This window comes from Dipodomys merriami, unplaced genomic scaffold (genome assembly GCF_024711535.1).
Source record: "Dipodomys merriami isolate MVZ:Mamm:240054 unplaced genomic scaffold, mDipMer1.0.p SCAF_39, whole genome shotgun sequence".
Classification (NCBI taxonomy): Eukaryota; Metazoa; Chordata; class Mammalia; order Rodentia; family Heteromyidae; genus Dipodomys; species Dipodomys merriami.
In genome coordinates, this window is record NW_027205492.1 from 10,789,314 (window position 1) to 10,933,492 (window position 144,179).

Here is a 144,179-nt window from a genome sequence, read left to right on the forward strand (position 1 = left end):
CAGCATGTCCATGAAAAGAATGACAAGATGGGGAACTCTGTCCTACCAGTTAGTGTCAGTAGGTTTGTATGCACCACAGACATTAAATTCTGCTCGTATTTTTTTCCAGAAGAGGCTAGATCAGCATAATAATAGTCATCCAGGGACCATTTTCAGCCCTGGGTAACAAAGTTGTATACAGCTGTCATTCCATCCTTATCCCCTGTTTGCAACAACTGTACTACTCTAGTTAAAGCCACATGCGTACTGTGCCATTAGCACCAAACATGATTCTACCACCCTGTTCTACTCTGTCAACTCTTAGTTACTCTTCATGACAGTAGAAACAGAAACTGAGAGTAAGCTCCAAGGAATCTTTGTACTAATTTGACAATTCTTTTGCGTGCAATGCTAAATCAATGGAGTTTGCATTGTGTGTGCCTTTAAAAATTTCTATTTTTTTCTGGTAATTCATTTTTTACCGTACTTTACAAATATTTTGTTCTGTAATCGATCGGGAATTCAACACAAATCTTCTCCCATCACAAAGTATTCAAAAAGCCATGAATTGGAGTGGTAGAGGCAGGTTTACTCTACACCTCTTATAGGATTTATGACTTCGGGCAAATGAGTAACCTATCTATATTTTTGCTTCCATGATATTTGATAAATATTAGATTACACCATGATTAAATAGCTGTGTACATCATGAACTACTCACAGAGGTGATTGTGAAATTACTAAAATGTTTTAAAAATCCATCCCTTCTCTTTTGAAGAGCATACAAGCAGAATGATCAGTCAAGTTCAATGTCCCGGAAGGCTGAGAAATCAGGTAATACAAAGACTTGCTTTCTTCCTGAACTCACTTCATACAACAAATATTTATTGAGCATCTGTCTGCCGTGTTCCATGTTTAGCTTCAACACCTGGTAATACACTTGAACAAAAGTTGTAGATCCTGCCCAAGTGAAGTTGTTTGTATTCAAACAGGCTACCTTCCATATAGAATTAAAAACAACAACAACAACAAATACTCAAGCTAATATTTGAGATTTAAAAGTACAATGGAAACATAAGAGAAGTTTAGCAGGGCAAATAAGGGGGGGGACTTTCAAAATGTGCTGGTGAGGATTTGTTTTAAGTTTAAAAAATGGTATTTTAGGAAAAGATATGAGGAGATGAAGGTAGGGTGTGACTATACAGAGCAGAAATGTTCCAGGAGGGACTAGTTAGTGTCACGGCCCTGTGGTGGCAGAGAGTTGGTGGCAGGGAGCATGGAGGTCCAAATGGATAAAAGAAAGACTGTAGGAACTGAGGACACATGAAGAGAGAGGAGCAATGCAAGTCTTAGCTAGCCACTGAAAGCACGTGGTCTTTCTGAGTGAGGTAGGAGCCACTGCAAACTTGAACAGCGTCGCGGCATAGATTTATTTATATTTTATAAAGATTTTATGTCACCAGGCACCATTGGCTCATGGCTGTAATTCTGGCTACTCAAGAAACTTGAAGATCACATTTCAAAACAAGCCTGGGCTGGAACATCTGTGAGACTCTTACCTCCAATTAGTCATCAAAATGCTGGACGTAGGGGTATGGCTCAAGTGACAGAGTGGTAGCCTTGAAAGTAAAAAGTTCAGGGACAGTGGTCAGGCCTTGAGTTCCAGTCCTGCTACTGACACAACTAAAATATGTTTATCACAGCGATGTAGGAAAAACGACAGTAACTCCAATCAGGGGAGACCTGAAGATGGCAAGAAGATATACAAGGAAAGCATGATTGACAGTGTCTCCTGAGATATAGACCCTAAGAGTAAGGCTTAGAGAGAGAAAGACAGACCAATGGAAGTTTAGGAATGTGTGGCATGTGCTGGGACAATGTCATCATCTAGCCAGCTGAGGGCAATGGGTAGAGAAGATTGTGCAGAGGTATGGGCAGATGGTGAGTTTGCTTGGGGCTTGTTACTTTCCACTTATTCCATTCCTACATGTCGGCCGGTTTCGAGTATACCACTGTGATCAAGAATCTGCAGGAGCTATATACTTGGGAGGACGTAAAAATCGCTGGCAATTAAAGGGATGAAAATGGAGGAAGTTGCCAATGGAGAGAGTAGACATAGCTCTGAGGCACATGAATCTGAAGAAGTTGTCAGGGAGATGAACAACTAGCAAATGTGTATAGGATGGAGCAACCAGGTTGGGGAGGGAAGTGAAAATCCAGGTTTCAGGGATAAGAAGGAGCAGCTAGAGAAACAGGAAAATCCAGAGCAAGAGTTTTCAGGAACCAAATAAAAAAAGTAGCAGGAAGGGAGGGAGACTCAACAGTGTCAAACACTGTTGATACGTCAAACCAAAACTGACCTTTGGATTTAGAAATATGAAGATGATGAATGAACATGGAAAAGAGATGTAATGAGCTGTGAGATAAACATCATTCAGAAATGAGACTGAAAGAGAATGTCCAGAGATGAATTAGATGCAGAGACTACGAAAAAACCCTTGAGGGTTTTCAGTGCAACAAATCACTAATGGCCAAAATGAGGTTGATAAGGAGTAATTTTCAGGGAAAATGCCAAGTAAGCAATGGCACAGGTTCTGTAGAAGAACGTAACTAACAAGGCAGTTCTCAAATAAGGGACTTAAGTAAGGAGACACAGGTACGAGAGAGATCATTTCTAGAGCAAAAATGGAATCATTGTAGGAGCAACTTGGCTGTATGGGCTTCACTTTTCTATTTCTACAAGTAGTACTTGCTGGGCAAATTGCACAGGCTTTGTTTGCAAATGCAAAGTCTTTCCATAACCATCACTGAACAGTTTGTACAATCACACATTCCTTCAAACAAGCAATTGACAATTAAATAACAAATGGATCGCTTTGGTGATTTCTTGCTTACAAGCTTTTCACATTCCAGCCACAATTAAGAACCAGGAGAGGCAATTTTCTGTAGTCACTTCAGCCTCTTCTCTGAAGTTGATGCATTGGCAAAGTAACAATGCTCTTTTTTTCATTCTTTTTCATTTCACAACTTCCTCCAATCAGAAGCAAATGAACATCCATTTTACACAGACTACATTTATGTTTATCTATCTATGTATATACCATTTATAAATTAGAGAGATATATGATCTATGTACACATACACAAATGTCATGCAACACATTTCAATGTCCTGCTGCTCCATTATACCAAAATGTTATCTAAAGATACTAATCATGATTTGTCTAAAGGCATAATTCAAAAGAAAAAGTTTAGCTGCTCTTATCACAGTACATTGTGGAAGCTTCTGGTCAATGCATGCCTTTCCTCAAGACATTCAGGAGCCTAACACCATGCTCTCTGGTGCCTTTGCCCTCCTTTTCGATTTGGGGAAAGCATAACTTCTTCGCTGCTCTAAAGCCACTCTGTGCTCATAGCTAATTGCTAGGAAGCAATCACATCTCACCTTTTCCACAGAAAAGGGCCTGAGGAAAAGATTCAAATATCTAGTCACCTTGGCTCCTCCCTATATAACAAGGGAATCATGGTACTCTGGTAGCCTGACAGCTCTCTGCTACAGGAGATGAACTTTCCAAGGTGAAAGACAATCAAAGCATTATATGATTTGCTTTGTCTTGATGATTTTTTGTTATTAAACTGTGGAGTTTCCTAGGTACAGGAGAGCAGAGAGAAGAGGTACAAAAATGTGAGACCGTGACATACTCTTTGAGAGACAAAGACTCGAATTTCAGTTAAATTTATAAAAGGGTTTTGGGGAAGGTATTATTTTCCTTTTTTTAAAACAAAAGTTAATATCCTGGAAAACTAAGAATAAACTATGATTTCTATCACAATTTACTCCCCACAACAAATATCAATTATGCATCTGTTGCATGGTATTTTTCACTTTCTTACTTAAAAAGTTATACAAATAACCGCAGGGAGTAATAAAGAACAGTTGACATAAATATCATTCAAAAGAATAATAGTGGGAAAAAATAATGTTCTAGAATAGCTCCTGGAATCAAGTGTGGACTAAAGAGTAGGAAAATGATTACTCTCAGGCATATATTTAATTATACAACATATTAAGCAACTTTACTATGTTTTGACAGGTTAAACAGATTACACACTCATCCTATAGAGCTGTACCCTTAAATTATTTTGTAATTTAGTTTATAGAAATTTATAATTAATGTTCATTTATATGTATGCCTCTGTAATACATTAAAATATTATATATAATACATATACTATATAATGTATATTACATGTAATTATATATTACGTAACATATATTAGAATATATTAGAATATTAGTTTGTGATTTTTATTTGTTATTGTTAGTGAGGTTTGGTGTAGTTAAATACAAAATAATAATAGCTTATAATGGGTGTTGTGGTGCATGGCTATAATCCTAGCTAGGCAGGATGCAGAGCTATGAAGATCAAGGATCAAAACTTTGAGATGCTGCTTGCAAAACAACCAAAGCAAGAGAGAGCTGGAGATATACCTCCAGTAACACCTGGCTCACAAGCAAGAAGGGGTGAGTTCACATCTAGCAACACACACACACATACACACATCATAATTCCTGCTCAGAGAAATGCACACAAAATTCATAGCATTCGAACTTGATAATGAACCTTCATGGAATATTGAAGAATCCTTCCATTTCGTGTTGTTCTTTTGTTGATTCACATTTTGTTGGTTTATGAAATAAGCACAGGGAAAGTTGAAAGTATATAGCGAATTATATAAGTAAATAGGTCTTAATTTCTTAGACCTTCTAGAAGGAAATGTGTGAAACTTTGTACCCAGTTAGGTGAGATTTTATTAGCTTTTCCTCTTCCAAGAAGATTGCTGTGCTTTAAATCTACATTTCAAAACAATCTCAGCTATTATAAATAATGCTGAAATGAATCTGAGAGGACAAATAATGCTTTGAGATATTGATTTTATTTCATTTGGACAAATATTCAGCCGTAGGATCACCAGCTCTGAAAGTGACTTTGCTTTTAATTTTTTGAGTGACTCTCACACTATTTTCCACGGTGACTGCACCAATTCACATAATTTTTAATTATTAACTATACCTCAATAAAGCTGGGAGAAAAACCAATCTCCATGTCAACATCAGTGCAATATTGAAAAGTCATTCCACTCTCCAGAAAGATCATGATAGAACACAGGGAAGGAAGAAAGGACAAGTCTCTCCTTTATGGCTGCAATGAGCAGAGTGCCAAAATTATACCTTGAAAAAAGACATGAGGTGAACCAGATAACTTTAGAATAACCTGGAAATATCACCGGTTGTATTTGTCACTTGTTAAGCAAATCCTCTGTTTTCATGATTGCTTCTCATCTGTTCCACTTAATCTGCTCCTTCAGCTTTCCTCATTTCTCTGAATAATTTGCTGGGTCTAGAGACCAGCCTTGCTCCTCTGTCTGTTCTGCCTCTGAGCTAGGTTTGAGCGGTCAGAGCCACTAGCACAACACAGTGGAGAAGCAGGTCCAGAAAGGCATGCTGCAACACTCCTGGACCAGGCCCGGTGGCATCTCAGGCTAAGAATCTTCCTTTAAAGGTTACAGTAACTCCCAAGATTGCCCTGACCCCACAACTCAGTCATTCCATGGACAGTCCCTCCCAACTGGAGTTGGTAGTGGCTTTTCTATCATTAGTGAAGACCTGTCATCTTCCTGTGGTTTCTCTAAACCCTCTAGGCCCACACTTACCTGTGTTCTCTTTATTGAGCATGCTGTTTATCCCCAACCAAGGACACTGGTTGATGTGATGATTTGCCTTGTAAGACAAGATTCAATTAGTAAAGAATTGCATACAGACTTGTATAACAATAAAAGGTGTACCTGAATGAATAAAAGAGAGTCCAATAAACTGAGACTCATATGAAAACAATGATCATGCCGGCATTTCAAAGATTGGCGAATCACACCTTAGACAATCTAAAAAGATTACCTGAAAGACATTTAGATAGGACCTAGACAGGGCAATACTCAGAAAGAAGGAGTGCACTTCAGCAGAAGGAAGATTTCAAACAAGGGAATATGGAAAGAAATGTCATGGCTTCTTTGGAGAACAGTGATTATGTTTTTTTGGGCAGTATATGTTGAGAAACAACAAACAAAAGAGTAAGCCAATGGTGAGCTGAATTCAAATGTTGCCCTAGGTAGAATGACAATTTACAATTAGTGTTGGCTTTCTGGTTGTATCTTACTGTGCATAAAACTGTCACTGATAAATAAATATATGATAAATAAACAGAAAACTGAATGAAGGAGATTAATTTGATAATAATGATGAAAAAGCCATTTCTGTTGAATTGCTAGAGTCAGAACTAGACTGTCAGAGCTGGAGTGAAGACAATGAGATGATAGAGAGAGTTACTTAAGGAGGAAGGACCCCACGGGTCTGGAAAGCCAGTGGTACCCAGGTATGACTTGGGGAATATATGAAGATAACAGAGATGGTACATGAGAAGGATAGAGCAAAGTGTGAAGGGAACAAAGTCCAATCTTGACAAATATACATAATATCTTCCAGCCTGACATCAGAATGACCAGTCAAATGTAGAGGAATCCCTAAGGAGGGGAAGAGTTAGAATGGTGCCTGAAGACATTCTGAAAGAAGAGAATCACTGAAATAAAACCTAAGTAATATCATGAGACACAGGAACGGATGGAACAATAAGACTGTGTCCCAAACATCATTAAAGATATTGCCAGGCGCTAATGGTTCAAGGCCTCTAATCCTAGCTACTCAGGAGGCTGAGATCTGAGGATCATGGTTTGAAGCCAGACCAGGCAGGAAAGTCTGGTAGACTCTTATCTCCAATTAACCACCAGAAAACCAGAAGGAGAGCTGTGGCTCAAAGTGGTAGAGCACCAACCTTGATCTAAAGAGTTCAGGGATAATGCCTGGGCCCTAAGCTCAAGCCCAATGACACTCCCCCCCCCCAAAAAAAAGATGTTGTGGAGCAAGGGTTTAGCAGAGTTTTTTCTGGACCACGGATTTAGTAGAGATTTTTGTTAAAAGTAAATGCTTATTTAAAAAGTTGACTCAGGGTACTCAGTCTCCTGTGGCCTACAGGGTGGGGTTGAGCTGGCAGAAGCCAGTGAATTTTGAGAATGTGGCCATGAAATTAACCTTGAAAGATTGGGTTTGTTGGCTCTTCCTCAAAAGAAGCTGTAAAGCAATGTCAGGTTGGAAACCTTTATAAGCCTGGCCTTGATAGGCAAATCAGAAGGAAGATAACTATGAAAGTCACTTGGGAAAATGCAATACCCACATGATTCCACAACAGAGCACACTGTGGACAAGAACCATCTTCTGGAAGTAACACCAGGTAAAAGAATGTGAGTGTGAATTCATCGTGGGTCACTCTAATGTGTATCCTTCAGAGCTCATGTAACATGCAAGCACTTGGAGTATCAGGAATAAATGGACAGATGTTGCTCTATAAGGATTGTGGGAAATCCTTCCCTTACTCCCAATACTTGTACTCTCAGAAACATCATGAAAGAGAAGCTGGAGAGAGTAACCCATGTGACAATACATGTAGGTAAAACACCAGAAATGGAAGCAATGTGGAAATACCATCATATTGACACACGTGATAGAAGACACAATGAAGAGAAACTATTTTCTTGTAGACAACATGGAGAGTCTTTTGAACACTGCAATTTCTTTCATAGAGATGAAAAATTCACACTGGCCTTCAGCATTTTAGTGAATATGCACACTGTGAGAAATAATCTCCTGACACTAGTACCCTTCCAAGACATGAAAACCTCACATTGCAGAAACTGCATGAACTAAGCAGTGTGGTGGAAGCTCCCCCTATTCAGTCACTATCAGAGATGTGACAGAACTTACACTGAAGAAAACCTATAGAATTTAAACTACAGGAAAGCATTCATTTGTTCCAGTGACCTAGAAAGATAGGAAAGAAACTTCATTGGACAGGAGCCCTTTGGGTGAAAGCAGTGTGGGAAGTCTTCACTTGTTCCAGGCATCTTCAAAGACAGGAATAACTTCACCCCAGAGAGAAGGCCAATGGATATAAGATATCTAGGAATACCCTCATTTTTTCCCAAGACTTTAAGATACATGGAAGAACTCATACTGGAGAGAAACCCAGTGGATGTTAATACATGGGGGGAAGAAATTCACTTCTTGCAGAAACTCAAAAATTCTTGAAAGAATAACTCACTGGATAGAAAACCTATGGATGTAAGCAATGTGGTAAATCACTGAGTTCTTCCAGTAACTTGAAAACATGTGCGAGAGGAACACTCGGACACTTTCAAGTTGTAAGCAATCTGAGAAATCCTTCACTCAATGTAGTCACCTTCAGGAACTTGCAAGGGCTTATTCTTGGAGACACCCAATGTATGTAAGCAGTGTAGGAAAAGCCTAGATTTCTTCTTGCAACCTTAAAGCACATGAAAAAAACTCATCTGAAAGAAATGGTTTAAGGGTAAGCAGTGTGACCAAGGCTTTAAATGATTCAGTTATCTTTGGAAGCATGAAAGAGCTCACATTGGAAAGAAAACTTGTGAATGTAGGTGATATGAGAAAATTTTCATGTTCTCCTGCAGCCTAAGGACACATGACAGAACTCATATTTGAGAGAACCCCATGGGTGTAAGCCATACGAGAAAGGCTCCATGCATCTTACTCACCTTCTTAGACATGAAAAAACACCCAGTGGACAGAAGCTCCAGCGATGTAAATATTGAGAGAAGGCCTTTTGCTCATCCAGATACATTAAAGAACTCATACTGAGGAAACACCATCTGGATGCCAGTGGTATAAGCAGTCACTTCTTCCACAAACCTGACAACCCATGAAAGAACTCACCCAAGAGAGAATCCTTGTAAGTGTGTACAACTGGGGAAAGCCTTCACTCACTTCAATCACCTTGGGGCACCCCCGAGGACTCACACTATCAGAAACCCTACAGGTATAGGCAGTGTGGTAATATCTTCATTCCTTCCCCTGACCTTAAAGTACTTGAAAGAACTCACTTTATAGAGAAATTCTATGGATTTAAGCAATGTGAGAGAACATTCATGTTTTCCAGTAGCAAGAATTCACACAGGAGAGAAATCCTATAGGTGTAAGTAATGGGAGAATGCCTCCACTCAACTCAGACAGCTTCAGGGATGCAAAAGCCCTCCCATGGACAGAACTCATGTGGGCATACACATTGTGAGAGCACCCGCCTTGACTCTCACACCCATGAAATGGTGCACGGTAGAGAGGACCCATGTAAATATAAGCAATAAGGGAGCTTATTGCTTACATTATTGTTTGTCGAAGTTCCCTTGAGGTGCATGAAAGAGTTGTCACTGTAGAGAAAGCTAATATGTGGAATCAATTTGGGAAAGTCTTCACTAGATACCATTACTTAAAAACAAAAACAAAAAACACCACACACTGGAGGGAAACTTTGATTAAAGGAATAAGGAAAGCTTGTAATTATTTGCCTTTTCCAACCAACTTAAGAGAACTCACACTGGGAATACAGCCTTCAATATAAAATGTGGGAATGCTTCAGTATTAAAAGATCTTTCTAGTACTCCAATCAATATAGAGTATATTGAATGTTTATTAGTGATGAGCATGTTTTGTGGCATGTAGTTTGATCATTTCATTCCACTGAGGAAAGAGGGTGAGTTACAGAAAAACTCTGACAAGAAGAAATGCTCAGAAGTGTTCTATTGCCTTACAACCACAATTGCACAGTGGAGCAAGCTGGTTACACTGTGTGTGGTGTCCACACATTTGCAGTGCAAGCTTTGTCCACCAATTTGAGTTCCCCTCAGTTATATTGCATGCTCAGGGGCAATCTTGGCTTTATAGAAAATTGCTCTCTCAAAGAATAACTACAAAACAATAACTATAACAAAATCCAACTTGTTACTCTGTTCCTAGCTTTATGACACTTTTACCAAAGTGTCATAGTCCTGTGAACATTACTGGTATAGCTGAATTCTCTAGGAATACTCTTAGCAATTTCCTGCAAATGTGTTTAGAATTCTCTGAAAGTTTCAGAAAGAAAAGTAATTGCACTAGAAGTTTTATTTTAGCATTCTTAAATCTAGGAAAGGATAGGCATTGTGGCTCTTGCCTTTATTCCTAGATACTCTTGAGAGAGAGAGAGAGAGAGAGAGAGAGAGAGAGAGAGAGAGAGAGAGAGAGAGAGAGAGAGAGAGAGAGAGAGAGAGAGAGAGAGAGAGAGAGAGAAATAAGGAGGATCATATTTGACCCTAACCCAGCAAAAATGTCAGTGAGAACCAATTACTACAAACCACTGGAATCCAAGTTTCATAACAGGTATGCATTCATGAGAGGATTTTAGTCATATGATTTTAGTTCTGATCAAAAAGCATGATCCATATATAAACCTTACTAAATGCAAAGAGGGGTATGGCTGTTGCTGAATGGTAGCTTACTTGGCTAGCAATCTGAAAACTTTCAGTATTAACCCCAATCATTACCAAAAAATAAAATAAATAAGCAGAAAAAATACCCTACGGACTCTGTATTTCTCATTTTGCCATAAAAATAAACTTTGAGCTTGGTGGTACCTTCCTATAACCAAGTTTAACAAGTGATGATGCAGTGACCATGTAGCTCAGCAGGTAGTCAACTGAGCCCCTAAGCTAGAGATGAGAAAGAGCCTGTTCCAAATAAAATAACACACTATGTGAATTAAAGTGAAATAATTCTGTAAGTTGTCTGAGAATCATATGTGTTTGACAATACCTTTTAAGTCACATCAGTAAATGAAGCGTTTCTACTTTGACAACACTGTGCTGGATTCATGAGTTAATTCAAATATGTTTGTAATTTAGTTGGAATACAATGTATTTATTATTTTTAAGTAAATTTAGCTGTGATTAAAGCCATGCTTTTTGTTGAATTTAAAAGACGGACATGGAATGTGTACATTCTGTACATAGAAGTTAAGAGCTTATTGACCAGAATCTTTGTTGTTGTATCTTCAAGTATTCTAATTTGGAGTCATATAGAAATATATATTTGAGATACATTGAGAAAGATAGTGAAACAAAAAAATAGATGTTTGTTTTTGGTTATATCCAAATGATCTGACTATCTGAGCTTACATTTACCTTTTGTGTCCCTTCTAAAAGCATTCTAGAAAATTCAGTGACTCCTCTACAATATAAATAAGATCTATAAATAAATCTAGAGCACAGTTAGACTCTGAGCTAGACTATAAAACTGAAGCCCATCTTCTCTTGTTATTGGCCCGATGACATTGAACAATTTGTTCTTTTGTGGCTTAGTTTTTTTCTTTGTTTTTCTTTTTTCAGAACAGAGGTTTGAGCTCAGTGCCTCATGCTTGATAGGCAAGCGCTCTACCATTCAGCCACACTCCCCACCATATTTAGTTATTTTCAAAGTTGTCTTGCATTTCTTGCCTTTGCCTTCCTGGACCACAATCCACCTATTTCAGCCTCTTGATATGACAAACACATCCTGCTGCACCAAGCTTTCTTGGCTGAAAAGGGTATCTTCCTATCCCCCCCCCCAAGGTGGCCTCCAGATCTCTACTTCCTGAGTAGCTGGGATTGAAGTGTGAGGCCCTGTACCTAGCTGTTGTTTAATTTTTTTAATCTGCAAAATGAGGTCTTGATGTGATCTAGTTCCCTCTGTGATGTAAAGTACTGCCTTCTAAGTGGATACCATGTCTAGTGTAACTATTAAAGGCAAATATTGTACTTCCCATGCTTCTCTCCGGGTTAATGATGCATCCCTTGCCCCTCACATTGTTGACCTTGGTTGCTCTCCTTCCACCCGGGTCACACACTGAGAACTGTGGGAGTCCTTGTAACTGATGCGTTAGGGTAAACTGAGGGGATAACGCCATCAGTGTAGATCAGTCATGAGCTCATGTCTCAGGGACAGAGGACCTTGACCTAGGCTTCCTGCCCATCCTGGCGATGAAGATTTACAAGGGCTGACAGTTTCCATCAGGTCTTCTCCCACTGCGGAAATCTTCTTCCTCACTCTATGTAACTCTCTGTGTTCTCATATAAGAGACATGAAGTGTGATGATGCAGGCACAGCAACAAGCTTGATTAGCTTGGGTCTGTTTGCAAAATCCATACATGAACCACAAGTCTAGTTCCTAAGACCTGACTAAATAAACTTAAAGTGACACTTAGAATAAAACATTAAGATACAATATATTAGGGTATACTATACCCAGGGGTGCAATGGTTTCTCTGGTCTTCTGGCTATCCTTTTTTATTTAAAGATAGATGTGTAATTTTGTATGAATCTGTATCTGTAATGCTTCAGAAGCCAATATTAGCCATGAGCCTCACCATTCCCCATTGCTGGAAACCAATCTGTTATACACATTTGTTTGTTTCACTGTTCGTTTTCTTATACCTGTGATGACCAGGGGTATTACAAATTTGTAACTTAGTAGATATCAGAATAACCAGCATTCTATCTTTATGTGATTTCACAAGTCCACATTATTTAAAGATAACAAATATTTAGAGACCTCCTGAACATCATTAGGCTGGTGATAATTTATTCTCTTCTATCTCGAGTATAAGAAATGCTGCCATTTTTATTCACCAGAGTAGAACCCAACTCAGGGTCTCCATGAAGGGTCTCCATTGTGGAATTCTGGGATTTCAACAAGTCCATTGGTTCACTTCCTCCTGTTCTTGTCAAAGATGTATTTTCAAAAACATTCAGAAGTTCTACATCTTGGAGGAGCAGAATATTAACTAGCTTTATTTTTCCTAATCACTGGCTCATTTAACATGAAAAAGTAAATGACATCCTAGCTTATTTCATTTATTTTTTATATTGCATTTTCTCTAAAACCGTAGAAGAAAAAAGGCCTTAGGTATCATAATATGCAAGCATGAATGATTGGTAGGATGCAAAAACCCAGTTAATCACTTAGCAACACTATTTGGGGGTCTACATCGAGTTTTTTATGATGGTAATAAAGGCTAAGGGATATTTCTGCAGTAATTTTTCACATAAAATGTTAATGAGATGAACAATTGATGATGACTCTTTCTCCTCTGTATTTTAGAAGATAGTCTCGACCATGATTCTATTTGCCTTAAGACAGTTGCCATAAGTAGTGGGATCCTAAAGACTTCCTAACCAATGCTTTCACATTTATGATAGATTTTTGTTTAATAGGTGGCTAGGAAAACATCATAAAACAAGTCATTCAGGAATACAGTGATTTGTAAGCAGAGAGTGTGCTGCAGTTCACAAAGCATTTTTTGAGTATGTTGTCTCTGTTTGAGTTCCCAGGCAGACAGATTCTAAGCTGGAGATTAGCATGCAAGAAATGTATGAGAGTGTACACTTAGAGAACAAGAGGAAGCAAACCAAACCTGGAAGAGGGATGTGACAGGTTGCCAGGCAGATACCAGGACTCTACCAGCCATGCCACAGGAAGCTTCTGTGCTACTGTGGCACCTAAAGATGTCCTGAACTGGAGAGAAGTGGCTAGCTTTTATATTTCCCTGTCAATAGTCATTACATGGGACCTGCTCCAGGAAAGGAGATGGCTTTGGAATATGAAAGCATCAGCAGAGGCAATTTCAACAGCCCTTAAATACTTGGCTATCCTTCATAATGTTTGTTTCTCCAAGTAACTGGCCATAGATAGCCTTGAACAGCAGCTAGAGTGATTACTATTATTTGGTGGTGTTAGGGTTTTATGTTTCTAGGCTTCACCGTTAGTCTGTGAAATCCAACTCTATGTGTAGTGGCTATTCTCTTCACTTGTATTTTTAAGTTATCCATTCTGTTTAATTCTAACTTTCCTAGGGTCACCACTGTCCATACAAATCACCTTCAACCAATGCTCAATGCTAAATTACTCAAAAGAGCTTCCATTTTCTCCAGTATCTTTGCACAAAGACTACACTGCCAATGCAATTGTGTATATGAATGGACATGTTAACACAAAATCCTTAATATAACTAATTGATACTAATTAAATAGAATTGAAATATATAGAAAAAAGAGCCATGTACTGATGGTTCACATCCATAATCTTAGCTACTTAGGAGGTTGAGATCTGAGGATCATGGTATGAATCTAGCCCAGTCAGGAAAGTCCATGAGACTCTGATCTCCAATTAAGCACCAAAAAAATGGAAGTGGAGCTGTGGCTCAAGTGGTAGAACAGTAGCCTTGAATACCAAAAGCTCCAGCTTGAACTCCCTGAGTTCAAGCCCCAGGACCAGCATAAAGAGAGAAAGAGAAAAACAGAGAGACAGAGACAGAGTTTTCCAGTTCTACCCTAGATTTTTCTTTCTACTGTGGTCATTCATATCTTTTACGCACCATCTACACACTCAAGGGCAAATAGGAGTGTGTTGGTTCCGGACCTGTGGGGATTCTCCAGAACCTGTGTAGCCTCAGCCTGAAATATTCCACCCCAACCACGCAGCCTCAGCTGGTACATCAATCTGCCTCACCCCCCTCCAACCAAATAGTTACACAAGTGTTCTAGTTAAGTGAGCTCATGAGCCTTATGTAGAGAAGTCTTCATTTCACACAACTGCCCTTTTCTAGCAAAATCTGCATGACCACCAAGCTGTGTTAGAATGGACACGGGGCTAGTCCATTGGTCTGTGACTCTTGCTCTTTTTATTCTGAGTCTAGCAGATTTTCCAGGAGTAATTTTTCACTGGCATTTGCATGCTATTGGTCACTTCCACTGCACTTAAATGATTTATGATCATGTATGGTTGTTTAATATCCATCCTTTAGGCAGTGACTCCCTAATCTTGCTTGACCATGACACTGTTGATGGAACTTCCTTTGGAATCCGTGATCTGCTCTGTGTTCTCATAGCTGGAGGTGGTCCCGAAACAGGGAGGGCTGATTGTTTTATGAATCAGTTTTAGCACTGCACCTTCTTTCCCCATTTCAGAATACTGTGAAGCATTTCACAGGAAGGAACCTTAGTGTCCTTTTCAAATACATTTTTCCCTATGAAAGACAGTTCTTGACTAGAATATCCCAGCTTCCTGACTTCCAGTGAGATGCTATGCTACTTCCTTTAGCGTACATGTATTGTGGGCCTGGAACTGTATTTCTTCCTGAGAACTCCTGTAAGCTGTCAGTGTGAAATGGGACAAAGAGCCCTAAGCCAGGGGAATGGGAATTGGTCACCAATTCCTGGCCAACAGAAGCGTTTGGAAGATTAATTTATAAGAATGCATACATAGCACTGAAAATGAGGAAATAGAAACTTCTCAGTGATTACTGAGAAAGAAGCAGAAATCATTCTGAAATGCAATCAAGAAAGCTGACTCCCTGGCACCATGAGAATCAAGAAATTGAGGTTGATTTGAGACTTCACAAAGGCTCCAGCTGTGACTCTGACAGAGCCAGGAGAGCAGAAGCGTGCTGCCCACCTGCCTATCACAGCAGAGATCCGGGTACCAACGGGGGCTGCACAGGCCACAGCTGGGAGGCGGGATGGATGTGGAATGGGTTTAAACAGCAGTGGGCTTTCAGTAGCCTCATTTCTCCACTTGGTGGGACACTCAGTAAACAAGTTTGAGGGATCCAAAATAACTTCATACAGGTCTCTCATTTTCTCTTAGCAAATTAAGCCCACACATGAAAAGCATCTTCTTTTTTTATGTTATATCAGAGCCTTGACATCTTTGGACACCTCCCAGAAGTTTGTTTTCTTTGTGAGGAAGGTCAGCATGTATACAAGATTCACTTTTTTTTAATGGTTGTAATGAGCCATGTAAATTGTTGTGCTCTGAAACTAAGCCAAGATTGTTCCTGTCAATAATAATAATTACCGCCAAGTTAGAGCATTGTCTGGTTGTGTCTTAATCACCCATTGGAAAGGCAGCTCCAAAGCCACCTCTCTCACCAGCTGTGGGTTTTGTTGGCTTTTTAGGGTTCAGAACAGTGAATAAAAGGTCCGCAGACCCTAGCATGCCTCCAACTTTGGAATTAAAACAGCTTTTCTCGGAATATCGCAGACTTGGTAAATAGCTAGCCTTGAAGATGATGAACGTTGTAATGATCACACAAATGCCTTTTTGCTATGCTTATCTTCTTTATCTTGTCTCTAAGATATCAACTCTTCTATGTATCATAATATCCTAAGATTATGAGCCTTATCAACCCAGTTGTGCTTACAAATGAGCAGTACCTCCCGTGAATATTCTTACAAAGAGTGAAAATGGGTTTACCTTGAAAACTGGTTTTAAGACACAATTGATGCTGCTGCTGCTGCTGCATGTGTGTGTGTGTGTGTGTGTGTGTGTGTGTGTGTGTGTGTGTGTAAAAGAGAGGGGGCAGCAGAGAGCAGACATGTAGAGACAGAGAGGCAGACTGGAAATGGCTGGGTTCATTCAGCAAACAGGGTGTGACATACAGTTAAAATGGTGAAAATTGGCCTTAGGATACCCTGCATGGCTAGTTTTCCCTTTGGCATGGGAACAATTTCTTATTCTTTTGGGTAAATACCACACAACACAGGAAACTCACGTTTTGCATTAAAAAGAAACCAACTCACAACTTATCTTTACACATTAGAATGAAGTCGTATTTCAACATTAGAACATTGGAAACATCCTATTTACATCCCGAGAAGGATGACTTATTGGGACCAGAATAGAGAAAATGCTCCTATCTTCTGCCTTCCTCAGACTGCAAGGAATAAGAGAGACAGCACTGTTTGAATCAGCTCTTTATCACACATTATTATTTTTCAATTGGTTGTGAAGTATGTATAGATGAATGATGTTTCCTTTACATCCAGGGATGTTGAGAATTTCATGTGTCTATTGGCCTTTTTGATTTCTTTTTCCTAGAAACCTCTCTGTAAGTCATAGCTCATTTATTAATTGGTTTGTTGTGTCTTGGAGAGTTTATTTTTTGAAGGTTTAATTTTTTGAACTCGAAGTATATTTTGGATGTCAAGTTCTTGTCTAATGTATGGCTAGTAAAATCTCCCTTTCTGTAGGCTTTCTATCTAGCTTGTTAACTATGTAGTTTACTCTGCAGAAATTATTAAGCTTGATGGGATCACATTTATCAAGTCTTGGATTTGTTGTGTTTCTGGATTTTTACCTGGAAAGTTGTAACCTGTGCCTGGGAGCCCTGGTGTTTCCCCTACACTTTCCTGTAATATGTTCATGGTTTCCAGTCTTACATCGAGGTCTTTGATGCATTTTGAATTAATGCTGGTGCAAGATGATATATAAGGATCTAATTTTTCTGCATGTGGATAAGCCAATTTTGCCAGCATCATTTCTTGAAGGGTCTATCTTTCTTCTAGCCTATAGTTTTGGCTCTCATCTCAAATATTAGATGGCTATAGATCTGGGCCTATCTTCTGTCTGCATCTTCTGTTCTGTTCCATCGGTCCTTGGGCCTGTTTTTGTGCCAGTATCAAGTTGTTTTCATTACCATGGCTTTGTAATAGAGTTTGAAGTTAGGTATCATTATTTCTCCAACACTGTTGTTTCTGCTAAGGACTGCTTTTACTATTTGGGCTCTTTCATTATTTCATATGAATTTTTATAGAGTGATTTCTCTATCTCATTCTTGTGTAAGTAAGTGTCTTGTAAGTAATGTGTGTACTAAGAACATACACGTACACCTCAGAGCAGTGGTGATATAAACGTAGACTTCATTCTCCTGAGGTCATTTGTTTTTCTCCAAAGGCTAGGCTAGAAGACAAAATGACAGATGCTTTCCAAATCTCCTCCTATTAAACATACAGCTTTCAGTACTCCATCAAAATAATTTCAGTCCTTAGGAAGAAGGGGGTATTTTTAAGAGTCCATTGGTCAGTTAAGTCCGGTCCCTTGAGCTGTCCTGATGATTGAAATGGTTTACATTCTTCATATGAAACAAACATCATGTTTATATCAGAAAGTGTAAAAACAGAACGCAACAAAAGATCCATTTCAATACTTGGAGAAAGTTGGGGACATTTTTAGATGAACTGTGGTAGATTCCCTCAAGTAATCAACCACTGAGCTTTGTGTGGAACACAATTGATCTTGTCAAGGCTAAAAGCTCATCTGCCATTTGCTCTGCAACAAGGAAGAATAATTGGAAAATTCCTTAATTAGTGTTCCATTTAATCTTCCATTGTCAAGCTAAGGACTGTGATGAAAGCAAGCAGCCCTCATGAGTAACTACCAATCTATTTGCATTTCCATAAACTTATTTAACATTTCTGCTCCCACTTTTTACCATCTCAACAAACATTGCCCTTTCTGACATTTGAAATAATAGTGAAGGATTTTAGGGCAGCCAAACAAAGGGGTATTAATGGCTTCCTTCAAATATCATAGCTGCTTGTAGGTAGATCAGGGAGAAGTACTGAGTGGCTCGAATCTACAGAAAAAAAATTATTTGCCTTGAAATTCAGGAAGAAATATCCTCCAGACAACCAGATATGCCTTTCAAACTGAATATGTTGCCCTTTGAAGAACAAGATCATTTTAGTTAAAAGCTTAATGTTGATATTTGAATCATGAGCTGTGCGCCTTAGGGCTAATTACTAATCTTCTCTGTTGCTGCTGTGCAGATGTGGTAGATGCTGAAATGATGACCTTCCAGAGTCACACATTGACTTTGAGGTGAAGTGGTGACTTCCCAAAGTCATTAGGATAGGAGTTCAACATTCTCTTACCTGAAATGGTGCTCAGGGGACGCCAACCTGGAACTGAGCTTTGGATTTCGTTGTTTCACCATGTAAATCTTGATTATCATGAGTGAAAAGTCATGGCATATTCTTCTAGCGTATTCATTTATCTCAGCAAATATTTTTACTAGCTGCCCATTCTATGTTAGGACCATTGTCAATGCTAGAATTCCTGCCAATTTAAATAAATCCTGGCTTTGCTGAGTTGTTTTTGAACGCAAAGGAGTAGGCAGATAGGAACTAAACTTTAAAAAAGCAAGAACCAATTAGCTGTAAATAAACTACTTCAAAAGAAAGGCTGGAGAGCTAGAGTGTGAGGGGGAAGAGCTCTCTGAGACCTGGCATTTTCCAAGAGTGAAGAGCAGAAGTCACTTTTGTGAGTAGCATAGCTGAGCGCCATTCTTCCTAGATGGGGACAAATGCTCAGACTGCTCGCTGGCATGGAACTCTCCAAACTACCCCTGCTACAAAAGGGACAGCATGAAGACCCCAAGACAGAAGTGAGCTTGGACCTCTCCAGGAATAGAAAGAACGTCAATGGGGCTAGAGTACAGAAAACAGGTACAAAACTCACTGATACATGTGTCTCCACTCCTTCCAGCATACAGACACTACACATTTCTCTGTTCTCTTGTCGTAAGACCTAGATGACCTTTCTGCAGATAAGAATGTTGTGACTTTTTTCTCAATGTGGTAGTGAAAGCCATTTGGGTTCTTCTGTGTTTTCCATTCCTATGGGAGTGATTGTGAAAGATTTAGTGTTGAAATGAGTCAAAAACAGATGTCTGGGAGTCCCTTACCCCAGAGTGAAACACCTATGAATGGGAAATTAATCTCTAAGGGATTAAGCCAGTGAGCTGGAGGAGTTGTGTGATAAGAGAGCACAATCTAACTGGCCCTGTCTGAAGCAGAGAATAGCTAATAACAGGAGATAAAGTTATGAATTCAGATAAGGACTAGGAGAAAGTGAACGTTTGTAACAAGATACAATGAGCAGTTACTGGAGAGCAGAGGAGTCAAGCATCTGATTCATAGTATTGTCATATGACTTACCTGCCAAAGTCTTAATTTTTGCCTACTTTTAAGTTTTACATAATCTGCTTCTTGCCCTGCATCAAGGAGGCAGGAGTTCCCTTTCTGCATCACTCTGTGTGCGAGTCATTCTCTCGTAGTGGATTTCTGGGGAAGGGAGAAAAGATAAGAAGGAAGGGAAGGGAAGAGAAGGCCAGGCAAGGAGGAGTGGACAAAGAAATGAATGAACAAAGGTTAAATTACCCAAGGATGTCTCTCTGCACACCTCATCTCTTTATTCATTTTTTTCTCTCCTATAGCCAGTTTCACCTTGTTATCCTTTTTGTTTTCTGGAATTGGCAAGTTAGTTTGTAAAAATGTCTTCCATGTAAAGAATAATTAATTTGCAAATACTAGTTGTATTTTCCTGTTTCTGTTTTTATATTCCCTTTTAAAGCAGGAACTATTGCCGTGTTTCAAATTTAATGAAATCTGAGCCAAAATTAAGAACATTAATAGCATACATTCTAACTTTGCCAAAAAACACACACTTTATATTGCCTCACTCAGTGAATGCAAGACTGCACACTCATTATTAGTTTTTAAATGTCTTTCTTATAATGATTTCTTTGCCTGTTTTCACTGATGATTTGGAACTCATGTATAGTAGACTGAGTTCCACGCACTGTTTATATACCGTCTCACAACAGTATTCTAAAGGGAATTTTATTATCCTGGCATTTTACAAAGAAGTTAAGAGATTCAGGAACTCTCTAGAGCCCTGTTTACTTGTTTTAGGAGTGGTTAGCCGGCTATCAGTAAAGGAGGGGCACATGAAGAAAACCAACTTACTATCCGGAAGGAAAATCTCCAAAAAGCAATGCTTACTTTGTTGTTAACATTGATATTTTTCCTGAATAACTCTCTCAATAAGGAAAGATAGTCATTCTTACACAGTAATGAAAGTTCCTAGAATTAAATGGCCTGTCCAAAGTTCATGGTTCTAGTATAGAACAGAAGACCACAGAGGCCATATTTTGACAATTCTTTTTTCCAATAGTTTTTCTACTTCATCCAGATATTATTCTATTGTGTGGCTTCTGTTACTTACAAATTACCAATTACCTTGTTGTTGTTTTTTCTTTTTCTTTTAAATCATGTTAGGAGATGAGGAGTTACAGAGAAATTCTGTGTATCCTGGTCAATATCACCGGCCATGATTCTGTTGAATGCCACTGCAACATTGATGAGAAGAGAACCACACACAGAGAAACTCCCCATTTTCATCCCCGGCTGGTCTCAGCTGTGGGAACCTTGGCAGGTGCTTCCACTGCACAGACAGGACACAGTTAGGTGACACCTGATGCCCCTTTGTGTCCCTGGACATTTCTGTACTCACTTCAAAGGATAATTTCCCCTGGTCTCTGTCCTGACTTTTATTTCATCTCTGTAGTTCACAGTCGAGGTAAACGCATGAACACAATTTTCTCTTGTATTTCAGGACAGCGTCTGACCTACTGATTTTTCTTAAGCTATGAGAACCCAGGGCATTTCCTTGCAAGCCAGGCTGATTTGTGCTGACATGGGATCAGAAGACCTTAGAAGATGTTTTAGCATTTCTGACCGTAGAGTAGTACTAGAGCTGGAATATTGAAAATTATTTCCTATAGTTCCATTCTGCATCACACCTACTCACTCACACCTACTCAGACAACTCTCTAATGCCAATGAGCAAATTCTCTTTCTTCTCTAGGTCCACGATGGAGTTTCCACAGGTTACCACTTTCTATGGATGCAGGGGAGTTGTGGACGAGAGTGTGTTGTGTGACACAATGCATCCACCTGCCTATGTGTTGGTGCAGAAGTGGCATCTCACAGGGAAATCAACACAGGTCTCCCTGGGTTTTATCCCACAGGTGCAAAATCTCCGGAACTTCACATGTTGATGTTATTTTCCTTGATTAAATCACACCAGGACACCAATGAAAAGAAACACGAGGAGCAAAAAAAAAGTTTCTGAAAATAACTTTCTAAGGCATCAGTTGGTACCTCGCAATTGTCCAGTATAATTCAGAAGGAAATCCATCTGCTTCTGGGATCTACCTTGTTGGGAGATTCTCCATAATTGTTTCAATCTCATGGCTTTGTTATAGTATTTCTTTCCATCCACTACTTTAGAGCTTAACTATTTCTTGTTCTTTGAAGGGCTTGTGGTGAATTTTGGGGCTATTTTTAGAGATTCTCTGATTTATTAATGTACTCGTATTCCTTTGATCACTTAATAGAGGTATCCCAAAGATTTTGATAAGTTGTGTTTCATTTTCATATTTCTGTGAATTTTTTGAATCCTCTCTTAATTCTTTAATAAAACACTCATTTAGCAGTATAGGTTCAATCTAAAGACTGGATATTTTGTGGGGATGTTTCTGTGAATTTCTTGGTCTATGCCATTGTAATCTGAGGAAATACATGAGGTTATTTTTATTTTCTTATGCTTGCTAAGGATCATCTTATGTCCCGAAATATGATTTGTGGTGCAGCTATTGAATGAAATATTCCATATTGTATTTTTATGTTCATTCGTCCTATATAGTGTTATTCATTTCTAAAATTTCTTTGTTAGTTTTTTGTTTGGATGCTCTATTGATGAGAGCATTGAAGTTATCCACTATTATTGTGTTGGAGTTTATTTGTGTTTTCATATTTTGTCATGTTTACTTTATGAAACTGAGTTTGTCAACTTTTGGTGGATAAGATTTTATAGTGGTTATCTTCTCTTTGATGGATTGTTCCTTTTACCAACATAAAGTGATCCTGTCGCTTCTGACTATATTTGTTTTGAAGTCTGCTTGGTCAGATTTAAATATTGATACTCCTGCTTGGTTTCTGGCTCCATTTCCTTGAAAAAAATCTTTCTTTCCTTTCATTTTAAGTCTTTTTTGGAGGTTTGATGTAGGCAACAGAGGGTTGGACCTTGTTTTTAGTCTGTCAATCAAATCAAATTTTTATTTGAAAATTGAAACTATAGATATTACTGTTGAAAGGTATGTACATGTTCTTTTTTTTGTTCTTGTAATGTTTGATTATTTTATAAATTTCATTCTCCCTTAACATTAAGTGAGGTGAGGTTTGTTCTTATTCATGTTTTCTTGGTTTAATTAACTTCACTTTCAGTGTGTCAAATTTCATTGAGAATCGTCTTCAGTGCTGGCTTAGTGATTGTGAATTCTTTAAGTTTTTGTTCATTAAAAGATAAAAAAATAATGATGGAGTAATGTTTTGTCAAATATAGTAATCTAGCTAGGTTGGTAGTTATTTTCTCAAGGCGTAAAATACATCATTCCATGATGTCGTTGCTTTTACAGTATATGTTGAGAAATCTGCTGTTATTCTGAATGGTTTTCCTTTATAGGTGACATGTTTTCTGCTATTCAACTTCCATTGGTCTCTCCATATTCTATACATGTAACATTTTAACTATGATGTGCCCTGGAGCAGTTCTTTTTTGGACTTCCCTGTTGGGTTTTCTAAAAGTCTCCTTTATCTAAATAGATGTCGCTTTCTCAGGATTTGAGAAATGTCTTTCTGTTTTATTGAGTATGTTTCTAACTTTTCAGCTTGTACCTTTTCTTCTTTAACACTCATTATCCATAGGTTTAGTTGATACATTTTTATTTATGGATTTACTATTATGTATTTTACTATTTGTATTTGATTGTTTTATACATCTACCTTGTCAGTTATTTAGCCCTGATATTCAGTTCTCAACTGTTACAGTCTACTGGAGAGAATTTCCACTGCATTTTTAAAAATTTGATTTACTAAGCTTCTCATTTCTATAATTTCAGCTTGATTCTCTTTCAGGTCTTCTTTATTGTGAATGAACTCCTTCTATAACTTGAATTATGTTCTTACTTTGTTTACTTATCTATGTTAATCTTTTTAAATTTTACTCAGCTATGTAGACATGTCCTCTTTTATTACAATCATGGTTTTGAGGGTTTCTTTGCTTTGCTTCCACTTCATTCTTCTTAGTGTCTGTTACTGTTAGATTGTTGACTTTCAGAGGGGTCACCCTGCCTTGGCTTCTCATATTTCTACTTGAGATTTACACACGTTGGTGTGTCCTCAGTGTTCAGGTAGGATTTCCCATTGGAAACATTGTAGTGCAGTTTCTCTCCATGGACCGAGGTTAGCTCAATAGCCAAATTTCTTCCTACAGGCATGGACCCTCAGCGGCACTCAGACAAAGGAGAACTAGCTGGAATGTCTTCCATTTCCTTGTATATGTGTGGGCGAAGGGCAAGGTTTGACAAAGGTCAGTGGTCCACTTCAGTGCTGTTTCCAGTGCTGAATTTTTTTTTCTTAACTGGAAACACTGCTGGCTTCAAACTACGTTTTCGTTTGTTGGTCAGGCATCTCCTACTTAACTGTACAGGTTCCCCCTATCTGCACTCCTGGGGTGGCACACAGATAAGCCATGTGATATCCCTCTAATATTCCTGATAATATGAAAAGCAATAGTGCACTGAATTCTGCAACAGTGGTGGAAAACTGAAGGGCTCAAGTGTGCTGTCTGCAAGTCTCAATTATTTCAGACCCTGCCAAAAATTTGGTATTCTTTGAGAAGGATGAGGCTGAAGAACATGCTGTGATCTCTAAGCTCTTGGTTATGAGTTCTCAGTCCTCCTGAGTAGCAAGCCCTAACCTTGATGTTGAGCACCACCAGCCATGGTTTTGGTGATGATCCTCCAGTGTTCCTCAGGTACTTGGACACACTCTAACCATGCAGGGCAAGGCTGTGGTTCCCCACATTCCCCCCACCACACACTACTTGAGTTCCTGCTTGGATCACCCACACCTTAGTCTTTCCTCCATGGCTGTCTTCCTTGTAGTTGCATTGCCAGATGTCCCAGAACTCCCTGAGCCAAATTGTCCTTTGGTTTTCAGAACTCCTGTGTGTGGCTCAGGCTCTAAGCCTGAGGCTGTTTGCAGGTAGGTCCTGCATGCTGAGCTGTCTCCCAGCAGATGGCAGGTGTCTGATTTATGAAGTGTGTCTCAGGCATCCAATCTGCTCTCCCTGAGGCAGGTTACAGCCACTGACCACTGAGCCTTTTGCTGCTTCCTGAGCTTCCACTCAAAGGATCTTCCTCTCTGCGCCTGCCTCCAGTGGAGGTTTTCTACCTGAGCACCATGGACAGGTGTCTCAGAAATTCCCATGTAGTGATTGTTTTTCACTTTTCAAGCACTTTGCTTGTAACTCATCCTGACTGGCTGTTTGCAAACAGCTCATCTAATCTGATTCCTTGAGCGCCATAGTCTGCAACAGGAGACTCTTTCTCTCAAGATGATGCCTTGTGGCAGTTCTCTATTACGTCAATAACAAAAGGCTGTCTTGTCTGATGATGGTGTCTCGTGCAACAGAAGTCACTGTCTGGCTTGATTTCTTAACTGGAGTTTACGGGCCATGGGAGGTGTGGTGATGTTCCAGATCTGACTCTGCCACAGAGGCTGCCTGTTCCTGGTGCTGGAGACATAGCTTCTCCTTCTAATCAGGGAACCTGAGGCTGGAGCTGAAATCCTTCTCTTAACCATCTGTGGCTTCTTCCTATATCACAGCACTTTTCAGTGGTGATCTTCTTTCATGGTTCTCCATGCTCTTCCCCACATTTTCCCCCCTGAGTACAGCTCTACTTGGTTTCCCAGACTCTTTAGGCCTGGATTCCAATGGAGAAAAATTCTACTCTGCCATTGATTAACCACCTCCTAATTTTATCTGACTTCACTCATTTCTTAATTGAACAGTTTGCTTTCATACTATTGAGTGTGGGTAGCTCTTTATCCATTCTGCATAAATCGTTACTAGATATGAATTTCACAAATATTTTATCCTAAGCTACCTTTGAATTATCTTTTGAACAGAAAAGTTCTTAATTTTGATGAACTCTGACTTACTTCTAAAAATTATTTTATGGACTCTCTTCTTTTGAAGCTTTGGATTCATATCTAATGAATCTATGCCTACCTCAAAATCATAAAGATATACTCCATTATTAAATTCCTTTAAGAGTTTCATACTGATGTCTTTAGTCTATGTTGAATCAATTTTAGTATAAGAGGCAAAACATAAGATTTCTAATAAACTGTGTTGCATATTCCATATCCTATTCTTGAAAAAATTTCCTGCCCTCCCTGAATTGCCATTTTACCTTTTGAAAAGTCAAATGATCATGATATGTTGTTTTCTTTCTAGATTTTCTAATCCGTTCTATTAAATTCTGTGTCTATTCTCTCTCTGCTACTGTAACTACACACATCATGTGCCACTTAATGTATATTATAGATTTCAAATATACATTTTGGGAGTCAAATGTCATTTTTCCCTTACCACTCCATTTTCTTCCTGGTTTTATTTATAGTTGAAAGAGCACATTGTTCTATTTGTTTCTAATGTCTACTTGTTTCCTGTTCCCTTAATTTTTAAATTAGGGAAAATTCCTTTAACTTACAAAATTCACAAATCAAGCATACCAAAACAAAGCTACTTACTGTATGATCCTATATGATATTCTGAAAAAGAATAGCAAGAATAAGATTGGTGTTTTATGCACTAGAAGGAGCAAGGGCAGGATAGGTAAAATAGAACTCACTTTTTTTTAGAGAGGTAACCATTCTGTATGATACTGTAATGCAGAAACATGACACAACAGGTTTGTTTTAAAACTATAGAAGGCAATCACATACAGGATAAACCTTAAACTGTGAAAATTGAAAATAAAGCATTTGGAAGCTCCAGGGATCCTTGGATAGAATACTGACTGTGATGAAAGAATCTAACTGTATTAAAAATATATGAAACAAACTCGCTGAAGGGGTTCAGAGAAAAATAAAGTGCTGACCTAGGCAACTTTGGAAATGAGTGGCGTCTGTAAGACTAAAGGCAAAAGGAATTGTATGTAATCACTGTAACTGACTCACTTGCTCCCCACAGGGACAGGAGTTAAGAATTCTGAAAACGCTCTCCATGTCTGGAATTGAACGATTAGATTACTGGTTGGCAGATGGAAAAACCAGGTTTCTCCTTGTTGCAACAGGAAACTTCAGACTATATAGGAGAAGACAACAAATATACACAAAATTGTGGGTAAGAGTTGGAGTCATTAGTATGGACTACTGTTTGACAAATACAGATAATATGTATACAGGTATAAGCTGAGCACAGCTATTTTTTAGTTGTCTACAGAAAGGGCCTGGAATCAGTGGTGTTGCTCAGCATACCTTATACTTGGATCTTGGTTTCTAATATGCTTCTCCATGAAAGTACCTAGGACTTCTTGAAAGGGTGGTCAATTCTAGAACTAGATAAGTTTGGTGAGTGCTTTAGTACCAGAGAATAAGTAAGTACTCAACTTAAAAAGCAAACCTGCTGGACATTGGTGGCTCATGCCTGTAATCCTAACTACTCAGGAGGCTGAGATCTGAGGACTATGGTGTGAAGCCAGCCTCGCCAGGGAAGTCTGTGAGACTCTTATCTCCAATTAATCACAGAAAAAGCCAAAAGTAGTACTGTGGCTCAGGTGGTAAAGTGCCAGCCTTGAGCACAAAGAAGCTCATGGATAGAACCTAGGCCCTGAGTTCAAGCCCCATGACTACCAAAAATAAAATTAAAATTAAAAAACAAACTCTACATTGACAAGATAAGCCAATGGGACACAGGTGCGATTTAAGAAAGAGCCCAGTGGACAAAGCTGAAAAACATAACCAACAAAGCCAATAAATAAATTCACATTGGTTTATAATCTAAAGCATAGAATTTATGTCTTTGACATACAGTGGTAGAAACCAACAATTGAAAAATAAATTTAAGGTAAACTAGGTACATCTTGTGGGCTGAAGTTGTGTTAATTCATTCCTAAGTAGGTAAAATTAAACTTTACATGCTTTATGGAGTGACTGACTGCCTTCTAAAGAATACACTGAGAACAAGAAGGCAAAGGGAGTGACTTTGTAGTGGAGAAACAGGACTAGCATTGCCTCAATCCGATGGCCAAAGTCAACATTCACAGTGACAATCATGCAGAGAAAAATGCAATCTCAATACAATGTATTAAGAACGTCACTTTACTGCAAGGCCTTTCTTCTAGGAAGGCATCACCCCAGTGAAGTCATAAGAAAAATATCACATGAGCTTGAGTTGAAGGAGAGCTCAAAACCTACCTGATTACTAGGCTTCAAGAGTACCGCACCAACATGGGGCTAAATATAAAGCAACGTCCTGGATGGGATTCTGGATAAATGCCTTTAACCAAAGCTAGGAAGATCCCAATGAGCTATTCGTAATTAGTTAAGATTTTGTTAACATTGATTTTGACAATTACATTGAGTGTAGGGTATAGGGTAATTCTCTATACTGTCCACATATATTCATAAGTCTAATTCTGTTTTAAACTCAAACGTTCATTTTAGTTAGTTATTTATTTTATTGTGAAAATACTGTACAGAGGGGTTACAATTACATGGGCAAGATAATGAGTACATTTCTTATCAAGCATTGTAGCCTCCTCCTTTATTTCCGTTCATTTTAAAAGTGAAAAGATTCCCAACCTTTGTGGATCATAGATTTACAAAGAGGCATCAGATTCAAAACTGAATTTATTACAATCCCTCTAATGATTTAAATGTCTTAAAAATCATTTGCCTGGAACGATTGTGAGGTTAGGGTCCTTCTGAAGGGTAATCGCACTGCATATCCCCTGGGTTCATACAAAACAGGGAAGGATGCTGGGGATAAACAACCTCAGCCAACAGAACAGAGTCCACATTTTCTTATTATTATTCCTCCCATTAATAGGCAAAATATCTTCCCCAGGGAATTGGTTGACAAACAGAATGTAGCAGAAGTGACATTGTGGGTCTCTGTACACAGGATCCAAGAATATTTACAGAATGCTGAATCCCATAGTAAAGGCCACGAAGGGACATTCTTTTCGGAATTAAACCACATTGCAGAAAACAGCCCAAGAACCATGAAGAGACCAAAGTGAGCGTTCGCTTGACAGCCTCAGTTAAGCTCCCCTGATGGTCACCAACTCTACATTCATGAATTAGCCACTGGGCATCTCCATCCCAGCTGAAGATGACTCCTGTGTTGGTCACCATCTAATGGCCACTGCTGGAGAGAACACATACAAGAGCCACCCAGCCAATTCTCATCCATCCAGAGAACCATAAAGATAAAAAGCAGTATATGTTGTTTGACAGCTCTGAACTTTGCAATGTAATATTATTTAGTAATGAATGTCTTGCATATGTCTAAGTCTTGGAGTTTTTAACTAAATTTTCTAAAAGCAGTTTATGTACAGCTTACCACCTAAAATTAGCAAACATTTAATGTCTGCCTCTTATTTACCAGATGTGTCCCAGTGCCCATGACTTCAAGTCTGGGTAACATAACCAGCATAGGAAAACATCCTTCAAGTTACCAAGGTGAAATATTTCAAAAGAACCACTAGTAGTAAGATAATATCTTTCATCTTTTAAAAGATTACCTAATGCTTTTTCTAAATTGTGTATAGATATGACTAGTTTGTCTACATCAGAATCATCAGAAATGATGGATATAAAAAAACTCACTTAAACCCAGGTAAATTGAGAGATCTTTACTATTAAATGTTTTACCAATGGATTAACTTTTATTTAATAGATTACAGACATTGAGAATCTGGATCCAAATGGCATAAAAATTCTTTGTAAGACACATTTTTAAATAACTCTACTGATTTATTAATCATTTTAAATTAAATTTTAAATTAATAGAAACTTTACTTCTTACCAATCTATTTTTTTTATAAATCTATTGATCATATAGAGCCACCACAAGTCTGGTTATTATGAGACCGTTCTGAAATGCAGTGGGAATGGAAGAGGTTTGCTCAGTGAGAATGGTTTTGCAGCTAACTCTGCTTTATCTAAAATTAAAAGCATAGAAATTTATTCCAGTTAACCCAAAGGAAGCAGTGAAGTGATCTGTGCATGTGAACTTGTGTAGGAGTAACAAACTGAGATAGAACAGATGGATCCACCTGTCCTAGACACTGGGACAGGAATTAAAATACAGTTAAAATAGTGCTAATATTAATGATAAGCATTCATTGTAAACACTCCTTTTGGTGCTTACTTTTTCTTTAAATCAATGTTTTTTTTTCCTTAAAAAGATGCTGGAGGCTGGGACACGTTGACACTTTAATTGAAAGTGTTAGATTCTTGCATGGTACCCTGTCTGCCTTAAGCAAAGGACAATCAGCCAAATAGATAGCCTTCATGGTAGCCAGGTTGCTTTGAATGCTCCCCAGACACCTTGAGGAAGCTGCACAGCAACCATAGCTGTTTGCTGCTGAAGCCCAACTAGGCTGTCCCACTGCACTGTTTCAGTTTATTACAGGGCATTTGTCTATTGCAAGCCTTGATGAACTCTCTAGATGACTCTCTAGCCACTTTCATCTAAGCCAGAGTAAGAGTGCTTTCCCTGGGGGTCCAGTAGATGGTTGGTGGCTGGTACAAACACAGTCCTTCATTTGCATTAGGGACTGTGCAGTGATTGGTGTAAATATAGTCCTTCATTTGCATGAAGTGTTGAGTGCAAATTTTTATCACACATCTCTTTCTGGCTATTTAAGCCAGCTGTTAGATATACTTTGAGAGCCAGTTGGGAGATACCCACCTGTGCTGCTCCCTGGTGTAGCAACAGAAGGTCCAACAAAAGGCATCTTTCTCAGATCTTTTGATCTTTAACATTAGTAGAGTGGGTTAAGCTGGCAGCACACAGAAGGCTGCAGCTGTGGTGGTGATAGCCATGGCAGTGGTTAGTGACGGTGTCATTAGCAATGAGACATCTGCTAAGCAGTTCCAGAGGGTGGCTGGAGTTAAACACAATGGAGATGAAGATACTGGAGAGCCAAAGATGAGAAACTACAGGCCAGGGTTCCTGGGAGAGTTCCAGGAAAGCACCAAAGGGTCAAGCATCTGAACCTCAGCTCCAAGAGTTATAACAGCAGCTGCTGTTGAGAGCTGGGAATCCCAAGACTCAAGGTCTGACACTTGTTGCTATAAATCTGAGGATTCCAGCACCCAAGGCCTGAGAAGTGTAACACTACAAGGTACCATAAGTGCTGCTTCTAGCTGTGATTCACTGCTCTCTGTGGCCAGAAACTGAGGGTTATAAAAGCTGCCACACGCAAGGGATGCTAGTGATGAAATCCCAGAGCACTAGGCCTCAACCTCAATGCACATAGCCCTAAGTTTGTAATCAAATGTCTAGAATTCTAGGCCCCTTCCTGTCAAAGATTGAAGCCTGGATCTGCCAGTTCAACTCTTGGATTTTGGGTACTCCATGGCCTGAGATTACCAATACTGGAAAAACTTGTGCCTGATGTTCCCTAATTTCTATTTAGTTAGGCAGTTGTCTGGCCCCCAGACAGTCGATAAATAACAAAACCAGCAAGGAGACAAATTTCTTCACTGGATCCCAGGCTGAAGTTCATAGGCAAGCAAGAGGTGAGTGTACACAGGCAGTCACTGGAATGGAAGCCCAGATCTACTGCTTGTCAGATTGTGACTTTCCAGGTCTCTGGGCTGTCAGAGGATCATTTGTATGACAGTATTTGCCTTGTAGGCTTGCTGGGGATCCCAGTGTGATTAAGCTTTTAAGTGTTTAACTCAATAACCTCAATCTCCCAGGCCGTCTATGGCAAACATTGGCTTCTGATTGAATGAGCTCAAAACACAATAACCTTGGCTCTTTCCATCAGCTTGTGATCAGGCACCTCTAGTCCTCTTTCTTCAGGAAAGATACCAATGATCATAAGGTACAATTTCTGCTCATTGAACAGAAGATTAATTTCCCGACCTCTCTGGGGACGCCAATCCTGGTCAGAGGTGAGCTGGAGTCATTGTGTTTATGAATAAGTTTTTGAACCTGTCTTCCCCTCTGTAAAATAATAGAATGTAGAACCTACCATGTTGATATCATGCATGTTAAAGAAGACAATAAATACAAAGTGTGTAAAATATTGTTTGACCCACAGGAAGCATTCATATCGCCATTCCTTAGGGACACAGTGAGTGCCATGCTGTTCTGGTTTTCTCTCCATTAGTCTTTTCCTTAATAATTCATTCATTCAAAAACTGGCTAAACCAGGGTGAAATATATATATATATATATCTATATATATATATATATAGATATATATATATAGATATATATATATATATATATTCATCCTATAAGGGATGCTGCTTTATTTGTAATGTATTTGTAAAACTAAGTCGAGTGTTGCATACAATACTTGTGAAGATAGCTAAAGATCTTAAGAAATGAAGTGAGATGACAATACGTTGCTTAAATGACAATGAAGATTTTCCTAAAATGGGAACAGAGGAGAGATCTAAAGAAACAGGAAGGAAGAGAAGAAAAGAAAAGAGGATAGGGGGCTGGGAAGGTGGCTCAGTGGTAGAGCGCTTGCCTTGCATGCATGAGGCCCTGGGTTCGATTCTGCAGCACCACATAAGCAAAAAGAAAAAAAAGCTGGAAGTGGTGCTATGGCTCAAGTGGTAGAGCGCTAGCCTTGAGCTGAAGAGCTGAGGGACAGCGCCCAGGCCCAGAGTTCAGACCCCACGACTAGACCCCCCCAAAAAAAAAGAAAGAAAAGAGGATAGTAGGTGGTGGTAAGATTCTAGACCCAGAGTGAGCCTGACAACCATATTCCAAGAAACAAGTTCACTTTTATATCCTACTGCTTTGCCAAAGTTTTGAATCAGCTCGAGAAACTTGGGAGTGAAGTCCGTGCGGTTCTTTAAATACAAGATCATGTCATGTGCAAAGAGGGAGAGTTTTACTTCATCTTTCCCTAGTTGGATCCCCTTCATGTTTGCATCTTGTCTTATTGCTGTAGTTAGGCATTCTAATGCTAAATTGAAGAGAAGTGGAGATACAGGATGACCCATTGTAACAATGAGATGTACAAGACACTGAGTTAAAAATGAACTTCACAACTTTGTGGGAGGTGGGAGGATAGGGGAGAGGGGAGGAGTTGGGGAGATAGGGAGGAAAGGAATGGTAGGGAAAAAACAAATGAGGGGGTAACAATGCTTGATAGGAAATGGACTCATGACATTTCTCATGTAACTGTAAGCCTTCTGTACAGTATCTTTACAATAAAATACATATTTAATAAAAAAAGAAACACATTTACTTGTGAGTAACTTATGAGCAGCCTTTCCTACCATCAGCCCCAAACCCACAATGACATGTCTCTTATTCACGAGTAGGTTGAACATGTGGGAGCTTTTGTACATTGACATTAAGAAAGTGAATATCTTAGATGGCAGATGGCAAAATAATGGCACCCACAAAGAAATAGAAGAGCAAAAGCAAGGTCTCTCTTACCCAATGAGGAACATACAGTAAGTGTTCAAAGTCCATAAACTGTAGGGTAGAAGGCTGTTCACAGGAATCTCTGTGCCCCTCCTGGCACCTGGAACATTTGAAATAAAAGACTGGATGAATAAGGGAATGAGATTAAAGTCAATATCTGGGTTATATATGTTGCAGGCATTATGCATGAAATATTGCTCATTTAAAAGTGATTCAGACATCATTCATCGTTCTCTTGTCTCAGAAACTCAGTGAAAAGTAGATTGAGCCAGACAGGAGGAAACATTTTCATAATGCCCAACCACTTTTTATTTTATGTGTGTTCCTTACATAGTTTCTATTTGAAATGCACCATTCCAGGTAAACAACACCTCTGCCTTTGTGGATCTTTGATGTCAGAAAGACAAAACAACACAGCCTTGTAGCATACAAAATTACTCTTGCAGCACTACGTAGAGTATTCAAATGTGTGGTTGGGAAGCAATTTAGCCAAGAGTTAAAGGGTTAAGATTGTTAGGAAGTTTCTCTCTGAAAAAAAACTTTGGAGTTGAGGAATGAATGAATGAGAAGGAAGAAATAGATATAGGATGACTGGGGGTAAAACACCCCTAAAAAGGAGTGGGGTAAGGGTGAGGTTGATGGAATAGAAAGGTGAGTGAACTGATGGGTGGGAGAATCATGTGCAGGAGACATGAAGGGGTCCATGAAGGTTTCACCTGAGAGTGTTGGGAGCTGCCGTGGCTCTCACACAGGGCAGTGATATGGTCCAGGTGTTTGTTTTACTATTAATTATCCATCTCTCCTCTGTCACCTGGCTCACCGGCAGCACAAACCTAAACTCTGAGCTTCAGAATTGCATCTTAAAGGAATGCAAGTGGTATACAACGAGGGTATGTGCTTTCTCCAAGGTCATTTGAGAGGAAGGGAAAATTGAGGATTTTACAGAATGATGAACAGGCATTGGCTGCCTCTCAACTGGAGCTCTCTTTGTTTAATAATTGATGGGAGGGAAAGAGACCTTTCAATAATTGCTGCTAAAATGCACAATGTAGCAGAATGATTTTTTTTCCAATACTCTTCGCAATGTAAGCTAAAACTCATCTTTTAAAGAAACATGAAGATAATGTTTGTCCTGATTTTTCTCCACCCACACTTTCACAGAGCCTAAATAAGTACCATGGATGCCAGCCTCTAAGGCATTACTTTGGGGGAAAGGGCCAAGAGGGAGATTAGAGCAAATACATGAAGTGGGAGAAGGGGCCATCAACACAGGTTTCAGACAACCTGACTCAACCACAAAAGACCTGTACATGAAGAATCCAGTGTAAGTTTGCTTCATGTAATCAATTTGTATAGCTTGATGAAATAGCTACTGGCTTCAAAGAAGCCTAAGTCAATATGTTTAAAGTTAGCTCCAATATTACTGATTTCCGTTTCTTAGTTTATGCAAACCTTTATTGCTAGAATAACATTCAATGTATATGTAGTAAGTACTTCATTAAATTTTGTGGTGTTTGATGGAATTCTTAATTTCATGCTTTGAATTGTATATAAACTCTTTTTTAAAAATACCCTATATCTAATTTATTCTACAAAAGCTAGTTGACGTTCCCTATAATTTAGGGTTTGATGATTTATTCCAAAATTTCTATTGAAAGAAAACTCAATAGTGACACTCTTTAAATCCTGGTAGACTTAAAATACTAACAATATTATAATTGGAATTCAATTGAATGGACCAAAATAGCTCTAAATCAAATCAGAAAAAGGTCGTGTTTCTTCATATTCTTGTGCCTATTTCCTCTCCCCACTCTAATCTCATTTACTTAACTGGCAAGGAATGAAGGTCCACTGTGTGTCTTCTGAGCAGCAATACACTAGGGGACATGCACACACTGGAGTAATAGGGCAAAAGACAATAAACAAATGGATGTAAGTCAATGAAGAAACAGTTACAAGTTGTATTGATGGCCAGAGGTAGTTATGAAAACTAAGCAATGCTATAATGAGCACTCTACTCCATCATTTCCAAGTTCCCTTTATTGCTTAGCAAAGAGACTATACTTGTCTTACGTGAATGGGCCTGCTGGTTGTGGTAACTACATTTCCCAGAATCCTTTTCAACCAGGAATGGCGAATAACACTGAACTAAGGAACGGGAAAGAAGCAGTTGGAGACATGGCTTCCAAAGAAGACTGAATTCTATTTAGTAATCTTCTTTCCTTTGGAGCATGGTGAGGATTCTGTTATTTTATTTTATTTTATTTTATTTTATTTTATTTTGTTGTGGGGCCTGAACCCTGGGTCTGGGCGCCATCCCTCAGCTCTTCAGCTCAAGGCTAGTGCTTTACCACTTGAGCCACAGCACCACTTCTGGCTTTTTCTGCTTATGTGGTGCTTAGTAATTGAACCCAGGGCCTCATGCATGCAAGGCAAGCACTCTACCACTGAACCATCTTCTCAGCCCCATGGTGAGGATTCTGGAGTGGAGACTGATCCGCTTGTGACTACAAGGCAAACAACAGAAAACTGAATATAAAGTCAGAAGGATCCTGGGCATATAATCTTGGATTTCTTGTTATGTGATGAAAAAGTATCCACTAAATTTATTTTTAAAAATATATGAGACTGCTGGACGCTGGTGGCTCATGGCTGTCATCCTAGCTACTCAGGAGGCTGAGATCTGAGGGTCACAGTTCAAAGCCAACCCAGGCAGGAAAGTCCATGAGACTCTTATCTCTAACAAACCACTAGAACACGAGAAGTGGCACTGTGGTTCAAGTGGTAGAACACTAGCCTTGAGCTGAAAAGCACAGGGACAGTGCCCAGAACCAGATTTCAAGCCCCATGTATAATGATATATATATATAGATAGATAGATATGTACATATATATAAATATATATGTACATATATATCTATATCTCTATATATATAGATGTGAAACAGATTTTGTGACTCATAGAAAAATGCTCCAAAGGAAAGAAAACTGGAAGTGGTGTTATGGCTCAAGCAGTAGAACACTTGCCTTGAGCTGAAGAGCTGAAGGACAGTGACCAGGCCCAGAGTTCAAACCTCATGACCAACCCAAAAGAAGAAAGAAGAAGAAGAAGAAGAAGAAGAAGAAGAAGAAGAAGAAGAAGAAGAAGAAGAAGAAGAAGAAGAAGAAGAAGAAGAAGAAGAAGAAGAAGAAGAAGAAGAAAAAGAAGAAGAGGAAGAAGAGGAGGAAGAGGAGGAAGAGGAGGAAGAGGAGGAAGAGGAGGAAGAGGAGGAAGAGGAGGAAGAAGAGGAAGAAGAGGAAGAAGCGGAAGAAGAGGAAGAGGAAGAGGAAGAGGAAGAAGAAGAAGAAGAAGAAGAAGAAGAAGAAGAAGAAGAAGAAGAAGAAGAAGAAGAAGAAGAAGAAGAAGAAGAAGAAGAAGAAGAAGAAGAAGAAGAAGAAGAAGAAGAAGAAGAAGAAGAAGAAGAAGAAGAAGAAGAAGAAGAAGAAGAAGAAGAAGAAGAAGAAGAAGAAGAAGAAGAAGAAGAAGAAGAAGAAGAAGAAGAAGAAGAAGAAGAAGAAGAAGAAGAAGAAGGTGACTGAGGCCCTGACCAGTAACACCTTTGAAATATTAACTGACAAAATGGACAACAGGAAGTTGACGCATGTTTTATCTGACAGGGATGGGCTGAAGGGAAGTGAGGCAGACTAACAGAGAGAGGAAAACAGTCATAATACTCAATGTACATATGGAACAATGGAGCCAGGTAGCTTAGGATGGGCGTGGCTGGGAGCTACGAAGCAGGGAGGGCAGTAGGAGACAGAATCAAGATGCATTGTGCTTTGAATTGACATGTTGAATTGAAACTCCTTTGTACATCTATTTAAAGACAGTAAAAGAAAGTAAAAGCAGAAAGACAGACTCGTTAAAAGGAATTAATGAGAATAGTGAAATCAACAGACTCGTTCATGTTAAAGTTTCTGGAACTGAGCAGCAGCTGAGCCCAAACGTATTTCAAACACTGCCACATGTACAGGTTATATTTATAGTCAGAGGAGGGAATGTACAGAGACAATCTGCTTGGCTACATTCGGCATTTGCTTAGTAGAGTCTTGTTTTGCCAGCATTCAGCCTCTAATTGGCTGGAACTGGAGCTGCTATGATTGAATAAGATGCTGTTGCTGGGTTGCAAGGTTACAGTCTTAATCTGAGTTATCATTTGTTTACACATCAAGCCAGGGTAAGTTCACTACATAAAGAGACTGATTTGAGCCAAACTCAAAAAGGCTAACTTAGGCCAAGTTTACTTCAGCTCAAGCATGTGAACAAAGTATTTTTATTTGAGGCTTGTCTTATCCAAGAGCATTTTCCCTTTCTAAATTTTGTTTCTAAAATTATGATATGGTGAGATTGACTATGTATTTTGTACTATACACATTTCAGGCAAATGGCAGCAATTCAGTAAATGTGATATTGCATATCAGACTGCTCTTCTAGATAGGTAAACATTTGTCTAATGTTTTCTTTTCTGAGGTCTTTTTGGGGGTGGTGGAGTGGAGATTCACTTCTATCAGGTTTAAGATGGGAGAGGAATCTTCTGCCATTATTCATTTTGTGTTTCAATAAATAAGCTTAATTACCTGTAGAAATTTCTAATTTCTTTGTGGAAATGCATCCCTTACTGATTAATTCCCTCTCCTTCATTTTTAAACCACAAAAATTTGCTTCAAACCTCAAGGATAAGATATATTTCATTGGTTATTGAGCAAGTAGCAAAAGGAAATGCGTTCTTATTATTCAGGATGCGATCATGGTGATGCTTTATAGCTCATTTATATCAATATCAAACTAATTCAATGACAAGTCAAACATCATGCCCTTTAATCATGGAAAACTGCAAGGTACTCCAGTTGAATAAATTAGGGGCAATTAGCTAAAAAATGAGCTACACACATGAAGCTCATTATTTTTAGGTTGTGGGATCTTTTCTACTTAGTAGTATTATCTTCATTGATATGCCAGATGACTGCTTTGTCCAACAAAACTCAAAGTACACCAAAGCACAAAACTATCTGTTCTACGTGTCATGTAACCTGAATTTGAGATGCACATATCATTTACATCTATTTTCCCTTTGTGAAAAAGTACTTCTTGCCTGACAGAAAAATGCACATTTAGAACTCTAACAGTATCCAAAATAACAAAAAAAATTTAAAAAATTATACACCTCCCCTGTGACTCAGCCATACCACTCCTAGGCATCTACCCAGAGCAACAGGAACCAGCATACAAGGACACATGTACCTCCTCATTCACTGCAGCACTGTTCACAATAGCCAGACTATGGAAACAACCCAGATGCTCCACTACTGATGAATGAATCCAAAAATTGTGGTACCTATATACAATGGAATATTATACAGCCATTAGAAAGGACCAAATAATGGCATTTGCAGGGAAATGGATGGAACTAGAACAAATCATTTTGAGTGAGGAGAGCCAAGAACAGAGAGACAAATGGCACATGTCTCCCTGATAAGTGGATGTTAAATACACAGTTCAAGGAGATAGGACAAAGAAAACAGGACTCAAGAAACAAAGGACCTCCACTCAATTTGTCATATCATTTCTAAGTGACTCCATGTTCTTGACCTCAGATGTGGGATATATATATAAAGAATATATATGTATATATATGTATATAATGTATATGTATATATAGTGCACATCTGAGGGAAGCTAGGAGGAGGGCACAGAATCAAAGGGAAACAGGGGAAAATATACAGCAGAGAGGCCCATCAGCTGCACTGGACATTGATGAAAATGAAGTAAGCAACTCAAGGGCAGCGATGGGAGGGAGGGAATGAGAAGGAAAGAGGGAACAGCTCACACTAAGCAAAAGGAAAGAAATGTACATATCACCCGATGTGGAAGAAATAATTGTATTGGGAGGGAAGGGGTTATAGGGGGAAAACAGGAGGAGGCAACAATGCTCAATAGGAAATGTACTCATACCTTTCTCATGTGACTGTAACCCCATCTGTACAGCATTTTCACAATAAAAACTGTACAAAAAAGAAAGAAAATAATTCTGAAAATGGAAAAAAACTCATAGAATTCACAAACATTATAGACCATGATAATGACAATTTGCCTCGTGAAGGTTAAAATGTGATTGTGACTTTAAGTATTACTATCTCACAATACTGTGAAATTTGTGAAATTTATGTAATCACTTAATCTCAGTACAAATTATTTTAAGAACATAAAAAATAAAATAAGATATTAAAAGAAAAAAATGGATTCAATGGCATAAAGTATCCTAGAAAATCAGCTACCTGGGAACAAAGAGTTTGGCCCTTGGTCACTATTTCTCCATTAAAAAATACAGACAAAAATTACATGATGGCTTACTTTTTCCAAAAAAGTATGAGACAAAGAAAAATGTGTTTTGTACATATGTTTGCTTTGAGAAGAAATATGTCCTACTATGTATGAACTGTCTGAAACTTCTCATAAAATACATCACTGTTTTGTTAACACTGCCTAATAACCCTGCCAGTGATGCCTTTGATGTTGGCTTTTAACGTGCCTATATTAAAGATAATTGGAGTAATTACTATTTACTTTTGCCAGTGGCTAGCAATGAATGGAATTGATAGGGTGAATCATTCAACACAGTGGATGCATCTGAAAGCAAATTCATCCCTGAAGCATCACATTCTTCATCATGTACCTTGTTTTACTATTTTGTGCAAGCGTATTATAATCCAATTAATGCACCCCTTAAGATGTTCTCATTTCCTGAGAATATGGCAAGCATGGTAAAAACAGAAACTTGAAAACCTATTGAGGCAGGCATGGTAATGCACACCTTTAATCCCAGATACTTTGAAGGATGAGGTAGAAGAATGCAGAATTTGAGCGTAGCTTGTACAACGTGACTCATAAAAAGAAACAAATAGAAAACACATTACGTGATAAATATGCATTAGCTACAGAATAAGATTTTTTTCCAAATATGTTCATTGAGCATCTAGGTTCTCAGGATCCCATGGTGATGAAATGAAAACCTTGCTTGTGTTATATCCACAATTCCAACTTTATAAATACAATGAAGATATTGTGTTGAGGTTTTGTGAAGGAAACAAGGTGGTGACGGTGCAGAGTGATTCTGTGGGTAACACAAACCACAGGGAGACTGCTCTCTGAGGAAGTGGTTTTGTTCCTTAACTGTTGATTCTGAGAATACATCAAGTCTATAGAGAAGTCACAAAAGGAGCATAATGAATTCCAAATTCCCTTCACTCAGCAATGGCTATCACTCCACTGTATTTACGTGCTATCTATCTCTATTCGGTTCTGGACCAGTTTCAAGCTGCAGTCACATTCTGAACATTGTATGGAACATCCTATTTTAAAAGATTTTTATTAGCATGAATTAATTTTACAAAGGGGGCCTTTGTGATATTTACAAGTCTATAACAACTTTTGATCAAATTCACGGCAGCTACGTTTCTCTTTGTAACCATCCCTCCTCTTCCTCGTTCTTTTGAACATCCTCTGATTGGTTTCATTGGGCTATTTGCATGTATTTATCATGTATCATGTTCCCTCCCAGAACCCTCTTATTTCTCCCCCCCCATTTGCTGGTTTTCCTGTCCTTTTAGCAAACATTACATCATGATTAAGATATTAACTCTGATTCAAAATTATAGTTTAAAGTATAACCACATTTTTGGTTTTTAAAATATTTTTAATTATAAAGATACTGTACAGAGAGGTTACAGTTACATGATTAAGGTAATGAGTACATTTTCTATCAAGCATTGTTACCCCCTCCTTCGTTTTCTGCCCTACTATACCTTCCCTCCCCACCTCCCCAATTCCTCCCTCCCGCCAAGTTGTAAAGTTAGTTTTGAACATAATGTCTTGTACATCTCATTGTTACAATGGATCAATCTGTACCCTTATTTCAGAATTTTGTTATTTTCCTTCCCCTCCCCAAATTAGAAAAAATGCATATACAAGTTGCAGGGCACCAGAATCAAATACAGTGACAATAGGGGGAAGAACATACAAAAGAAACAAAAAAAATCACACAGTGCATTAAACACAACAGCAATGAAGAAAAAACTTCTTGTGTCCCTATCTTGGGGTTCATTTTGCTTAGCATCATTTTATATGGTCATATGTACATAGCTTTTGACCTTTTCTGCTTGTCTGGTAAGATTATCCTAGACTTAAACTAGTTATTGCAAATAGGGGAAACCATGGGACCTATATTTCTTTTTGTCTGGCTTACTTCACTTAATACAATTTTTTCCAAGTCTTTCCATTTCCTAACAAATGGGGTGGTATCATTCTTTCTAATGGAGGCTTAGAATTCCACCATATATATATATGAAAATGTGATATATATATATTATATACATATAATATATATCACATTTTCTTTTAAAATTTGTTGTTGTTTGTGCAGGTCATGGGGCTTGAACTCAGGGCCTGGGAATTGTCCCTAAGCCTCTTTCTGCTCAAGGCTAGTGATCTACTACTTGATCCACAGCACCACTTCCAGCTTTTTCTGAGTGGTTAATTGGAGATAAGAGTCTCACAGACTTTTCTGCCCAGGCTGGGCTTTGAACCATGATCCTTAGATCTCAAACTGCCGAGTAGCTAGGATTACAGGCATGAGCCACCAGTGCCCAGCTAAAATAAAATACTGGAAAAAATCATCTCTATAATATTTTTACATAAAATTAATTTAAAAATGGCAAATCTAGGGGCTGGGAAGGTGGCTCAGCGGTAGAATGCTTGCCTTGTATGCATGACGCCCTGGGTTCGATTCCTCAGCACCACATAAGCAGAAAAAAGCCTGAAGTGGCCAGGTGGCTCAAGTGATAGAGTGCTAGCCTTGAACTGAAGAGCTGAGGGACAGTGCCTAGGCCCAGAGTTCAAGCCCCGTGACAGAACAAAAAAAAAAAAAAAAAAAGGCAAATCTAGACTATTCTCTGGAGATTGCAATAGCAATTATAAAATGAGCTTTAAAGCATGCTAATAATAATTTTAATTTTATGCAAAATTTATATGTAATTAATAATCTTGCCATAGTCTTCATGTCTGCTCTTTTCTAACCTGTCCATGCCCTCTTTCCCTGATGTTTGATACAGCCAGTTAAAGTTTTCTGCCATGTAGCTCCATGTAAGAGATTTAAGTAAATTGTTGCCTACAGAATTTCAAGTATGGGTATTAGGCATTTGGAAGCAATTGCTAGTAAGAGAGTCACATAAATTGCTACCCAAGGTACATTGTGGGCATTACCCAACCAAATGTTTTCCTTTAAACAAGATTCAAAGGGAGGAGGGATGTATTAGGCACAAAACATAATGGACTACAATGCCATTACCTATTAAATAGGACTATTTACATGAAAAATGAACATTTAATGTATACCTGTAGATAATCTGGCCCCTTTTATCTTAGCTATATACACAGAAGACTCTTACGATAATTGATCTGTTAGTCCCTTTTTGCTCATTCCACTTGCTTGAGTACTGTGTGTGGATTAATAAAGAGTATATTTCTCAAAATGAGCACAGACAGAAGGCAAACTGGCTCTCTCCCAAGGACAAAGACAATCCCGCTAGGACTTTCAGAGGGACTGGAGGTCAGCTGGCCCACGTAGGGACCGTGGAACGTTTATAACATCCTTCGTGTCCAGCAGAGAAACAGCCTGTGTGTCTGATTTTTCTAACCTTTGAAAATCATAAACTAAATCCGAAGCCTCACAGACCATCTGGTACTTACAACGCAATGTCTACAGATAAGTTTGAGCAAAGGGCAGACGAAGTGCCCCCACTGGGGCTGTATTACAGTTAAAGTCATTCCATTGCTCTTTCCTGAACATAACAGAAACACTAAGAAAACCTCTTACTTCCATCCTGCCCTTCTCTTCTCTTGAATTCATTGCTATTCTTCGTTGCTGTCTAGATTTTACATTTTGAAAATAAGAAGAAACAAGAAAATATTTCATAAGCTTAGAAAATTCTTGTGCCATTAATTGCTGCATTGTCAAAACCTGAAAACTGCCCAAAGACTACCAAGAAGAGAATGACTAATTTGTATTAGCTACATTAGCCTACATTCCTATGCAAGCAAGGGTTATGATGGGGTGTTTACATTTGGTGCTGGACATTGAAATCAGATCCCTGGGCAGGAGAGACAAGCCCCCCAACACTGAGCTCTATCTCAACCCTAGAAGTCTATAATTTACCAGGGATTTGAGAAAGACAAGAAAACCAACTGAAGCAATCTACTCAGAATAGACTTAGTAAAGTAAAAGTTAAAAAAAAAACTTCCGTTTGTTTCAACATATGCACCACTGAATGTTTGCACATGTGTCTACGTATGTATGTCTGTGTGAGTGTGAGGATGTATGTATGTGTGGGTATGCATGTGTGCATGTGTGTGTAAAATTGTACCTGTGAGTGTGTACAGATACCAGATAGCTGTTCACAGTAGAGTCCTTGGAACAATGGTAGTAAGATTTGACAGGAATTGGGAATGAATATCTTCACATTTTTTTGTGGTTGTTTTTTAAATTTTATTTTATTGTAAAGATGCTGTACAGGGGGTTACAGGTACATGAGGAAGGTAATGAGTACATTTCTTGTCGAGCATTGTTATCCCCTCCTTTGTTATTGTTGTTTTGACTATTTGGAGCCTATATATGGTCTCAATTATTTTTAAAAATCCAATTAAGGTCAATAGTATCTTAGCAAATATCTGCTCTAGCCTGATGATCTTTGAACATAGCCCATATTAAACAGGCTATAAAAATTGAACCTGAGGTCTGTAATTGACCTAATTACTTATTTAGTTTAAATAAAACCAAACAACAGTTCCACCAATGGCCCACCTTCTTATTTAAGCCTTTGGATCTTGGATTAGAGATAAATTTGGATGATTTACATGTGTCACCTGCATGGTGTAGACAATTTAAAATGAGATTACATTTGCTGAAATACTAAGTTTAAGTTATTCCAGAGCAGGCTTTCATAAATGTTCATTTATTGATGGTAATGCGAGCAAGGTCTCCAAGCTTCTTGCAAAGCTGGTATTCGTGGCACTAATTGTGAGTGGGACGTTGGGATATGATCTCCTCATTAGGTGGTTTACAGGAGGGAAAGGAGATGGAAAGGCATTGCCTAGTTAAAACATGACATTTGTTTTTGTGCTTTTTTTTTTATCCTGTGCTAACTTGCACGGTTAAACATCACATTTTCTATTGCCTTCTGTTGTTTTCAAAAACTTTGATTGGACAACCTGTGCTCTCCATCCTAAGTGGGTATTCCAGCTTTGCAGGGTTTCCCAAGAGACAGTGACACCGCCCCAGGTGCTTTCAGAAGCAGCCTCCCACCCCACCCCTGCCACTTGCACAAAAGGCCAGCTGCTGGGAGGGTCAGCAGATGGACCCCCTTGGGGAAGCCATAACTGGGCCATGCACTGCACACCTAAACCCCGCAGTGAGGAGGTGACCTGGGTCGTTTCTCTGTTACCTGTTGCCAAGGGAGAGAGGTTTTCAAGAAGACTATTTTGAGAACTCGCTCTGTATCTTCTGAAAATGGGGAAAACATAGGAATCAGTGTGTGACCCTCTGTAGCAAAAGAAAGCTGCCAGCGAAGGGGGGCCTAGGGCTTCGCCCAGCAGGTGAGGTGCCTGCGTGGCTGTCTTTATAACGTGTTGATCACATTGTGTGTGTGCCCCAGAGCTTTGCCCTGGGCCGCTGTGTAAGAGCCTAACCCCAGACGACCTATCTGTGATAGTCCACAATAAATGATGAGGAAGCCCAGTGCTGAAAGAGAGGAGGCATGACTCTTGTTAAGGCAACGTAATTGTGCATCTCCCAACCAAGAGACACAAGAAGGCTCAGCAGGAGACAAACATCTAGGAATTGACAAAGTTCAAGGCCAGATTATAACTGTTCCCTTCTGTGAAGACTCTCCTCTCCTTTACTGTGCCTTTCCCTCCCATGTATCCAACCCTACAGCAATCACATGTAGTAGGTGTGAAGGAGGAGAGGGCACTGAGGGAGGAGAAAGTAAAACATCCTTTGCAGATCAGTAGAGAGACAAAGGAGGATCACATGGGCTAAGGGGGCTTGTAGATCAGGGAGAAGAATTACAAAGGAGGCCTGTGTATCAGGGAGGGACCTTCTTATTCTCCAAAGGGACATTTCTTCCAACTGACAGACCATAGCACTTCTTGCTTGAGACTCTAGCCAGGGTTAAGAAAGGGAGTGTTATGGAGAAAGAATTTGATGGAGCTGAGTACTTGAGAATAAAATCATTCCCTGTTCACATTCTAACAAGATGCGTTTGTTCAATCCATAAGTTCTACTTCAATGCTTTAAATAGTCGCCTCTAATGCTGGTTCAAAATATTTTATTCCGCTTCACACACGTGGTGAAAAGCAGCGAGGAAAACCTTAATTTCTTTAAAATACTTTGAATACTTTCAGATATAATCCTCTGGTGAGCAATAGTCTAGTGTCACTGAAGGAATCTTATCTCCAAGGGACAAGATGCAGGGAAGGGACTCCATCCACAGACATGTAGGGCGCTATTAAACCCGTAATTCCTGCCACAATGAACAGGAATTATGTGTGAACATCAAAAGGAAAAATGAGTTCTGCTTTGCATGCCATTATTTTCTATTAAGAGATTCAGGACTTTCATCATAAACCCTGGAAAGAGACCATCAAACTACTCCAAAGAGAAGCCTCGGTGTCGACCCGTCAGAACAGCATTAGACACAGCATTCCCATCAGCAAATGTTTTACTTGGCATGTTAGTATAGGTATTTGTGAACATGTGGACTTCCCTCAAACTAGCCACTTGGAGACGTGTCAAAGGTCATTGACTCAGGACCAGGGGTTGATTGATCACTCTGTTTACTAGCAGGATCCTTTGTTTGGCTTTTATTTTAATCTTGTATACCTGTTGTTCTCCTTGTTTTGCTCCGGATTTACTGAGGTATAAGCAACATTCAACCTTAGACATACTGTAAACATGCAATTTGATAGAATGTCGTGTATTAAAGATCTAGGAAACCATTATCACAATAAGATAACAAATATGTATGTACATATGTATGTATATATGTATGTATGTATATCAAATCTACCCTCATACCCTGGGTGTTTTCACTCTCCTGTCTTTTTCTGCCATTCTTCTCCATAATACCCGCTCTGCTTTCTGTCACTATGGATTAGTTTTTATTTCCTAAAAACATAAGTATCTTACTTATACCAGACATAGGCTTTGCTTTCTCTTATCATGCAATGTAATTGTTTTGTAGGTATTAATAGTTCCTTCTTTATCTCATTCCCACTTAGCAGGATATCGTGTGGCTATACCACAACTCAACTACCATGCTATCTAACTGTAGCTGGATATTTGAGTTGTTCCTATTTCTTGGGTACTGCACATTGTCATTATGAACCTAGGAATTCTTCTCTGTTGTGTCAATACTTAGGAGATGAATAGATAGAATGTGCAGTAAGTATTATTTCAGTGTTTTAAAGGAATCATGTTTCTGAGGTGTTGCAATCTTTTAACTTCCAACCATTAGTTCATTAGTGTTAGAATTCCACACAGGTATAGCTCCATTTGTTGTTGCCACTTGTGTAACTTTAGGCAATTTTAATAGGCTGGAGTGGTATCTCATTTGAGTTTTAATTTGCATTTTATGACTAATGATGTTGGACATCTTTTGATGTGTTAATTGGCCATCTGCATATCATCTTTGGTGTAGCCTGCTCAAATCTCTTACCTATTTTTATTGACTTGTTTGCTTGTTGTTGAGTCTTGAGTGTTCTTTATATATCCTGGACATAAGTACTTTAACCAATATGTGCATTCTCAAATATTTTCTTATAGTTTTTCTGCTCCTCATATTATTTTTCCAAGAGCAGAGGTGTTTACTCTTGATGAAATCAGATGTATTCCTGTATTCTTTTATGGATCCTCTCCAAATTTCCTGTCTCCCAACACTGCTGCTCTGCATTGCCAGTGTTTCTCACTGAATGTGTTTTGAAAACCATTAGTGCAGGAATTGTATCTATCTGGGATTCTTGTTGCCATTGTTATTTCAAGAATGGAAAAACCCTATTATTATTTTCCCCTGAAGTAGAACACTGGTGTGTTATTTTAAATTTGTCTTATCATCAATGTTTAAAATCTGGTGACTTCATATAATAATCTGCATAATTAGAGTCCATTAAAATTCAGCGGGCACACAACATTTGCAGTCTTGCCTGGAACAATACACTGGAGCAGTGTGTAGATATGGGACCATTTACCTATGACAACACCCAGTTCGGCTGGTGGAAATGATGCACCCATTACAACTAGTTCTCTAGGTCACAATTGAATGGGTCAGGACTGTTAGTCATTTAATAAATAAACACCCTTTTTATTAAATGTAAAACATGCACATCTGATTGAAATGCTCCCAGAAACATCATGAACGGGCACTATTATTTCTCACATGACCGATGGAGAAACTGAGGCACAAGCTGGTTAAGTAACTTGTGCAAAGTCTCCTGCAGGGAGTAGATATAATAGATGCTAAACCCCTGAAGCCATGTTCCTAACTACTCTACTTAGTACCACTCAAAAGATGAGTCACATTGTCCAAAAAGGACCGAACACAATGGCTTACATGGCAAAAGTTTCTTTATTTGAAAAAAAAAAGGAAGGTAAACATTTAAAAATTTTTTACCTCAGGCATTTCAGCATCTGATGTTCTTTGCTGGATATTCATTAGTAGAGTCAAGTCCTAAAGGACTTCTATGATTAATTCATGTAAATGTATGTTTGTTAGCACCGAACGCTGGCACAGTGCTGCCTGGTGCCTGGGGTGGACTCTGAAAATGCGGAGCTGTGATTCTCACCTCACAGGTGCAGCCTCGGCACCCCCGCAAGACCACAGCCTTCCTGCAAGCTCAGTTCGTGAAGTCTGGAGACTGGTTAAAATACATAGCCACTCTTCCTAGTGAGCATGACCTGAGTGGGATCCAGAGTAGATGAACGAGACTTCATGGCAATTTGGTGTTTTGGCAAGTGCCATCCAGTTGCTTCAATGAGAGGTCACATTGTGTCCCATGGATATGCGGAGACAGAAGTCATTTCTTTTCCATTTGCTTCCTCTAAGATGTTTTAGCTACGGCCTCCATCTATTGTTCAGTCTAGTGTCTATGCAAGGACTGATGGGAGGTGTTACATGAACAGAGTGGCTCGTATCGGTCAAGCCACCTGCATCTGCAGGAAGAACCAGGGTTTCTGTTCCAGGGATTCACCCAGAAGGCTTTGGCTCCCTGTAGCACAGATTTCTCGCGTACACCGGGCAATGGGCTCCTCTCCATCTCACTAAATTGTTTTACGATCCAACTGGATAATGAGTGTGAAAATATTGGCCTAAATGAGAACCATTATCACCTGCAGGGACACTGTCTACGGTGCTGTGTAGCTGTGGGTAATGATACAATAATAAATACGGACAACCTCATTCAATGCTGGTGATATGCAAAGCACTGATCACAGTATTTCATTTAATACAGCAACTTTATAAGTCTGGGTACCAGTATTGCCTCACATGACAGATGGAGAAACTGAGGCATAAAATGGTTACTTTATAACTTGTCCAAACTCAATCCACTAGAGGGAGGGTGGTAGAAATAGAATTGAGCCCATATTCTTAATCACAGCACTATACACCTTCATCCAAACACAGTGCCAAAATATTATTTTGATGGGAAATATCAGGGTACTCATTCAAGTGTTTTCATGTCCACCTTATCAGGGTTTTGTTGGTGTAGCTTGTTTTATGGCTTTTGTGTTGGTTTTTGTTTTTCATAGTACTGGGAATTGAAGTCAAAAGTCCTCATGCTTGCTGGCTCTACCACTTGAGCCCATCCTTTTGCTTTTGACATTTGTTTTTCATATGGTCTTGGAATAACTTCTTCTTCATCTGTTTCCCCAATACCCCCAAGAAGCTGGAGTTACACATATGCCTCTTCACACCCAACCCTCCATCTTAATAGTTATACTTGCTTTTGTTTAGTTTATTTTATCTTGCAGTGATGTCAACGGTAATAAGATTTTCTTCATTTTAAAACAGAAAATAAAAGTAATTTGATTCAATATTAATTATCTGATTAAATTGCTCTATCCATGACCATAGTAGATGTTTTCACCTGTTACTTGTCAAAAATGTAACCTATTAGCATGTCCTAAGCAGATACATTTAAGCAGATAAACATGAGGGTACATTTTTAAATAATTCAGTTAGAAATATTTTGCTATGGTACCAATTCTGGCAAGGTATAGGATAATGATGAAGTCTCATCTATTACCTGAAGTTTTCTCTATGCCTTGGCTAAATAAAATAAGATTACAAATCAAGAATTAAAGCAAAAGCAGTGCTAATTTCAAACAAGGACAAGACTTTTGTCTAAAACGTTTTACATAATTGCCTACCACAGAAGGTTCATTTCAAAGGCTTTAACTGAACTAGGAAAACTCAAATCCTTTTGGCAGCATAACAGGCTAACACTCACTCTGCTTGCCAGATGTGTTCTTGGGTCCCAAACCTAATTGTTATGTTTCCTATCAACTGCTCTATTACTAATGGTGTGAAACAGACGTGAGACATTACTCTCAAATACTCTAACTGGGCATCAGCAGAAAAAAGTGTGTGGGAAAAATAGATCTCCTAGGAGAAAGTATTTCTGTTGTTCCAGATACAAGTGATTCCTCTAATGTGGCTTTTATAGGTAGGTCATGATCGGCATTGCTAAATCCCCAAACATGTCCAGTTTTATTCTTATTCCCACTGTAGGGAAAAATGGAACTCTCCCATTTCCTTCTGATGGTTCAATAAGCCAAGTCTAGGAAAATGAAAGGAAAATAGATTCACAGGAGACAAGGTATACAGATTCCTGGTGTGCGTGACAGTATCAACTGCTAACTCAATTTGAACTGGAAGCTTGTATACCCGCTTCAGGGGTAGAGGAATGGGAGCACATAGGTGAGCCAGGAAAAGCAAATAACTTCCAGAGCGCTAACTAAGACCCCATCAGAGTTGATGAAAATCCGTGACCAAGTCTAATCTGGTGTGGTATTTTCCCTTCAGTCTTTCTTTGTATGATAGGATCTTCTATGGCTGCTGGTGCAACAAGAAGAAGCTTGAAAGCAATTATTTGTCCTTTTCTGATGGATCTGGGTTTTTAGGTCGATAAAGAAACAGAAGCAAAATTTCCCCGGGCATCTGGTGATTTCCAAGTTTAAAATAATCCACATACCAGGGGAATCCCATGCCATTTGGGGGTGGAATTCTTTGGCCTACATCCTTGCCTACATACTTACTAGTTTCCATTCTGTATGTCTGAAGGCATGTCGTTGGGCTTTCATTTCTGCAATGTGGAATCCCAGGATGCCTTCACCAAGCAAATACTTCGTAATGTTTGCAAAGCTGTGGAAAACAAGCCCATGAAGTTTCAGGGTCAATATTTCTAGGGATTCTTGGAAGGAAAAGCAAGCATAATTCCTGAGCTTCTTTACATGCGTTGTTGACAGAGCTCGAGGGAAATCTGGCCGAAACTCTGACTCACATCTGGCAGCTGTTCAGAGGCCATGTTGTTAAATCCAAATCTAAAAGTGAGAAAATAGCGGCGAATGATACAAACAGGAAAAAACACATTAAGTCAAGGAAAACTTGAATTAGGCTCTATAGGCTTTCAAAGCTCACCACGCTCCTTATAGACACAGAATGACAGAGTTTGAGGAGGCAATTCACCATCCCCAATAGGTCTTTACTTCCAGTTCTGGCCTTGGGTATTTAGCTACCATTCCTTCCTCATCTTGCCAATGTCTTCCACCCCTGCAGCTCATTCTGGGCCTCATGATCAGGTTGAGGGTTGAGCTTTATTCCACAACAAAAGAAAGTTGTGCATGGCTCACCAGAGCGTCAGTTGGTCACAGTCTCTATAACATCTCCCAAACTGGCAGACTCAGTTTTGGCTTGGACAAGAAGAACTGACAATAATAGCACAGGGGTAGTTGTAAGGACTGAATGAGCACGTTCATGGAAAGAGCCTAGAACATCATCCACTAGAAGCCTTGACCCCAAGCTGATCACAAAGCTAAATATGGACGCATGTACATCTTTGCTCATCATAAATGTTCATGCCTCCATACCAAAAGCTCCTTGTGCATCCTACAAAATTAAGAAAAGTGGGGGGACTGGGCAGCTTGGGAGGGGTGAGGATATTGAAAGGAGTGATATTGATCAAGACACATCATATTCATAAAGTGCTTTGTTGAATGAAAACTCCTTTGCCCAACTAAAGATAATTTTTTTTAAAAAACTAAAAGCTAAAAAAGTAAAATAAAAAAAAAAGGAAGCACACACAACTTAGCTGATACTGAAATCCAAGTGCTGAGCATAAATCCAAAAATGATTGAGCAGAGCATAAAAGAATGAGTGGCTCTATGGACAGACAGGAAGCCCGGGAAACACAGAAAGGCTGCCTTTCCCACGCTGTGCACTCTCCATAACTTATGAGGTTATGTACATGGAAGTATTGGGTTCATGTCTGGCTCCTGAACTTGCATGTAGACCCATAAAGAGGGCCATTGTACCTTTCCTGCTTACTCTGCTATTTTCTCAGCAGCCAGTGGTATCTGAGGCACAAGCTTTGATTGTAAACCTTTGTAGAAAAAATGTCCCCCTTGAGTTCCATTGTGATCCCAAGGGACAACTTATTTAGCGTTCATTAAATATTTCATTTTTGTTGTTGTTGTTCTCTATGCATCTCCCCACTCTGCACATGTAAGATTCCAAGAGTGGAATCTGTTTGTGTTTTCTACCCTATGCCCTGCCTGACAGAGTTCTCATAGCACAGGAAATACCCAAATACCTGCTATTGACTGCATGTCACAGTGCCCAAATGCACTGGAACTAATTGGGCTGGATTAATTTCATTTCCCAGGAAGAGTTTGGGATTTAATTTTTGTTATATTTTGTTTCACCTTAAAGAAAAAAGTGTGAACAGGCTGGAGGTTTTTAAAAGTAAATCTTTGCTTGGAGAAATTTCCAACGGCTTTTCTGTGCCTGGTATTCAGCAAGGCCGGAGAGACTAGCAAGTGGGAGGTGAATGGCATGAATTATTCAGAGCGGCAAAACAAGCAGCTGCTCATCCTCTCTGTCCCTAATTTTGGAGGGTGGAGAATTGGAGGGCAGCAGTGACAACACCAGGGGGGGAAGAAAAGATAAATTGTTGCCCTAAATCTCATTCACCATGACATCTGCAGCACTACGTTTAATCTGGTGACAGAGTTCCCAGAGCCTGCCTCAGGTAACAAGGACAAACATCAGGAGGAGACTTCTACATCCAGCGTGGACATCCAGAAGGCAAAGAAAGAGAGTGTGAACAAGGAGGGAAGCGGAAGGAAGAGATAGGGGAAAGGAAGGTGGCAGGTAGGAAGGAGAGAGAGGAGGACAGAGAGACACAGAGACAGACAGATACAAACACAGAGCTTAGAAGTCCAAAGCGAAAATTTTAATCAAAATATTCAATGGAAATACATTTGAGAGCTAGTTATGAAGGAAAACTATTTCCAAATTACAATACGTTATGGCATTCCCCCAAGAAGGTCTTACACTTAGCTGAAGAGGTATATTGCCTTGTGGATCATTTTTGATCATTATTACCTCTTTGATTTGGAGTATCCAGGGTATTTTTGGTTTCCTGGAGCCCAGCATGGGGGCTGTAGGATGGTACTGTGGGATGGTACTGTAGGGGAGTTGTGATTAGGAATAATCACATCAGAACCATAAAACACCAGAATTTTAGAAGTGGGACATTAGAGGCCTACCATATGGACTAGAGTTACAGAATTTGAGATATGTCCAAATTTCTTCTTGATTAAAACAGCTTTCAGATGATGGATGTATTGACGGGTGGGGAGCAATCTGGAACCGATAAACTTTCATTTAAACCACCCTGAAGACTTCATGACCACATCATCTGCTTGCTAATGTTGAAAATCACGAACAGATGAATTGAACCAGTAATAGAAAGAGAGCCAAACGTGAAACTCAGTACCTGCTGGTGAAGGAGGGGTACCTGTTCACAGTCTTCGTTGATACAACAATCCCTAGGGTGATAGCAATCTACCACCAAAAAGAGACAGTCTTTTCAATGAATGAATGATGCTGAGAAAATGGAAGATCCACACCTAGAATAAATTAATAGATATGTAATCAACCAGATGCTGACCTTGTGTACTTTTCACAAAAATCAACCCAAATTAGACAGAAGAGCCAAATGTAAGGCCTAAAAACATAAATATCCTCAAAGGAAACGAAAGGGGAAACCTTTATTATTTTTATGACCTCATTTGATGATGACTTCCTGAATATGATAGTAAAAAGTTAGGCAACACAAGCCAGGCACAGGGGCTCATGCCTGTAATCCTAGCTACTCAAGAAGCTGAGATCTGAGGGTTGTAGTTGAAGGCATTCCAGGAAGGAAAGTCCATGAGACTCTTATACCAATTATCCACCAAAAAGCTTAAAGTGTAGCTGTAGCTCAAGTGGTAGGGCATTGGCCTTGAGCATAAAAGTTAAGAGACTAGCATCCAAACTCTGAGTTCAAGCTCCAGGCCCAATATAAAAAAAAACCACAAACAAACACAAGTGAGACTATATCAAAACCCAAAAGTTATAGAAGCAGTAATGAAAAGAATGGATAGAATGAAAAAGTAACATACTGAAGAGGAGAAATATTTTGAAGCCATTGATTTAAGAGGTTAATTTCCAAGATATACTAAAAATTCCATCAACAAAGAAGCAGAAAAACAAAAAGAAAACAAAACATCTTTCTTTAGAAAATAAAGGAAGAATGTGACTCGGCATTTCTCTAGGAAAAAAAATTGCAAGTTGTTGCTAGATATATAAAAAGTTGTTCAAAATCATGTCATCAGGAAGATGCAAATCAAAATTGCCCTTCCTTTAAGAATGGCTGACTCAATACATGTCCTACACATAATGTCAAGACAATTTAAAAGTGACTACAGCAATCAGCTTGCTATTCTGTGGAGCTACACAATGCCAAATTACAGTCCTTGGTTTGTTGTGCCTTGAGTTTTGGTTTTGCTTTATTTGTGTGGTCCTTGTTTAAGTAAAATCAACCAGATGTCTTAACCTGCTGCAGGCAGACACAGAATGGGAAGCATATTTTGGAGAAGAGGTAAAGAGAGGGTAGGGCCAGAGTCTTTCATAATTCCAGCATGGAAGGGCATCAGGGTTGGAGAAATCAAGAGATTTCCCATAACCTGCAAATATGTCGTCTATGACCCATAGAAGCAAGGTTTCCCACTGCTTTGAGATGATCACCAAGCCTGGGCGATTCCATAAGCAATCACATGTTTTCAGGCTTTCAATTGATCAGATTCTTGCTTACAAGTGTTTATTTACAATTGAATTTCAGGCTTAATAATTTTACAATTATCTTGTCAAGTAATCAGAATTAGTAGAATATAAATTAGATCATAAAAATTAAATTCGAATCAATATTTCTTGGTGCTGTTATTTTGTTTAGTTCTGTTTTCTGCTACTTGGGCTCATATTTTTATTGAACTGTGGACAGTTTTGCTTATTCCCAATATTAAAAAATACTTAGAACAAACCAGAATATTTGGTATGGCTTAATACAGTATTTTTTTCATAAAAGACATATAGAAGAATAGCAGTAATGTATTTTAAACAGATAATCATTGAGTAACAAATTTTGCAAATTGTGAAATGTATAACCCAAGTTTTATGTGCATCAGAAGTTACTGCGGGGCTGAGTGTATAGATTTCTGGACTGCTAGAGTTCCTGACTTATTTCATTCAGAGCTTGACAATTTCCATCCACCACAGTTGCTAGGCAATGCTGGTGTTGGTGAAGATTTGTGATTAGTTGCTGAGTTGAATGCCTCTTTTTTGTTCTTTACACTAAAGTCTTTCTTCACTATAATACCTGGCAAGAGAATACTGTCTCTCTCTCTCTCTCTCCCCCCTCTCTCTCATACACACATACATATACAGTATATGTGTGTGTGTGTGTGTGTGTGTGTGTGTGAGTGTATACATATATATACATATATACATATATACTCTTTCAGTCTCAATTCATGAGTTTGCTAAACCTACCAGTGTATTGTATGTTAAGACTGAGAAAGCAAAAATTCAGCTTGATTCAGAGAGTTGTGCTTTCCTCTTCTAAATGTGAAGATAATCTATAATCGTCACAAGAGGAGCTTACCTTAGAGCATGGGTAGTAAAGCTTCCCTTTAAAGGCCAGATAGTAAATATTTCAGGCTTGTGATCCATGCTATTATAACACAAAAGCAGAAATAACCACTAAGGTGGGCACGGATAACCATGGTTCTTTTCTGATTAAAACTTGTTTGACAAACACAAGTAGTGGGCCTACTCGGCCTCTGGCTGTAGTGGAATCTCCTCATGTAGTGCGAGAGTCTTGCTGTGAGACACCAGCTGCCCACTCCTGGAGCCCAAAATATGGGCAGGCTGGTGAAGATCTGTGAATACTACTCAGGCTCAAGGCACAAATCTAGGAATGTTTCTGAAGGGAAGCCTAAACATGCTTGCAGGCTAAAGACCTGGATTCTGGGCAGAGAGCTAGAGAAAGAGGTGCCAAAATCTCACTTGGTACCCCTACCATAGGTGAGTTCAGAAAGATGGGCTATTATCTTACCACTGGAGTTTCATTCACCTGGGGTCCCGCCCTCCTCAGGGACACCGCATAGCAATGCACTGGGAGAAACAGCTTCACAGCAATGCTGGGCTCTGACCTTTGCCTCCACAACCATGATTGGTCTTTCACACCTGCAACGAGGGTCTTGTGTTCAAAACCACCAAATGGGTACCCAGTGCTTCTCATCCTATATGGTAAATATCCCTATATCATGTAGGACTTTAGTGCAAGACTTCTCAAACTTTGAGTTCAACAGAAATCACACTGAGGTATCTTGCTGAAATGGCCCTTTGATTCAGTTATTTTAGAAGAGCCTGTGATATTTGCATTTCTAATGCATTGTCAGGGCAGTGGTTGCATATAGCAAGCTTTGAGTATGAGTTCTCAGTGGCCCACACCAATGGTTATTTTCTCGGAGTTGTCCCACAAAATATATTTGGGCCTGTCATATGTAAGTCAAAGGAATGTAAGTATACTGCCAACTATGACAAAAATACAGAGGGTTTTTTTTCTTTTCTATGAATGAAGAGTAGCAAAGCCAAATAAGAAAACAGTTTCATGAATGAGAACAAAGTACCTTAACAATGATTTATAAATTGCCATGATTAATGAGGTTGTATGGTAGAAACTGGCTTTTCCCCACATCATATTGTGCTACTCTTGCCCACATCCATGCTCTAGCCCATGTTGCTGAAGATCCACCAGGCGCAGACATTTTTTGTCAGTGCTGTGTGATTCAGTGTCCTTCCCGTTTCCCAAGGGGAAGGCTTGAGTCCTGGGAAAGGCCGTGTGGGCGTCAGGGGCTGTGTCCATAAGTAGTGTGTGGGGAAAATACTGGCTTTGTAGCTGTATAAATTCTGAAGCCCATTACAAATTACTATGGAATTAGTGGCCTAAAAATCACATTTGTTATCATTCAGTTAATGTATCACAAGAGTACAGGCAAACATGAGCTGTAGCTGGGCTCAGGGCCTGTCCAGGATGAAGCCCAGCCAAACCTCAGCTGACTCCTGACTGAGGGGTGTCTGCCTGCAAGCTCCCGGAGATTATTGGCAGAATTCGTCTTGCTAATGGTGTAGGAGTAAGGTCTTCATTTCCATATTGGCTATGTCTGAGCCAAGGATTGCCCTGAGATCCTCAGTTTCTGGAGGCCATTCATAATTTCTTCCCATTCATAATTCTTTACCATTCATAATTCTTTCCATGACATGACTTCTAACTTCAAGAAGAGAACAAGAATCTTTTGCTCCAGCACCTCTGAAACCTATGGGAAAATATCAAGAGAACTCATTTTTGTATGAGAGTTTTAGAAAATTTGAAGAAAAGAGACAATGAAGCAAAAGCAAGATGAAAGAAAGAGAAAGAAAGGAAAGAGGAAAGAAGGAAGGAAGGAAGGAAGGAAGGAAGGAAGGAAGGAAGGAAGGAAGGAAGGAAGGACGGACGGACACAAGTAAGTAAGGAAGTAAACAAGGAAGAAAGGGAGAGGAAGAGAGAGAAATTAACAGTCAAGAAATTCACAAACACAGAGCAAGATAAATAAGTGTGGAAGTGGCACTGAGGTTCAAGTGGTAGAGTACTCGCCTTGAGCTGAAGAGCCAAGGAACAGTGCCCAAATCCAGAGTTCAAGCCCCACAACCAACAACAACAACAACAACATATATATATATATATATATATATATAATATATATATATTTGAATACTTTATTTAAACTGATGAAAACCAAAGAGAAGAAGAGGACCTGAAAGCAACCAGAGAAACGTGATCCATTGCACACAGGGAGCTGTGATTCATTGATCCACACACTTAGCAGAAATGATGAAGGGCAGAAGACAGTAAAACAATTCATACTCCAACTTGGTGTTTTGTGGAGTCAGGTGTGATTTAAACCTTATATGCAGTACTGGTATCTGTATTGCTTTGAACACAAACTCAATATATTATTCTTTTAACTAGAGATGTTAAAGCTGTCCATTCCTTGGAATCAGTCAACAAATCTAATGTTCACTAGGTTGATGATCAGCTTCTAATGTGTATGGTCCAGTTAAATATTCTAATATTCTTTTTTTTTAATTTAATTTAATTTTATTTGTGAACATACTGTACAGAGGAGTTACAATTACGTGGGCAGGATAATGCGTACATTTCTTACCAAGCATTGCAGCCTCCTCCTTTGTTTACCCTTCACATCCCTTCCCAGCCTCTCCCCTCCCCCCAATCCCAATCCTTCTCCTCCCCCCCCCCCCCGCACCAACGTTGTAAAGCTAGTTTTGGACATGACAACTTGTACTTCTCATTGTTGCAACAGGTCCACCTGTATCCTTAAACAACTGGTTTTTCCCCATCTCCTCCACAAGTTATACTGACATCAAATATAGTGAAAGCAGGGGTTATACTGTGGGGGAGGGATATACAAAGCAACAAAGAGATAATCTTATAAATGCATTAGAAACACATGCATGAAAGAAAAAAAACATTAAAATACACATCTAAGGGTTCATTTTCCTGACATCACATTATCTGACCTTTTCCGCTTGACTCATACATATACTAGATATTACAAATAAGAGAAACCATGGGACCTATGTTTCTTTGGGCCTGGCTTACTTCACTTAATATAATTTTTTCCAAGTTTTTCCATTTCCTAACAAATGGGGCAATGTCATTCTTTCTGATGGAGGCATAGAATTCCATTGTGTATATATACCCCATTTTCTTGATCCATTCATCTACTGAGGGGCATCTGGGTTGGTTCCATATCTTAGCTATGGTAAATAATGCTGCAATAAACATAGTTGTGCTGGTAGCTTTAGTGTGGTCTTGTTTGTAAACATTTGGGTAAATGCCCAAAAGTGGGATTGCTGGGTCATAGGGGAGTTCTATGTAAAGTCTTTTGAGGAACCTCCATACTGCTTTCCAAAGTGGTTGAACAAGTTTACATTCCCACCAACAATGAAGTAAGGTTCCTTTCTGTCCACATCCCCTCCAGCATCTGTTGTTGTTAGAGTTCTTGATTTTTGCCGTTCTAACTGGAGTGAGGTGATATCTCAATGTTGTTTTGATTTGCATTTCTTTTATGGCTAGGGATGTTGAACATTTCTTCATGTGTCTATTGGCCATCCTTCTTTCTTCTTCAGAGAAGTTTCTCTTTAAGTCTTTCGCCCACTTATTTATTGGGCAGTTGTTTCTTTGAGGATTTGTTGTTGGGGGGTTTAATTTTTTGAGTTCCAAGTATATTTTAGATATGAGACCCTTGTCCGTTGTATGGCTAGTAAAGATCTTCTCCCAATCCGTGGGCTTTCTATTGATCTTGCAAATATTCTAATATTCTACTAAATGAACTTTCCAAATTTCACGTCTCTAAAGACAAAGAAATGACCTCCAAAAAAGATTGAAAAAATGAGTGGTTAAAATTACCAATAACAGCAAGAGTTTGTCCAAGAAGAATGGTTTCCAAAGGACTCTTACTTGGCCATTTTTCTTATTTTCCTGGTGGCAGGAGTTATGCTTTTGCCAAGAGAGAGAAACCAGTAGCTCATGGTCGACTCCAGCAAAATCTCTCTTTCTCACCTCAGGCTCCTGCCTATGTTTATTCCCCAGTGCAGGTAATTAGCAATCAAATTCTTAATTACTCAATTAGTCCAACCCAGGAGGCTATCTGAATAAATCAATTAATGCATCTCCCACAGAAGAGCTCATGAGCACAATGTAGCACTTATACTATTGTCGCAGCTAATCAGCACTGAGCCGCGTAGAATCTCATTTTGATAATGATCACCCCAATCAATTGTGGACTCTGTCCTGTGCATGACAGAGACAGATGTGTGACTCAAAGCCAAAAATTCTTCCCTTCCTTTATCCTCCTCAGAAAGATGTCAGGAAGCCTAGTGCGGTGACACATGTTTGTAATCCCAGCACTCAGGAGTCTGAAACAGGAGGATTGAGTTCCAGGCCAGCCTAGACTACATAGCAAGACTTTGTCTCAACTGAATTTTTTTTTTCAAGGAAGTAAGATTCAAAAGATGGAGTGGCCTAAAATTACCCAAACCTAGCTCAGAGTATTCTGTATTGGCTTTTCACCTCCTTGGACACATGGGCCTTGTGCTTTGCCCAGGTCCTCTTCCAGAACCCACAGGCACTGACAGAAGGTTCTTACTGGACTATTCTCTCCAAGAGTGTATCTGCGCATGCGTGTGACCCAGGCTGTTCTGCTTGTGCCCTTTCTACCTCAGGTGACCCAGCACAGGCCTGGGGATTCTGCTTCCTCAATCGATGGTGGCAGGCTGGCCGAGCCCTAGCAAGAATGAGGAGTGCTTGGCTCCGCGAATCCAGAGGACCAGAGACTGGTCTATGTCTTGTTCAGGCCCCTACCTGCTGATTCCAGCGCTGAAGACAGAAACCATGTGGGGGCTCTACCTTTTCACATCTTCAGAGAATGTGTGCTTGAGAGACATTTCCATTGCCATCAGTTTTACAAGTGGCCTGTTCTTCTTTTGTTCTTCTGTTAATTCGCGTAGTTCATGTTAACTTGGAGTGTGCCAATGAGCATCTGAGCTCATAGACATAGAGGCTGTGCAACACAATACAAATGAGCTGGAGGTAGGGCCATACCGCTGCTAGGGAAAGGTGGGGCTGGGAGAGTTCCAGAAGGTCAGGATCGGACCTGGGGCAGGTAGTACCTGAATTAGGCTCCTGGTGGGATTGTTGCCTATTTCCTTGTCAAGTGAGTAAAGGGCAGGTGGACTTCACAGTGTGAACAAGGCCTCTGTGGCTCCTCACACCCCCCTCCCATCATCTTTACTTGTAAAACACAGTCTGGCTGGTGGCAGCTTGTAAATTTTTCCCTCCCCATTTTTTGTTTTTGTTTTTTTGTCAGTCATGGGGCCTGAACTCTGGGCCTGGGCGCTGTCCCTCAGCTCTTCAGCTCAAGGCTAGCGCTCTACCACTTGAGCCACAGCGCCACTTCTGGCTTTTTTCTGCTTATGTGGTGCTGAGGAATCGAACCCAGGGCCTCATGCATACGAGGCAAGTGCTCTACCCCTGAGCCACCTTCCCAGCCCCATCCCCTACCCATTTTAAGTGTCCTGGTGGGTGTCATCTGATAAATTCTCTGCAAAGTCATCTTTTCTTTTCCTCTTTCTTTCTTTCCTTCTTTGCTTCTTTCTCTTTCTTTCTCTCTCTCTTTCTTTCTTTCCTTCTTTCTTCTTTCTTTCTCTCTCTCTTTCTTTCTTTCCTTCTTTCTTTCTTCCTTTCTTTCATTCATTCTTTCCTTACGCACTAACTTATTTTCAGAGTGAGAGATGGATACAGGGCCTTAGGCATTACTCTAGGCCAAGGCTCTGGAAAAGGCATGCACCTCCATCCTTCTGACTTTAGTTACTTGAAGATACAGATTGCAGTCCCTCAGTGGAGTCTGTTTCATTGGGCATGATCTATTTGGAGGGTGCCAAATCTATTTAGTTTGTACTGTACCAGATCACTGAGAATCTGAGCCCATTAGGAAAGGAGCCGGTAGTTCTAGGTGGTTGGAATGCAGGATGAGTTCTCACCAGACAGTCATTTCCCCACTGACTTGTCAGCTAATGAACGGAGGATGGCCAGCCTGTGTCATCCCAGCTTCCTCTTCCTATCAAGGAACCAAGGGGGACCCAGCAAACCTATCTCTAAGGAGTGTGCAAGCCAAAGGCACTTTCATGCACAGCAAGGCATTCAGCCTCCAGATGAGTGTGCAAATTACCAGCATCACTGGAACATGTGGTGTGTGTTGTCAGAAGGATGGAGTGAGGATCCAGTCCCGCCTCATCTTCACACTTCCCAACATCACTTCAGACAAAACTCAGCAAGAACAGAAGAACCACAGACCTCCATCCTGCAAGGTGTGGATTATTCATCCTATACTTATTTTTTTAATGTTTTATCATTAAGTAGTCATGCAAAGGAGTTTCCATTTAACAAAGCAGCTTGTAAGTACAGCATACTTTGATCAGTGTCACTGCTTTCAACATGCTCATCCATGCTACCTATTTCTTTTAAGGGATTTTGCATTTAATTTTGGAGTTCCTTTTTTCTAATTTGCTCAATTCTGTGGATAAATTCCCATTCAATATGTTACAAACCAGAGAAGTCTCTAATCAAATCAAATCTCCATCAGAGTGAGCACATGAGGAGCGCAGACTTGTCAGAGCTGCTGGGAGTGACCACCCTGCCAGCTCGCCAGCCCTGAAATCTCTCTTTGATCCTTCCAGAATGCAGGCAACCTTGCTTATCAATACCATTCAATATCACTTTTCTTCAGGAAGTTCTCTAACTCACTTTCCTCCCAGAGCTGAGCAGCTCCATTTAATTTGATCCCGGAGACAGAGGCTATGCCGTGGAAAGAGACAATTTACAAGGAAGGAAGAGTCTTGAGGGCTATGTGCAGATTTACTGCTGTAAAAAATAAAACAAGTCCAGATGTGACTTGGTTTTGAGGCATGCCATAAATATATCAGATTTGTTTCATTTATGACAAAGGAAGACACCTGGCTTACTGCAGAGTTCTTTTTCTTAAGTGTATTGCTCAACTTTTCCCTCTGCTTTCAGGGGAGAAACTAAAACTCGAGTTTAGGACATGATGGATGGTGGTTTGAGCGTTGGAGCTCCTTCAGTGCCCTGGTTGGCTTTCTAAATTACTTCCTCTTCACAAGCTAACCATTTATCATCCGGGCCTCCCACGGAGTTTTACATGTGGGTAACTGCTTCCTGCCTTGGACATTTTTAAGGCCAATATTACAGATGACAGGGATGATGTCTTTTATAAATCCATGTAATGTTATTAATTACTGTGTTGGAAGCAACTCATCAACCTTCCTTCCAGTTTCTGCTGCGTTGTAGGAGAATGGTACTGCCCATGTGGGCCTTCTCAAAACAACTCTGTGTGTGTGTGTGTGTGTGTGTGTGTGTGTGTGTGTGTGTGTGTGTGTGTGTGTGTATGTGTGGTTGATACACACTCAAGAGGCAATGTCTTGGCTTCCTGACCCTTCAAAACTGATCGATGGAACATTAGCATGAAATGTGGGGGTCTCAGACCACCCAAAATGCAGAATCTGCATTGAACTACTTGAGGTGATTTGGAAAAAGAATCGCCTTAGTTCTACTGCAGTTATTCTAGAAATGAAACTCAAACCTAACGTGTGGACACCAATCCACCTATCCTCCAGCCAAATGGACCGTGTGAGCTCTACCACGCCTGGCGAAAGTGGTAGAGGGGCAAGGGTTAGTAGTCAGTGCACATGAGCCTTGACCCTCTTGGTCTCATGCTGCCATTCTTTTTTAAGACATCCACCAGGATACACTGTGAAAAGCGTGACATTACTGTCTCCAATTACCTGATGAAAAATGACATAGACACCGAGGCACTGGTTCTTCGGGTGACACTTGCACGCCATGCCCTCATTGCTAAGTGTCTTCAGAGCCCGGTGCAGTCGTGGGAGCCTGTGTGTGGATTTGCTTCCGAGTCCTCCATACATCTCCACCTACCCTCCGTTGTTAGCGGTCTTTTCCATACTGCTTCCATTCCAATGCATCCGGTTTCTAAACACAGAGCAAAAGGAGACATGCAACCTGTGAAAGAAAATACCTACTTCCCAAGAGGAAAAGCAAATAAATAATTGAGATTCAGTGGGATATGATCATTCAAAGGGAAGTTTCTAGAAAAACAAGAAAACTATATTGCTCAAATGCAGAAAATAGGTTGTGATTCTCACATACTATATTGTTGGTTGGTTTGATTTTTTTTTTACAGAAATGGCACATAAAAGCAATTAATTAATCACTTAAATTGGGACCAAATTTACCTGAGTCGACATCATTGTGATGAAAATAACTACAGAGCTAGAAAAAGAACAAAGCTGATAAATCACCAATCAGTGAGGAACTTTTCAGCCTTACTGCCAGGTAGGTAGGTGTGTGCATAGGACCACGGAAGGAACGTCTTTCTCAGGGTACTCTTTCTTACATCTTGCATCTATCTAAGTTCTGGAACCTAGTCCTAGCTACACAGAACAAGAATTTAAGCTGATTTTATGCCTCTTCTCTCTTTTTATAGTGGTGTGTGCACGTGTGCGTGTGTGTATGTTAGTAGTTTCCCAAAGCTCTAGAACCAGAGAAAAAACAAGTTCCCAAAACTTGTGGGCAACAGAATCTCATGAGCCACAGCCCCAGAAAACACTGGATACTGGGTGCTGATGGCTCACACCTATAATCCTACCTACTCAGGAGGTGGTGATCTGAAGATCACAGTTGGAAGCCAGTCGGTGCAGAGAAGTCCCTATGAGACTCTTATCTCCAGTTAACCACTCAAAAACAGGAAGTAGTGCTGTGGTTCAAAGTGGTAGAGTGCTAGCCTTGAGTGAAAAAACAAAAACAAAAACAAAAACTCAGGGACAGTGTTCAGGCCCTGAGTTCAAGCCCCACAACCAACAAAAAAGAAAAAAAATACTGAATGTTTCTTCCTTTAGAACTTGATCTGATAATCAGAAATCTCAGCACCATGGCTAGAGGAAGATTTCAGGTTCAAGGATCATTGTCTTTGCTATCCATCCATTTGTCAAGCACAGCTGGGAGAGGCTGCTGGCCTGGCTGGAGGAGATCAGGGACTGCTGATTCCTGACTGACCAGGTCATGAGTCAAGGGGTGCAGTCAGTCCTCCCGCCTGACATCCCTCTTTCGCACCCTAAAGTTTGATGTGCCGAATGGATCTAATATTCAACTTGGGAACAAGCATCAGAAACCCATCTTGGCTCCACACAAAGCCAAGCCCTCTAGTGTAGACACCATCAGGAATAAAACCAGCTTCGGGTCTGCACCTCTGACTACTTTGCCTCTTAGTCAGGTGGAACCTGGATAAGAAAGCAGGGTAGCATCTTTGTGCTCCACAGAGTACATGACACGGTATAGTAATGAACGCTGAAATGGAGAGTGTTGTGCTGAAGGCTGTGTGCAATAGCTAATCTCCAGCTGTGTATCTGGAAACGAGAGTGGACCAAAGAACATCATGGAAAGATTTTTGGAAAGACTTTCTACAACATTCAGAAAAGGCTGCACATTTGGATATATTTGGAAACACAGTTATACATGAAGTTATATGGTGTATATGCACATTAAAGTGTATTCGTTTATGAAATATAATCATTTGAAATATGTCACAGCCTTTGTAATATTCTGTAGGGTTTTATTTCATTTTAAAATGTACCAGATGCTTGAATCATAGAAGTGGTCTGATTTTTTTTAATCTCTGAAAGGCGGTGTTGGTGCTATGGAGCAGATCTGAGGCCATCCTCACCACTTCATTCAGATGTGAGTAAAGAAAAAAAAATCAGTGTTGTCTAGGAAAAGTAATCTACATAAACTCTAAAAAGGGAAAATGACCCTGAAGTATCATATAAAGTCTATATCTCTGGAAATTATTTGTGTAGGAACCAGCATAAATTTACGTGAAAGCATTTATTCTCCTCAATAAAAGGCAAAACACATTTCTCTGAAATCGAAAGAGAAAGTCATTCAAGAACTGTACTGAAAGAAAATGGCACCTAATAAAGTAAGATGAAGCAAGGTCGCCGAGCAGTTCATTACCTGAGATGAACAAGACTGAGAGTGGTTGGGGGAAATTAAAAATGGACAGTTGGAATTAAAATCCACATCAGACACAAAGAGTGTGTGGCACTCTTTCTGTAGCAAAATCACATCCATGGTACACAAGTGAAAATATTTCTAAAGAGTTAGGAGGAAAAGAGGAGTCACCAACATGAAAGAGATTTACAGCTCCATGATCATTTTAAAGATCTGTAATCAAAAGTCCAAAAGGAATACCAGAAGAGAACTCACACGAATTATAGAAACCTTTTCAGTCCAATTACAATCACAACACCTATGTCTCTGAGTTTTGCAAAATATACAAAGGAAACATGCAAATATGTACCATGCTCTAAGCAGAATTAGAGAAAAGAGAACTAAGAGAAGGTACATGTGGTCTTACTTTTAAATTACAGGTGGGAAATAAAATATCAGTCAATAACTCTAGTGAGGAAAAAAAAGTTTTGCAGATACCGCAAGACAACACAGGCTTAGTTTAGAATTATGACTACAACATTTAGAGTTGTACAATTGGCCAGCTGCAGAGTATAAAGGGACATAGAGTTACCCTGGAATTAATAGCATGTCAAGTCCTTATTCGCAGATGAAGGTAATTTTCAGGCTAACAAGGGCTTAGAAAAACAGCAAACTTGGGGGAAAATGATGGCACATGAATCCACTCCTCATTTATTGAGTGATGGTGAAAGTAAAGAGATGGAGAATAGGAGGATCACAGTATTAAAGTATCAGAGGCACATGGGAAACTAGTCAGTGACAAAAATGCAAGTTAATAATTTTATATTTAGACACAAGACTTGAAGCTTAGGTCAAAACATGGTCATGGACTGGAGGATTGGCTCAAGCAGTAGACAACCAACCTGTGAATCTGTAAGCCAAGACAGGAAGGAAGGAAGGAAGGAAGGAAGGAAGGAAGGAAGGAAGGAAGGAAGGAAGGAAGGAAGGAAGGAAGGAAGGAAGGAAGGGAGGGAGGCAGGAGGGCAGGAAGGCAGGAAGGAGGCAGGCAGGCAGGAAAGAAGGAAGGAAGGCAGGAAGGCAGGAAGGAGGGAGGGAGGGAAAGAGGGAAGGAGGGAAGAAAAAAGGGAGTGAGGAAAATTGTTCTCAAAATAAATATAGGATAGTAAGGTTGTAAGGTAAATCATCCCAGAAACCACATTTTAAAATATAGAACATTGGAGTCTTTATTTTACAGTTAACAGGCTGTAGGCTGCCAGTTGTTACAAAGGCCTGTAGCATGCAAATACACGTAACACAGCTAGGAAACATGCTAAAGAGGAAAGAAATAACAAGAATAATACCAACAAGCCAATGGAGAGCTGAATTGGGACACCATGATGACTGGAGACAAGCCAGAAGACAGATTACAGGACACAATCACAGAGACACACATGGTATGGAGTCCAGTGGCTAGGCTGGTCCGGGCCTAAATAGGTCAGTGCAGGGGGCAGATCCTCAGAAAATTCCCAGTCCCAGGCACTAGACTGACAGATTCAGTAACCTACCAGCCAAGTGCCTGCCCCTGGACCCTTCCAGGGGTCCAGGCACACCCATAACCTGGGAGGGGGGTGATGGGGGTGGGGGTGGAGTTTCCTTCCCCCATAAAGACAAGATGCCAGACCTATAATCCACCATGTGGCCAATATGGTTCTGGCCAGACCTGACCTCCTTACTTCTGTAAAACAGAATGATAATCTACAGTATGGTATAGGACAGAAGTAAATAAACATATAATAAACCCTTGTCTAAATAGGTGATCTAAATGTAGAGTGTTGCAGTATGGTTGTGACAAACATCAATATGATGCTTTTAATGAGTCTTTATACAAATAATCCACACAGAATCCACAAATAATAATTCAACATGAGCGTAGGAAAAAAGGAATAATATAAAATGTATAATTAAATGACAATCTTGGACAAATAAATACAATGAGTAAACTCTCCTACAAAGGCAAGATCTATTTCTGAAAGAATTACAATTTTGTCAGAGTAAAATGTCTGGATCCCTGTAATATACAAGTGAAGAGATCAGAGGCTTCATGACTGCTGTGTGAGGGGTAGAATTCAATGGAGACACAGTACATGACAGACAGGATCTTCTGCTTAATGGCTGGTGCTAATTGCCCTTGTACAAAAGGAAATACGTTGGGTGGTCTGCAAGTGCATTCAGAGGTACTAACTGAAATAAGGTAGGCTCAAGGGAGAATTCAAACAGTGGAATTCCTTAAAGGCAAAGTCAATGTTTAGCAAAATAAAACACCAGGAAGTGGATACTCGAAATGGGTGGGGTGGGATCAAGGGTAGAAGAGCTGGAGAAGAGAGGGAGAGTGCTCTCCAGAAGCCAATATAGATCCTACAAGATGAAGAGTGAGGGAGGGGGGCCGTACGGGAGGGATGACGTGTTGGAAGGGTTACATTGCTCAGGAGGCATTGTACCCATAAACTGCTTTGTTAAGTTGCAACTCCTTGATTCATCTAGTTAAAGATAATTTAAGAAATCAAAACATAGCAGCCATATAGCTGGAAACATAGTATTTTCTTGAACCATTTTCCAAAGACAAAAGGAAACAGCTATGGATCCCAATCTTAAAGAGGGAAGAAAATATTGAAATGAGTAATTATAATTCTAAATGCCTATGCATGCGTTCATGTATGCATTAAACAAGTGCTCTTTTTACTCTCTCTATGTGATAGAATTTAACCACAAACTTTATACAAGTAAAACAGTGAAAGGACGTGGAGAGGAATTGAGGGAAGGTATTGGTGATAAAACCTGAAAAGGAATCATGTTTTCACATCTAGCTGGAAGATGTTGCTTTTCTAAAATGTTTCCCTGCTATGTTCCATGGAGAAGAAAAGTATCTAAAAATGGACACAAACTTGGTTAAAAAAATTCTTTGAGGGGCTGGGAAGGTTGCTCAGTGGTAGAGGGCTCGCCTTGCATGCCGGAGGCCCTGGGTTTGATTCCTCAGCACCACATAAGCAAAAAGGAAAAAGCTGGAAGTGGTGCTGTGGCTCAAATGGTAGAGCGCTAGCCTTAAGCTGAAGAGCTGAGGGACAGCGCCCAGGCCCAGAGTTCAGGCCCCACGACTGGACCCCCCCCCCAAAAAAAGAAAAGAAATTCTTTGAAAAATAAAGAGAGAGAGACAAAGAGAGAGACAAAGAGAGAGAGACAGAGATGTACATGTGCCTTAGGAGAATATGATTATTAATCTTTAAAGATTGGAACCCCAGGAATATTCCTTTGCAGATTACCAGGCCAGAACTCTACATCATTTCCCTGGTGCAGCACCCCTCCCCAACTCTAACTCCCAATCCAAGTCTCAACAGGAGGAAATTCCTTCAGAGAGCCAGACTTGCAGTTACTTTCTGCAGCCACAGGGCAGGGAGAGCTTATGGAGCTGGTTTGTGGTCACCAACTGCTGTTCCAATGCATTCCTTTGGCCCTGGGATCCCATCTCCATGCCCCAAAAAATAGTTAACAGAACTATGCTTTCCTACCTGTAGCTAAAATAACATACTCTCAGAGTAACAAGTTTTGCACCAAGATGTTCACTAGTGAACACAGCAAGATAGGCAATGATATCTTTTACCATGGTGTTTTAATCTAGCCTCATAAGCTGACTGCAGATAGACCAATTCTCCATTTTGTGTGTATTTCTTTTAACTTTGACTTTTTCTACAAGGAGCCTTTCAGAAGTTGAACTGGCTGCTTCATCAATGTCTTTTGGGGCGGCTCATAGATGTCTATGCATCCTCAAGCAATGGTCGGTTGCTTGGATTTAGGAGAAACCCTATCAGTGGGACTTCCCCCACCATGGGGGCCGGGGGGGGGGGGACTGAGCAGGGGGGGTGGGAGGGGTGAAGCAGTCTTGCATATCCTCCCTTAGGGTCCCTGCCTTGGGTGTGTGCAGCTGGCTTGTGACGTCATTGCTAGTCAAGAGAAACTGGATTGTGTGTGGCTGTCTTCCAAACTGTGAAATGGTCTAGTTTCCACGTCTGGGATTCACTTCATTTTCTTTTTTAAAAAGAGAAAACTTGGAGAAGAGTTCTCTTCATTGCATTACAATAATTTCCAGTGCTCCCTTCATCGCTTATAAAGACGGTCAGTGCTTCCTCTGAGCACAGTGTGACTGAAGCATTAATTAGCCTTCAGAGATCCTCAGACAACGCTTCTTTTCAGCCAAGATCTGACATTTGGGAGTTGTCAGTCACTTAGAATTATACTGCATAAAAATTCATATTAGACAGTCCATCAAGGAGCTTATATACACGGGAGGAGGGGTGTGAACTCTGGGGTGGGCTCGAGGGGAGTCACTGTAACTTATTTTATGTATTAGACAACATCAAGTAAATGACATTCGGAATTAGTGAAGCATATAATCATAATTACACAGCTGGTTCGTCATCCCACCTTCCAGATCATGTCTGTAATGAGCCAGTGGTATGGTGTAGGTACAGTCCCTAACATGGTACCTACATAGCCTGATTTGACTATTCAACAGCTTTGCCCATGCTGTCCGTAAGATGCTGCCCTTCAGCAGGAGATGAACAAAGCCCTGACCAGTGAAGTGAGAGCAGCCGGCTTCAGAACAGCAATGCTTCTCCTGTGGTCTTGTCTCTCATCCCTGCACTGCCCAGTCCTGAAGGAGAGCAGAGGCCACCGAGGTGTGCAGTTTGCTCCAGGTCTTCCCTTGGCTCACAGCATTAGTGCTGAGATGAAACCGAGGAGCAAGGAAAGGTGGTCTTTATTAGACAGCTCACATGTCCTGGCAGGTTCATACAGAACTGATGATGTTCTGTAAATATATAAATTAATAAATGATGTATGATTTGAAAAGAAACATGCCTTGTGTACACATTTAAATGTGCCTAGAAATATAAAGCCCACAAATTTTTGTAAAGTTCAGCCAACTCATCCCCTGGTAAGAAGTAGGAGAGACTTGTTTTGTTTTTTGCAGGATGGTGGATTGAACTCGGGGCCTAGTGCTCACTAGCCAGGAATTGGACCACCAGAGCCACACCTCCAGACTCTTCATACATTGGTTATGCCTAGGCTGGGCTGTGATCTGCCTACTTGTGTTTCCCTGAAGCCATCTTACTGGGGATGATAGACACGGGTGCTCTGCCTAGCTATTGTGCTTCCTCAGTAGTTCGAAGGACAGACATGTGACATTCCACCCAACCATTGGTTGAGACGGGGTTTTGAGAACTTGTTTGTATTTTGGGCTGGCCTTGAACTTCTGTCTCCTGATCCCCACTTCTCACGTAGCTAAGACAACACAATCAAGAGCCAGTAGGGAACTGCAAACCAGCCAGCAAAGAGTCATGTCAGCCACGGGGAAGAGACAAGTATGGGGAGAAGTCATTGGGGGCTGTGAGGAGCTGGCTGATGGGAGAGACGCTGCCGGAGAATGAAATACAGAAAGGTGTGGGAGCCGGGAGCCCTGCAGAAATCACAGCCTCTACCTTCTAGTTTCCTTTGAAATTTCAACATAGCCTCCTACGGCTTGATCACTATTGGATGCCAGAGCCCGCGGTGGCCAGAGAGGCAGCACAGGCACCGTCCTGGGGCAGAGGGGTATGGGATGGGCAGCAGGCAGAATAATCAGCACCGTTCTGTCTTTTCCAGCCCCTGCATTTTCACAAACCTGTGTCCACCAGCTTGTGGCCTGTGGTGCAACAATGCAGTGACACTCTGCATCTGCCTCCCTCAGCCTCGTCTCAAGGGGCTACTGTGAAGCTCTCCAGCTGCTGGAGTCTCTCCCACCCAAAGCCCACAGGTGTCAGCCACCCTCTGCTCTCTCCCTTCTGACTGTCTTAACCTAGCGGTAGAAGGCACATCAGCAACAAAGCAGAACAAACAGACAAGAGTCCAGGTCCAAACCAGTCCTTGTGATACTGCCTGTATTCAGTCCAAGCTGCTATCTGCTTATTTTTCCTCTGTTTCTTATTGCATTCTCGTCAATACTGGGAGCCGAGGACTCCACTTGGCCAATTTCCTTATTGTGTTCTCCTCCTTCCCTTCCCTACCCACTTCATCTAGTTAAGACAAATGCTGTTCACAGCCTGCCCTATGTTTCCCCCAGTCTTTCTCCAGGACCCACATGAATGTGTATAAAAACACACATACATGTGTGCTGATTTTGGTGGGCTGGATTTTATACCAAAAGCATACATGAAAACTATGCCACGTTTCTCTTTAACTGGCCTTTCTCAGGGTCCTCGTGTGGCGATTCACCCCTGTAATCCCAGCTACATGATAGGTGTGGGTAGGAGGATTGTGGTTCAAGATCCATCTGTTAGAAGACTAACTCAAGGAACAAACTGAGCATAGTGGTAGATGTCTATAATCACAGCTATGTGGGAGGTGGAGGTCAGAGGATCACAATGTCTATCCCAAGCAGAAAGCAAAACCTGCCCGGAAAAATGGAAATTAAAGCAAAAGGGCTGGATATGTGGCATAAGGGCAATTAAAGCACACACACACACACACACACACACACACACATGTGTGTGTGTGTGTATATATATATAATGCATATATACATATATGTATATAATATGTGTATTATATGGTTATTATACATATTATATGATATATATCATATATATATGGACAGAACTTACTTGTTTTATGATATTTTACTGTAGCTCTATGGATGACCATCATCATTGGTCTAGCTGGTCCAGATGTCCTTTCCTCCTCTAGTTCAAGGGGAATTCCTCTGCAGTCAAGGGCAAAGAATCTCCCTACGAGCTCCTAGCTGATTCTTGGCATCTCTTCCTGCCCCCACCTCAGTTTTCTCCTCGTCTCTGTCTCCAGAACCCTCTTCCTCTGCTTCTTCCCTTCGTGTTTGTCAATCCGAGTTTCCTGTGATGACATTACATAACTAACAACCTTGTAATCGCAATGGCTTACAGTCCAAGGCATTTATCTGCAAAGGCTCATTTTATATCACCAGTGCATCTGTGATAGGCAATTTCCCCTAGAGTCATGTTTATGTGTGGTAGTTTGTTTCATGTGAATTCTTTTTCATGTTTTCATTTGCCTGGAGCCTTTCTCCAAGTCCTTCTGTGTAAAATGTAAAAACTGAGAAAGATAATAAGTCACAGTTTTTTTGGAAACCAGTTCGAGATCTGTGATGAATAGCAAGTTGGAATGAAGTTTGTATTTCTTTGAGCCATAGTACAGGACTGGGGCTTCTTCATCTTCTTACCACAGAGACTGATGAATTTTTCTATCTTCATTATCAATTTTAAATCATCCAAAGGCAAAAACACTAGAGTTTTTGTTCTAACCTTGAATTTTGTCAAAGATCATTTTGCATCATTATATCTCGGTTATGTCTTAAAAAGGGCCCCAAAATATCAGTACCTAGAAATAACATGTAGAATGCAGAAGTCAAATCACCGGATCCCAGTGGGAGGGACTTTTATTCAATGTTGTGTAATCTTCACCACAAAAATTCCAGAGGACTTGGGGAATTCACTGGTTGCCGTGATACAAATTTGTTGTGTGACCTTCCTTTATGGTAACGAGGCCCGACCACATTTCTGAGGCAGGGAGTTGGGTATGTTAGAACAATGGGGGTACATTGGGCATTTCCACCTTAGAAAAGAACAAGGATAAAGTAGAGGAAAATGCAAGGAAACTGGAAGAAAACCCAAAGCCCCAGCTTCAAGGAAATCACATAAAAACCCCTTAATCAGATGGGAGCCAACATAGGAGAAATAGGCAGGATGTACAAGCTTAAGAACTGAGAATTCCAGAAAAAGGAAAGTCAAAGAAGTGAGCAAAGATCTGATCCTGGAGAAATGTTCCCCAATGCCTGAGCATCTGAGGAAGCAGGAAAAGTCTGGGTCAATTCTGTCCTTTGACACACTTTTCACATTACAATGTTCAGTTGGAGGTATAAAAACTGTGATATTAAAATAATTACCCAATGTAGTTTTAAGTGTGCTATGCATAACTATAAAATTTTGGATCAGAAATTAACCCCTAAGAAACAATCAAACAATCTTTGGAGTATTAGATGGTTTGGGTTCAGTTTAAGGAACCAAAATTTGTAGCTGAATGCTCTCTCCATTCAATCCAGTCAGTGATTATGTACAGTTGAGGATACAAATCAGTTTTTATCCAAGATTAGACATCTAAGCTTCAACCCTTTAATGTGCATGTGCTGTGGTCTCTCCTTGGCCTGTCACCTCTGCCCAACCCAGAACAGATCTTATAAATCCCCATGGGCAACACATCCTTATCGTGTGATAAATGCAACTGACCTTAGGGGTTAGGATCTCCACACTCGGAATTTATAAAGCCCTTGAAAATCTGAGTTAACATTTCTGGCTCATCTCTGATAGGTAAATTATTCAGAGACAGGCTTTATTTAGCTTTTTATTTGTTGCTTTTTCATAGCCTTGCGTGCAATTCCTTTAGGTTTCCACTGGCCTGGATATGTTGTTTTCATGATCATAGTAAGACTAAAAGAGAAAACGTTGGAAAATTCTTCATGAATTTCACAGGTACAGGTAGACGATCAGAATAAATTGGATTTCACAGCAGTAATTATCAATGAGGCACTAATTAATTTCAGTGCCACTATTGTCTACTGTTTCCTATTTGGAAATAAGAATCAGAATCATTTTCCATACCAATCCAGTGGGTGATATTAGTGAGACACCAATGTTAGAAAAACGAATAACATACCAATGTTAGCAAAATAAATAACATACCGTTTGAGGAACTTCACCATAAGATAAACAATTATATTTACATTACTAGCCTCAATTTTACAAGAATAATTTCAGTAACTTGACAGAGAAAATGAGAAATTGGATTGTAATAACACAAGGAAAAATTCATCCCTCATTGAAGAATCTAGAAACTCTAGAAAACATAGTTGTAGGAACTTCTGTTGTTTTTTAAGTGCATGCTTTAGAGTGTCAGTTTTAAATAAATTTTATAGAAAGTCTTTTCAGATAAACTTTAAAGCCAACTTTTACATTGCTGGTATAACTACACGTAATTCAACTTCAGTGATTCAAAGATGCATTCCTAGTCAGCCCATCTGATGGCCTCCACCACATGCCCAACTTACCTGCTCTGTTCTGGGAAGTATTTGTCCCTTTCTATAATGAAATGTTATACTTTGAATTGTATTTACCAGGAACTAATCTTTATAAGTACATAATTTACACAACTGAAAGTGGAAAAATATTCACTCTGCTTCCTTAAACACAGAAAAACTGATTCATATATAAAAAATGACTGGAGTAATCCCTAGTCAGCTAGGGCTAGATCCAGGTGCTTAGTTCAGAACATTAATTTTTCTCTTTATTACAAGTAACATTTCTTTAATGTTGCTTTCATTCATTCATTTTCATGGATGAAAACATGAACACTGATTTTTCTGTGACATATGTCTCTGATTGGCCACCTATGTACCAATCATCGTGGCCGAAAGATGAGGCTCTTTGAGTAACCCTACCAGAAATTCAGAGTGGGAATACAACAAGATTCTTGCAATGGGTGTAAATGTTCTTATACCCATTGGAATAAAGGGATGAACTCTGGGTGGACAAAGATGACCTACTCATTACCCAGAAGACCTTGTGCATCCCATCCTTGTCGTAGCTTGCACTTTCCACTCCCCTGCAGTGGAAGTCATTATAGAACATGTACTAACAGAGTATTTGCTCATTGAAGGGATGCACGGATGAAGTATCTTAGCAAAAAGTAAAATGCACTGATTCTGACATCAGACAGAAACTGTTTTTGAATTGGGGGATTACAACTAGTTGAGAGTTTGGGGATAATAATTGAATGGGTTTGCATTACTCTGCTTTAATTGAATCTAAAATATAGAGAATTTTAAGAAGAAAACATGAGATATTATATATAACTTAAACACTCTGATAATTTTTAAAATCATTAAGCAGCACTCTCTACTAAAATATTATCCATCAATATTAGAATTATCCCTTAAATTTAATTTAGTAATGATTCAATATTTTACTATTAAATTTCAATTCATTCTTCTATAATTAAATAATCCAAATTAATATCTATTGAATTTGGTTCAAATCTATTAAAAAAGTTGCAGTGTAATTTCTGAATGTTTTTTATAGCATACAATTGAAAGATTATTTAAGGAAATTACATACTTGTGTCCTATTTTCTTGTAGAAATACCCCCTTTAATGTTAGGAACAGGTAGTTTTGTCATTTGGTATAAATATGAAAAGCAGGAGAAGCCTGTGGAGATGAAAAGGGTTCATTCAACTTCTCTATAATTGACTTCGTCAGTCAGGGAGCTGTGAAAAGCCCAGTGTTTTCTTTTTCTCTTCCTAAAACATTCTGTTTTTCCCTGCAATAATATGTCAGAACTTTCTTGCACTATTATTTCCTATTCCCTCTCCTCCTCTCTCCAATCTTTTTATCTCCTTTCTTTCCCCACTGCTTTTTTTAGGTTACCAAATATTTATTTGCTATAATTCTAACCATACTTAAGTTCCCAATTCATCCACTAAGAATCCAAGTTCCATTCCAATATCTATTCTGAGGAAGAAATCGAAATTTTCAATCACTTATTTCATTTAATATTGGGCTTTTGCTCAACTGTGGACCTTGTTATTATAGTCAGCTCTTCCTCATAAGAGAGGAAAAGAAAGAGAAGCTTGCTCCAACAAATACAAAAAATTATAACATAGAACTACGTCCAAAATGAAGAAGCAAGGAAATACCATGCCTCTATCAACTCAATAACTGAATCGTAAAATAATAACAGGGCTGAAATGTCAGATGAAGAATATAAAAGTTTGCTTTTTCAAATGATCGAAGACCTCATTTTCAAATAAACAGAAAATGAAATTAAGAAATCAATTCTGCACCTCAACAAGAAAGTCAGGAACAAGAATGAGAAATGAAATTCAAGAAGAAAATAAAAGAACTTCTTAAAAAACAACTGACATGTATGAAAACTCAGTAAATCATGTAAGAACCACAGTGGATATTATTATCAGCAAACAAGCCCAAGCAAAAGAAAGAATATCAGAGATGGAGGACAAGAAGGAGGAAATATTGCACTTAGATAGGCACAGAGAAAAGAAAATAATGAGTAGCTATGATTACACAGGAACACAAGCAAAATACCAAGCTTTAGAATTCATAGGAGAAAAAGAAGCTGAAACATAAACTAAAGGTGAAGGAAACCTATGAGATGGAATTATAGCAGAAAACTTCTCAAATCTTGTTAGTAATATAGACACTCGTATACAAGAGGCATTTCTTACTCCAAAATACATGGCCCAAGAAGAACAACTCCACATCACATTGTAATTAAAATGCTGACATGGAGAACAAAGAAAGGATACTGAAAGCTGCAAAGGAAAAATGCCATCTTACATACAGAGATAAACACATGAAAATCACATCAAACCTCTCAGGACAAACCTTACAAGCTAGAAAATAATGAAACAATATATCCAAGCCCAAAAGACAGCTGCCAAACAAGAACAATATATCCAGAACCGTTATCATTCAATTCCAGTGCAACAGAAACAGAAACCTTCCAGGATAAAAATAAGCAAAAGCATTTCCTATCCACCAGGTCTGCATTGGAAAAGGTACTTAAGAAAATAGTACACATGAAAGAGGAGTAAAGATATACATGAACACGAGAGTTCAGGAGAAAATAAATTTCAGCAAATGGAGACGTCTAAGAGAATTGAGATGGTAGCAAGGGTGTATAACCCAGAAAACAGGAAAACATGAAGATGAAGGAAAGGTTGAAAAATAAAAAGAGCAGACAACAGTAGAATTGACCTGGAAAAAATACAATGGAGCTGCAGGAAACAGTAGCTCAACTCTCCACTCAAAAATTACAGATTTTCAGACTGCATTAGAAAGTGGAATCCAAAAATATTTGGATTATAAGAAGCATACCTTAGATGTAAAAACCGTATCGTGAAAGAATTGTCATTATCATTTGTAAATATATGTGTATGGGGTGTCTATACATACACATATATAAACAATATACTGATATTTTCCATTCCATATGTATTTATCTATGTCTGTATATGTATGCAAACATACACAATGTTTTCACCTGTGGGAAAGTTTAAGCGAACTGAGAAGGATGAAAAGAGAATGCTAGAAGGTAAACAACTCAGCCCAGCCTAGTTGAACTACTTTTAAAGAGGAAGCACCAACTTTGATGAATTCGCTCTCCTTTATTGGAGGCTTGTGGATGGAAATATTTTCAAAGTACTGTAACGAAACTAGACGATATTTAAGAAGTGGCATACAGAAGACTAGACTGAGAGGTGCCACTGTCCAGGGCCACCTATGTGTGTCAGCCCAAGAGCCAGACTGATGACTTGGTAGTGATTCGTTGCTTGAGCAGCTCACTTGGATGATGCCACTTCTTCCAGGAAGCACACATTCCAACCTTTCACGAAATACCCTCAACTTGTTTTGTCCCTTCTCCTAACTCCTTTTTGGTTTACCTAAGTCCTGGGGTTGGATTTGGTGCTGTTTGTATTTATGTCTGCAATAGCATGTTTTATTCCCCTACATTTTCATTGGCAGTTACTAGTTGTACATGAGGTTTCCACTTTGTTCTGTCCAAGTATGCATGTGACATACCTAGATCCTCAGCACAACATATACAGAAACCTGGAAGTGGTGCTCAAGTGGTAGAGCACTAGCCTTGAGCTGAAGGGCTGAGGGACAGTGCCCAGGCCCAGAGTTCAAGCCCCATGACCAAAAAAAAAAAAGTAGCTCATCTCTTGGCTTCTATACCATTGAGTGCATATGCTTGCTTCAGTGTAAAATAGAATGTGAAGTATCTGTGGGAATTTTATCCCCTCTTAACTGATTTTCCCACTAAATCTTTAAGCAAAAAAAATCCATCCTGAGGCTCCTTTGTATGACTGTAGCTTTAATTTTTTCCCTCCTTTGGAGCCCTTTCCTCAAGCACCAAAAGACACGGAACTGTGACTCATTTCTTCAGTGAGGAATCCCCAGGGTCTCATCAGTACCTGGCACAGGGTAAATACTTGATAAATGTTTGTTGAATGAATGAAAGAATTAAGTAATTAATATGCCCTGTTTATGCTTTGCCTTCCCATTTTCTCTGCACACAACCCCCAGAGAATGTGCACTTCCATTTGAAAAGCTGTCCTCCATCGAATGCAAATTGAAGCCAAGATGCAGGATTCGGGGAGACAAATGAATGGAACCGTTTCTCTCCACTTCTTTGACTTTATTAGCTGGATGATAGGAGTGGCTTGTTTTTCTGGATCAGATGCTCCAGACTTCTAGGTCTGGAGCCTCAGAACTCGGCAATTATCCGGTTACTAGGATTAATGTAGTCAGTAAAAATGAGCATCAGTGTGGTCACTGGGGTCTCATGTGTCGGAGACCAAATCAGATCGGCGGAAGAAATGTTGTCTGGAAGGAATTGCGCTCAGGAGGGCACCTAGTTCCTCCTCGTTACCTCCATCTGCCTCCTGCCCGCTGACTCCCCCTCTCCTCGCGGGGGTCACTTGGTACTGTTTGCACCGTTTCTTTTTTGGTCATCCTGCATGTATGTTGTCAGTCTGCATTACCTCTCCGGGCTTGAGCAGTGGGAAGACGAAGTTAATTTGCTGTTAAAGTGTGATGACAAAGCAGCTGCTAACGACTCAGTGCGATGACCGTGGGTCGTGTGGGGTATAAGGCAACTGCTGACTTACAGTTTTCTTTTCCCTCAGAAATGCCCAGTTTATAAGAGGAAAAAAATCATGGTAACGCAACTCGGCATCAAATAGAAAAAGAAAAAGAGAAAGCCAGAAAAATCACGGGGAGGATTTGGGCTTCTCTCTTACTGAGCTCATCATAGCATCATAGTTGTTAGGGGGGAGGGTAGGCTACATCGTCCTTTACGTGAATACAGGCTGGGTGGCTTGGACCACGGAAGCCTCTTGCTCAACCTGGTGGTGAGCCAGGACAGATACACCCTTGGCAAAACGAGGGTCCCGAGGTAGACCTGCTACGCAGCCTACCTATGTTCTTAGCCACCAAGTCCCAGTCATCTCACCTCTGCTGCAGGTCACCAGAGGCAATATGAGTTGGACTCAGAGGCTGCATCCAACGTGCATCATTCCTGGGAGCCGCTCTGTCTGACTCAGAAGAGGTACCTGACACGGAAGGTGGCCGACAGTTGAGTGGAGGTCAGTCCTTGAAACGGCATCCCAGGAGTCTGAATGGACAAAGGGAGGTGGGCCCAGTTTTATTATAAACAACCGCACGTGGACATTCATTGCATCGGTTATTTTTTTCTTTTTTTTTTTTTTTGGGGTCCGGTCATGGGGCCTGAACTCCGGGCCTGGGCGCTGTTCCTCAGCTCTTCAACTCAAGGCTAGCGCTCTACCACTTGAGCCACAGCGCCATATCCGGCTTTTTTCTTTTTGCTTATGTGGTGCTAAGGAATCAAACCCAGGGCCTCATGCATGCAAGGCAAGCACTCTACCACTGAGCTACCTTCCCAGCCCCTGCATCGGTTATTTTTTAATGTTTTTAATTGCAAAAATAAGGTACAGAGAGAGGGGTTACAGTTACATGGGCAAGGAAATGAGTACATTTCCTAGCAAGCATTGTTGCCTCCTCCTTCCCTTACCATCCCTTCCCTCCCAACTCCACAGCTACACTCCCCCACCCCTGAAATTGTAAAGTTCATTTTTCAACATAGTGTCTTGTAAATTGTTACAATGGGTCAACCTGTATCCCTATTTAAATTTTTTTGCTTTTTCCCTTCCCCTCCCCAAATTAGAGAAATGTGTATACAAGATGGAGGGCACCAACATCAAATACAGTGAAAACACGGGTTATACTGTGGGGAAGGAACATACAAAGCAACAAAAAAATGACGTTACATTATAAATACGTTAGAAACAATTGCAAGAAAGAAAAAAAGCACTTGCATCCCTATCTTGGGGTTCATTTCACTTAACTTCATCTTATCTGGTCATATGTACATAGCTTTTGACATTTTCTACTTGTCCTAGAAATACTAGTTATTGCAAATAAGGGAAACCATGGGACCTATGTTTCTTTGGCCTGGCTTACTTTACTTAATATAATTTTTTCCAAGTCTTTCCATTTCCTAACAAATGGGGCAATGTCATTCTTTCTGATGGAGGCATATAATTCCATTGTGTGTACATATATACCACATTTTCTTGATCTATTCATCTACTGAGGGGTATCTGGGTTGGTTCCATATCTTAGCTATGGTAAATAATGCTGCAATAAACATAGTTGTGCTGGTAGCTTTAGTATGGTCTTGTTTATGATCATTTGGGTAAATGCCCAAAAGTGGGATTGCTAGGTCATAGGGGAGCTCTACCTGGAGGCTTTTGAGGAACCTCCATAGTACTTTCCAAAGTGGTTGAACAAGTTAACACTCCCACTAACAATGCAGTAGGGTTCCCTTCTGGCCACATCCCCCCCCAGCATCTGTTGTTATTAGAGTTCTTGATTTTTGCCGTTCTAACTGGGGTGAGGTGGTATCTCAATGTTGTTTTGACTTGCATTTCTTTTATGGCTAGGGAGATTGAGCATTTCTTCATGTGTCTATTGGCCATCCTTCTTTCCTCTTCAGAGAAGTTTCTCTTTAAGTCTTTCGCCCACTTATTTATTGGGCAGTTGTTTCTTTGAGGATTTGTTGTTGGGGAATTTAATTTTTTGAGTTCCAAGTATATTTCAGATATGAGACCCTTGTTCCTTGAATGGCTAGTGAAAATCTTCTCCCAATCCATGGGCTTCCTATTGATCTTTCTAGCTATGTCCTTTTTTGCCATGCAGAAGCTCTGCAATTTCATGCATTCTCATTTGTCCAACCTTTCTTTGATTTGTTGTGTTGCTGGGTCTCTATTAAGAAAAATTTGACCTGTGCCAAGTAGACTTAGTGTTTCTCCTATTCTATCCTGTAATGTTTACAGATTGTCTGCTTTGACTCCAAGGTCTTTGATCCATTTGGAGTCGATTCTGGTACAGGGTGATATATATGGATCTAGCTTTGGTTTTCTATAGGTGATTAACCAATTTTGCCAGCACCATTTACTGAAGAGGCTGTCTTTCTTCCATTCTACTTTTTTAGTTCCCTTATCGAATATTAGGTAGTTATAGGTCTGTGGGTCATTTCTGGGTTTTCAATTCTATTCCATTGGTCCTGAGGTCTGTTCTTGTGCCAGTACCAAGCTGTTTTGATTACTATGGCTTTGTAGTAGAGTTTGAAAATTGGTATTGATATTCCTCTAGCACTGTTCTTTCTGCTAGGGATTGTTTTTGCTATTAATGGTCTTTTATTGTTCCATATGAATTTTTGGATTGCTTCTTCTATTTCATTGAAGAATGGTTGGAATATTGATAGGTATTGCATTGAATTTGTAGATAGCCTTGGGAATATTGCCATTTTCACGATGTTGACCCTTCCAATCTAGGAGCATGGGAGGTTTTGCCACTTCTGTTTTGATTTCCTTTTTCAGATTTTTAAAGTTTTCATCGTAGAGGTCCTTCTCTTCTTTGGTTAAGTTAATTCCTAGGTATTTTATTTTTTGTGAGGCTATTAAAAAAGGAGTTGCTTTCCTGATTTCAGCCATACTCTTCTTATTGTTGGCATACAGAAAAGCCATTGATTTTTGAGGCCTAATTTTATACCCTGCTACTTTGCCAAAGTTTTGAATCAACTTGAGTAATTTGGGAGTGGAATCCATGGAATTCTTTTTTTTTTTTTAATTGTGAAAATACTGTACAGAGGGGTTACAATTACATGGGGAAGGTAATGAGTACATTTATTATCAAGCATTGTTGCCTCCTTCTTTGTTTCCCCTTACCATCCCTTCCCATCTCCCCCCCCACCTCCCCACCCCCAAACAAAAGTTGTAAAGTTCATTTTAGACATAACACCTTGTACATCTCATTGGTGCAATGGGTCCACCTGTATCCCTATTGAAGCAATTTTTTTCCCTTCCCCTCCACAACTCATGGGATTCTTTAAATACAAGATCATGTCATCTGAAAAGAGGGAGAGTTTTACTTCATCTTTCCCTATTTGGATCCCCTTTATGTTTGTATCTTGTCTTATTGTTGTAGCTGGGCATTCTAACACTAAATTGAAAAGAAGTGGAGAGTGTGGACATCCTTGTCTTGTTCCTGAGTTAAGAGGAAATGGCTTTAGTTTCTTTGCCATTAAGTATAATGCTGGCTGTAGGTTTGTCCTATACAGCCTTTATTGTATTGAGGAATGTTCCATGGATGTCTAGTTTTTCCAGAGCCTTCATCATAAAGGGGTGTTCGATCTTGTCAAATGCTTTTTCTGCATCTATTGAGATAACCATGTGGTTCTTATCCTTGCTCTTGTTGATGTGATGAATTGTATTTATTGATTTGTGTATATTGAGCCAGCTTTTGCACTGGTTATTAAAACTATCATCTGCCGGCTTCAGCTAGAAGTCACAATGCTCATCAACATAGCGATCATCACCTTGGCAAGAGTCCACCAAAGGCTTCAGTCTCCTGTTCATTTTAAGTCTCTTTGACAATACCAAATTTTGTCATGATAATTATAATGCCATGCATTCTAATAAGGAAAATAGCCATTAATGCTATGAATTCTGGTGTCAACAAATTCACTGGAATAACAACAGAGCAGAGACAGTTCCAACTTATAAATACAATGATCTCATGTGGGTTTCCACTCTCCCCATGTATAGAAAGATGAAGAGATTTCCCCGAGGCCATGCAGATCAGTTGGGGCAGACCTGAATTATAAATCCATGGCCTCCACTTTCCCATTATGCTCTCTCAGCTACCTATGGAAATTTATAAAGAATGGTCCATTAGTCTTCTTTAAAAATGGGACAGGAATGACGTCTTTGGAGAGGACTTATCAGCAGAGAACAAAAACAAAAATAATGTGTCTCCTGACAAGGGTTCATAGAGGGATCAGGAAACTCAAAGCCAAAGGAGGGACTGACTCGAATTATAACTCTGATCTGCCAGAGAGGGTCCAATCGTCGGGTTAAATGATAAGCAAGGGAGGTTTTTGCACCACACTGAGTAAAATATCTTGTCAGCAAAGGTAGCTTCCATTTTCAACAATTTGCTTCTAGAAGTTAGTGATATACTTAGGAAAAGATGCCTAGAAAACTTCATCCTGAGATAACGGTGATAAAAAAAACACGGAGTATTTTGTATTATTGTATGATACACGCGTTATATGTGTTATACGTGGTTTGTCCCCATTCTGAGATGGAGCAGTTGAGAATCATGAGGGAAGGGAGACATCAGTGCACTTCAGATACCTCTAAAGCAGACGTGGAGGATTCCCGACATTTAGGGGGCAGAGGAAAACAAGAAACTGACAGATAAAATAGCCAGGCACTTTTGGGCAAATCTGAAGGTGGCGTCGGCTCATCAGGGGTTATGGATACATCGAGAAAAGCAAGCTACCAAGACATCCAGATAAAGAACTGTTCAGCTAAAGGGTAATTTTAATGTGAAATGAAATTCAAAAGAAATATCCTTCACACTCTTCGTCCTTCTGCAGCCCTTTCCTCTGAAGGTAGAAATGCTCTGACTTAACACGCCTGTTTATGTTTCCTACTGTGCAAGCTTGCCAAAGCCCTCTACAGAAACGACAGCAATTATGTTTTTCCAAAATATGATTAACCCAGATGATGGTGGCTGCTGACCTTTGTGGTGTTTCCCCTTTCTTCATTGCTAACTTCTCCAGCTTTTTAAAAAAATAAACACATGCTGGAATGCTTTCTTCTGTCCCCATCCTTTTCCAAAGGTCTATTTTACTTCTCAGCAGCTGTTCTGTTGCTGAAGGAGTCGGGTTTTCTTTCAAAGCTGGACCTCAGGCTGCACTTTGACTGTGATTACTGGGACTCACAGCTCCAGGTCAGCGTTTGAGGCCAACTGACTGATACCTGCTTCCCCCAGCCGGCACGTTCAGAGCAAGCGCAGCTGCAGCAGGAGGAATCTACTGTGGCTGCAGCGTGTGTCACTGCTCACATGAAGCCTCTGGGCATATTTTCTTTTCTTTTCATTGGATCGATTTCCACACTTTTCTTCGATGTCTTTCTTCCTCTTGTGAGGTCAGCCTATAGACAGAGGGAAAAGTATACACAGAAGCAACGGCAAAGCAGATACACTGTTGGACTTTATCTTATTCTCTTCCTCTTCTTGGTGATTTTTCTCCCTTCTCTTCGGTCACCAAAAATTGTCCCTGAAATTGAATTTAATGTATTGTGGAGAGTTCATGATTTATTATTCTCTGAAAAAATACCACTTTTTTCCTTACTGATGTGCATCTTTAGAAGTCTTATTTTAATGTCAATAGGCACCCTACAGATAGATTGAGAGGAGGAAGAGCTACAAAAGATCGGAAAAGCAAGTTGGATAATTTTGTGTGATGAAAGTTCAGAGGCAAGTCAGGTTCCAAAGAAAGGGTTGGGCAGGGGCAGGAGGAGAGGGGCTAGGGTGGGGGTGGGGTGGAGGCAGAAGAGAACAAACCTCTCTGAATTGTTGCCTAATGAAGGAAAGAGATCTCAATGATAAGGGACAAGGACAAAGAAAATGAGAAATTAGTGTCGACTCAGGATTAAGCTAGAAATATTAACATGAGAGTCAAAGGGGCTTTCCAAGTTAGACTCAGACCTGAGGATATGGTCCAGATCTCCCTGGCATCTCCCCACTGAAGTGTCTGCATGCAGGGGAGGTGCTGGACCAGGTAGTTCAAAGGCAGGCTGGACTCGATCTCACCTTGCATAACTCCCTGAGCCCATTCACACGAGGGCTCATTCACACTCCTCAGAACCAAATTCAAAATTAAGATATGGGGAAGCCAGGCATTGTAGTACAGGGCCCTCAGTAGGTAAGAAATTTTGAGGTTTCTCCTCCACCCCCAAAAAACATTTAGAAAGAACTCAATTTAAAGGAAGGAACCTCCTAGCTAATCAAGAGGGTGGGATCTGAGGATCAGGGTTCCAAGCCAACCCAGGGAAAGAAAGTCTGTGAGACTCTTATCTCCAATAAACTACTCCCAAAAAGCTGGAAGTGGTGCTGTGCCTCAAGTGGAGAATACTAGGCTTGAGTACAGAGAGGCTGAAGGACAGTGACCAGGCCCTGAGTTCAAGCCCCAGGACCAGCAAAAGAAAGAGGAAAAGTAGGAGGAGGAGGAGGAGGAGGAGGAGGAGGAGGAGGAGGAGGAGGAGGAGGAGGAGGAACCACAGCAGGTGTACCCTCAATCCAGTCTATGGGCCATCTTTAAGATGGAAGACTAGAGGACTAAATCAAAACCCTACTAGTTTCACCTAATTTGTAGGAAGAAGCCACATGCTTCCTTTATAATGCATAAGCAAAAGAAAGACCAGGGACCTCAAGTTCGGATTGCCCATGTCCACCACCAAGAAAAGGTCTGGGTATAAAGGATGATTTGAAGCTCTTCCTCTCTGCATGTGCCCACATCAGCTCTACAATAGCACAGCTTCCCCACTTGCCTGCCCCCTTCATGAGCAACACGCCTCACTCACTCCACTCCCAGGTAGAGGGCGGCCATGGGGCTTGCTTTGGCTTACAGAGCAAGGCAGTGGTGGAAATGGACCAGTGCAGGGTAAGATCTAATGGAGCTGTGTGATTCCTTATGCTCCAGGCACTTCTGCCTTCACCTGGGGCAGAACTCATCCAGACCAGCCTGCTAACCCCAGCAGATCAGCCAACCAAGCTCAAAAGCTAAACGGATACTGAGATTTTGTGGCTGGATGTTATACAACTGTAAGTGACCAAACAAATTCACCAGAACTTACACCCAAGCAAACCAAAGACCTAAGGACCGGTTATGTGATCATGAGAAATAGATAGATGAATTGTAATTTTGAAAGCTGGAAATTCCAGCACGTGGGTTCGCCTATACCAGAGAGAGACAGGCTTAGAGATGGAGAAAGGCTTTCAGAATGGATTCTCTGAATTGCTCTGGATAGGTGGAAGGCTGAGCTAGTAATACAAATCAATGCCAAAGAAATGTGTAGACTTATTTTTGAGCTTATTTGATGGGAATGTAGCAAGCAGGCTTTACAATTTACCTGGTATGCATTAAGCAGTGGTAAATACTTAAGCTGGAGAAAATGAGAAAACAAAAAGTCCAGTCCCAACCTTTAAGAAGACTGGCCAGTCATTGAGTTGGAGTGCACAGATCTTCTGTGCTGTGTTTCTTGCCAGTCACCATAAGCAGAAGACTCTGGAGCAAATAGCACATAGTACAGAGAGCAGATAAAACCTCATGTGAAATCTCTAGAAAAGAAGAACAATGCTGTTACAATGATAAGAAGGTTCAGTTAAGCAAAAATCCAAAAGGTCACAGTTTGTTTTCCTTACCAAACAAATGAATTATTTAAATACATACAGTAGTTAACTAAGAAAAAAATCAATGCATACATGGCAAAAAATGATTAACTTTAAACCCAAGTAAGCATAGGAATTTGTTAATAATGCAGATACTAAATATGCAATGATTTTTACACAGATGTTACATTATGCCTAAAATACCCAAACTAATAAATAGGAAAAGATACTGTAAATAATTTTGACAAGTAAAATTTAGTATAAATAACTCCCTGCTAGGAACTGGAAAATGACTTCCAAAGCATAACCTTGTCCATGGCTTCATTTTATAAATAAAATATTCTTGGTGTACACCTATGTCCGTTTCACATTGCCTGCCACTGTTTTTACTGCATAGCTGCTGATCCCAAAATAGCTTTGACAGAGACCCTACAGCCTGGAGGGCGTCAAATATCTGGTCTATAACAAAAGGGGGATTGATGTCCTTTAGTCAATACTAAGAAATTGGAAACGCTTAATTGAATGGATGGTTTTGCTCAGAAAATAAAAATGCCCAAGTTGATACAAGACAAAAAAAAAACTTAGTGGAAAACAAAAGGCCGGTAATGGATGTTAAAACAGTTGCTAAGCGAATGCATCCCTGGAGAGCTTTGTGACGGATTTATTCCAAACCCGAGGGCTGACCCCTCACTGACAGAGCAGGACAGAAGAATGTTTCCAGTTAATTTCATGAAGCATAACTGTGATGCTGAAACTTAACAAAGCCTTTTATGAGCAGACACCGGGTATCAATCTTATGTGTTAATATTGACATAAAAATAAAACAATCACAAATCCAGCCCATCACTATGTAAGAAACTCATTTCATATACTGTGAATTAAGGTTTATATCAAGGATGTTAAAATGTCATCATGTGACAGACTTGTAACGTTCTCATTGAGAGGCTGATTGATTTAGGTTCCTCGCGTGACACAGGAAGATGACGGTAAAGCACATTTAGAGCGGAGACCACAAGGATTTCAACCCTGGGTAAGAAATCATGAAGAAGTTTTTGTCAGAAAAATTATAGAAAGTACTAAAATGAAAGAAGGCAAACGCACTATCAAGGGCAATTCGCCACAACAACACACCTTCTGGAAGGTACCGGGGAAGCAGAGGACTGTGGGAGAAGGCATCATCAAGTCTCTGGAGTAGGAAAAGACATTTGGTAAAAATTAGTATTACCATTCTTTTATCAATAGGGAGAAGCAGACTCCCTGAACTAGATGGAAAATGTCAGACTTAATGCCAAAAAGTTTGAGAGCCAAAAACAAAGCAATGGACCATCACACTCTTCTAGAGGTATGGGCCGGGGAAACAAGACACAGCAGCGAGGCCCTGGCTATTCTTGACGTTGCTGGTGCTCCATGGAATACAGTGACCTTCCTCTGACCTTCCCACCTGACACAGGAGCCTCTCATCTTCCCATGGTATGTCTTGGGAAAACTCATGCTTGGGGGGAAAAATTGTTAAATTCCTTTTGGTAGAATTTCTCGCTTCTGTGGTACATGGAAAAGGATAGAAAGAACTCACAGAAATGTTGGACAATGGCTCCAGGAAATGTAAGCAGCCCATGTAAGGACACACATTATTCAACCCTCCCCCATCCCTTTATTTTAATACATCTGAATATTTTTCATTAAATGGCATAGGAGTATGAGTTGGTCAGCTTTGCAGTACTGTACCAAGACACTTGAGATGATCAACTTATACAGAGAAAAGGTTTGTTTGGGCTCATGGTTTGGGAAGCTCCTGTCTGTGGTCAGGGCCTTTGCCCACTTGGTGGGGCAGCCCATCAGGGTGAGAGTGCAAGGAAAGAAGTTGCCCCCTCATACAGGTCCTGTATGGTCCTATTAGGTCCTATTTTAAAAATCTCTGACTAATAGCATCAGGCTGAGAAGCTAGCCTTAGCAGGTGGGCTTTGGGGTCTTACAGATCCAAACAACTACATGGCAGATATTCTTGTTGTTTCAACCACAGGCAACTCCACACTGTTTCACACTCTCTTCCTTCTCTCACCAGATCACTGTTCTTATATTGTCACCTTCAGGCCATATGATTTCAGCCTCAAAAGCCACCTAGTTGCCCTGTCAACCTTATCAACTAACTAGTCATAAAAGAGCTACCATTATCCATGAAACCTACTGCATTTGCAGAGTGATCACAATAACAAATTAATCGTGAAGATTAATTTTGTATCATTATTTTTAGAAATCCTAACCAAACTAAATGAAAAAATACTATACACTCATGTAAATGCTATTATCTCTGTTTTAAGAAATATTTCCAGACTATGAATGGCTTCCTGAGTAACTTCTCGCTCACTCATTGCTCTCCTTCTCTCTCTCTCTGTCTCTCTCTCTCCTTTCTCTTTCAGCAACAAGATAATCTTATTTTCTTTGCAAAGCATTCCCATGCATTGTTTTACAACTTATGAGTATACCCACAAAAATGTTCAATTTTGCTTTGTGCATTTGCAGGATTTACATAATTGTATTCCTGGGAATTCACCTCTTGCAATCTTCCTTCTTTTCTGCATTGCGCTTTCAGAGTTACCCAGGTTGGTTCATGTAGATCTGGTTCATTCATTTCATCTGCAGAAAGTATCCCATGAACAGACTACTATTTCATCTCCACCTCCCATACAGGGGACAGGCTCTTTCTGCAAACACTCAAGCCATTTTCCAAACAGAAATGGTAGATGCCACGGGCATATCTATCAGTAAGAAATTTTCTACTTTATCCTTTACACAAAAAACTACACAGTCATTTGGATGGACTATAGTGGTTAAGTATGACTTTTGAGATTTTTCAACAACAAACTAAATTTACCTCCCATCTATTATCTCCCTTGGAAGTTAATAGAAGGTCAATTATACCATAATGGTATAATTGATGGAAGCAGGCGGTGTTCAAACATTTTTCCTTTTTTGTCATGCTAAATTGATCTGTTTCCTTTGGCAAGATCTAACCCTGTCCCCCCACCCCCCACCCCCAAAGCCAGTTTCATTTTATTCTCCTCATGTTCTTGAACATACAGGAGAGAAAATGCTGGTCCTGCCTTCCATTCACAAACACAGAATGCATGCGAGCAAATGCTGAGAGTTTTCTGAAGGTTTGATTTGCCATGAACGTGATCAATTGAGTTAAAGCACTGGTTCTTGTCTCTGGCTTTTTTGTGGTTAATCAGGGATGCAGATGATGGGGCATCACTGGAATAGTGGGACACAGACAGGCCTGCAGTCATCACTGATGGCATGAGGTTTGTTTCCACAAGGTCAGGGACAGGACCAAGACATTGCTAACAGCTTGAAGAGAAGGAGGTTAAGGAACAGAATTGAGGAAGAGTCCAAGTTTCTTGTTACTGGAAACCACTAAGACAGTATTGACAGGGAATTGGAAATGCTAAACAAAGGAAAAAAAGGTTTGGCTCGGTCTTGGACATGCTAAGCTTGAGAAAGATGTGTAACAAGTGTGTGTACTCCTGAAGATCCCATCCACCCGTGGCATCCTGTGGTGTACCCCACACGTGGAATTCCCAGGTGAGAGAGCTACTGTCAGCAAGCTTCAGAGACCCACAATGGAATTTCCAAAGTAAAATCAAATTAGGAAATGCTTTCAAACACTTAAGACTCCTCTTTGCAGAGGCAGCGACTCTCAGATGATGTTGCCGTCTCTTATCAGAGAGATGAAGCTCTCTTTGCAACCTGAGGTGGCTCTCTCAAGGAAGAGCCAAACCCACAGTCTATTCAGGAGAGAGATTCCAACAAGGACAGAATGCCAACCACACCTGTGCTTTCAGTAAGACTCCGTGTGTTTAACATTTGTTGTGACTAGAGCCCTAAAATTTTACCACTTTCCATAAACATTTATTGTTTTTCTGGGTTTCTAGCCCAGAGCAGCAAGTGCCAGTGCTGTCACACACTCCTTGAAGTATGGCACAAATGATATTCAACACATAGGCTTCAGTACATAGGTCCTGAGAGGAAAGAGGCTTGGATAGAAAGTGACGTGAGCCATTGTTCCCTACAATTATTTTTACCACTGGACCCATACAGTTTTTACAAACATTAGTGCCTTTTTGTTCTATTCAGCTTCAACAGGCTTTGCAGACAGTGTGGTTAATACAAATTCCACCAACATATTTCACTTCTTTATCACACAACTCAAACCTTATTACTTGTTCATTGTATTGCAACTGGGACTTAGATTTTTATAACCATTCTCTCAACTGCCCAGCACTTTGTAAATGTATGACTTTTATGGCAAATCAATAAATTTTATCCACCTATTTCTCAGCCAGGGACATACCTTACTGAATAAACTATGCTATTATTTTTAACTTTTTAATCCAGGGGAAATTTTAAATTAAAAAATAATCATAGGACAAGGCAAAAGTGAGAAGACAGAGAAAAAGGATGGATTTGGGAATAAGGTACAGAGAGTCATGAGTACAAAGTTTGCTTTGCTCCAGAAATTCATCAGGTTACCTGAGTCAGGAAAGTTTTTTGCTATTTCTTTGTTTTTGTTTTTTGTTTTCCTTTTACAGCTATAGGAGAAGTGAGTTTAGTCTTAACTGGGGATGGTGATTTTTCCCCCACTCTGTCGTCCATGGGGGATATTTGGCAATGTCTAGCAACATGACTGTCACAAGCAGGGAAGAGGCACTATTGGCTGGAGGGCAGGGGGGCAGCGGGCAGCCTGCAGTACAGAACACACAACCAGCCACCCACCATTTTCAACAGTGCTGAGATGAAATGCCAATGGTTTAGGAAGTAGTGCTTCATGGTTTTTGTCTGTATTCATCCTAGGCCCAGCCACTGCAAAAAACTGTTTTGGAAGTAGAAGTGTGCCAGCCTTGAACAAAAAAGCCAGTGAGAACATGAGGCCCTGGGTTCAAGCCCTAATACCTGCACAAACATTAAGCACATTATTTTACATTTTAATGGTCTTCCCTTGTTTATTTAAATTAAATCACTTAAAGATGCACTTTTGATAAAGTGCTAATAATATTACCAAACCCTAAAAAAAACCCTAGCAATGTCAACAAATGGTTCTTGTTAAATTATCTGGATGTAGCTTACAGATGAGTGTTTGAACTCAACTTGAACCATTTACAATAGTTGCACCAGCCATCTGCTGGTCTGAAATTGTTAATGAGGATTGTATTTATTATGGTTTCTTTACAAACAAATGGTTGTCTGTTTGACTAGCAACGATTTTTGTGAGATTAATCAATAGAGTGAAAATTGGTTCATTTATTTATTATTTTAAAATTGCAAACTCCCTAGTTTTATTTAATTGGGCCACACACCTGCGTAGCATTTTAAGACAATTAGCTACTCTTTATGCTCTGAAATTGTATGTGCCACTTTATGCTGTGCTTATTTTACGAATGAATAGCTCTTCTGATTTTAGAAGGTGCATTGTTTGCCTAAAGCAGAGATTAGAAGATCAAACTTTTCACACTTCCTTAGACATAGAGACAAAATGGTTCCTGACATAAACATACAACTCAGTGTGACCTAAACAGGCTGGAAAATTCCAAGTTCTGCAGAGTATTTTCGAAGGGCTTTTCCACATAGAAGCAGCTATTTAGTAGTCATAAGGAATTAATAATTGCTCACAATTATTGAGCAACACATATAACTTTAAGTGCACCACATTATTGAAGCTTCCTAACAGGCTGAGGAGACCAAAACAATTCCACCTCCATCTCAAAGATGGGAAACATGGGGCTTGCTCAGGGAGGTTAAGGATTTAATCCAAGTCACCTGACTACTTGGAAGCAGAATTGGTTCAAACTCTTTCACCTGAATGTCTCCTAGATGACACATAGATAGATAGATAGATAGATAGATAGATAGATAGATAGATAGATAGATAGATAGATAGATAGATAGATAGATAGATAGAAGAATCCAAGGTCATATGCATATATATTCAATCGTATTAACTAAAGTATGGTATATTCAAGGGAATATTCCAATGGTGTAAGTACTTGGAACAACTAACTTTCAGTGTAACAAAATGAATACCAGGAAGCTGAAACATGTGTTATTGGAGGGTGGGGGAAGGAATGAGGTCAAGGAAAGATGGACAAATGCAGTCATGACATTCAATGTGGATATTTGAACAGATGGGCAGGTTGGGGAAGGATGGGAGGAATGACTTTGGTCACAAGCCTTTGTACCACAAACTGACAGGTTGGGTCAAAGGCAACTTATACAACTATTCAAACACAACAAAAAACCAATTCCTCTATGACTGTTGAATATACAAATTTGAAATACATTGCTGAACATAGACTACTCTTTCTGTCACTCTGACCTTTCTCAAGGTACTAAAAAACAAGGCTCCATACAAAGTTTTAACTTTATAAAGACCGAGAGCTTTGATAATCAATCTTCTCTCCTTGCACTTATTTGTGCTTATCAATAATTCATGTAGCGTTAGAGATGGTTGATGAGTTCTTTAATTCATACAAGCACATGTAAGAACTTCATCATCGATCATGCAACAACATGTGTACTATTCTACCTGTGTCTCCAGCTTTAACTTTGTACTTCAATTTTTAGCATTTGCAGACATATCTCTGCACCTATTAAAATTAAGTAATGGTTTTTTACAGTGTAGTGTAATTTAATTGAACCAGGAGATGTGTCTTCAGTCACATACTAATTAGGTTCAACTATTGTTCTGTGTGATGAGAATCCAAACACTAAATATGTAGCAACAAGAGGTTTTTCTTTGTTGTTGTTGTTTTAATTTACTATGTGATTTTCTTTTACCTTTTGTGGTTTTTTTCCAATGGTTTATCTGCTCTTGTCACTGTATTTGATTTTGGTATCCTGGGTATTGTATATATTTTTATCTGAATTAGGAAGGGAAGGGGAAGAATAAAATGGTGGGACAAAGGACAAAGGGCAAACCAATGTAACAGTGATAGTCACAAAACAATATGTTGGAAATGAACTGTACAATTTGGGGGGAAGAAATTGGAGGGGAGGGTTAATGAGAGAAAAATGAGAGAGGGGTAACAAATTCGACAAGAAATGTACTTACTATCTTATTTATGTAACTGTAACCCCTCTGCATATCACCTTGACAATAAAATTAAATTTAAAAAAGAAGGAAAACAAAAATTATTTGGCAGTGGGAGACAGAGGGTGTTCATTGTGGTATATTTAAGCAGTGAAATTTTATTCTGATACATTTGAGACAGATAAGCCTTTATTTTAGACAGATCAGTTAAGATCTAAACAGATGTTCTTGGCTAGTGGGTATAGATACAGCAGTATATAAATTAAAATTGAATAATGATATTTGCAGTAACTTCTGAGATTTTTTTCATTTCATTGAGGTGCTAAGTTTAACTCTTTTCTATTGTCAGTTAATCTCTCTCTTGATCAAAAAGGAGAGGCTTGTTAATAGTTATTTAATGTTAATAGCACTATATTAGTTAAAATCCACACAGCACCTATTATATGTCAGACATCGTTCCAAGTGCTTGATTTTTATGAGCGCATTCAATCTTCACAACCATGTCAAATAGTCTCTAATGCTTTAATGCCACCCTGTTATTTCACTGTGAATTTTTGTCCTATCACATTCCCTATGTGGCACCTGATAGTCCTACTTAAGTTTTGATACATGTATTTAATTAAACAAAAAGAGTTGTCTGAGCGAACAGAGAATCAATTAAATGGTAGTGCCAGGTGACCACGAAAGGCTCGGACAAAAGGTTGACATTTGGGGCCCACGGATGCAGGATGATGTGTCTCAGGACTTAATCTGCACCTGGTCTGGTATCTGGGTCAGTTGGTCTGCAGAGGGCTGGGCTTCCGTACTGTTGACGAGTTCCTGATTGGCGGGTGCCTTGCTGCGGGTCACCTCTCAGACCCTGAGTCCCGCCCAATGCCCTGCCACGTGGGAAGAGGACCCGGAACACGCAGTCACCCCGCGGTTGCACGACTCCGAACCTGCACCTACGGCACGCGATGCTCACCTCTGCTCATCATTCTGTGGCTGGAAGATGCTCGTTCATAATCGATCCCAAGAACTTCCCGAGGTTCCTGCAGAGTTGGGGAAAAAGTCACACCCACTGTGAAAAGTAATTCCTCCAAGGAAATATGTCAACACCAACCAATGCCTTCCTACTGTGAAGGAGAGAATTCCTCTTGAGCAACGACGGCATCAGCTTCAGACTAAGACAGTAAAACCACACACCCTCGCACAAGCACACACATGCATACACGCATGCGCACACATTCATATACATGCACATGAACACATGCACACACATGCACACACGTGCACACATGAATGCATATACTTGCACATGCACACATGCACACATATTCATATACATGCACATAACACGCACACACATGCACGCAATTGCATATATTTGCACATGCACACACATGCACACACACGCACGCTCACCACTTTAAGGAATTACTTAGTATATGCTTCTCATGACTACCTCTCAATTACTCCCTAACTCATTTTATTGGACTGTAAGGAACACTCCTGCTTGGCTGCTAGACCGTCAGAACCGTGGACAGCGCCCCGGGTTCAGAACCGTGGACAGCGTCCCGGGTCTGCTGAAGTCAGGCCACAGAGCCTGAGGTTACCAACAAGCCAAGCAGCTGCCCAGCGTCTCCCCGCATCCAGTATTCCAGTATTCGTCCTCCGCATTTCTGAGGCTAAGAATGAAAAAGCCTTCGAGAGCCTTCGAGTCACCCTCGCGGGCCGGCATCGCAGCGCCCACCGCTAATGTGGTTGGAGCTGGGACCAGGGGCCTGGCACGTCGGTCACTAGTGTAAATCGGATGAGAGAACGTTGCCTGGTGCTATGGTCGGACAGTTTCCGATGTCATTCTCTCAAGAAGGAATGGGAGAAGATCACACACGTGGTGGTGTTAAAATTCACATGAAATCCGCCATCTCAATCATTTCTTTTACACGTTTATTTTATTTTACCATACCCATCCTAACACTTGAATTCAAGGCCTTGCACTTTTTAGACAGATGCTCTACTACTTATCCCATATCCCCAGGCCATTCTTTTGCTTTTAGTTGTTTTTTAGCTAGGGTCTTGCTTTGGGCCCGGGGGTGGCCTCAAACTGTCTTTGCTCTTCCAATGTCCCCTATATTGCTGGGATTATAGACCCTGCCAACTGCCTGTATATGTGTATATGTATATGTATATGTACATATATATGTGTATATGTATATACAATTGGTATATACCATATTGGTGTACATATATACATCTATATCTCTATTATTATTTTTTATTTATTTTTATTGTGAAAATACTGTACAGAGGGTTTACAATTACATGGGCAACATAATGAGTACATTTCTTATCAAGCATTGTAGCCTCCTCTTTTGTTTCCCCTTCCCATCCCTTCCCATCCTCCCCTCGCCCCCCCACCCAATCCTCCCCCAGCCCCCCCACCAAAGTTGTAAAGTTTGTTTTCGACGTAACAACTTGTACTTCTCATGAACCAACCCAGATGCCCCTCAATAGATGAATGGATCAAGAAAATGTGGTATATACCTCTATATATGTATACACACATACACAAAACCGAAGTCACTGGCTTAAAAGACAAATCACATAATTGCCGTGAACTGGCCTTAAGTCAGCAGTTGGGGTACAGTACTGTAGCCTGTCAGAGAAAGGTGTGTTTGGGTCTCAGGGCCTCTTCTCTGCACATCCTCCACCTTGAATAAGTGGTATGGCCCAGTGCAAGAGGATGAGTAGAAGCATGCAGGTCTCAGAGCTGCCAGAGTAGGCCTTTGCCAGGGCTACTGGCCAAAGCAAGTCCATCTCAATGCAGAGGATGGGAATATGGAAAGGGGAAAGGCAGGACCAGGCGAGATGAAAGGTCAGAAATCATCCACTCAGTCATTCTGGCTGCCATTTATTTCTGGCCTTACTATGACTCTGCTGTGGACATGGATGGTTCCTCCCATGGCCCTGGAACTGTGGGCAGGAGTGGTTAGGAGACCTAATTCCCTGTCATTTTGCAGGAATTCCCCCTTCGTTGTTTACAACACAATTATTCTACTTTCATAAGGCTGAAGTTTCTCTCAAATTAAAAATAATTATGGGCTGCAATGAAATTAGACCATCTTTGACTGTCAGCAGAGTAGGAAATGCATTCCTGCTCCTCTCCTGAAGCACTGACCCGTGTGCTCATTTAGGCCCAAGGGTAGTTCTCAGACACTCAAGAGCATCAACAGCAGTCTCGGGTCATTTGCAAGAGCAAGAAGAGTCTTCTCAATGCCCAGCTGGTCCGCAAAGATGCACGGAGAAGTCATGCACAGCTCGTTTTCCAAACAAAAAGTACATCCTTGGAACAATACAAATAAATTCCCCCAATTGCCACCCCCACTCCAGTCTTAGAATACATATAGAGAAGATGCTGGGTTTGCAGAAGAATTTAAATGAATAGATATGACCTTCCAGTGACTTGTTCCGCATTCTCATAAATTTGCTCTGTGTGCTAACAATGGTCCAATGAGAGGCACTCTGAAAGTTTCTGGCATGAAAATCCACAAATTTGGCATGATTTGTATAATACCAGGAGTCTATTAAAAATAAAATAAAACCAAGACTGTCACTTGCCAGAGTGCTTCTGTGTTCTTGATAGTGTTCGAAAATGATTCATAAAATAAATTTCAGGATTAATGTCTCCCTTTATTCTAGAATCAAATTCTTGGATGCTGCTATTAAACACAAGGCCACACTCTAACAAACGGCTGATGAATCTTTCTGCCGATCCAGCTGTGCGAACAGCATCGCTGCTGGGAACTGAGAGTATTTTCTGATGTCTTATGAAATCCGTGCTGCAATATTAATATTTCTGTGTTCATTTCTTTCTGTTTTCTGGCTTGGACATACAATAGCCAGAATTTGACAGGAAGGAAATATTGAAAAACCCAGACAAAATGGTTCTGTCTTTTTTGGCATGTCAGTTCATTTGTGAGACTCTGTCAGCCACCGGCATCAGTCTTCGTCTGTGGCTTCACAGTTCCATTCCAGCTTCTGAAAGTAAAACAAATATACGTGGTACATAGCATATTAAATCCTGCAAATGGCAGACAGTTCAACCATGATATCTAGTGAAGTTTCCCAAATGCAAGCTTCGTGCCTGCAGAAACACTGGCCATTCTCTTTATTCTTTTTTTTTTTTTTGGTCAGTCGTGGGTCTTGAACTCTGGGCTTGGGCTCTGTCCTTGCGCTCTTCAGCTCAAGGTGAGTGTTCTACCACCTGAGCCACAGCACCACTTCCAGTTTTCTAGTGGTTTATTGGAGATAAGAGTCTCATGGACTTTCCTGCCCGGGCTGGCTTTGAACCACGATCCTCAGATCTCAGCCTCATGAGTAGCTAGGATGACAGGCGTGAGACACTGGTGCCGGCTTTCTCTTTATTCTTGTACCCAGGTTTTTGAACATCCAGGCAGCTCAAAAACACTGAATGAAGAAATAATTGACTGCGTGTCCTCACTTGCATTCTGCAGCTCTGTCAAGCCTGCTCAGGAAGCTCCCGCACCTTGTTACGAGTCACTGGCTATGGAGATAATGTGTTTACTCTTTTCCTGGTATGTCAGGATTTTCACCTTCCAAATGTGCCCATTTGATAGCTAGCAGTGAGGTGCCAGATGCTACAGGAAGGAAACCACACTTAAGATACTAGGACCTGGTAACAGGGCACCAGCAGTGCTGGTGTCATATGAAGACTTGGTTAGTTGTGCTGATATGACAAAGTAATCCCAGCATTTCACCTGGCCAGAATCCAGGGAGTTACAGAGAGAAAAACAACAAAAAGTTTTCAGTTGATCCTGATTCAAAAGTGCATAAAATGTGCAAAAGCAGTATGAAAAGAATGTAATCATAGCTGAAATTCAATTGTCATTGTCCCTCACTCCTTGTTAAGAGGAAAGTCAGTCCCTACTACAGTGATGATGAGGAGGATCTCTTCATGGAGATAAAATGCAGTGCAGACTCAGTGCGTGCTCTCTCCCTCTCCCTCTCCCTCTCCTTCTCTCTGTTTCTGTCTCTATCTCTGTCTCTGTCTCTGTCTCTCTGTCTCTCTGTCTCTCTGTCTCTCTCTGTCTCTCTGTCTCTTGGTCTCTCTGTGTCTCTCTGTCTCTGTCTCTGTCTCTGTCTCTGTCTGTCTCTGTCTCTGTCTCTGTCTCTCTCTGTCTCTGTCTCTGTCTCTGTCTCTGTCTCTGTCTCTCTCTCTCTGTCTCTCTGTCTCTGTCTCTGTCTCTGTCTCTGTCTCTGTCTCTGTCTCTGTCTCTGTCTCTCTCTCTCTCTCTCTCTCTCTCTCTCTCTCTCTCTCTCTCTCTCTTCTCTCCCCCCACTGTGGTGCTACATCTCCACTAAGCCTGGTGGAAGGAGAAAGGAGATGGGCCTCATGGTCATTCCTATCACAAAATTGCCCCATGATCACCCTGACCTTCTTTATTATGTCACTGTGAGAAAAGGCATCCAAAGGATAAAAGAAAGTTCTGGAATCTATGTTCTTCAAGTCCCCACAAACAGCTCACACTCCTTATGTATCCCATACAACTCTGAAGAAGAAAGGTAACATTTAAGCAAAGAGTTCCCCTGCCATGACCTGGTAAAGTTGTAAAGTGCTGCAAGACCCTCAGTCAGCCACAACTACACAGGAAGTCCCTTCCCACCTGCTTTCTGTTCCCCTAGCTCAATTTCCCCTGGCTAAATTGCACATTCCTTTTCTGGAACTCTCTTCCAAATCCTCTAGGCCTAATAAGTCCTTATTCATTTACAAGACTCACAATTACAACTCTACATGTATATTAATTCAGTAAAAGCCAACTTTTTTTTTGTCAGTTGTGGGGCTTGAACTTTGGGCCTGGACGCTGTCCTTCAGCTCTTCAGCTCAAGGCGAGTGCTCTACCACTTGAGCCACAGCACCACTTCCAGTTTTCTAGTGGTTTATTGGAGATAAGAGTCTCATAGACTTTCCTGCCCAGGCTGGCTTTGAACCGTGATCCTCAGATCTCTGTCTCTTGAGGAGCTAGGATTACAGGTGTGAACCACCAGCACCCAGCTAAAAAAGCCAACATTAATGGCATATATTTGAACCTATTAAGTCTTCCATGTTCTATTTATTGAGAAAACATTCAATGAAATCTCATCAGGTCAAAAACAGTAAAGAGCAAGTGAAATCCCCCTACTTCATGGCACTAAATTATGGTGGATAAAAGAGAAAAGAAAAAATGTGATTTGCGTGTACGGCTAAGATAAACACAACAGAGAAATCAGTGGGAGACAGAGAGAGTGTCAAGAAGGAGAGTTTGAGACAAAGAAGTTGGGGGATTCTGGGGGAAATTTTCTCTCCATTCCCATTCATTGACTCACCAAGTGTAAAGGGCAGATACCTGATAAGAAAAACATGGATTCTACCCAAAGGAGACTGCATTGGCAGTTAATCTTTTAATCTTATGTTAGCACATAACATTTCCAACTACTATTTTTTAATTGTTTTATTATAATTTTTATTTTTTCATTATCCTCTAGTTTTTAAAAATTAATTATAAAGGTGATAAATAGGGGATTACAGTTACATAAGTAAAATAATGAGTACATTTCTTTTTAAACACTGCCACCCCCTCCCTCATTTTCTCCTGCTTACCACTCCCCATTCCTCTCCACCCCAGTTGTAAAGTTCATTTCCAACATAGTATCTAGTGAGTATCACTGTTACATTGGTTCATCCTTTGTCCTGCTGTTTCTGTGATTCCCTTTCCCTTCCAAGGATCAAATAAACTTATATACAAGACATAGGGTACAGAAAACTAAAACAGAAATAAAAATAGAAATAACTGCATACAGGCATTGCCCACTGGAAAGGAAATGGAAAAACCTGGAAAAAATTATATTAAGCAAAACAAGCCAGGCCCAAAGAAATATAGGTTTCATGGTTCCCCTCATTTGTAATAAGTAGAATATGTCTATGATATTCTGAGCAGGGGATCACAGTAGCACAATCACCAAATGCATAGGACCACATATAATGAAGCATATCAAAATGAAATCCAAGAATTAGAAGCAAGAAGTTATATTTTTATATGAGAAAGGTTTTATTTTCTTGATTTCACTCATTGTGAACATTTATAAACTAATAAGTGCTTTTTTTTTCTTTCTTTTTTTTGTTGGTTGTGGAGCCTGAGCTCTGGGCTTGGGTGCTGTCCCTCAGCTCTTCAGCTCAAAGGTAGCGCTCTACCACTTGAGCCTCAGCACCACTTCTGGCTTTTTTTCTGCTTATGTGGTGCTGAGGAATTGAACCCAGAGCCTTATGCATGCAAGGCAAGTACTCTACCACTAAGCCAACTTCCCAGCCCCGTATAAGTGCTTGCTGAAGAGAATTCTGACATGTCCTGTATCTTACTAACAAAGATGTTCTTGGTCCTAAATAGGAAGGATTCCTTATAAGTGTATTCCTCAGTTGTTTGATTCATGTAACGGTGGACTATACATAAAAGCAGAAGTGATGAATCTTTTATATTGCCATTCTTCTAGATTGTGATTAGAACCCATTTGGCTCATCCCTTATGTATCCCTAGAATTTGGCACCATGCTTGAACCATAGTACACACTGAAGAATTACACACTGGAAAATTCAAAACTGAATTAATTAATAAGTAGTATTGAAAGCACCCGATGGTGTGAAATTGTTGAAGTTCACCATCTTTGCTTCATTATTATTTTCAATTTAGTAGCACTTGTGCATACTGATCTCGTAATAGGAAGTTGTAAAGTGACTCAGTTATGGTTGAGAGAATATGACCCAAATGACAAGCATGACTTCCAGAATTGGGTCTCAGGTGTCACCTTTCCATAAGGTCTTCCCTGCCTCACTCTGCAAGACCCTGGGAGCTGGAGATGGTGGCAGTTCCAGTGGGAGGAGTCTGGGTCTTCATACTCCAGGTAGCAGATCCCCACCTGCCCTTCCCATCCCATCAAAAGTCCTTGGAGAATAGCAGAGAATGCTAACATTCAAGAAGACAAGCATATAAATGGAAGCTAATGAAGTTCTTCTGCTTATGGCAAGTGTATTTGCAGACGTGACACAAAGTCTCCTTAGGAGTGAAATAAGCACATTCAACAGAAATGAAATGTTAAGTGAATAATATGTGGTTGTTAATGTGGTGTAGATATGACAAAATAAAAGTCATGGGCAAAATTCCAGGAAGCACAGCCTTAGAAAAGTATATATTTAGCATCACTGGATATATTAGACTGTGATTCCTGAAACCATTGTTCATATGAATGTGTAGGTTTGTTCTTTTATGGAGAAGTTTCATCTGCCAGGGTACAGTAAGAAATACAGAAAATGTTCCAGGTATTTCCACAGAGAGAAGCTCATATAAAAATGATGAACAATCACATGTCTAAAAGGAGACAGTAAGGTAGCTGGAATTGTGGCCAACCCCAGGAACAAGGGGAGAAAATGGGCTATTTTTTTAAATTAAAGGATGACACTAAGAGGCTAACAACCGGAATTGAAGACATAATCTGGGGTTTGAAGGCCAGATTCTCTGCTTCCAAAGCCTTTATTTTTAATCACTGTGCTCCAATACCTAGTCTTCAATTACAGGTATTTTGTAAAGTAAATTATAGTAAAGGTACGAAAGGGAAGCATTGTACTGTCATGAAATGGTATTGCTGAGGTTTAATCACTTACATGAGAAGAGAAAGAAGGTATAATCTTCATAGAAAATAGGGTGTAGAAAATACATTCTCTACTCATGTTTTTCTTTAAAATGTGTGTGTTCAGGTAAAAAAACTGTTTATGGAAAAGTGAATAAAGAGCATGTCTCAGTGAGTGGTTAGGAGTGGTTATTCTCTTTTGTAAATCTAGGTTTTGTTTAATAAAAATAAAACCTGTGTTACATACACAACCCATTTATTCCTTTTTTCTGTAAAGTGCTTTACTTTTGTATAGTACTGTGATAGAAATATGTGTAGTCCACAAAATGGGAAAAGTATATTAACATGTATTTACTTTACTCTTTGCTATGACCCTTGCTTGTTAGTTTTTAAAGGTTAACTATTACTTTAAATAGTATGAAAAGGCAACTTGTGTGTTGAGTCTGGATATTGCATGCCAGGAGATCTTTATTTTCTTCCTTGTATTCAGGTTATAGTTTTATAATATTTTCTCATTCACCATAAAAAAACAAAAGCTGGATTGTGTGTGTGTGTGTGTGTGTGTGTGTGTGTGTGTGTGTGTGTGTGTGTGTGTGTGTGTGTGTGTGTGTGTGTATTTTGGGACAATAGAGTAAATGCTTTTTTATTGTGAAAATACTGTACAGAGGGGTTACAATTACATGGGCAAGATAATGAGTACATTTCTTAGCAAGCATTGTACCCTCCTCCTTTGTTTCCCCTTCCCATCCCCTCCCATCTCCCCCCGGCCCCCCATCCAATCCTCCTCCCCCCCACCAAAGTTGTAAAGTTCATTTTTCCACATAACGACTTGTACATCTCATTGTTGCAATGGGTCCACCTGTATCCTTATTTAAACTATTGGTTTTTTCCCTTCCCCTCCACAAATTATACCGCCATCAAATACAGTGAAAGCTGGGGTTATACTGTGGGGGATGCACATACAAAGCAACAAAGAAATAATCTTATAAATGTGTTACAAACAATTGCATGAAAGAAAAACATTTGAATACATATCTTAGGGTTCATTTCCCTAACATCAACTTATCTAACCTTATCTGCTTGACTCAGACATATACTAGTTATTGCAAATAAGGGAAACCATGGGACCTATGTTTCTTTGGACCTGGCTTACTTCACTTAGTGTAATTTTTTCCAAGTCTTTCCATTTCCTAAAAAATGGGACAATGCCATTCTTTCTGATGGAGGCATAGAATTCCATTGTGTATATATACCCCATTTTCTTGAACCATTCATCTACTGAGGGGCATCTGGGTTGGTTCCATATCTTAGCTATGGTAAATAATGCTGCAATAAACGTAGTCATGCTGGTAGCTTTAGTATGGTCTTGTTTGTGATCATTTGGGTAAATGTCCAAAAGTGGGCTTGCTGGGTTATAGGGGAGCTCTATGTGGAGTCTTTTGAGGAACCTCCATACTGCTTTCCAAAGTGGTTGAACAAGTTTACACTCCCACCAACAATGTAGTAAGGTTCCCTTCTGTCCACATCCCCTCCAGCATCAGTTGTTATTAGAGTTCTTGATTATAGCCATTCTAACTGGGGTGGAGTGGTATCTCAATGTTGTTTTGATTTGCATTTCTTTTATGGCTAGAGAGGTTGAGCATTTCTTCATGTGTCTATTGGCCATCCTTCTTTCCTCTTCAGAGAAGTTTCTCTTTAGGTCTTTAGCCCACTTATTTATTGGGCAGTTGTTTCTTTGAAGATTTGTTGTTGGGGGACTTAATTTTTTGAGTTCTAGATATATTTTAGATATGAGACCCTTGTCAGTTGTATGGCTAGTGAAGATCTTCTCCCAATCCATGGGCTTTCTTTTTATCTTGCTAGCTATGTCCTTTGCCATGCAGAAGCTCTGCAATTTCATGCAATCCCATTTGTCCAACCTTTCTTTGATTTGTTGTGTTTCTGGGTCTCTATTAAGAAAATTTCAGCCTGTGCCAAGGAGACCTAGGGTTTCTCCTATTCCTTCTTGTAATGTTTTCAGGGTGTCTGCTTTGACTCCGAGGTCTTTGATCCATTTGGAGTTGATTCTGGTGCAGGGTGATATATAAGGATCTAGCTTTAGTTTCCTACAAGTAGTTAACCAATTTTGCCAGCACCATTTACTGAAGAGGCTGTCTTTCTTCCATTCTATTTTTTTAGCCCCCTTATCGAAGATTAGGTGGCTATAGGTCTGTAGGTTCATTCTGGGTTTTTAATTCTATTCCATTGGTCCTGAGATCTGTTCTTGTGCTAGTACTAAGCTGTTTTAATTACTATGGCTTTGTAGTAGAGTTTGAAATTTGGTATTGATATTCCTCCAGCAGTGTTCTTTCTGTTGAGGAGCGTTTTTGCTGTTCGGGGTCTTTTATTGTTCCATATAAATTTTTGGATTGCCTCTTCTATTTCCTTGAAGAATGAGGTTGGAATATTGATAGGTATCACACTGAATTTGTAGATAGCCTTGGGAAGTATTGCCATTTTCACGATTTTGATCTTTCCAATCCAGGAGCTTGGGAGTTTTTTGCCACTTTCTGAGTTCTGTTTTGATTTCCTTTTTCAAGTTTTTAAAGTTTTCATCATAGAGGTCCTTTACCTCTTTGGTTAAGTTAATTCCTAGGTATTTTTATTTTTGTGGGGCTATTACGAATGAAGTTGCTTTCCTAATTTCAGCCACACTTTTCTCACTGTTGGTATACAGAAAAGCCATTGATTTTTCAGTGTTAATTTTATACCCTGCTACTTTGCCAAAGTTTTGAATCAGCTTGAGTAATTTGTGAATGGAGTCCGTGGGATTCTTTAGATACAAAATCATGTCATTTGCAAAGAGGGAGAGTTTTACTTCTTTTTTTCCCTATTTGGATCCCCTTTATGTCTGTATCTTGTCTTATTGCTGTAGCTAGGCATTCTTATACTGGATTGAAGAGAACTGGAGAGAGTGGACATCCTTGTCTCGTTCCTGAGTTAAGAGGAAATGGCTTTAGTTTTTCACCATTAAGTATAATGCTGGCTGTAGGTTTGTCATATGCAGCCTTTATTGTGTTAAGGAATGTTCCATGGATTCTTAATTTTTCCAGAACTTTCATCATAAAGGGGTGTTGGATCTTTTCAAATGCTTTTTCTGCATCTATTGAGATAACCATGTGGTTCTTATCCTTGCTCTTGTTGATGTGATGAATTATATTAATTGATTTGCGTACATTGAGCCAGCTTTGCGTCCCTGAAGTGAATCCTGTTTGATCATGGTGTATGATTTTTTGGATGAATTGTTGAAGTTGATTGGCCAGAATTTTGTTGAGGAGTTTTGCATCAATGTTCATCAAAGAAATGGGTCTATAGTTCTCTTTGTTTGATGAGTCCTTGCATGGTTTTGGGATGAGGGGTATGATGGCTTCATAGAATGAGTTCAGTAGTGAACTTTCTCTTTCAATTTCATTGAAGATTTGGAGGTGTATTGGTGTGAGCTCTGCTTTGAAGGCCTTATAGAATTCAGCTGTAAAACTATCTGGTCCTGGGCTTTTCTTAGATGGGAGGTCTCTTATTGCTGTTTCTATTTCAGTGCTTGATATGGCCTGTTAAGATGGTTTAACTCATCTTGGTTTAGTTTCACCATGTCAATATTTGCTAGGAAAAGGTCCATTTCTGCCAAGTTCTCAAATTTATTAGCATAAAGTTTTGAGAAGTATTTCCTTATAATGTTCTGAATCTTGATTGTTTCTGTGGTGATGTTTCCATTCTCATCTCTGAGTTTATTTATTTGTGTTTGTTCTCTTCTTTTTCTGATAAGATTTGCTATGGGTCTGCCAATTTTGTTAATTTTTTCGAAGAACCAACTCTTTGTTTTGTTGATTTTTTCTATGTTTTTTTTGGATTCTAATTCATTTAATTCTAATTTAATTTTAATTGTTTCTTTTGTCTACTGAATTGGGGTTTATCTTGCTGCTCTTTTTCAAGGAGGCTCAGATGCCTCATTAAGTTGTTGGTTTACAGTAAAAGCTTTTTATAACTTATCTCACTGAAGCCTACCATGCGCTAGAGTCCACCACATTTCACATGTCACTTGACTAGGATCAGGTTTGTTTCATAACTGATTCATAGTCACTCTGCCTCTGCCCAGAAGGCTATGCACAATTTCAACCAGATCTATAAAAAAAGAAAAATAAGTCCTTAGTGCTTGTATTGATATGTTTTAAGAACCCATCTAAATTCTCTTTTGTTACTCTTGAATAGAACTCTACTGACCTTGTTATACAATAATTCTTCCTCATTGAGCCAACAAATACTTATTTGGCACATAGTACTAAATACATTTGGCACAAAGTACCAGAATGAAGACTTGCAACTGTGGAGTTTACACTCTTCTGAAGGACCATAGCAAATGAACACAAATTGTTCAGAGGGATGGAAGGAGAGAGAAGAAAGGATGGCAGAAAGGTAAAGGAACGAAGGGAGGAAGGAAGACAGGAAAGAAGAGAGGCAGGAAGGTGGGAAGGCAGGAAGGCAGGCAGGAAGGAAAGAAGGCAGGCAGGAAAGGAGGGAGGGAGGAAGGGAGGAAGGGAGGAAGGGAGGAAGAGAGGAAGGAAGGAAGGAAGGAAGGAAGCAAGGAAGGAAGGAAGCAAGGAAGGAAGGAAGGAAGGAAGGAAGGGAAAGAGGAAGGAAGGAAAGGAAAAAGGAAGGAAGGAAGAAAGAAAGCAAGGAAGGAAGAAAGGTAGGAAAGAAGGAAGGAAGGAAGGAAGGAAGGAAGGAAGGAAGGAAGGAAGGAAGGAAGGAAGGAAGAAGGAATAGGGTTGCCCAGTTGTGTTGTGTTCTGCCTTCTCTGATGAGGTAACATTTGGATGGAGGTCCAACTTCATTGAGCATGTATTCCTCATGGAACTATTTAAAGACAGCATTGTGGACAGGAAGATTAACTGAAAAGCTCCTGGGCAGGCTCCACAGGACTAGCAAGTCACTCATGTAACAGGAAGTATGGGAAGCGGGGGAGAGGGAGGGAGGTGGACCTTGAACTGGTGGGGGCAGGAGGTGGTTGCTGGGGATGGGATGCAGAGCAATTCTTACAGGCCATGATACAGACACTGGATTTACATGGAAGCTCCACTTCGGATTTAAAGCCCAGGAAATGTGGGTCTTTTAAAAGACAATTTCTCAATGCAAGAGGAATACATTCTTAAGTGTGGAGACAGGGAGAACAAGGATGATCCACCCATCCAAGGAAGAGGCAGTGGAGGCCATGCTGGCCAGCAGAGCAGTCCACGTGTCCAGTGGTGCTGGGTAAGCAGATGGTGCTTTCATTTTTCTTTTTCTTATATTTCAGTTTCCTTAAGTCTCAGTATACTTAAAAAGAATCTGTTTTACAGAATGAGAAGGAGAGGAAAGCTCAGGCCAGAATTCTGATGAGAGTGGGTGATGTAAGAGGAGCTATGCTTGCCTTTTTACATCTAGTGTGCCAACAAATGCACTTCCAGTGGCAAATTTGCTTTGGGGAGTAAGTGACTATGGGCTGAGATATATAAATGTACTTTGAAATCTACTGGTTAATGGCTACACACACACACACACACACACACACACACACACATACACTACACACTTGGTTACCACTTTATGAGGACTTCCACGTCACTATCCATTATCTATTATTTATCTATTATCTATATCTCAGTGAGTGTTGAAATTTTGGGAGAACACTGATGAGAATTATCTACAAAAATAACAGAGTTGTCAATCAAGAAAAGACTCTCCATCCTCCATGCAGCAGAGAACAATTTGAGGAGTGGTGTACTGTTTTACATTGAAAAAAATATTTAAATTGATTTGCCATCTTTCACGTTCAATGCAGATTGTGTGTTATTTCAAGTTCTCTCTGAACCTCACAGGTATCATTTCCCAAAATGAACTGGAACATAACTCATTACTCACGGATGACTAAGACAACTTTTCTTAGTCTTTCTTCCTTTGTCTGCATAAACATTAGCATTCATTTTGGTAGAGCTCAGTTTTGAGACTGGCTTTTTAGCTTCCTAATTGCATTTACCAACAAATGGTATACTTCTTAAAACCAAATCAACAAAACTGGAAATTCTGCTTTACCTCAGAATGAGATAAGCATCATCAATATTGTCGCCTTTCTTTGGCGCGTGTATGAATAAATGTAACACCTGAAGTGACCAGACACATTCTAGTAATTAAATTTTTTAAAAACCATGAATCAAATGAGAGACAGTATAAATATCATACAGTGCTTCCTGGCCTTGGTTGTAGATAAGAATCCTCACATGTATTCAGTGCTTTCCTATTCCCAGAGCACTTTCTTGAAATCAGTGTGTCTCTATGCCCCTGTCAGCACTGTGGGTTTTGACAGGACATATTGAATGATCAAGACATTAGCCCAGCTCACATGACTAGCAAATGATGGAAGCAGAGATTTGTCAAACACTGGCTGGAAATTCACTGCTCATTTTGTGTCCCCAATGTGCCCACCCACTTTGGATAAGGTAATAAAGCATAATCCTCAAGTATAAGCAACAGAATACTGCAGGATAACCTGGCTTAAGCCAGAAATGCAAGTCTACCTCTCACACAACTGTACAGGGAAACAGGGATGACTGTTGTAAGCCTGGACCAGACCAAGAGCAGACATGTCCTCATCTTAACTCCATTTCTACATCTCAGCCCTACCTTACATATTTCTGACCTTAATTTCAGACTCCAAGTAGAGTTTGTAGCCTGTCTAGGTCCAAGGAGAGATATTTTCCAGTCAATGTAATATAAAATCTAATATTCACAGGTGGCTCCCATTATGTACCTACCCTGGACCATGCCCATGGGTGAGGGAGGTTGTTACTGTAACTAGCCAGCCCACCTTAAGAACTACTCTGCCTTTGAGAGAGATCCTTCAATGTTGGTCTTTCTGTGTCTGGCTTATGTCACTTAAGGTAATGTCCTCCAGTTTCATCAACATGTCACAAATGACACAATTTCAGTTGTTTCCTTGGGAGAGAGGATACAGATGGTAAACTCAAGTCCTTGTGCATGCTGGGCAAGTATTCTACCACTTGAGTGGCACCCTCAAGCCCCTTTTGTGTTGGTTATTTTTCAGATATCCAATACAAAGTCACAGGGGGAGGAAATGAATTTCCCTGATGCTACACTGACATTTCCAAAAGGTTTTTTTTTCTATTTCACTTTTCTAAACATCAAAACAAACAAACACACAAAAAACAGTGTTAAGCAGCTACTCCTAAATCTGTGCTGTGGAAATTTATTCTTTATTAATTAATTGTCTATTGTTGCTTTTTAAAAATAAATTTTATATTGTGAAAATACTGTACAGAGGGGTACAGTTACATGAGCAAGGTTCTGAGTATATTTCTTATCAAGCATTGTTGCCTCCTCGGTTGGTTTTCCCCTTACCATCCCTCCCCTCCCACCTCCACAACTACACTCCCCCCCAACCTAAATTGTAAAGTTCATTTTTCAACAGTGTCTTGTACATCTCATTGTTACAATGGGTCAACCTATATCCCTATTTAAACATTTTGTTTCTTCCCTTCCCCTCCCCAAATCATACTGACATCAAATACAGTGAAAACAGGGGTTATACCATGGGGGAAGAACATACAAAGCAACAAAAAATCACATGGTACCTTATAAATATGTTAGAAACAATAGCAAGAAAGAAAAAAACCACTTGTGTCGCTATCTTGGGATTCATTTCGCTTAACTTCATCTTATCTGGTCATATGTGCATAGCTTTTGACATTTTCTACTTGTCCTAGACATATACTAGCTATTGCAAATAAGGGAAACCATGGGACCTATGTTTCTTTGGGCCTGGCTTACTTCACTTAATTTAATTTTTTCCAAGTCTTTCCATTTCCTAACAAATGGGGCAATGTCATTCTTTCTGATGGAGGCATAGAATTCCATTATATGTATATATACATACATACATACATATATGCCACATTTTCTTGATCTATTCATCTACTGTGGGTCATCTGGGTTGGTTCCATATCTTAGCTATGGTAAATAATGCTGCAATAAACATAGTTGTGCTGGTAGCTTTAGTATGGTCTTGTTTGTGATCATTTGGGTAAATGCCCAAAAGTGAGATTGCTGGGTTATAGGGGAGCTCTATGTGGAGTCTTTTGAGGAACCTCCATACTACTTTCCAAAGTGGTTGAACAAGTTCACACTCCCACCAACAATGCTGTGGGGTTCCCTTCTGTCCACATCCCCTCCAGCATCAGTTGTTATTAGAGTTCTTGATTTTAGCCATTCTAACTGGAGTGAGGTGGAATCTCAATGTTGTTTTGATTTGCATTTCTTTCATGACTAGGGAGGTTGAGCATTTCTTCGTGTGTTATTGCTTTTATCAAATACATTTTAACTATAGAGATTTGTTATGTCCTCTCTGCATCAGGCTTCTGGAAAGGAAATAATGAACTTATGACAGGCTCAGTGTACATCTGAGACGAGTTCAAACCACAGCCCTGTCATTCATCTGGACTTAGACGAGTCAGTTAACTTTTCTAAACCCCCGTTCCTTTGCTTCATTTGTAAAGTGGAGATTTTTAAAACATTAACATGAAAGTCATGGGGTGTTAGGAAAATGAAATTGAGGCATAGAAATGATTTGGCATGTACAAATAGTCAACAAATATTCAATGTAGTTATTGTTGATGCTGCATAACCATTATTATTTTCAATATCTGTATCTTATTGAGAGGGCTCTGGCCCATTGTAATTTATCTGTGAATATTCTTTTCTTTGCTTCCTTCCCATCTGCCAGGTCTTCAGAACAATCTCAGGGGTTCTGGAAAAGAAGGATTCAAATGTTCTCTTCTATATTGCATTCAAGTCAATAAACAGTAAATGAAGCCCTCACACCTGGCTATTTCACTACAGTTCTAATTACTCACTATCATACTTCAGGAAAACAATTAGTTTCTTGCAAAGAAAGTTTGCACTTGGTAAGAAGAGAAATCAATCCTGTATTCTGAATGGTTGAGATCTTCCCAACATACAGAATAATTCTCAGAACAAAATCCAACCTAGAAACAACAACTACAGAAATAAAAAGCAAGCATCTTAGGTGTAAAGCACATTGATTCAGGACCTCTGGGAAATTAGAAACAGGGCTTCTTTTTAATTTCATTTCTCTTTGACTCTAAGGATCAGCTTTGTCTTCTCTGTTGTTAAGAAAAACTTCTACATTACAGACAGAATTAAGTTTCCAGGTACCTACTTGAGTCTATACTCTGTCCCTGTTCATATTTGCTGCTGTAAAGTTAGCCACAAATACTTGCAAGCAAAGATTAAACCAATGCCCCAGGGGAGAAAAAGAGCCAAGGGAAGTTGACTTTCTGCTGTCTAAGTAAGTCACATCCATGACCAGCTTGGGATCAAGTCATTGACCTTTGAAAATCCCCATTGGCTACACCACTAGACACCCCCAATTAAGCCAGGTTTGTGTGTGGCTGTGGTTGAATGTCAAGTGGTTAAGCAGACCCAAAGCTGTAACTGATACTGGATGTTCCCATATTAATTTGTCCCTGATACTTCCTGCGTGCATAGAACTCTCCTAAGTGCTTAAATTTGCTATCATTTACTCTTTAACCAGTTTGAGTGGGTTTATTTTGCTCTAAGATACATAATTTTTGGATGGGAATTGTTGTTTGAATCACATATATTTACATGGCTTTCAGCAATAAGGAAGCCAAGCCAATACTACCAAGGAGTCACTTTCGTGTCAGGATGAATAGGATGTTTGGTAGATAAACTCCACTGTGCATTCTAAAGAATATGATTTAACATTTTAAGACTCCGTTTCCTCCTCCACAGAAATTATAAGGAGACCCGGCAAGGGTGCAATGAGTTGGTATATGGAGGACTTCGGTCCCACACAGGGCTGGGCTCACAGGAGTTTTTATTAGAGGTTTTTATTGTCATTCTCATCCTCATGCATTGTTTCATGTTATCAATAGCATATGTGTTTAGTTCCAGATGGGGACATTTTATGTAAAAAAGTCAGATTCTCTTTACTAATTACCCAACCAAAAAAATAGTCTTCTATATGAGTTCATGACCATCTCTCCCACACTTCTCGAATACAAGCTTTCAGGGGCTATATGTGCAGATATTTGATTAATCTCCATTGAGAAAGCATTTCCTGACATGTGGCTTTTTTTTTTAAATAGCCAACAGTACATGTGTACAGTCTCCTACGTTATTGACTTCAAAAATTTTTTTAAATGTCAAATATCTTCCTAAAAGCTTTCTGACAGAATAACAAGTTAAAATTTTCCCCAAACTGTTTGGCTTCCCAAACAATCAGTTACAAAATGCCAAAAGTAACCAAGCACGATGATTTATAATGTCTACACCTGTTCTGAGGTAGAAGGAGCCAGCAGTGGGTGGCAATTAGACCAAGATGGCCTTGTGGATTCTGCCTCCTCCTCTGCCAATTAATGCTAAAAAGAAAAAAATACCCTTTGAGTTGGTGAGGAAAAATGACTTGGGTCTGTCTTTTAAAAAATACGCAAGTTGGCATAGCAAGGTGTGCATTGAAATGTTCTCATTAGGCAAAAAAGAAAGAAAGAAAAGGAAGAGAGAGAGGGAGGAATCAAAGGAGGGAGGGAAGGAGAGAGGAAATGAGGGAGAGAAGGAAGGAAGGAAGTAGAGGAGAGAAGCCAAGTTTTAGTAATCCTTCCATTTTGAAGAATCAATTCACTATTTACAAGGTTTCTCATTGCTGGGCACATATTTTACCTTTATGAAAATCATTCAGGGTACATAATACAAGTTCAGGTTCATAAATCCTGCCTGCAGTATAATAAATTAGAATCTCAGAACACAGACCCCTAAACTCTTCAATTCCATGTGATAGTTGTGCATATTAAATTATAGCCACTGCCCTTGAAATTCCACCTGGAATAGACATCAGGAGCTGAATTGGTTGAATTGATTGTGAAGATGTGCACATGCAGAAATCTTTTTTGATAACCCAATCAAAAGATAAATCAATGCTGCACTGGATTTCAATCCACAAAGACTGGAATCCTTTTCTGAATATTTTGCTTCTCTATGTGCATGCTAATCCCGGTTTCATCTTGACAATAAGGAGCAGTAATGACTGTCACGGGTCTCGAGGTAGGCGGCGGGGCAGCACTGAAACCGGGGCCTCTGACTGCTGCGGAGCCAGGACAATGAGGGGAATCTTTTGTTCCTTTGATAGTTCTCCCCTCTGGCTCTTCACATGGACATGAGAAAACCAGCTTCTCTCATCTAGAGAATGGGATTAGAAGAAAATTCCTGGGAAGGCCCAAGACAGAGAGAGAGAGAGAGAGACAAAGACAAGAGACAAAAACAGAGAGACAGAGACAGAGACAGAGACAGAGAGACAGAGACAGAGACAGAGAGACAGAGACAGAGACAGAGAGACAGAGACAGAGACAGAGAGACAGAGACAGAGACAGAGAGTTTCCAGCCTCTAGCCTTCTGGGCACTGAGTTTATAGTCATGTGATACTATGCCATGCCAGAAATCTCAGTGTCCAGGAAGCTAGAGGACCATAAATTAGGAGCCAATCTGGATTTTATATAGCGTGACCTTGGGGGGAAAAAAAACAACAGGAGAAGAGAAGTAAAATTCCTCAGTCTCTTTGCAGGAAATTAAGTCACTAGCATGGTGAAGCCTTTCACATGCATGTACGCGTGTGCGTACGTGCCCGCACACACACACACACACACACACACACACACACACACACACACACACACCCATACCCTGAGATATACAGTCAGAAAACTTAAATATACATATGGGAAAAAATAATTTTACTCCATGCTATAGTTTCAAAACCCTTGGTATTCACTGAAGGAATACAATGCCATGGCTCCTTTGAGCAATGAATTTACACTTTAACAGAACAAAGCCAGAACCTGGAACATGTGTTGGGGGGGCAGATGCAGTCATAATATTCAAAGGTCATATGTGAAAATGGAGTCAGGCAAAATGAGGAGATGGGTGAGGTTAGGGGAGATGAGGAAGAATAAAGGGTGCATTATCAATCAAGATGCATTTTATTTACAAACTGACATGCTGAATTTAAACCCCTTTGTACAACTAAAGATAAAATTGAAAAAAAACAAACCCTACCTGTTTTTGTTTTTCAGTGATACCACAGAAGGCCCCAAAGCCTGAGAGACTGTTAACTCTTGTTAGGGCATTAATGGGTAGAATGCTTTTCCTCATTCTTGTCTATGCCAAATAATGTTTGTTCCTGACATAGAATATAAAGTGCTCTTAGCTCTACGGTAATTAAAAACAAAATTCAGCTTTTTGCAAGCCACTAAATTAACACAGGTAGAGACGTTAAATTAAACCTGTGCTATGCAATTAAAGACAAACACTTCACCTCATTTCTCTGAAGTGGATGGAAGGCTAAATGTGGCCAGGATTCTCTTCCCATAAATAAAGAGGCCAGTAGGGTCCACATGTGTGCACTATCGAGCCTGTCTCCAGGGCTAAGGGGTGTGTGGGGGTGGGTGCCCTCTGATGCTCCCTAAAGGCATTCTGGAAGTATAATATTCTCATCTTTCGAGACGTAGAGTTTTTGAACTTGTTGCTTCAGTCTATTCTATAACCAACGTCTATGTTCTCTCTCTTCATCCTTTGCACTGCCCAAGCCGGTTGATACTATGGAAATCAGGGTTGAAAAGCTGCTGTCAGGAAATATTATAGGCCCAGTGCTCTGACCAAGAACCTACCTTGCCTGCTTCATCATTCCATTTGCAAATCCAAGATCCTGCCTGCCCAGGCAAGGACTCCACTCACTGACCACCTGTCCAGTCACTGCCTTTATTCCTTGCATGTTTGTCTAGATCTTGACAATCTCTGGCCAAGTCCATGCTGCTGCCCCTCAACTGCCTCCATTCATTTAAAGATGGCCCACGGCTGCATTCGTGTTACAACGAGTAGTTGAGTCGTTGCAGCAGAAACCTCATTGCCCATGAATACCAGAGCATTGAATTTCTTTCAAAGCCACTGGTCTTGTCAGATTGGCCTTTTTTCTGCTCCAAAATCTAACTAGTTCCCTTTCTTGACCCTCAAATCTCCTGCCAAGATACTTCCTCAACTGGACTAACTACTCTTCTATCTCCCCATGAGGACATTGGCTCATGATTCAGGACTTAATTCAAAGTCGCTTTCCCTGAGACTCTCCATGAATAGATCGCCCATGTGTGTCTGAGGCTGGCCTTAGAATGGAGCCAGGGATCTCATGGGTAAGGACCAGGTATCTCTATCTATCCAGCTACTCAGGTAGTAGGTACCTGCATAATGAATGAATATCCTACAAATTCAGAGGAAGGTGAGGCACAGTAGAAGATATGCCCCTCACTGTATAAAGTGAGAAATCCTCTTCCCACAACCACCATTCCATATAGATGCAGAACTGGATTGAATTAAAAATAGATTCACTGATGTAAGCACTGACAAGCAGATGAGCTGCTGTTCAGATATGGAGCTACCTTAAACTTCTCTGCATTTATGTTTCCTCCTGTTGAGGTGAGATGATTTTAAATATAGGTTATTGGCACAGAAATCCTAGGCCAGACAACTTTCTAATACATACTAGAAACTCCCAGTTTAAGAGTTCATTCCGATTTATTTATTTTTTTGTTTACAAAAAGAGAGAAAAAAGTCAAATGGGTTGAACTGTCCAACAGCTAATAGAGCACAGAGCCGAAGGCAAAGATCTGGGGGCCTCTGGGAGAGGAGACATCTGTCCTGTCAGGGCTGGCCGGGGGTGGAGCTTGTGTTAGCTCACAGTCAGTCACATGCCCCTCAAGAGCCTACAACTTGCTTGGAACACAAAGGAAGCCATGCTGGAGTGGGAAGCCTGCCAGAGCAGCCTTTTATGACTTTGCAGCGAATTAGCTGATAAATAATGTACATAACAACCTTCTGACTTCACATTGACTTTGATCTTAGAAGTTCACTTACGGAACCTTTGTAAACACGTCAGGAGAGATAGCTGGTATATGTCATGCTTCTCCATGGATTTTGTTTCATAAATATGCACATACCAGGAGGTCTTGTTCAAGCGTGTATGTGTTTGTCATTATTAGTTTTTTCAATTTAACGAAACAATTTTATTTCAAAGTAGCTTTAACCAAAGATAAATGAGAAAATATACTTTCTGGTTGCTCTTATGATTTGAACTGAAATAAAAATAATGACACTGACTTGACTTATGTAAATATGCTTTCCAGAAAAATAAAGCATACTTAGATGTAAGAATGCAGTATTATGATTTCAACAGTTACATTATGCACATGTAATCTCCTGTGATAGTAATGGAAAGAAAAAGCACCAAAGGAAAGAGGCTGGAGAAAGCTGAATATGAAATTCTGGAATGATGCATGATCCTATAGACGAGAACTTGATTTGCCAGGGTGTGAACAGGGAACAGTTAGTTCTTATTAACATGTCAACAAGATGTCATTCGGGTTTTCCCTGGGATGCAATTGACAGGCCATTTACTGGGATTATATTCCAATTCTTCAAATGAAAAAAGAGTCACACAGGACATTTTAACATCTTCCGTACAAACCGTAATCTCTAGCAAGCATTGTGGAAAGAGCACAGGATAAAGAGCTTTGTGTACAAGGTCAGAATAGGAGAATGAAATGAATGTTTTTGGTCATCCTGGGACTGATTTTTTTCTTCTGCATTTTAGATAAGATCTTTTGCATTTGCTCAAACTTCACCAAATACTGTTCTTCAGATTCTGCTTCTTAGGTAGATGAGATTTAAGGGAGTGAACCACCATACTCAGCTAGTACAAAGTATAAAGAAATTCCCACTGCAAAGTACAGGGACCTGAAGAGAGCAATTGTTGGAGCAATAACCAGTAAGCGAGTGATCAGGGCACTAATATACAGCTGGCTCTTAAAGGCCACTGTAGGGAGCAGGAAAAGTCCACAGCTAACCCAAAGGAATCAAGGACATGGAGATCCTCCCTGATAGTTCCCTACTCTCTCTTAATACTGCCTTGTTGGTGTTATTCAACTGAAAACTGGCAGGTTAAGAGGCCTGGTTATTCACGGCATACTAGTCAGTATTCTAGAGCAGAAAGCAGCAAGAGAAATAGGGAGCAAACAGAAGGTTCTCAGAACAACTCTGCCTGGTATTCTTGCCAAGTCTCTAACATGGAACTAACCACATTATCTGAGTCATAGAAGTAGTACTCAAACATCTTCTAGTGTAATCAGTTTTCTTTGTCCTGTGCCTGTGGACCATTTAAGCCATTATAGAAACACCCCACCTAAGAATAGCGTTGCACAATATGTGACAAACTGTCCAGGCACATCAAAGTCATAAAACTCTTACACACGCAGGGCTGGTTAGACATATGGCTCTATGTCTTATCATTCATCCTTCACATATTACAAAGGCATGGAAGTTAAGTGTAGGAAAATTTGAATAATAGAGTCCAAATGTAAGACACACATATACACACACACAGAATTTAGCTTCCTCTTATATAGGTTATTTACAAATATTGACTGCAAGTTAGACTCAAAACAAATTCACAATTCCACAGAATATAAGTAAAACACACCGTTGCCCATACTCCTTAACAAATAGGAACACAATACAAAGGAAGAAATAAATCAAGTCCCTCAAGCATTGGTATTTTTTTTTTTTGGAGGGGGGTCCGGTCATGGAGCGTGAACTCTGGGCCTGGGTGCTATAACTCAGCTCTTCAGCTCAAGGCTAGTGCTCTACCAGTTGAGCCACAGGGTCACTTCCAGCTTTTTCCTTTTTGCTTATGTGGTGTTGAAGAATTGAACCCAGGGCCTCAGACATGCAAGGCAAGTGCTCTACCACTGAGCCACCTTCCCAGCCCCAAGCATTGGTATTTAAAAGAAACCTTTCCTACTAATTCTTGAACCACAAAGAAAGTGGGCGGGGCCGCTGCTGGATTAGGAGAGCACAGTGATATGGAAAACTCCATGTGAGGAGCAAGAGGAGCAGGAGCAGGGCCAAAGAATTTGTTCAAAGGAAAACCAGAATCACCAATATTTTCTTTATCAAAAATGGGACAAAGGAAAGAGTCTAAACTGTGCATTCAACATAAATCTACAAGAAAATGAACTTAAAGTGATCACTAAAGGGGCACAATAAAGTCAGAAGTATAAATTAATTATTAGTAAAGAAAATTTAATAAACAAATGTCATAAAGAGAAGAAAAACATTAAGGCATACATTAAATATATTGAAAAATAAAAATAGAATTGTAAGTACATAAAATAATTGCTTCCTCAAAAATGGATAAAAGACTATTAATAAAAAAGAATATATTAATATACAAACTTAGGAGTGAGAAAATGGAACTGATTAAAATTCTAAAAAGAATATTTGGTCAAATCTATGCAAATAAACTTAAGAATAGAATAGGCCATTTTCTATAAATATAAAAGTACTGTACTGCAAATTGACTCAACAAAAGATAGAATACTTAAATAGACTCAGAACCAGAGAAGAAATTGAGAAAGTTGTCAAAGATCTATTTCTCAATAAAGTTCCAGACAATTTCATGCATGACTTCATTCAGACTTTCAAAAAAACAGATAATTCATAAGCCTTTCAAATTGTCCTGAAGCATAAAGTTAGAATTAAGTGTCTCTCATTCTTTTTAGGAAACCACAGCAACAGAAATACCTATGGTTGACAAGACTAGCACTGAAAATAAAACTTATGGACCAACTCCATGAATATTGATTACAAACCCATAAACTATCAGCAAATAGAATCCATATTACAGTTAAAACATAATACATTGAGCTAAGAGGATATTATTCAGATTTGAGAACCATACAATATTGGAAAGTATCATTCCCATTCAGCATATAAATAAACAGAAGAGAAAGCAATAAAATGATATGATAATATCAATAAAAACCAAAGGCATAGCTGATAGAATTCAGCATCCAATTGGATATTTGTTAACATATAAATATTATAATGTCATTTGTCATAAAGTAGATATAGTATAATATTTTAATATGATACAGGGAAATAAATTAATTCTCAGTTACTAAGTGAGTATTTATGATTTCTTTGTATGTTGTAAGCCTTCAATATATACCCACACACAAAAAAGAGTCACTTTTCTCAGGATAGAAAACAGTAGTCTGAAAAGAAATTTGTGGATTTCAAGTCCAGGTGCAAATCAGGTTTTCCCAGGAATTGGCTTCATAATTGTGACTCATTGAATAATACAACATATCTATCTATCTACCTATCTATCTATCTATCTATCTATCTATCTATCTATCTACATATATAAAGAGAGAAAGACAGAGAGAGTATATATAGAGAGAGACAGAGAGAAAGCTTCCTCTTACACACGTTATGTACAACCCAAATCTCACAGGTGTGTGAAATACAGCTTATCCAGTCATTTTATCTTCATAAATAACAGACACAGAGCACTGGGTGCACTGTAGGTCTCCAGTGCCTGCCCATCGACTGCTCTGGTGACTGAGCTCATAAAATAAGTGTTTTCTTTAAAACACCTCAATCTCCCCCCTCACATCTGCTGAGAGAAAAATCATAATCAGTTAAAAACTATTTTCCCAATTATAAAGCAATTCTAGCTTCCTTGAAAAAAATTAAGGCAAAAGGGAAGTACACAATCTAGGATTTCGGTTTCATATAATTCTCCCTAGCACAGATGCTCTTATGCTTCACCTGTCTTTGTACCCTTGGAACACACTATTTCCTAAACAAAGTTGTTAAGGTCTAGAACAGAAAAATAATTTGAATACTACATTTCACATATCATTTTGTTCCTACCTTACGCTCAGACTAGCTGTATCTTTCATCTGTGCCAAAGACATGTGGTATATATTCTCATCTGTCCCTATTTTCAAACCTAAGTCACTGGTCCAAGAGCTCATAGTTTTAATGTTACCTATGGTTAAAGCTGTCTGCAATTAAACACAAGATGGTATAAAAAGCTCATTATTGTTCTGTTTTTCCTGCCTAATTTCCTTCCATTAATGTGTTCGTAAGGCTCTTACCAACTCCTTCTTCCAAGCTAATTTAGGAAACACATTTTACAAAGAACAGGTAATTTTAAAAACGTCATTCTAATGTTGGCCTTTCATTATTTCTCTAATAAACAACATAATTGCTAGGGGTTGAGGCCACCTACAGATCTGTCTTGAGGAAAATCTTGTATGTTCAAGATATAAACTTTATCCAGAGTCCAATCTTGTGCCGTTATCTGGTGGGGAAAACACTGAGGGAGAGAGAAGGCATTAAGCTTCTTTCTTTCCATCCTTTCTGGCCAACTCTCCATGTTCCCAGAAGAAAATGATGTACGAGGCCATGTGCTGGAGAAACAGACAGAATTGCCAGGAACTTTCACAAACGAAAGAGAGAAGTTGTCACGTCTTATTTTATCAACCTTGTTGTCAAAGCCTTCCATGCAGTGTCTTTTATTAAATTACTTAATAATAGGTACTCTGCCAGAGGAAAAAAAGACATGTATGTGCTGCCCGCTGTATCTGGGGTGTCATTTGGAGATTCGACCTCAATTAAATCTAATTGCATTCCCTTTCAACTGCAGAAGCATGAAAAGGGCCCCCAAACTTAATTTTAATTGTAAGCCAATTACATTGTCGAAGTACAAAAAAAATAGTAAATGAGTGTGACAGAAGCATCCCTCAAGCCTGTGTACCGTCACGCGGGAAAGTTACAAGGAATAAATCATTTCTTCTCTGTATGTTTGAGGTCAATCCATGGCATCGCCTCCTGCATTTGAACTAACAGCAGTGTTCTCAATGGGAACACAGAAGGACATCGCTGTTCCATGGGGATGAAGGATGAAGGATGAAGGATTCATGCATCCATCCCACTCATCTGAGGGCCTAGACAGGGATCCTCTAAGCTTAGAGAACCAACCTACTTTGTAATCAGGGCCAAACAGGCCTATGGTTTCTATAGATACCCTTCCATTTTGTCCATATGTTCATGGAGAATAAGGGCCATTACAATAATCCCAGAAGAATCAGATACTGTGTCAGACTTGAGTCCAGTCCACTCCACCTGAAGTCAAGGGTCAGGGCTGGGAATGTGGCTTGCATACTATATGCAAGGGTCCAGGGTTTGGATCCCAGAACCTCAGCAAAAATGAACGTGGGGAGGGGAGGTAAAAGATGCTTCCTCTAGAGAAAGACAGTGCATTCTTTACACAAAGAAGAAAGGTGACTGGGCACTAGGTACTCCAAGCTGATTTCCATTATCACAGGTATTCTAAAGTTGTTCTTTTGATGAAACCATACTGGTTGAAATTTCAGTTGCCAGACAATATTATTATCCTCCCCCAAGGCACTTCAGTGTATCTGGTGTTGTTTAGGAGATTAAATGAAACAGATTTCAAGAAATAATCTTTCTCGTGCTTATTGTGAAGGACAGATTTTGATACGTTCTGCACTGTCTTTATTTTTCCTTTCTCCTTTTAGAATCCACGTGAAGAATTTTGATCTGCTTTTAGCACCAAGAATAGTTACATCTCCACTAGAAAATATGTTTTTGGTTTTATATTCTTGTCTTGGGACTTGGATAACTGACAGTGCTTCTTTATATTTTTCCCTAATTTCCATTAACTCTAAAAAGAATACCAGTACCTTTCCAGGCAAACATCCAGGAAATCTATGCACACATTCTTTAAAAAAGTATTGTCATTATTGCACATGTTAATTTTTTTCTACACTCTGTACTCATAATTTGAATTAGTTTAGTGAATTTTACACTTTCTCCTGAGTTACAAAATGTATTTTCTGGATTGAAAATGTCAAAAGTCTAGCAAACTGGGTTTTGTGAAAGTGCAGTGTACAATGCACTGAGTGAGCCCCCCACATGGGAGGGGTCATTTGTGTCCCTTTTTAAAGGGACAGTCCTTCCAGTCCAGCCTGTCAGTGTCACATAGAGAAGCAAGGCCCAGGTGTGCAGTCCTTCTGCACATTGTCTGTGGAGACATAGCTATCACATCGATGGATAATTCCTAAAGACGCTAACTTCTTTCATCTACAGCTATTCCTTATTATCTTTATGAGAAATATGACACATTGAAAATGCTTCACTTAGGAAAGCAGAGAAGGAATTGATAGGGAGGGTATTTCTTAGCTCAGGAGGTGATGGGAGGTTGGCCGTGCCCTGCTGGGAGAATGGCTAGACCCCAGGAGTAGAATCTGCTTGCAAATTGGATTTGGGAAGAAAGCCCTGGGTCTCCGCCTGCCAGTGACATTCCCCAACATATGAGTCGTCTACACTGAGGGTAAAGAAGAATAGTCCCGCCCACACACTTTCTCTTCCAGGGAGTTCAGGCTGCAATTCCACACATGCAGAAGGCAAAACTCCAGCAACTGTGGGGGACCACGTGTGTGGGCTTCCTGAGTCCCTTGTTGGAGGATTTTCCAGACAGAAGATGGTAGTGATCTCCAAGTGCGACATGTGTGGCAAAAGAGGAAAAGATCTGCTGTTTGCCTGGAGAGTAATATCCAATTAACAGGTTTCTTGAAATGGCCAAAAAAAAATTATACCCTGTGATATTGTTCTTCCACAACACCCAATTTGTTGTGTTTTTAATAAAGGGGAAATGTGATCAGTTTTATCTTTGGGAATACTAGCTGTCTATTAGTATTAAGACTGTCTTTGGAGGTTACATGGGGTCACAAAATAACATTACTCTCATTGTCAAGGTGTTCAAACAAAATTTTAATGATCTCTCTGTGGGAGGTTAAAAATCAAAAGAAAATATCTCGATGATTAAGCAAAAGCTTTACGGCCACCCTTGAAGAGAACCATCCCTAATCTTTAGTGCCAGCCTCTGGGTGGTAACAAAAGTAGTTCGACCTTTAATAAGGTTGAGCTTTAAACTCTAGGAGGATTAGAAGGCCTAAGGTAGCTATTCCCAGGCCATTCAGGGAATCTAATTTATGCTGCCTGGGACAAGCCCAGACTCAGGGTCTGTCAAATATTAGATGAGGACCACAGCTCTGGTCTCAAGAGGAAGAACTTGATCTCACAGATAAAGAGAAAAGGGGGAAAGCTGTTCATTCCTTTTCCAATCATCTGTCTCATCAGTGTGAAATCAGAGCCATTTCTTTTAAGTGAAGGATGGAGTGGGAAGTTGACATGCACCCCAGGGCTGGGTAGTGAGCTGATGTGAACATACACACACACTATCATCATAGAGGGCTCAGCAAGAGTGTAGGCTTGGGAGTGTAGGCTGGGGTGGGGAGGGAGGGGAGAGACTCAGCCAGAGGAAATGCAGTGGCCAACCCAAGGCTTCCATGAGGCCAATGAATTTCCAACACAAATATCTGCTATTTGTCCAATCCACCCCAAAAGTGGGGGTCTCTGGTTAATACAATTCCCCTCACTTGCTCAGTTCTAACCGAGAAGGAATCCAATTCTGAAGAATGGGACAATGGATGGATAGATATTTGAGGAGAACCAAGTCATAAAGGAACAAATGCAGTGGGTCTGGAATTGTTGGCCCTGCAGAAGAGCAGAAGGCCAGACCCGCCCTCACAAAAACACCCACAGGCCATGTGCTTACCGCTTCTTCTGCATGAATGCCCACAGTGCCAAAAGAATGAGTCCAGGCAGGGGACCAACCTTAGCCAATGGCCACCACATTCCTTGCCTCATCACTCCCACAGTTCATCAACATCTGTGTGTGATATTTTAAGATCCCTACCCCATCCTCATTACCATTTTGTGGTACACACTTGCTCAGATCTTCGTAGTCTCTAGAATCATACAACTGTCTCTTTGATCCCAGTGAGATGACTGGTGTCTGGAGGCTAGGTCCAAAAAGACCAAGGCATGGTAAGAGGATTTGGATTTGTGGCCTCACCCCAAAACCTAAAGGGAGAAGAGAGGAGGCTGCAGGTTACTCTGGCCTTCATTGGCATCTGTCTTGGACATGTACTTTGAAAGCAAGCTTCAGCTCCTTACCGGAGTGGAAAACAAAACAAAAAAGCATCAGTTACAAATGAAATTTATAAAATAAATGCACACAATGGAAATAATTATATCTATTAAGTCTGTCAATAAAATATATCTAGTTGATGACACTCTATCAGATTCATGTCTATTCGTCTTTAGAAATGTTCTGTTTCAAAATACATGGAAATGTTCACTATGAAATTTCTTTCTAGTGCTCACTTGGGCAGCACATATACTAAAATTGGAATGATACAGAGAAGATTAGCATGGCCCCTGCGCAAGGATGACATGCAAATTTGTGAATCGTTCCATATTTTTAAGAGGAAGTGTACTACCGAACTCATTCTGTGAAGCCATCATACCCCTCATCCCAAAACCAGGCAGGGACTCATCAAAGAAAGGAACTATAGACCCATTTCTTTGAGGAACATTGATGCAAAATTTCTCAGCAAAATTCATCCAAAATATCATACACCATGATCAAACAGGATTCATTTCAGGGATGCAAAGCTGGTTCAATACACGCAAATTAACTAATATAATTCATAACATCAACAAGAGCAAGGATAAGAACCACATGGTTATCTCAATAGATGCAGAAAAGGCATTTGACAAAATCAAACACCCCTTTATGATGAAGGCTCTGGAAAAACTAGGAATCCAGAGAACATTCCTCAATGCAATAAAGGCTGTATATGACAAATCTACAGCCAGCATTATACTTAATGGTGAAAAACTAAAGCCATTTCCTCTTAACTCAGGAATGAGATAAGGATGTCCACACTTTCCACTTCTCTTCAATTTAGTATAAGAATGCCTAGCTACAACAATAAGACAAATGCAAACATAAAAGGGATCCAAATAGGGAAAGATGAAGTAAAACTCTCCCTCTTTGCAGATGACATGATTTTGTATCTAAAGAATCCCACGGACTCCAATCCCAAATTACTCAAGCTGATTTGAAACTTTGGCAAAGTAGCAGGGTATAAAATTGACCCTCAAAAATCAATGGCTTTTCTGTATGCCAACAATGAGAAAAGTGTGGCTGAAATCAGGAAAGCAACTCCATTCATAATAGCTCCACAAAAATTAAAATACCTAGGAATTAACTTAACCAAAGAAATGAAGGACCTCTGTGATGAAAACTTTAAAAACCTGAATAAAGGAAATCAAAACAGAACTTAGAAAGTGGAAAAACTTCCCATGCTCCTGGATTGGAAGGATCAACATCGTGAAAATGGCAATACTTCCCAAGGCTCTCTACAAATTCAGTGCGATACCTATCAATATTCCAACCTCATTCTTCAAGGAAATAGAAAAGGCAATCCAAAAATTCATATGGAACAATAAAAGACCCTGAATAGCAAAAGTGATCCTTAACAATACCAATTTTCAAACTCTACTACAAAGCCATAGTAATCAAAACAGCTTGGTACTGGCACAAGAACAGACCTCAGGACCAATGGAATAAAATTGAAAAACCAGAAATGAACCCACAGACCTATAGCCATCTAATCTTCAATAAGGGAGCTAAAAAAATAGAATGGAAGAAAGACAGCCTCTTCAGTAAATGGTGCTGGCAAAATTGGTTAATCACTTGTAGAAAACTAAAGCAAGATCCTTAAATATCACCCTGCACCAGAATCAACTCCAAATAGATAAAAAGACCTCAGAGTCAAAGCAGACAGCCTGAAAACATTACATGAAGGAATAGGAGAAACCCTAGATCTCCTTGACACAGGCTGAAATTTTCTTAATAGAGATCTAGAAACACAACAAATCAGAGAAAGTTGGACAAATGGGATTGCATGAAATCGCAGAGCTTCTGTATGGCAAAGGATATAGCAAGATCAATAGAAAACCCACAAATCGGGGAAAGATCTTCACTAGCCATACAACTGACAAGGGTCTCATATCTAAAATATACCTAGAACTCAAAAAATTTAATCCCTCAACAACAAATCCTCAAAGAAACAACTGCCCAATAAATAAGTAGGCTAAAGACTTACAGAGAAACTTCTCTGAAGAGGAAAGAAGGATGGACAATAGACACATGAAGAAATGCTCAACCTCCCTAGCCATAAAAGAAATGCAAATCAAAACAACATTGAGATACCACCTTACCCCAGTTACAATGGCTATAATCAAGAACACTAATAACAACAGATGCTGGAGGGGATGTGGACAGAAGGGAACCCTACTGTATTGTTGGTGAGAGTGTAAACTTGTTCAACCACTTTGGAAAGTAGTATGGAGGTTCCTCAAAAGACTCCACATAGAGCTCCCCTATAATCCAGCAATCCCACTTTTGGACATTTATCCAAATGATCACAAACAAGACCATACTAAAGCTACCAGCACAACTACGTTTATTGCAGCATTATTTGTCATAGGTAAGATATGGAACCAAACCAGACACAGCTCAGTAGATGAATGGATCAAGAAAATGTGGTATATATACACAATGGAATTCTATGCCTCCATCAGAAAGAATGGCATTGCCCTATTTGTTAGGAAATGGAAAGACTTGGAAAAAATTATATTAAGTGAAGTAAGCCAGGCCCAAAGGTCCCATGGTGTTCCTTATTTGCAATAACTAGTATATGTCTTAGACAAGTAGAAACAGTCAGTTAAGTTGATGTTAGGCTAAATAAACCCCAAGATAAAGATTCAATTTTTTTTCTTTCTTGCAATTGTTTCTAACATATTTATAAGACTATTTCTTTGTTGCTTTGTATGTCCCTCACCCACGTTATATTTCCTGTTTTCACTGTATTTGATGTTGGTATAATTTGTGGAAGGGAAGGGAAAAACAAATCGTTTAAATAGGGATACAGGTGGACCCATTGCAACAATGAGAAGTACAAAACGAACTTTACAACTTTGGCATGGGGGAGTCAGGGGTGAGTGCATGGGGGAGGAGTGGGAAGGGATGGGAAGGGGAAACAAAGGAGGAGGCAACAATACTTGATAAGAAATGTACTCATTACCTTGCTCATGTAATTGTATCTCCTCTGTACTGTATTTTCACAATAAAAAAAGAAAAATTTCTTTCTATGGTAAGAAAACTTTTACTCCAATTTTTGGTGAGTGTATTTGATCCTGGAGCAAAATAAGTTGGGCACAGAAATCACCAACTCGTCCCTACCTGTTGGTCTCCTACCCTCCATCATCTATCCTCCAACATCTATCTCCATCTACGCTCCATCATCTATTCTCCATCATCTACCCTCCATCATCTATCCTCCAACATCTATCTCCATCATCTATTCTCCATCATCTACCCTCCATCATATATCTTCTATCATCTATCCTCCATCACCTATGCTCCATCATCTATCTTCCATCTACCTTCCACCATCTATGCTCCATGCACTGAGCTCTCTAGAAAGCACACCAGTGGTGACCGTGCAATACTTATATTTCTCTCCACAAATTCATCACTAATATTATTTGTGCCCTAGGACTCTTGCACATGTTATCTCAAAAACTATAACCAGAAATCTTCTAAGGCTGGAGCCTTTGTAGCATTTAAAAGCTGTCTTCACAAACCATCCAATCTCAGGCATCGCCCCTTCCAGAGTACAGCCGCTCCATGCCCTCACCCTTTCCCTTTGAGTTCTAATCCACACCTGAAGCTACTCCACACCATTGAAGTGTACAACTTACTCATCTATCTTCTCAGCCTTCAGTAGTCGCTTTGTTGTTGCTAATGTAAGTTTGACTGCAAAACATTCCTCAATTATTCCCCTCCATTGCCCTTGCAATGTAATTGTGTGCTTTCTCCCAGAACAAGGAGCATCTAGTTCACCCCTTGAAACCAGGCTCACTGTTCTACTGACTGTTAGGACTGGAATGCAGCAGATCTCAAGAGAGTTTGGTCTGAGGAGAGGGTCAAGTCACTGCACTCCTTCTCAGATTTCTGGCTTCACTTGGGTGCACAACTCAGGCTAAGTGAGCATGAAGGGCCACACAAAGAGTCCGGATGTTCAAGGGTGATTCATGCAGTCAACAGACAAGCAAGCTTCAACCTGTGAGGGACCCTGCAGGTGCATGTGAGCAGCGATTGAGAGCTTGTAAGCAATCCCAGAGGCTCCAGGGCCCCCAGGGCTCACGAGCAATGATGAGCACTTACTGTTCTGAATAACGTTTGCTTACTGCTGATAATCACAGAACTAGTACCAATAGATAAATAAGACTCACCCCATTAGCCCAAGACCCAACACTCCCTGGTGCTTGTGATATACAAAAATTCCTTGATTTACAAAAAAACCACCATCGGTGGGTATTTTAATGAACTAAAAAATAAGTTCTTTCTCCGCTAGCCCTATTATATTTTCCCAACTTGGTCTGGAACTAACCTAAACAATATAATAAGTTTGCTCATGCAATTAATTTAGTTCTTCTGGGCATCTATGCCAATTACTGGAAAAGACAAAAACCAACATTGGAATAGACATCACCACTAAATAAAAAGGTATTCAAATATTTATATCGGCTCTCTCCCTCTCTGCGGAGTCTATAAATACACCAGCCCAGACAAGCTTTATCAGTGTGTACTGAAGCTGAAGGCAGGGGCTGAAGGCTTCCTTCCACCCCTCCATCCCTCCAGCCACTGGGCCCCCAAACCCTCTGTCTATTCACTTCCTGTGATGCTGTATGGAAAGGGATACAATGGAAACTTTAACCAAATCATTTTTGTGTTTTTGCCATGATCCCAGAGGGAAAAGCAAGCATCAGGTTTTCATGTTTGAAGGACAATCCTTCTTAAAGTGTGCACAAGAATGTGCTAATGTCCAGAATATTCCAAGTGCTTTAAAAGAAGATCCAGGCCTGCAAGACGTCTGCCTCTCCGTCTGTAAGGTGGTGTGTTGCCAGCCTTTGGGGGCATCCACACTTGCAAAGACAATGAGCCTCTGAAAATTGCAGGTAGAGGCACTGGCTATCACAGAAAGGCCTGGCTTGAAGTTAGTATGTGCGCTGAATTCTCTACGTAAATTAATTTCAATTCATAAGACATTTATCAATTCAGTTCAAATACTAACTTTAAATTTTTTATCATCTTTAAGTAGCTGTAAAAGGAGGTGCCACATAACAGGTTAACATGACGTCTCTTGAGAAGTGTTTCCCCCTCAACGTTTTCACATTCCCCTTTGGCCCACACTTTCCCTTACTTTGCTTCAGTAAGAAAATGAATTCTAGATAGCATTGTCCCCGCCCTTCCTTCTTCATTAGTCTACCCTCTCCACTTGGCTCCATACCTACTCTTTGATGTATGCATTTCCTGTTGTTGATTTTGTTGGGCTTGAACTTGTCTTTCTACAAGATCATTCCACGGAGACTCCCCATAGAGTCTATTATACTTCACTTAATTCATTTGTAACCATCCACCTACCACTCAGAGTGTTTGCTTATAGATGTATTGGTACAACAGTTAATTTCTTTTTTATGTCTACAATCACACTTATGTATCTTCATGCTCTAAATTGATTACTACCTTCTTTCTTCTCCTCATAATTGTTGACTCACTTTCCTTCTATTCTTAAAACCTTTCCTCGTGATTTCATTCCTCCTTTCCTTTCTCTCCTCCTCCTTTCAACTCTTCTCTTTCTTCATATTCTTCCATTCTCTCCTTCCTCTTGCTTCATTCTCTTGATTTTTCTTACTTTTCTATTTTCTTTTCTCTCCTCTCCCTTCTTCCCCTCTCCTTCTCCTCCTTCCTCATCCATTATCTTCCTGCCCCCTCTCCTTCTCCTTCTTTCTCCCTTCTTGTTCATCAATTCCATCCACTACACTCTCATCCAGTAATCACCTGGGATACTACATGTGTTCACAGAGTTCACACCACAAGAGCTACAGGCACAATTTATTCTTTCCTTAAACCAACTGTAACAGATGACAATAAGAGTAGGATGTGAGCTCAAACATCAAGTGCGCTCTCTCTCTCTCTCTCTCTCTCTCTCTCTCTCTCTCTCTCTCTCTCTCTCTCTCTCTCTCTCTCTCTCTCTCTCTCTCTCTCTCTCTCTCTCTCTCTCTCTCCCCCCGATTGTTTGCTCAGGGCTGGCACTCTACCACTTAAGCCATGCTTCCAGGCATTTTTCTCATTAGTTGGAGATGGGGTCTTATGCACTTTTTTGCTTGGGTTGGCTTCAAACCATGATTCTCAGCCTCAGGGGTAGCTAGGATTACAGGTGTGAGCCCCTGGCAGTCAGCCAAATCACTCAATTCTTTCACTTTCCAAGTACAAACTAAATTACTTCTGTTTCTTAGCAGGACTTTGTTCCAATTAATCCACTGTCACATTTTAGGCATTTAACTTGACAGTTCAGGCTAATTTAAAATAGGGCTGTGTGTGCTTATTTTGAGATTACAATTCTGAAACATATTGTATCCTCTTTCTTAGTTTTATAAAATCCCAATTGGACATTCAATTCTGTCTTTGACCGATCTGTGAAATACGCATTACTTGTATGGCTTTATATAACTCAAGGCAACCAAATCAGTACACTCATTCAATTCACCTTGAGTCTCATCATTTCTGCCAGCTGATTGATTATCTCATTTAATCACATTTTGTACACAACTTACCTTAGAAACTAAAACCAACTTTGTCATCAGCAGCCCAGAAGTAATCTACATTTCTAGTAAGGGAATGAAGAAGAGTGACTTTCAGATACTTGTTCCAGTAGGTATTAAATCATGATGATCAAACTCTAAGCAACTATAACTGACCAAGCAAGTTAACAAAAAGCACTTTAAATCAGAACTCAGGCTAATGCGACCACTGTGAAACATTTTCCTGTGTACATGATTACCAACAGTTCATTTGTAGACTCCTGCAAACTTATTGTAGAGATATCCAAAATCTTGATTATTTATGAGAAAGAAAGAAATGCTTCTCTACAAAAATATTACCAAAATACTTTAGGATGGTATTATCCACAGGATTTCCTGATCACCAAAAACCAGTGCTAAAACAACCAACATGATGAGAATGGCCGAACACTTTACTGTATCTTTCTTTGCCAGTGCTAGGGCTTGACCTTAGGGCTTCCCATTTATAGACTTGTTTGGTTTACTTGATTGGTTAGCAATCTGTTATTTGAGTCACACCTCATCCTGGCTTTTTTTCTGGTTATTTATAAGATGGAATATCAAGGACTTTTTGTTTGGCCTGGGCTAGCTTTGAACCTCCATCCTCCTGATCTCAGTTTCCCGAGTAGCTAAAATAATAACAGGAGCCGCCCATCAGTGTCTAGTCAAATTTTCCCTTTTTGTGCCACCTGTCAGATTACACTAGGATCCATGCTTCATTTGTCTAGATTGCCTCTGTAAAGACCCTGTGTCCCATTTGTTTTCCAGTGACTCATACCTGTCATCTTAGCTGTTTGGGAGACTGAGATTGTGAAGACTGCAATTGAAATCTGGCCTGAATCAAAAAGCTTTTCTACCAGTAGCAGGGTCCAGCAGTGCATGCCTCTCATCCCTACTATAACAGGAAGCCAAAAGTAGGAAGCTCATGTTCCAGGTACCAGGCAGGAAATGAGACCCAGATGAGCAACAGAGACCAGCACTGCACGAGGTGCTAAGTTCAAACCGCAGAAGACCCCAAACAAAATCACATTCTGAAGTGCTAGAGATGAAAACTGCAATGTATGATTTCAAAGAGATGTGACTTAACTCTCCCTGTAATGCAAAGCTTTCATGACGCACTAGCTCCTGCTCTTGCTGATACCACTAGATTAATGATCGTATCATTCAGTGATGGTGTACATGGCCACACCCGGCCTATTAGTTAACCAGAGAGGATGCAGGCATTGGGTGGTTGGGTTGATGGATTTCTAAATTACCAAGTAACTTTTGTTAATGTAAAGCCTTTCTTCCTTTTGCTTTCCTTTTTACATGTCTATAATTCCCATCTATCCCCTAGATATTCAAAGGGGGAGGAGGAAAACGTAGAATACCTCTTAATTGTAAGCAATTGCTATTCAACCTGAGATGCATCTTTCTCTTCTCACCAGTTCCTGCATTTAGGATTTCTCTCTCCATTCTCCCACAGAAACACCCACAAAAGATCCCAGGTCACTGCTGGAACATGAAAGAGATTCTCTCCTTTCACTGTCAGCTCTCTGTGGCCTGTAATTATTAGGTAAAACAGAAGAAGCTTCCTCACCTTCCTTTGTGCAAGTTCCTCGTGTTTTATTTCAACATCTCCACTTATCCTTGCCAACAAAGAAAGCATCATTTTCAAATTTCTCTCATCTCTCCTGATTGCTGTGCCTCAGTTATGATACATGTATTACCTCCTACAGATTCTTTAGAGATAACAGGTCCTTGGGCCAAGTGAGAAAATCTTTGACTTTCTTCGAGATATTCCTTTGCTCTTACAACCTTCTTAAATATTTATTTGGTTGCTGTGCTTTTTTTCTGCATCACATATCATGACTCTTGCATTTAAGGACCCCGTATCTTGCTTTTAGAACAAATCACATTGGATTGTGTCATTGGGGATTAGAGAAGAAGACAGTGAAGAAGATAAGCATCAAAATGGAGTATTTGATGAGTCAGGTTTTTTAAAAAAATCATTCTGCAAATTATTCAGCTAAAATTGAAATGCCACATAAGTCAACATTAAAAACTGCATCCATGAGCAATATTCAATTTTAAGTCAGGAAAATCAGGCTACAATAGATTAAATTATAAATGAAAGATCTCATTGCACATAAGAAAAAATACCAAGGACAGAGTTCTTCAGGTGAGGCCTGATCAAACATCTGAAATTATAGGACAGACTATTTTTCTCCACATCCTTAGCCTTCTGTTTCACTTCCTAAATTCAGACCACATCCATGTGCAGAAGCCTGTTTGGAAACCACAGGACACTGCCACATCCTTACTAAATAGTAGGTTAGGTACAGACAGCCGCATACAAGGTGTGGGGGGGGGGCGGTCATTGATTCAGTTCTGCAGAACAGAGAGGCAGGGAACCCTCAACCATCTCTGTGGGGTTTATGCATCCACCTCTGAACTACTGTGAGCGGGGTGAAGTCACATGGCTAAGAATGACAGGAAAGTCCCTTGCAAAAGAAATTCAGGGCACTACCAGAATGGATGAGGAGGTAATAGGAACCCACTTCTGGGATATATTTCAAAGTGGTAAGGATGAATCCCAATGACAACAGGTTGTTACGTTACAAACAAAAGTGCTCCAGATTTCAACACAAGATGGCTTCTTTATTCCCAAGAACAAGATTTCATTTGTAGCATTCTGAAAAGCCATCCTTCAAAGACCTCCCTTTCCTGAAGAGTGTTCCTCCCAGACCTTCCTCAAACTGGCCTCACAGAGGCCAGAACTGAGAACTGCTGGCCAGTAGGATCCCTTAGTCCTGGTTGTCAATCACTGGACCTGAACTAAGCCATCCGATTCTCCAGTCCAAGTATGCAGAATTGGTGCTGGGGACAAAGAGAAAGGAATTTAGGACTGTAGTATCAAGTGGAAGCAAACTGCAATAGAAATATCAGTGAACTCAATGAGCAATCCATACAATTAAACAAGGAGAAGATATTTGCATTAGTCATGGTTTAACCAAGGAAGGGGAGCCAGTAGAAGATGTGCATTTAGAGATTTATTATAAGGAGTTGGCTCCCGTGATGGTGGAGCAGAATGTGGTCTTCACCCACAAGCGTTGATCCCACTCTTAAGTTCTTCCTCTTGATCAAGCCAGGCTCACCCATGTTATTCAACATAACACCTCCTTCTGAAGACCAGCTGAGTATGGTTTTTCATCCCATTGACAATTGCCTTCACAACAAACAATGATGAGAGCTGGATTGAATGATCTGGACCTGTAGCTTTGCTGAGTGGACAGACAGGACTACACACCCCACTGTTGAATCACACTAATATGTGTGAAATATGAATGAATGGAGTATGAAAGATGAATGAAAAACTAAATTCACCAGCTTATCATTTTCACCTAGCAAATGAAAAGTACTATTAAACCCTGTGATGAAGGGTTCATAAGAAGGCGAAGCAGAAGACACAAGCTTATCCATGCTGTAAGCTCTTCTTCCCGCTCACCTAGCAGAATATCTCTGGACTCCACCAAAATAGTTGACAACCTACATGTCAAAGAAAGATTGATTAAATAAGTTAAAATGGAGTGCTAGATACTGTGAGCATTGAGTTTCAAAGGACAATACTTCATGGCATAGGAAAACATTCTCATCATGTGTCAAATTGCAAGTTATCAAATAACACACACTTCCAGTTTTGTGCAGTAATGGGTCAAATAGTGAGAATATGTGCAGATGTGTGTATACATGAAACTTTTGTAGTAGTTATATCTAGGCACTAGATAGTGACTGTATTTTTGTTTGTGATTTCTTTAGACATTTATTGCAATAAGCATTCACTAGTTTTGAGGTTAATGATACTAAAACTAGGGTCTACTACAATATTGAAGAGTTGCATATTGAAGTGACATATTTTGAGTATACAATGCATTTGAAGATATACTTCCACCTATTTAATCAGTCAACAAATAAGCACCAGCCTGTTATTGCATGGTAGTCACTGTCATAGATGATGGAAACAAAATGATTAGCAAAACAAACTCAAGCCATCCCCTAATGGAGGGGAGATAATCACATAAATATATGTAATCTATAATAAGTACACAGAAAGGGAGAGACAGTTCCCTGAGATTAGCAGTATTTATCCTTTCTGATGATTACCTAGTCAACATACGTAAGACTTCTTTGTGTGGTGCCTGTGTCCACATGTGCATGGAGTATTCTGGGACGTGTCAAATTAACACTGAAGAACTTTGAGAGTGAGATGCAGGAATGTGTGCTGAACCTCCTCCAAAGAAATAGTGAACAAAATTGAACCAGGGCAAATGAATCCTGGGTAATTGGCCGGGACCCTCAATGGCACACCACAGACATTCAGAGTTTTCTACTGTGTTCCTATCACTCATGCATTTTCCCCAGGAATCTGAAAGATAAATCTGGCAGGCTCTGGATAAACACTGGCTAAGACTCCATCGTTTTCTGGGTACAGAGGGGTGACATGACTTATGCTCTGTTATCATCGGCTCTCCTATTAGGCAGCCTCTGCAAGGAGTCTGGATGGATCAACATGTCAAGCTAGAGGCTTGGTGATAATTCAGACTGGGCTGGAGCTGAAGCCGCTGCTCAAACAATCAAGAGAATACAACTATGCATAGATTTCTTCCAAACCACCAGAGGAGTGAGAGGAGAAATCAGGTTTTGAATTCTGTGGCATAATGTATCAGACCACACAGTTCCTGTCTTGCCTGCTCAATTAGCCCAATTACGTTGTTCCTCTTTAGCTCCTTTTGCCGGTGTCAGTAATAGTATGGCCAGAAGTGAGGTAGTGAGGAAAAATAGATCATGTGCTGAGACATTGGGGCATGCCACAGTCGCGGTGATTGCTTCCAAATTCCCCTCCCCCCGAGATGATTTGGGTGTGTTATGTAGGAAAAGGGGGAGATCACATTCTTACAGTGAGAAAGGCCCAGTTTGGAGATTACAGCTATTTACAAAGGCAGATCCAGCTGGCCCCCTGCTTGGTGAATACCTAAGCAAAACTCCTGTCGTTTGATGGAAGTCGTCATTCTGAACCACACAGTCACCTCAGATTGGTGTGCCTTATAGTCCTGAGCCAGCACAAGACCTTCTCCTGGAGTGAGGATGGACTTCTAAAAGAGGCTCTGGAGTCAGAGACAGGAGAACCAGAGAGAGCCGAAGCGGGGGATATGCCCCTGCTGTTGGTGTCCAATCAGAAGCTGCTCTGTCATGGGGGCGGGGTGTGGAGAGCTCAGAGCATGCGTCCTGCAGCCACAACGAGTTGAATTGTGCCCATTGCACAGAAAAGGATTCCAAGCCTTCAAGACAATCCTAGCCTGGCCCCCTTCCTGCCAGCAGCCCTGTGAGACCCCAGGCAGAGGAGCAGCTACACCAATGCCAGATCCTCCACCTTGGGAAACTTGAAGGTCATCCATCCATGCCGTGAAGTTCTGAAGAACAGGAGGATTTGTGATGCAGTGATGGAAAAGTAATAGCCATTCATGTTACCCTTCTGCTTCCTGCTGTTGTTGCTGTAGAAGGGTTTGAACTTGGAAATTCCTACTTGTTAGGCAAATGGTCCACCACTGGTGCCACTGGGCTAGCCCTGCTATTCTCCAGATAATGTCTCACTGTGTGGGCGGGCTCGACTGTGATGCTATTTGTTTCTGTTCATTCCTCTATGGCCATAAATGTAACTGCAGTGAGCAGAGCATGAATGTAAACATCCTCTCCAAGAATCTAGCTTTAAAAATTAAAGGTGGGCAGGGCACTGGGGGCAAACCACGTGATCCTAGCTACTCAGGGGACCAAGATTCAGGGGACCATAGTTGGAAGCCAGCCAGGACAGAAGTTTGTAAGACTCCATCTAAAAAACAACCACCAAAAAACTGAACTGGAGGCATGATTCAAATGGTATAGCTCCAGCCAAACAAGCAAAGCCAAGCCAGCTTTAGGCCCTAAATTTAACTCCCCTATACCAGAAATACATACATATGTACATATATACGTACATACACATATATACTATGTCTGTTGATGCAACTCAGTATTAGGCTCTGGGTTTAAACTCTAGTACCACACAGAAAACAAATAAATTAAATAAACAAATAAAAACCAATATTCAAGATGAAGCAATTGTCTTGAGGTGAATCTTATCATTAAAGATTAGGTATTTTGCAGGAATCAGCTTCTGTAACTTAGTCATTTGAGAAACAAATGATATGAATGATAATTCACATGTATTGATTGCTTGTTCCTTATAAACAGTAAGTATCATTTTGTTCTTTATGATCCTTTTCCTTTAATGTTCTCAACATCAATTAAGAGAGATGATCGTATTCAAAATGTATGGACAACTCGGCACTAGTAGCTCAGTCCTGTAATCCTCTCTACTCCAGAAAGTTGATATCTAAGGATCACAGTTTGAAGCCAGCCAGCAGGAAAGTCTGTGAGACTCTTACCTCCAACTGACCCAGCCAAAGGTCAGAAATGGAGCTGTGTCTCAAGTGGTAGAGCATCAGCCTTGAACAAAAATAGCTCATGCACTGCTCCCACACCATGAGCTAACCCCAAGTACCAACATCCCAGAAAAAATATGTGGATAAAAAACTGAAGTGAGATAAAAGAAATTTACCAAGTACCAGTACCATATCTAAATCTTGTGTCCATCTGCTGTAGCAGCTATGTTTATTAAATGAAGACTTGGCATTCAGAGTGAACATATCAACATAGCAAATGCCTCTTGCCTGACTAAACAAGAGATGGTGATGACAATTTTTTAATTTTTCTGCATTGTTAAGATCCAGATCTCTGGTTTCCTGAAATGATTCTGCTTATGTTATTTTTTTGTAGCTTGTTTAAATACTGAGAGAGAGAGAGAGAGAGAGAGAGAGAGAGAGAGAGAGAGAGAGAGAGAGAGAGAGAGAGAGAGAGAGAGAGAGAGAGAGAGTGCCAGTCCTGGAGCTTGGACTCAGCCTGCACACTGTCTCTGAGCTTTTTTTTGCTCCAGGCTAGTGCTCCACCCCTTAAGCCACAGCTCCATTTCCATTTTTTTGTTGGTTAATTGGAGATTAGAGTTTCATAGACTTTTCTACCCAGGCTGGGTTCAAACCATAATCCTCAGATCCTCTTGAGTAGCTAATATTATAGGTATGCCCAGCACACTTAGAGTTTTGTGCTTTTTTTTTTAAGCATGCATAAAATAAAATAAAATCCCTGCATCTGATGTGGGAAATTGCAAGTAGAGGTGCATGTGGTCCGCTGTCTGTCTAGTTTTCCTGGGCCCCCGGGGTTCAGCCATTGATTCAGCTCAGCCACATTTTCATGATTCTCCAGTTCCCTACCCAGGTAGAGACAGGCACTGTATCATTTCCCAACGTCAATAAAGCAGGTCTAATTTTCTTCCGTTGATGAGGGACTGATAGATCTGATGACCTTTCCTTGGAATGTCATTTACAAGTATGATTAAATTATTCTCCATGGTTGAACCGATACCTTCAGCTGATATATCTTCCTCCAGAGGCAGCAGAAAAATCTACTGCTTCATCCTCCCATGCACAGCAAGATCTTTTGTAGGCAGATTACGGATTTTCGACATCGTGTTTAGAAAGGTGACCCTGCGGATGATAGACTAGTTTTGTTCAAATCTGTTTGAGCTGATACCATTTTCCTCCAAACCGATTAGCTATATCTATATGACTCTACCTACAAAAGCAATTTATTTATTTAATCTGTTAGGGGAAATGGGGGGAAAAAGGAAAAAGAATGACAGACAAATTTCTTGGACTTTTGTCTCCCGGGAAAGTAAAAATGTGACATTTTTAGCATTGTGCGTTCGTTATGTGTACATGTGATTTTACCCAATCTTGACAGCAACATATGAAATATATTACTGGCATTTAGATGATAGTCGATCCTCTTCTCTGTGAACACTGTCTGGAAATCCCAGGATACAGGGAATTCTACCCTCATGCAAGTTATGCTCTTCTGCAGAAACTGAGGCACAGACAAATTAAGCAGGCCACACATCTGTCCATATCTGGTGTTTGGTACATGGTATGTACCAAATATTAAATTAATAAAACAGGATCCATATTAATCTGAGTCTGTCTCCACAACCCAAACTTTGTTCCTTATGCCATGAAAAAATGTGCTGTGAGCCGGGTGCTGGTGGCTCATGCCTGTCATCCTAGCTACTCAGGAGGCTGAGATCTGAGGATCATGGTTCAAAGCCAACCGGGGCAGGAAAGTCCATGAGACTCTGATCTCCAATAAACCACTAGAAAACAGGAAATGGTGCTGTGGTTTAAGCAGTAGAGTACTCATGTTGAGCTGAACAGCTGAGGGACAGTGCCCAAGCCCAGAGTTCAAGCCCCATGACCGACAAAAAAAAAAAAGAAAAGAAAAAGAAAGAAAGAAAGAAAGAAAGAAAGAAAGAAAGAAAGAAAGAAAGAAAGAAAGAAAGAAAGAAAAGGAAAAATGAAAGAAAATAAAGCAAAAAGCATTAGATGGAAAGATAAAGAGTTAGAATTTGCTCTGGGAGACACTAACTTCAGATCATATATCTCACTTGAACTATGTACAATGGATAAGTGTATTTCTGTATGTGTTGTCACAGATCAAAAGTCATGAGCTGCAGGCCAAATTCAGCTCATTACCTGTTTTTGTAAATAAAGTTTTATTGGGATAAGCAAGCTCATTTGTTGACATATTGTCTATAAGAATACTCATGGTATTCTGAGTGATTCTGGCAGAGATTACATGATCCATGGAAGTCTTACATGCTTATTGGCAGGCCCTTTGCAATAATGGTTGTGATTTCAGTCAGAACTCCCTGAAATAATCCTCAAACAACTCATATAAATCTACTGTTATGGTCTCTGTTTTGTGCATGCATGCATGTGAAAGCCTTGCACTTTGTAGAGGGGAATTACATACAAAGTAGTTTTGTGTATTGTAGCACCTCGTGCATTTGAAGGTCTTCAGGGAGATAAGAGCAGGTAGGGCTATGCAGGGCTACAAAGGCTGTGCCCTGACCCTGGAAGGAAGCTGGGGATCTGACAATTGACTGAACGTTCTCTCTCTCTTCCTCTCTCTCAAGCTTGCCTCCCTCTGTGAGGATTTGAAACTTACCCTGGATATCACCAGGTACCTCTCCCAGTTCTGTTTCTTGGTGGTGGTCATGACGTTTGCATCGTGTATTGCGTGTTCCATTCAAGATTTGTGATGAGGTCCTTGATCTTTAAAAAGAAATCCAAAGCAATTTTATGAAGCCCTAATTTTCTGTACTGTTCGTAAGACATTTTTTCTTACCTTAGCAGCATAGCAATTCCCACATAGTCCAAAAAAATGTTTCCACATTCATTTTCTTCTTGTGAATTGGGATTTTTTTAATTGTTCAGTATTAAGACTTTATAGATGCATTATCTCACTGTCTTTCTCATTTTGTGGTGCTAGGGTTTGAACTCAGGGCTTTGTGCTTGCTAAATAAGGGCTCTACGACATGATTCACATCCCCAGACTTTTTTTTAGTTTGTTGTTTGGATAGAACGCCATGGTAACTTTGCTGGACTGGCCTGTACCACCATCTTCTCACCTCTGCCTCCTGGGAATCTTGGAAGAAAGCCCTGCAGCTCTATTCTCTGCCTCTGTATTCTGTTTTTAATGAGACCTGAATGTCTGCCCTGCAACCTGAAAACATTTACAACAAAGATGTGTCCTGTAATAAATCTCAGCTGGCACTCTTTACAAATTAATAATCCTATTGGATTTATTTACATCATCACCAACCAACAATTGCCACTTAGATTTGTAAGCCAGCCCTATAGCTCAAGACCTGATTTGTTTGTTTGTTTTTGAATATTTGAGACTCAAATTGTTCACGTATGTTTTGAGTCACACAGAATAGAATGGCTGGACAATTTGACAGGTTTTTATCATCACAGAAAGCTAAGCCACATTCCAGCAGAGCCTAGGACTGTATTACCAAAGTCATCGTCTCCAAATTGGGGCGTGTAAATACATTACTGAGTATTTAAATGTCTAATCATTCTCAATGAATAAATTAGTAATATTCAATAATGCAGAGAGACACCAACACCCTCACTGGGTCCATACATCAAGTGGTGCCAGAGCCCCTGTAATTAACTAGTTACAGGACGTCAGACGGCAAGCCCCAGAGCAGAGGGGAGATGCCAGGGAGCTAGACTCATCTTGCAATTTACTGCAAGTCATGAATGCCCAGTTGAGTGAGTTTATGGATAGTATTTTATAGTTTTAATTAAACCAATGACTCCTCAAATGGGCAAGTGGCCTAGAAATATTCATACAAGGAGAATACAGGCTGAAGATAATGCTAAAGATACACACAGTACCTGTCACAAAATGATGATGGAAGACATGGCTTTCTTTAACTCGCAGTACAGGTGCTTGGTCTGTACTACCAAAAAAAAAAAAAAAAAGGTAAAAAGAAAACAATATGAGCCGGGCGCTGGAGACTCATGCCTATAATCCTAGCTACTCAGGAGGCTGAGATCTGAGGATTGTGGTTCTGAGCCAGTCTGGGCAGGAAAGTCTGTGAGATTCTTATCTCCAATCAACCACTCAGAAAACTGGAAGTAGCACCATGGCTCAAGTAGTAGAATACTTGCCTTGAGCTAAAGAGCTGAGGGACAACACCCAGTTCCAGAGTTCAAGCCCCATGACTGACAAAATTAAAAAATTATATATCTATATCTGTATCTATAGATATAATGTATCTGTATCTCTTTCTATATATGTATATATACAGAAAGAGAGAGACAGAGAGAAAGAGAGAGAGATCTCTAAGAAAGCCTGATACTTGTCACTCTACTATCATCCTAGCTGCTCAGCAGGCTGAGTTCTGGGGATCTCAGTTCAAAACCAGCCCAGGCTGGAAAAATCCAAAAGACTCCCATCTCTCGTGATCCACCCAAAAGCCAGAAGGGGAGTTGTGACTCATGCTAAGGCCCTGAGTTCAAAGTTCTAGCAAGAAGTCAGCCAGATCTTTTTTTAAAAAAACGTGTTGAAACGTTATTTTGTTTTTAATTTTTAATAATTATTGTGTCATGTGGCAATTTTGTTTCACTTCCTGAGGAAACTGCTTGACAGTTTTCCAACTGGCTGCACCATTTTACATTCCTGCCAAATTCTCATTACTGCGTATTGTTATCCTTTTATTTTAGGCACCCTAGTGGCTGTGAAGTGGCTCAGGTTTTCAGTCTTGATTCTGATTTCTGCTTTCTCATGACTAATGGTGCTGAGCATCCTCTCAGCCAGCTGTGTTCCCTGATGCCAATGTCTGCCTACTGGACTGGGATTCCTCCTCCAGGAAGCCCTCCATGACCAGTAGCTTCAGAATAAATCTCGGAGAAGGAAATTTTCTCACCTTGTTCATCTCTGAAAATGTTTTTTTGTATGCTTCCTATTTTTGAAGATAAACCATTTTATCCATGCACAGACACCATATTATAGAAAGTAGCCCAAATTGTGATCGTACACCTTCATACGTTTTCACATATCTTAAAAATAAAACACTGGAATCACAGTTACCTCCTGCATGGAGAAACAGACGCTCACCAGCCGCGCAGAGGCCGCAGTGCCCCGGGTTCTCGCTGCCTGTCTCCACTCACCATCCTGAGTTCTTGCACCATGCTATCATTTGGAACATTGCTGTAGATCCTTCCTGCGTTCGTGACTTTCCTTCATGGCAGATCTTGTTCTTAGGCAGCTGTTCACTTTCCTGACCAGACATTTGGAAAAGTGCTAGTGTATTTTTCCTTTTCAATTTTCACAGGACCTGAGCTGGGAAGCGTTATGTGTTTACTTTGATTCCTGATGACTAGTGACCAGTCTGGAATGGGCTAGAATGATATTAACGGACCCGACTTCAGAATTCCCTGCCTAACCGTGATTAAAACTTCAAATGATGTACAAAGGCGTCATCCGTAGATCAACGCACACATGATCGAGGCAAAACCCTAGTGTTTTCCCATATAGCTGGTACCCTATAAAACTTTTTCAAGTGAATCTACATTTTCATAAACTCATAGTAGACTCTGTATCCTACAGTATGAAATAAGTGGACTCCCAACAGATACCCAAAGACCCATGTTCTCCAGGCCTCCCTGAGCTTATGCCACGTAGCATGGGAATCTCTCTTTTGTTCATGGAACACCCTGAGGGGCCTGAGGACCTGGAAGAAAGGCACAGGCTTTACAGAGAGACACATGTACCCGTCGTCATCTGATAGGTCTCCTTTGGACAGTCAGGTTGAATCCACACTCCTATTCTTGCTTTCTTGATCCCTATACTCTTCTACCACTGTTTGTTTCTGCTTTCCCATCACCACATTTACCTCAAAACATTCTCACGCTCTGCCTTCCTTGAAGACAGCCCTCCCAGCCCCCAAAAGAACCCTCATCTTAGTCTTTAATTGTCCTTTTCAAAATATTCCTTAAGGCTCTAACAACTTCTTCTTTGGAAGAGCCACCATGTCTTTCACTACCTCTCTTTGTCTCTGCTAAGAATAGCAGTGTCTCATAAAAGGTGGTTCTGTTATTCACGGGCAGCTATAGCCACAGTTTCCCTCCCTCACTCAGCTCACCTAACCAACACACTGCTTTGCTTTTTTCTCTGGGAGATCTGCAATCTCATGCTTAGCACTGTTTGGGGTTTCCAGTGGTAACTCTTTGACCTTCTAGATCTCTCTGTCCAGGTCCTGTCATGAGACAACACTCATGGAATGGCCAAGGCTTCTGTGTCAACACAGAATAGAGTCAGTTCTGTTAGATACTAAATAGA

General features: G+C 40.0%; 1 non-coding gene across 1 annotated transcript; it reads left to right on the plus strand.

Annotated features, from left to right (window-relative positions):
- Positions 1 to 124,974: 124,974 nt before the first annotated feature.
- LOC138805372 (U6 spliceosomal RNA) lies at positions 124,975 to 125,081 on the plus strand. The gene has a single exon (XR_011365517.1). It is a non-coding gene; the product is annotated as a U6 spliceosomal RNA (small nuclear RNA).
- Positions 125,082 to 144,179: the final 19,098 nt, after the last annotated feature.